Below are 144,179 nucleotides of genomic sequence, written 5' to 3'. Positions count from 1 at the left end.
ATTTCAGTGGCTGCCAGTACTCTTAACTGTGCTCCTGCAGTGACCACTTACCTCCCTTGACTTGTGCAAGGAGATTGTTGGTGAGGTACATAAAGGTTGAATCATCTAGCTGAATTCTTGTAGATTAAGTTTCTACTCAACATAATCACAGTGCCCCAAGAGCCTGGGAAAGAGCAAATAAAGTTCTACAGTCTGGCTCAGGCCGGCACCTTTCCAATAGAAGACAACAGAGTTTTAGCCAAATCACTGCAAGTTACTGCAGAAACCTGCACTCTGAACACATATGACTATATGTTCAGAGATGCAAGCGATACTTAACTCACTCAGTGTCTTGCTCATTACCCAATATCTTTGAAAGAAGGTTATCATTAAATCTGTGTTAGACATGAGAAAAACAAAGTACCAGAGAAGTGAAGTCTCTTGCTCAAGATAGCAAGGCCAATGACAGTCAGGATTGATGCACCCAGAGTGCTCACACATGCCATCTTCTGAACTATCCATTATGCTATGTTGCTTCTCAGTTTACAGTCCTAACTGGTCTATTCTTGCTCAGTCCTTCTAAATACTCTTTAGAGTTTGTTCTTGTTTCCCAAGGAACTGTGTCATTTCACGTCATTTTGCAGCACACAGGTTAGTAGAAGAAATGCTTCTCCCTCTTGTGACTCTCTTTTTTTTCCCAAAAAAATTCAACGCATGGACCTGAAATTATGGGCCATTTCTTGAAATTCACACTCCAGGCACCACATCCCTCCCTCATCTACCTCAAGCATGCACAGCACTGCCCCATGGTGGCCCAACCTGCCGCACACCCAAATGCAACTCCACCAGGAGACTTCTCTCCGGGGGCCACAAGCCAGATGACAAAGAGCCAGCAGGGGAGGTTTGTAGCTGAATATCTTCACCCAGGGGAAAGCAGGCCAAAGAATACAAAATGTCAGCAGAGGGCATGTTGCCCTTGATTGAGTGAAGAAGGGCCCCTGCTGCCTGGAAACCCAGAATTAACAACACCAACAAGAAAATTAGTAAGGCTTGCCAGCTGGGAAGAGACATCTGGCTAGTGATCAGAGGGGCCTGTGAGTCAATTAATCCATCTCAGAGCTGGATTAGCACATTGAAACATGCTTCCCTTCACTGCTGCAGAGGGACCTGTTGAATGAGCTGTAAAGATGAATGAAAGTAAAGAAATTTCATTTAGATGAAGAAAAATGGCTCTGAAGCAGTGGGTGGGTGGTTTTTACGTGCCTTATGTGCTTCAAGAACTAAGCACAACTCAGAGAATTTAGGGCATGGAGCAGCCATTTAGATACAAAAGCACTTGAGTTTAAGATCTGATTGATTTAAAATTAGTATCTAGATATCTGTCTATTTTTTTTTCTCACGTTTACAGCATATCCAGGACCAGAAACACTGCAAACACAAATTAGGATACCTAACTCTTCCCATCCAATGTTCACAACTGTGCTACATTGGGTCACCCTGAGTGTCTCTGCAGGAGCTATTGTTGGGCTCTTTTGCTAATATACGGAATGGCGGAACAGTGCTCAAGGAAATCATCCGCGTTTAGCCCTGAAGAAGCTGAGACCTGGTTTCTACCTCGTCTATCACCGTTGATCAATGGGGCCTGGCCTCCTTAGATGCTTTTCAGATCATCAAAGATAGCGCTTGAAGGGACCTCTTTGGTCACTGAGTTCAGTTCCTGCTATCATGAGCCATAAAGTCATATAATCCCTTCTATGCATTTCTTAAGCTCCCTCTTCAATTTTGATTTTTGGTGATTATTCCTCTGGTCAGAAAACTTCTCCAAAACCTCATTTCTCTGCTGTTTAGAAACTTCTTTATAATTTCCCAAACTCCAGTTATTCATGATCAGGTTATACTCATTTGTTCTTGTGTCAGAAATGTCTTTTAGTATCTTCTCTCTCCTGAGTGTGCAGCCCCCAAGATACCTACAGAGAGCCATCAAAAACCTCAGCTTTCCCTTTACCCACCTAAATAAGTGAAGTTGTTTTACTCTCCTCTCTTAAAATAGGCTCATCAGTCCCCTGATTATTGTACTAGTCCTTCTCTGCACCTATTCCTATTTGAATTCATTTTTCTTGGTTAGAATTATACACAGATTACACACAGGCTTTAAAAGGTATCTTGTGCAATGGCACCAGCACTTCCTTACATCTACAGAAAATACTATCTCTAGAGAAAACTAGTGTTCAGTGTTTTCATGACTATATGCACCCAAACAGTCTCCTCTGCTGATTTCTGCTAAGGAGCTTTCAACTTAGCGAAACTACGAAAAACTTCTGATAGTACCTGGAAGCTTAACACTGGAAACCTCTAAGAAAGAGATGCATGCAAGCTTTCTCATCTGGGAGAGGAAGCCCAGGAACGATCATGATGCAACCTTCAACAAAGCAAATGCAGTGCTAGGATGCATCGGAGGAGATTTCTCCAGCTGAGATAGGCAACATTGACTTTCTGTATACTAATAAGTTAAACAGTGCCAGTGACAATTTCTAGACATTGAAATTTGATTGCCTATGCTGAAAAATTGCTGGAATGGTATCTGCCAAAGTTTTGACCTAAGTCTGTGAATTCTTTTGGGACATGGCACTGTCCTGAATAATTCCTAGATGTTGTTTGGGACTTGGCTCATGATGAGAACCACTCCCCATAAAGATTTTTGATGTGGGCACCCTGTTTTGGGAGCTGAGAGTGATTAGCTGTATCGATGCATTCCACTCTGTGCCTACTGACGTCACTGCCTGAGAATGGTCCCAGGTGCATTCATTTTTATGAGTATAAACATAGCCATTGATGCAAGGGTACAATTCCTCCACTGAGGGACTGTGCACAATGCTGGTCATCCATGTTCATGAGAGAGGAATTCAAAGGTTGTGACAACAGTTTTAAACAAAGAGGGAAAGAGCATCCTGAGTATGATCATCCTTATCACTTAATTGTTAACACGGTCCCTGGCCCTTGAATTTTGGCCAAGCTCTCCCAGATGACTCCTGGGAAGAGGCTGAAGCCTCTGCTCAGCCCAAGCATCATTCACAACAAGCTGTTGGGAGATGACCATCCAGTTCTGCAGTGCCAGAGAGCTTGGCTGTATGGGCATAGCACAGCTGTGCCAAGTGACATCTGGGCCAGAGAATGGTCCCTGACCCATTCTATTTACTAATATAATTGTAGCCAAACTGGATCAGATGCAGAGAAGGTCTATTTGGATGATCAAGAGAATGCAGAATAAATTCTACAAAAGAAGGTAAAAGAGATTTTGAATGCTTTCAAAAATCCCCCTTCATACTCAAAGACAGTTTTATGTGCAGAGATTGTCCATAGCCCCTGGGAATTTGGTCCTGGATTCCTTTAACTGGAACATCCCAGATGATTTCAGCTGTCACATGCCATGTTGTCTGAAAAGCAGTGAGCTTCTTTGACACAATACATACCTTCAAACGAATGCAGCACTTCTCTGTGAGGCAATGACAATTGCTGAGCAAGATTTTTTCCCAATACATATGAAAACTACACAGGCAGCAGTCAAAACAAATTTACTCTTCTTTAAAGAATTTCATATGAATCCCTCTCTTTCCTCTAACCCACTGCTATCCAACATTACACCTGATAGAGAACCAAGAATTCAGCTGAGATTTCCTGATCATCAGCTCCTATTCTAACCATCATGAGAGAAAAGAGTGAATTAGAACTGCTCTAGGAGCACAAAATAGCTCTAAATATCCCTTGACAGCCATTGAATTGTACTCCTGCAATACAACACAGCATTAGGTTCAGGGAAAAGAAGGACCAAAGAAAGACAAGCCTGGTCAAGATGATCCTCACCCATCTAATCCTTGTCAGCTGTAGCCCTGCAGGTGTTCACTGCCAGCAGACATAACCCCCCAGCAATGACCATGTCAGAAACAAGTCGTCCCTCACTCCAGAAGGCAGAAATGTGTTTTAAACACATCTTCCAACTGCCCTGACCTTACACTTGTGTTAACTTCTTTCTGGACCAGCAGGAGACTGCGTATCACAAAATGAACATGTTGTTAAAAGAGAGATCAGTAGCTTGTTTACCAGCACATGCAAAAGAAACTGTGGGAACCATACGGAAGTATTTAAAACAGATTGCCTGCCTCATTCAGATGTATCAAGAAGCTGATCCAAAGCATATTAAAGGCGCCCAGTAACTTTAAAAGGCTCTGGAGCAGGCCCATCATTTTTAGAACTAATAGGAGCTGAGCTGCTAGTGCTTTTGCATGAGTCCCTGTAAGAAAAAGCATTGGCATTTGGCTTACTCAGGAGACATTTCACCATCTGTTGTTGTAGAGACCCACTAACGATACAAAAAACAAGCAGAAACCCCTAACCCTCTGTCACCATTTCAAGTTTAGTGAGGTCTTAAAATATTCCTGCACAGGTAGAGAATTTCGCTGGAGGAGAATCAACACAGCAACGGGCTCAATTACATCCAAGTTTCCCATGTAAGATCTGTCAAGCAACTGCTATCATCATGTCTATAAGTGAGTGTGAGTAATGGGTTTTATTCAAATTCATGTGGTATTTACTACCCACACCCAGACAGATAATGGACAGATAGCAGAACAATGATCAGCAAGTGGCTCTCACTTAATTCTCGTTTTATTCTGCAGCCTGCCTGCCTTCATCTGTCTTCCCTTCTGAAGACATAAGCACGTTCCTTCTGTCTCAGATAGAAATGCAGTGGCCTATTATGGATTCATTGTAAGGTTTTCATTTTCCATCCAAAATCATGACAGTGATAAAAAAAATAAAATCCCACAATATATGTTTCCAAAAGCATTCAGCTCAATGCATATATGTTTAGCTCTTTGCAATTGGATTTCTGATCCCCAGAAAGACGCTGTCAATATCTGAACTTTCTGAGTGGCAAATATAACATTTAAGGAGTCTATTTCCCTTATTGAAAACAATAGGTGCTAAGTATGGCGGTAAGGGCAGAGCATCTTAAGAAATATTGAAATAATCTGTTGACTTGCTGCAGTTCTATTGATTTCAGAAATACAAAGAGAATATGCTGAACAGGGGGAAAAAACATTAAGTAGCATCACGTGAATGCGGTAGTAAAACATCCTACATACTCTCATCACTGTCAGCTTCCTGCAGGAAGAAAATATGTGTTCAGCCCTAAAAACTGCCTCCTTTCAATACAAGTATTGGTACGCATTCATTTGCTGTAGCTATCTGAATTCCTTTGGGTTTAGTGAAGCTGTCAAAACCTTACAAGTGCGCATGCTGTTGTGTAAGTAAAATTAATGACTCCTTTTCTGCTTCCCATATTTTAAAGCTTTAAATGAGCCTTATTGCTTGGGGAAAGGGGAGGAGGAGCGGAGGGGGTTGTCAAAATGTAATTGTAAATCTTTTGGCATTTAAATTCTTAGACCTGATTGACCTCATGACATTGCTTCAGACCGACATTGGTCTTGGCGTTTTAAAGCCAGCAAACTAGCTTTACCCAGGCATGAAACCCACTTTGCAATCTGTTGTTACTAACTAGGGTATGAGGCTCAAGTGGAAAGCTCCAGTCAAGCAAGTAAACATTGAAAAACAAATAAAAGCATTTGCATTTGCAGAGGTATTAAATGGATTTTTAGTCCGCCCTTTGTGCGTGTGTAAGTGTTAGAGTAAGAGGACAGTAAAGTGAACATAGTAGTATGGCAAATACTAAATAAAAGTGAAATACATGAATAATTAATATCATTAATAACTAGTGCCTGCTAGAGTGGTGTGTGCTGAAGTTTTAGTCAGTGCTTTTGCTGATTTGGGGTCACGGACTAGGAGTTCTTTGGGGAGAGGGTTTCCTCAGTGTCTGGATGGCCCCAGCTTGCTGTGGGCTGCATCTCAAGCTGTAGGCAGGATATTTGCAGCGTAGTGAGGAGGACTTCCCAGCAGCACTCTGCCTGTGGCTGCAAGATGAAGTCTGACTTCAGAAAGCGTCAGCCTGCCAAACACCACTGCCTACACGCTGTCTGTCTACGCTAGTGGCTGCATCCCAGGGTAATTTAGGCTCAGCAGAGGTTATTCGCATCACTCATATTTCAGCTAGTCGCCCTGCACTCCTCCACAGTCATTAGAAAGGCTCTCCAGAAGGCACTTCAGAGCAGGAGTCAAACCCAGGTGCTCCAAAAACCGTGTGAAGAAACATGCCTGTGCCCAGAGGGACAAGAGGGAAGATGGCTAGGTTATGGCTTGCCAGCAGCAGAAATGACCCTATGTACTTTATCTAATTACTCTTCCTGTCAATCCTTTCTGGGAGTCCAGGAGCTCTTGCAATGCTCTGAAACGCACCTCCTCCTCTTTTTCCAGGGCCTGCACTCCTAGTTCTTGCTAAACCTACCAACATACCCTCTCACAACGCAGGAAAAAATACTTCCTTGAAAGATATGAGAGGCATGTTGCCAGCTGAATGAAATCTCCTGGCTGAAGGCTAGAGAAATGGGATTAAAGTTGCTATCCAGTGGGGCTAAATTTCTGCCACCACCGGTGGCACGCCTGATTTACCTCCATGCAAAAAAGAACAAAATGTACTCACAGAGGAGGCCACCATCCACTGGAGGAGTGCATAACACAATGCAAACATTAATTCATAGGACACATCTGCAAGGTCAGAAAGTAATATTATCCCTATTTTACATAGGCACAGAGGTGAGCCAAAGACAGAGCTGAGATTGGAACCGGATTTCAGTGCACTGTTCTGCTTGCCTGACTGAAGCCCTTCCAACAGCGGAGGAGGACTCTGTATGTCACATTATAAGCCAAAGCCCAGGCCAATAAAAAGATTCTCATGGGTTTTAATGAGATTTGACTGCAAAAAATATGGTGTGTTTTTCTTGAGTTTTTCTAAGAGATTTGGGAATTCAGTCTTTAAATTAGAGATTTCTATGTCCTACTGAAGGACATAGAAAACATCAGGATTTTCTCCCTGATTCTTCTGATAAAAATAAAACTAATATCCCGAGTATTTTGAGTGGTTCTGATGTGAATACTGCAGAGCTCTTTTCTCTTGGTTCTGCTCCTACATATGCAGTCAATAAGTCTCTGGAATTCAACACCTTTCCGGACAAAACAGTCTTGTAAATGGTTGGTGTTGTGGCCATGGTGGTCTGATTTAAGTGAGGCAACATTTGTAAAGAGAAATGGGAATTAAATCAATTAATGTTTCTGGTAAGAAGCTTTGGATAATGGAGACCTGAAAAAGAATTTGGGTATCCAGAAAGACACCTGCCTTTTCCAGCTATATCACTCTTAGAACAGGCACTACTCCTCCCTACAGACCTGTCGTGCTTGTGAAATTGTCTGTACTGAAGGTAACACCCTATTGCCTCTAGCTTCTTGGTCTCTTCATCGTTCTTAGACACCAGCATTCTCTGAGAGCTAGATCCTGGGACTGGAAACTAAGTGATCTTTGCTGCTTCTCCCATTGACTCACAGCCATACTTTGGAGGAGTCATTTAACCTCACTTGTATCTCAGCTTCTCTTTGGTAAAAGACAAGGGGCAATACTTATCCCCAGTTGTAAAGGGATTTCTCTGTGGTGGAGAAGCAGCACAAAATATTCTTGTTTATTACTGCAGGTAGTGGAGAGGAGAGAACCGAACACAACTCCTTCAAGAATTTATGAATGGAGAGGTTAGATGCTCAAAACAGAGAGGTAGCCAAAGGAAAATGGGATGTGCTGCAAGTTTACTTCCCTGTTGTCTTGCTGAGCCATCCTGCAAACTAACAGTCTCTGGCTGAAGATCATGGCATTATTTTAGACTCACCATATGCACAGTTAATGCTCTACTGTAATTGTTTGCTGAAAGATGAAAGCAGCCAGAAAGCCCACATGCATGCACATATATAGATGCTCGTTGCTGTTCTTAGACTGATGGAAAAATTATAAATTACTTATCCTCTCTGGAATTGCATTGCTTCCAAACAAAGATCAGTACATTGATTTGAGCAGCTGATCTAGGAGTTGAAAATGGGTTCTCTGAAACAGCAGACTTAACAGATGAAAGCATCAATGCTCCAAGCATCCATGCTGGCCAGCTGATGAGTTTTTAATTTCTTCTCTGTGGCTCCTGAGTGAAACAGATAAACAGGAACAAATTCTGAAGTTTTTCCTGTTGACCTTTAAGCATTAATGGAGAAAGTTAGCACCTTCTGTACAAAATGGAAATAATCAATGGGTGTACTTTCATGGAGCTCTAACCCGGTCACTGCATCCATGTACTCATTCTGTAGATCTGTTCCTTTGCTCCCAATACTAACAATAAGGACCTACCCACATTTGCAGCAGTAACTCAGGGGCATCAACATGCATCAGTCAAAAATAGTTAGTTTGCTTGTATGTGTGTCAGGTAAACCGTTATCCCAAGCAGTGAATGCAGTGAATGCATATACCTGAGGACAGGATCCAGCTCTACAACACCAGCATGTGCCTATTCAGCTCTCTACTTTCTCCTCAAGTACTTTAATTCTTGAAGTACAAGTGTACTTTCTTACTATATCTATTCAAATTCAATAAGCCTTGTACTACCTACACCAAATAAAAGAAGGAAGGAGGAATTTAATTTTTCCACTTGATAAATTATGCCTCTTTACTTTACATTTCTACATCTTCTCACATTACACTCTAATTTAAGATCTGAAGTGGTACTAAATAGGAACCTAAGATTCAGTTTAAGTATAAAATATTGTTATTCATTCAAGATGGATCCATGATTCTAAATAGCTGGAACAAGAAAACACGAAGATTTTAATGCTAAAAATGGGCCAGATCCATCAACAAGATAGCTATAATGGCGCAAAAGGAATCTCTTTCACTGGTACTTAATTTGGTCAGTGTGTCGCACCATTTTTTTTAATTTTTATTTTTATAATAATATTTTTAATTTAAAAGAGTGTGTTGCTACAAGAGAACTCAAAGTTCAAGTCTATCATGCTCCTGACTCAATGAACCACTGGAGTCAGTTCAAGGTCTCATTTTGACTCCACTGGATGTAACTGGTGCAAATTCTTGAATTCAGTTTGAAAAACCTAGGAGTTTTCTCCTGAAGTAAGAGAGCCTTTCTGTGGTGCCTGTTGCTAAATTTGTCAAATTTCCCATCATGAGACTATCTCTCAAGCACTAATAATTCTTTCAGACTGTAATTAATTGAATGAAAATACAGGACGTGGTCTGCTTGAGGCTTAGTTTAAGCCGAACTGAAAGTGGGCTGAAGGTAAGAAAGTTTCAACCAGGAATTGTACAACAGATATAAACAGAGATGGAAGGGGTGTTGCTCTACCACATAAAAATTTTCTCGCAACCTTTTCTTTGAAAAGCAATTGCAGTTACTTATGCTTTGAAGCAGTTCACTGAGAGTCAACGCAAGAGTCATTTTGGTCAAGACTTTTACTAAACCCTGAAGTCAGGCTGTTACCAGCCCTTCAAAATAATCACCACTAACTTACACATACTCAGGAACACCTTTTTAACAGTACAGTAGCTAAAGTCTCTGAAGAGGCTATCCTCAGTGAAAACACTTGAGCCTCTCAGCTCCTCTAGTGCCATCCAGAATAATCCCACACAGGAGAGAACGAGGCTGCATTGCTTCACAGCATCTGCTTGGGACCAGCTTATCCGTGCAAAGCATGATAGTAGCAGAGAAGGCAAACCAGAATTTCACTATAATTGCTCTTCTCAGCTGTGCCAGCCGTGGTGGGGCTGATGACCAGAAGAGTCTCTTCTCCATAATCACTATGCTCAGGCAGAGTGAAAGAAAAAGCTATGCCACCAAAATGCTCAGGGCATCCAAAGTCCTTTGCAATGGATAAATAGCTTGTGATAAAAAGCTTGGTAACATGAGGGGTAAGGGAACTTGAGGGGGAAGGCCAGAAATAAGAACACAAGAAAATTAGGACTTGGAACAAGGGGTGGGAAGATGCTGAGAATCGATGAGGAAAACAGGTCAGCAGTGAGCAGTGAAGGACAGAACTCACAGACTAAAGAAATGAAACTTTTAGCATTTGCAATCCTCTGTAAAAAGCAAACATCCTATTTACAAGCATCCTAACTGCAGAGTACCAAGTTAACTCACCAGATTCATACTGGACTAACTGTGGCATGCTGTAAAGATAATAAGAGCATTTATCTGTCATGAATACAAGCTTATAGATTGATAGATCATTTGATCTGTATGACTGTACTATGAATTTACCATTAGCTTTCATCTTTAGCCATGCTGACAGAATCAAAAAACGTATTTATTACAGTTGGCTGGTTTTAATCGACTTTGCATTTTCCTGTGAGGAAACAGAAATAACCTGAGAGACACTGACAGTCTTCCAGTTTATTCCAGTTTATTCATACTCTTCCAGAAATCAACCCCCAAAACATATCACAGATGTATTCTCCTGTAAAATCTTTATATAAGATTTGAAGAAGAATAAGCTAGCATTAGCCACAGAAGAGAGAGAATAAGCTGTGCAAAAGCTTATCCTTTGACGAAGAAAACAACTCAAATCCAGCAAATCAATGATTCTAGAGTGAAACTAAGAAACTACGCTTAGAGAGAATGCATTTTCAATAAGTGAGTTCTTACTATTTGATATGGTATTGCTTCTACTCACAGAGAGGCTGGCTCTTTAGTACCAAGGTAAACAAGAGTCTGGTATCGTATGAATAATGTGACAGAGGGACTGGTCTTTAGCTTTATCAAAATGATAAAAGTCCACAGAGGGGAATCCATCTTATCTAGACATCTTTGTTACAAATGTCTGCATGTGAGCTAGCTGTCTTGACTTTATGTGGATTTTATCAATTTAGTCAAACAAGTGTAAGGTGTGATTCAGCCTAAAATAGACATCTCCATTTGGTCAAACGAATTTCATACTGACCTCTTTCAGCTATGATGACTAGATCTTCAGTCACTGAAAAGGAGATTACAGAGTTTGCTTGATGTAGAAAGCTCCACTGCTCAGCCCCACACGACCCTCTTCGCAGTCAGTGGGGAGAAACAGATATGGTTGGGTGAAATGTATTTCACCTTAATCCAATGTCTAAAATACGTTAGATGAATCACATCATATAGTTGACTAATTTCAGGAGTAAAACTATGCTATTGGCTTACATAACAATAGGCTGGACTTAAACATTAGACATAAGGACATTGCAAGGATAGAATAGCTCTTATAGCATGATCTGGTCTTTTGCAGCCTGATTTCTTAAGGAAATGTGGCTTATGCAATGACACAAACTGTCAGTTCCAATGAGATTTGAATGTTAGCCAGTTTCAAGAAAACTGTAGAAGATGCAGACCTCAAAGGCATTAATTTTTTCAGGTTTCCTTTTCAGGAAAGGAAGGTGGCTTAGCAAAAGAATGAGAACAAGATTAGAACTCCACTGGGAAGAAAAGGCTGAAGAGTGAGCTCATCCACAATAGCAGATACCAGAAAATCCTCCCTGGAGAAAGCCACAGGAAGCTAGACTTTCCATGAGCAGCCTTGTTAGGAGAATCACTCATTTGGTAGGGCATCTCACTGTTGTAACCTGTCTTACATAGCTGGAAACTGCCAGACAACGTACTCATCTTGGGAAAAAAAAAAAAATGCCCTGGCCTTATATAGTGTCAGAAAGAAAACACTCAAGCTGAGACTCAGAGTTATCTGGGAATAGTCTGGGCATGAGCGAAATGAATGAAAGTTTGACTCTGAATTCAGTAAGCCCTGGTTTCACCCCTGAAATGCAGCCTTGTGTTAGAGAGGAAAGCTCACAGGTAGGGAACACTCAAAACATTCAGTTCCCTATCCAAACCAGAGAGAAATCCTTCAGTCAGGATGACTGACCAGCTCCAGACACCTGTTGATTCAGCACAAGATACCTACATATGGCAGATGAAGGTGTCTGTTCTGCAGTCTGCGGGATGCACTGGACAGTGCAGCTGTGAAAAAGCAAAGGCAGGCTGTTGCTCAAGTACTGTGCTCCTTTCATGTCAGAGAGGAGCCAGAGGATTTACCATTTGAATAATGTGGCCTGTTTTCATAGGATTCCTCAGTCTTGCATGTAGTTTCTTCATTCCTTTGCGTAACAGCAAAAGGCAGAGGATTTTGGTCACACTGATTTTGCTTTCCTGAGAGAAAGCAAACAACAGCCAACACCCTTCATGGCTATGCAGCTGGGCCTGAGCCCTGAAGGGAGGGTATTTCCCTGCGTCTTGCAAACTGAGTGGGATAGACTTATCGTTAAAAATGCGTAAGATAATTTAATTTAAGGCTCTATGAACTGCATTTCTTGCTCCCTGCAAAACATCATGTAGCTTAAAGGTCTAGGATTTTGTCAAAGATAATTTTCTGCCCTATGAAATTAAATTTCAAAATTTTCTCTCAGAATTTCTTCATATGCCCTTGCTTATTATCCTTCTACAATTCCCCTCTGCCACTGTCAATGAGACTCTGAGAATTTGTCCTTTGACTCTTCTTTTTTAAAGGCTCAGCAATGGCCTGGCTACAAACCTGTAGCTGTGCTACCACCAGAGCAGAACAGAGGCAAGACTGTAACTCCCAGGGCTGCCACTTGCTTCTTGATTGTCCTCCTTGCTCCACAGAAGAGAGACCTGCCAATTCCACACCTGTAGTTCAGGGCATGTCTCCTCTTATAGCTATGGGGCTGGCATATGGGGTAGCATCACAGCCCAAGCCTCCTTCTGTCCTCTCCTTCCCCACACATCTGTGCAAGAGGAAGAACAGATGATCTGCAGAGGTAGCTCTCCTCTATCATGTTTCTGCCCCACGAAACAAGCTGTGGATTTAGAAGAGTATGCCCTTGAGGGGAATGCAGCCTGGATCACAATCTGGCATGTATGATTCCTAACCTACTTTCTTTGCATGCACCTGGTCTTGTGGTTTTCAGCTCACATTTTTCAATCACTGGTCGACAGAAGAATCGGAGGCAATTTCCAAAGAATAACATTCTTTGCACTTCTGCTGCAGAGTGGACAGTTCTGCTGACGTTTCTGTGGTCAGTAGAAAATCTTGGCAGACACAGAGTTTCTCCCTGATCAAAGCTAGAAAATACAAGCAAAGAAATTAAATCCTCGCTGCTGGTTCAGTTTTGTTAACAAATACAACTGGTAACTCTTGGCCAGTTCCTGAATTCTTTAAGGGAATCATTATCCATTCATGCCTGCTTCAGTGAAATTTAGGATACAAGTATTAACCTTAAATTGCAATGAGAATTGTAATAACAAGAGAACTTGTTATTTCAAAGTACTCAGGCCACACACAGAATATTCAACCCTGGACCTCCCAAAATAAATCAGATCTAACTCCTCCTGGAGTGTGTGAGGAGTAGGTCCCTAATGCGGACTATATGTTCCAAGAAATAAAAAACCTCATACAAAAACTCATACAAAAGAGTTTTAACTCTTCCTTGACCAAACCCATCTACTGGCTTCAGTGATGGATGAGAGGAGCACAGTTAGCAGCTGAAGCTAGATTCACCCTACTTGGCTTTAGGCCTTTGACTGAGGGAATGAAGTTAGGATTGTCCACACTGTAAGCTCCTGCTTTCATCAATGAAGACAGCTCTACAGAGAGTATTTCATCCTACGCAGGACATGAATTGCCATTTGGAGATACCTGTCTCTTTTTATTGATTGTAAAGGAAGACAAACTTATGAACCTCAGTTTAGATGCCTAAAATTATGAAATGTATGAAGTATGAAAACTTCTCTTTAGTGGACGACTTTGGAAGTTGCCTTATCTCTCCTGACATTCATCCAGGCATATTATCTTTCCATATATGAACAAGAGAGCATCAGACAAAGCTGGAATGTGGCAGGACCAAACAAGGAGGTAGTTTTTCCCATGAAAACAAAGAGGCGTTTTCTCTAGCTAAGCTTCAGAACCTCTTTTCAAAGCCGTGAATGTCATTTGGTGGATACTAAAAGTTTCATAGAGTCAAAACAAAAAATACAAGTTTGTGGAAGAGAAATGTATTGATGGTTACTAAATTCAAAGGAATCACATACAGCTTAGGAAGTCCCTGAGCTGTAAATTGCTGTAGAATGGGAGGGTGTTCTTAGGAAGCAGCACAATACGCTCATTCAGTTTTTATTCTCTTTCTAACACTTACCTTTTAATCTCTGCCAGAGGCAGGATATAGGGAAGATGGACTGCTGGCCTGACACAGTGCAGCTGTTCACATTCTTTTTACAAATCAAGATCCATATTCTCTCTGCTAGTGCACTTGTGTCTTCCCACTGAAATCAATAGGAGACCCCAATTTGCACAAACTGTGGAGTTAGTCTTAATTCAGAAAAGTCTCACAGCTCTGTGCTTTACAAGCAATGACTGTGAGGTATAGAGAGCTTAAATGACTGGCCCACATTATGCAGCAGTCCATGAGAGACCTGGGAATAGAGCCAGAAGATCTCCAATCAATATCTATTCCAGCTGCTAGGTCAAAGAAGACCAGAGCATTTTATCTCGGAGGTAACGACATGGTGCTCTGAGGCATGCACCCCCTCTGTTTTATTCAGCACTGGCTGATGGAGGAATGATTTGTAACATAACAACAATCATACAGGGTGTAAAAAAAAAAGGTCCATTCAGCTAAGCATCCTCTGCCCAACAGTGGCTATTAGATGCCTAGGGAAGACCCTATAGGGTTAGAGCAAACCTGCAGTGCAGCCTGTACCTGGAAAAAACTCACAACCCTCCATTTCTGTGCAGGGACTTCCCGAGGAAGATATGTTGTCCTCTTGCTAGCTTACTTACTAGCCTGTAGTGGATTTCCCCCCATTAACTTTTCCAGTGACCCTGAGCCTATGCAAACGTGTAGCATCCACATGAGCCAGTAGCAAACGTTGTGCAGCTCGACTATATCTTGTTTGAAAAACCACCTGCCCTCATCAGTTCTGAACATGCAATCTACCGCCTTCCTGTGGTGCTCTCTCATTCTTGTGGTGGATGTGACAATGAACATTCATCACCTGCACATCCTCGCCATGTCCGTTGTGACATTAGATTTTCAGCAGAACAGCTTTCAGCGCCTCCCAGCCAGCAATGAATGGTTCACATCTGCACATCTGCCTTCTTGTCATTCTAGTTTTTACCCCAGAGTAGCGAGCCACCTCATTCATCTTCTTTTAGAAGTGTGCTTACTCTATTCCTCCCCAGACTGTATCCTCCCGCGCTGTTAGCAGTGCTCAAAATACATGTAATCTCCACTTTCCTGAGAGTACTCCTGGGATGTTCAGCCGCAAACAGAGCCTTTTTCTCTGCCCATAATTGCTCACTATTCCAGGCTATTTCAGTCAGTTTGGTATTCTTGTGCACTAGTTGTTTGGCTGGAGTTTGGGAAAGGATTTCCCAAAAACTCTTTATGAAGAAGGAGCTCAGTGGCCAAAATGTATCTCTCTGAATAGCGTTTACCAAGACTGTTATTAGTGTCCTGCCTCCACAAAGTAAAGAACGAATAGGAATACTTGCATCTGGCCATATGTAAGATTTGGCCGTATGTAAGAAAAGAAGACAAAGTTTACCTAGATTTAGAAAAAAGTACGTAAAGGATAGAATTACCAGCTATCTCCAAAATCTGCTATGAATTCTTCTGATTATTCTTGTTGGATGTTCCTCTGCTCTATCATGAGTACAAATCTAACATGAGAGATTTGTCACCATGGAGCAGCTCCTCGCAAGGAGAAGTGTCACAGACGTGGTCTGCTTTGTCTTACAGCCCTGTCGACCCCTTCATCTGCCTCCAGGCACGGTAATTCAGAACACTAACACTATTCAAGAAATGCAAAATAGGGCCTGTGTCTTTCCTAGCCTTCATTAGCAAGGAACTCTCCGCTCGCACTATCGGACCGGGAAGTATTCTGGCAGAGGTATTGAGGACCAGCCTGTGAAGCCTGTGAATTCAATTCTGTGGCTGATCAGATGGCTGAAATGCCATTTACTGTCAGTACAGAGAAGAATAAAGACAAAGCCAACATTAGAGAAAGCCGTTTCCTGCCCTGCTCTGAGCTGAAGGTGCCAGACCACAGGTGGTAAGGTCCCCTGGGTATCCTGAAGCAATCAGTGACTATTGCCATGGCAGGCCATCAAACGGTGGCTTTAAACAGAACACAGTTGTAGCTCTTCTTTTATAATTTGTGCTAAGTGCCTCTCTAAATTTTGAGTTAAGCAGTTGTTGCCATAGCGATGGCCATTTACAGGGAGAGAAGGCAGCGAGCGTGTTGGGGATGTGAGGTTCTGGCTCCTCACATAAAAACATGTATTCATACATACAGTGCTGTGGGGCCACATGAAAGGAGCCAAGGAAACAGCTTAAATCAGATCTGAGGGGTGGACAGGGAATATGAAAAAGGAGCAGCCCACTGCAGTCCTGAGGTGTTTGCTCCAGGATACACCTTTACCTACAAAGAGGTCAGAAAAAGAAATGAGACTGAGTAATGTCTGACTTGAATTTGGTTTCATACCAGTAGAATTCACTTTCTCAGTCAGTGTGAGACATGTTTGTTATTCTCTGTGTGGGATATATCTTTGCAGAAACAGGAAAAATAGGTTTTCACTGGTTTATTTTTTTTAAAAACTTACAGCTAGTTCTTTAGTGGGAAATGGTTTTCAACAGACTATTCCCAGTGTTTATATTATTTGCCACACGTTGCCAAGAAGTCAATAAACTACACAGATAGCACGTTACATCATTTTAACATCTCTTCTAAGATGTTTCTAAACTCTACACTAGTGTTTCTGGTGGTAACAGCAAAACAGAGTCAGAGCTCCTGCGTTTTATTTCTCATTTTATGCCACCTTCCCGTGCAGTGAGAAAATTGTTTGAAAACTCACTGAGCTTAAATACCTAAAGAGAAACACTTAGGGCAAGATGCAACCCACATACTTGAGCATGTTCCTCTGGGACCTTTGGCAGAGTTCAGTCTCCCTCTGACTAAATCTGGCTAATAAATGGAGTTAGGTATCACTATCCCTTTACCAGCAATAGGCCGTATCTAAAGCTGGACACCTTGGGAATTCCTAGCTTGAGAGCGAGTCTGAGGTCCCAAAGCATTAAGTGATTTAGGAGAGCAGACAGTTTGCATCACCAGCTGGGACATGCAGGCTGTCAAAGTCCCAAATTAGGGTGATTGTAAATGGCCAGTTTTATGTCCATAAATTCATACCAGGGCATCCAAGTTCAAAAAATGTAGCCATAAACCTACTGTGGCATAAGCTGTCCATCCACTAGATGAACCAGGGTCATGCATCAGAATGAAGCATTACTGGGTTCCTGTAAGGGTACATGATTTAAGATTTGAAAATAATTTGGGCACAAAAGAGATAAATAAGAGTGTGCAGTATTTTCTAAGTATAGCACTGTACTGTTGCTCGTTTCTCAGTAAATAAAAACTGCCAGCTCCTATTCCCTAGCAGTGACATTACCTGTTTCTAAGGGCAAGTCAAGTGAACGGCAGGTCTAAAAGATTGAGGATATTGTTTTCATCAAGCTCCCAGTGGTACTTTCTGGCAGAGGCAAGACAGTCTCACACCTTTCTCAGCTGGCTGGGAAAGAAAAAGACAAAGAGGAACTCTAAGTCAGCAAACCCCATAGTTTTCAATAGTGTATTGTGATTTACAACAGCTATGAATAAAGCTCCCTAAAATTTTTTAAACATTGCAGTTCTACTAGATAGCTGAGGGCAGCTTTTGTTTCCAGTAAACTTCTGTGACATTAGTGATTAAAACTATGAAGGCAGTAAGCACAATTCACAATCAATTCTGTTTTATTAATGGTTTTTTAACACACGCCACAGCCCAGTAATCATGAAGCTGTTCAACAGCGTTGTTCTAAAATCAGCTAATAGCAGGATGTAATTTGCAGCAGTCTCTGCTCACTTACAAAACACTTGCTCCGTTAATTGTGATTTCACACTCCACTGAATGCTATAGCCTGGAGGTAGCATTCATGTGAAGAAACAGTTACCAGTCTGCGCACTGGTGTCTCCATGTGTGGAGGGGGAGTGATTATTCTGAGAGAGGCTACTGTTGTTAAATTTATATCCTTTCATGTTGAAAAAAAAAACAAATCAGAAGGAAAATGTCAAAATTCACTGCTAAACACTCGAAGTCTTTCCTTTCTTCACGAACCTGAGCAGAGTCTTTCTGTGTTTTGATCCATTTCAATTTAAGTTATTATCAAGAACATGGCAAGACATATTACCAGTAGGTGAGACCCTCTCATGTATTTGGCACCTACCTTGTTCTTATGTTGCAGATGCTAGGTGAACTGGTCTGCCTAAAGCAAGTGCCTAAGTATTTTGTAGAAAGACTTTAGAGGCCCTTGAAGGTCTTCAGAGGCACCTTCTGTCTTTCTTGTTAAGGTGCCTAAATCAGGATAGGCAGGAGACTCTCCTGGAGGAGGTCAAAGGTACTGAAACGTTGCCATATACTAAGTATGCAGGTTAGGCAGACTGAATCTCATCAGTAGATGGCTGGTAGTGATGAGGGACAGCACAACGTTCATCCACAGACAAGGCAACGGCTCCTGCTCTGAAGAGCTTCTAGTGAGTATGCCTGAGGGAGAAACATTGCCCCATTTGACAAATGAGGGAAACCAGGAGCAAGTGTTCATCTTAACTTGGAAAATTCCCATCTGAGTGTTTTGTACTGGTGTGGCAAGCTGGGAAATACAGCTCAGATCTTCTGTCACTCAGACCAGACAGGGATGGGAACACCAATGTGGTAAGGCTTTTATTTGACTTGTGACTATGTCACGTTGGGGTGAGAAGGAGCTGTGCAGCGAGTTTTGTCCACAGCTGGCTGCTCATCTTTGCTGTTCCAGGAAAACAGCTATAGTTTCTCCTAACCTGACTTGTATGTGTGGAGGGTACTTGGAAAGGTTTATATGCATCTACTCGGGGCTCCAGGCCAAGGTTAGGACCCATTAGAACAAATTAGGTGGCAGCAAAAGTCATCCCATGTGGAGATGGACAAGGGAAATGGCTCACACTTAGCTTCTTTCCATGGCCTCTATGACTGTAGCACTGGCTTTGCTAGCAGCCAGACTGAATCTCAGCAGAAGCCATAGTGGGATAGGACTCTGCCCTCCACATATGCAGAGGCTTGGCCATATTTTGGGCCTACTGCTGCAATGCGAGGGAAATGTCTTGGCAGAGCAGCGGTGAGAGTGAAATCTGGCAGTTCACGCTGAGGCCATCCAGATGGAGCCAAGAATGCACACACAGATCATCTTGGCTGGAGCATGGACAGAAGCTCTCGGAGAGAACCGGGCTTAAGAAAAGCCCTGCAGATGTTCCAGAGAGCTGCAAAGTGATTATGAGCAGAAGACAGAAATGAGCTCTATGAGAGAGGAAAAAATAAATGCTTAAGAATCAAGTAAAAGGGAAAGGCTAAACACTTCTCCAAGGATAAAATTCATGTTTCCTTGAGGACTATACTTAAGAAGATGTTAACTTCACTGCATAAAGCTTCACCCACATTAAGCACAGGTGTTAAAGCCCTAGACACTCTCCTCTTTGCTAAAAGTTGCATCACAGGACATGGTGCTGAAAATATCACGTTTCAGTTCATGCAAGACAACTCTACCTTTATGCCATTAACTCTCTCACCCAGCTTTTGACATTGTTGACCTTAGCATGGCAATGACGTTCTGGCACCAGCTAGCAGTAATAATTGCTGTGACCTCCACAGGTCGCAGAAGACAGCTGCTCCTTTGTCCCCAAAGTCTTTATACTCCCACCTTGCCTATTTTGTGTCTTTCTGGGACCACACAAGGAGACTGAGAATAAAGTCAACTAACATGCAATCAATAAGCAGACAGCACTTGTCCGTTCATTGCTGTCTCTGCTGGTGTGCTTTCAGCTGTCGTCAATGCCTGGAAGAAACGAGCAGATGGATAAAAAGCAGTAGGATTCAGCTCAATCCAAAAAAGACAGACGGGAAGATGGTGGGACTTGCAAAGGTCTAACCCTGCATTACATCAAGATCATTACACCACAAATTGCCCAGATGGTGCAAAGCCTCAGGCTCATGGCTGGACTTCTCAATACACTTGAATATACTTATTGTCAAAGTACTGAAGAATCTCTGATGAGCCAGGAGACCACATAGCTGCCTGACCCAGAGCTCTGGCTCTGGAGGTCTGCTCATTGCAGCTACCTCTGCTGAGACTAAATTCGCTATAGAAGGACTCAGCCAGGGCCAAATGCATTGGTGTGATTTAACAAGCAGCAAAGACCAGTACTTCCACATCACATTAATGTCCTGTAATCTCCAGTGGCTCCTTGTTCCTCTTTGGGCTAAATTAATAGATCTCATTCTAATCTATAGAGCCCTTTAATATCTAGAAACTTCAAGAGTATCACATCAGAAACTCTTGTTTTCCTATGTGCTGAATATTTTAAATTCTATTTTTGAAACAGGATGAATATATCATAGATCTTTGAGGCAAGAGCATCTGTTGTATATTGACATTGTAGAAAACATAAAGCTTATCACTTGTTGATGTTAACACAGTACAAACAGTAATATGGTGTTCTGATTTTTTTTTCTCACTCTAAAACAACAGAATGTAAGTTTGTATTTCAAGAAGTACGGTCTCCTACTTTGACATCTTATCTCTTTCTTTGTGTGTTATTTCTTGTCTTGAGATTCTTTTTACATTTTTAGGGCTTTTCAAACAGATCTGCGACTCTTCTGCAACATGCTAGTCATGGGATGAACCTGTGTCACTTGAACTGAGGTTTCCAACTTCCAAATTTGAGGAAAAAACACTAATAATTAGATCTTAGGAGAGGAATTATGTTGCAAGGGGGCAGCTGTGGCTTCTGATCAACCTTGAAGGTTATTTCCATCTCTCTGGCAGGTTACCAATTTGCACAGAACTTTGCAGTTTGAGATAAAAAAAGCAAGTAATAAGAATCTGACATCCTTATTTGAAATAAATCAGCTATCAGACAAGTCTAATAAGGAAAATATCCAATATAGCTTTTCAACTGGTCTTTCTTCCATTTATTAGATGATAAGAACAAAAACAGCAAAATATGAGAATTGCTACTCTTCTGCTACTGCCAGTGAAAATTGTATTAATTAATGTTTTTCATATATAGGTCTCCAAGGTGAAATGAAAGGCATGAAGTCATCTATCTATAAAGTCATTTTTCTCATTTTTCCCAAGAGAAAAAAAAAAATTAAGGTAACAGCCAGCAAATTTTCAGCAAATTTATGTGTCAGCACTTGGTTAACATTTCATGATAGAAATGTCTCCATTTTCATGGAAGAAATTTGCTGGTTTTCTGTACCTCACCATATTTTCTGCAACTTTTTTTCTTCTCTTTACTTCCCGATTTAAGCTATCAAATTTCAGCTAGCCAGAATCAGTATGTGATCAATTTGGGTATGTGGCACATATCTGTCACTCTAAGGCCTGGGTTTCTGTAAAAATGATTTCTCTTTCAGAGGTGACTACTTCCCTAATTATAATTGGTAAGGAGACTCAAGCTTGTCCATCACTCTCTTCCAACGAAGTGAGACATCTAGTCCTTCAGTACAGTTCTCATCAGGCATTAAGGTCAAGTTCTGGCAGAGCATATATAAATGTGCAGATGTGTTGGATGAGCAATGTTGCTGTGCAAGTTATCCATGGTCTCTGATAGAAAGACAACATGGCACTTAACTGCCTCAGTTCTTGTTGTGTCAGGTGCACCAAATAGGAATTATTTTAGAAATGTGCTTACATAGCATAAGACTTATAGGGCCCAACAAGAGCTCAATGAAAGATATATCTCTGATGAGGTGTCCATGTAGGCAATATATTGATGGAACTATTAACTTCAATGTCATAACATGCCACAAGAGCAAAGGCATGGGCAACCTCCTCTGTGCCCTTCTGTTGAGCACAGTCCTCCTCCAAAGAAAGTTTATTAAGGGTGGTAGGAGATACCAAGTTGACATATGGCTTCAGGCACCACAATATCACATTGTAGTCCTGAATAATGCAGTAAAAAGCTATGATTGCCAAGAGGGAGCCACCCACAACAAAGCTAAACATAATCTTCTCCAGCACCCACGCCAGCTCTCGTATCCTTTTGCAAGAAGCTGGGTAAACAGATGAGCCCTGCGAAATACTGCAAAGGGGAACAAATCTGGGGGAATTTAGGACTGCACAGTGTAGGAATGAGGGAGAAAACTTCCAGAGTTTTAGCCCAGTCATGGAGATTGTCCTATTTGCTAATTAATCTCCAGCTAGGAGATCCAAGTTGCCTCAGCTCTCCGTAAGGTTTCGTGTTCTAATTTTAGCCTTATAAGTGGAAAATCAGAAGGCCTGCAATTGTTGGATAGGCTGCCAATGCCAAGCATTAGTGCTGTTATGGTGAAAGGTGTCAGCAAATTTGTCATTGACCTGTGAACAATCATACTCTGCCTTAAAGCCGTCAGGCTAAATGAAAGATGCAATTGCACTCCGTTTTGGAGAAAAATAGCAAAATACCTAGAAAAATAGACAGCAGTGCCCAAGATACAAGAATTTATTCCTGAACTGATAGGACAGGTGGAGCTACCAGTATCTGTGTGAGCTGAAAGCAGAAAGCCTCAGAAGACCAGAGAGAGCAGTCATGTGAGTACAGTCCTGGAAGAAAGCCACAAAAAAAGAGATTCAGTTTTGAGACAGTATCAGCAGGATACTGAACATGGAAAATCCAGAAATCTACATCTTCTTGTTCATTCTTGTCACGTTCATGGAAGCAAGACTTTGTGCATACCATTAGTACATAAGCAAACTCGCACCAAGAAACACTAGATTAGTGTAAACAACTTCTTACAGGCACAGAAGTAATCTGTCAAAACTCTGAATTTTCAAACCAAGAGGCAAGGGCATTCTGAATAAAAGCCACACAGCTGCCATCTTAACACAAGTAAGTTGCTTTTTCTGAGGGAAGTGCTGGCAGTGTTTCCCAACAGTAAATATAATCTGCCCTTGCAGACCTTCACTGGTGGACACTGAAGGAGCTCTAAAGGGCAGAATGTAGAGTTTCAAAAGAGTGTTTCAAAAGCTGGGTGTTGCTGGCTAATGTTCAACATAAGGAAGTGCTAGCAGAAGCCTTCTGATCCAAACATGGAAACTGGTATCTTTTTGTCTGTTTTGGTCTGTTTTGGTCTGTTTTTTCTCATTTCGGTGTTTGGATCGCTGCTATTCCTAGGGTTAAAATCTATTTCCACCAGGGATCCAAAGTCTATAGGACAGGAGTGTATATATTTTTAATATTAGTACAATGCCTAGAACAATTTAACCCTCCATAGCTGGAGCTAAAATATTAAATAATAAAGCTGCAGCAGAAATATTAAAGAAGAACAACAAAAGAATTGCAATTTGATCAACAGGCATTCCTTTTTGAAACATGGACTGGCTAGCCCAGAAATTTGCTTTTAGGAGAGGATATTGCAAAGCCAAATTGACGTGGTCAGTGTGGTGAAATCATTTCCATTAGGAAATGGCAAAGCTCGACTCTGGGGTGCTACCTTCACCACAGTGAAGGATATGGGCTGTATTAGCTTGGAATAGGTACAACATGTTCGTATATATAATACGGAGTTATATAAGCTACACAGAAAGCATGTGGGAGGCGCATACCAGAGAGAACAGGAGAGAAACTGAGATCCTAGCCCATCTTTGCTAACTACTTTTAAATATTCTCCCTTCAGACCTCGAAGCTGTCTGTTCAGGCGTCACCATAGTGACAGCGCTCTCCCGGACACCTGAATCTGCCTCTTACAGCTCCTTTTACAAGTCACACAGCCAGCTGATTGTCAGTTGCTCCTGGAAGGATCATTCCTTAACAGTGCTCGGGAGTGGGGGGCTTTTTCTGATGAACCAGCCTTTGAATAAATGCCTCCACTGACCCACCTGTGCATGACACCCATTTTCATTGGCAGGACACTGCAACACAAGGAGCGCCTGCAAGGGCAGCAGTGCACCATCCTGGGAGCAAAGCTACCAAGCCTGCAGTGAGAAGCACATTTGGTGACTGACACTGCATTCTTGGTAACTCTCTCCCGTTTATAAACAAAGCTGAACAAGACACGATGATTGTGTTTTCCTGGAAACCACAAGCCTACGTGTCTGGTGTCTCTCTACATTTTGAAAACCCAGTATTTTATCTTGATTTTAGAAACTCTTTGAGATTAAAGAAATGAAGATAAAAGTCCCTGGATGACTAGCTGGGCCATCTATCTGACTTACTTCCATCAAGAGCTCAGAGGTTAATAGGCATAGCCAAGCAAGGAGGTTAAGACGGCCACCCCACACCCATGGGTGCCTCTTACCAAGCAGTGTGTCTCCATACAGAGCAAGAGCTGTGGGGCTCGGTGGTTTCTGTTTTCCTGCGTGGACACCACCTCCTCCCTTCACAGAGCTCCTGAACAGCCCCAGACACCCCTAGACCAGTGTTCCTCAATGTGTAGTTGCAAGGAAGAAAAAGAGAGAAATGATGTTGCCTATTGCCAGGTCTCACCTCCTCTGATATCTCCTTGGCATCTGCTGGGACTGATGCTCTACTGTCCTGTGACTGATTCTCTCTGGTTTCCCTTGGCAGAGCCACTGCAACAAGCTTAAGCGATGAAAGGTAGAAATCCTTTGCAGGATCATTCTTTGCAGGGAAAAATCAATTCTCTCTACGGCATTTGCATTCCCTTCACACACACCGTTTTTATGTACAATGTAGAAAGCATTCATAGTTCCTTTCTAGCATTTATTACAAAAATATCACAGACACACAGATCCCTCAGACACAGATGAGATGCAAGGTGGATGGTGACACCATCTGCAGCACCTATGAAGGACGTGGGTGGATGAGCAGAACGTCCTCCTTACCATTCATGGTAAATCCATCATAGCTCTAGGCATTTCTCCTGTACCGTTTGGATACAGTCTTCCTTCTGACCAGCCTTCTCTGAGGCAAAGTCAGTTGCTCTTAGTAGTGTTGAAGTGCTGTTGAAAACAGGTTGTTTTTAATATCATCTTATAAAATAACCCACACAAAAGGCATAAGGAGCAATGGGAAACTAGGCTAGCTTATCTTTAAGGTATTGGAGAAGCCCATGAAAAGATCAAAGTTTGATTCATGCCTGTGCTAATGACCTTAGGTAAATCATTCAGGAACTGACTGTGAAAAGAGATCAGCTTGCTTAATAAGATTTTCAGAATCAGTCCTTCAACAAGAACCAGTGGATGAAGGGCACTGCTGAAAGTGTGGTCTTCAATGCCTAAGGGGAAGCTGAGCGCTTCTCAAAGTCTGGTGTTGATTGTGAGTGCTGAGCAAATGGAATCTGGACCTAAACTCTTTGAAGAACCTCATTTCATCTTTCTGTGCCTCTTTTTCCCCAAGTGTAAAACAGGGAAAATAAACACTACACCAATGTTGTAATGATAAATATATGAATATTTGTGAAGATACAGTGGTGGCAGAAGCTACAGAAGTAAACAGAATGTATACTGCATAAAAAAATCTCAAGACCTGTTTTTATCCAGACAGTGGATTAATGATGAGGGCAATGGAAGTAGGTCTGACTGAATTATTAACTACAAAAAAGTCATAAATGCCACCCTTTTTTCTGATAATTATTTGCAATAGAATATTTTCATTATTTTATCTGCCCATTATATACTTGAATAATATTTGGAAAAATACACAACTAATTTTGACACAGAAATTATTGTTGAATACAGTTATTTCATTAGTCCTCCTAATATTATCCAGAAAAGATCTTTTCTTGAACTAGTTGATAAACTATATGTGATCAACAAACTAGACTGCTTATAGATCACTGAGGTATGATGAAGTTTGTTTTCCATTGACATATCACCTATTTTTGATTGGAAAAGTCTGCCAAGACAGACAGCAGTTCAGACTACACACATGTATCAGTACAATTGCAGAGAAAGACCTTTAGCTTTGCATCTGACACATTACTGATTTATGAGAGAACAATGCTGGAGTAAATACTAATAAAATACTATCCTTCCACACAGTTTAGTATAGCAACATTGAAATTGCACCAGGATAAACAACTGCCTTGGAATAAGCATGTTCATCCATCATTCAGTGTTAAATTTTAATTGTTGTTTATTTCAATATCTTAGTGTTAAGTGTTTCTAAATTATAAATAACCCTGCAGTATAGTCATAATATATGCTGTGTTAAGGAAAAGGTAAGTACAGAAATAAATTATTCAAGTGCTCTATTTAAATATTATCATACTTGATTTATCTGAGGAGCTGGAGGTCAAGGCAGCCACTTTGTCATATTTAAAGAGACATTGACAAGGAGTTTACAGGCAAATCATGCATCTATATTGCATAAGTAGACTTTGTGTGTGTGAATTTAGTCACAAAATTGTTCACAATATGGTCTTAACTCTAAAGTTTGATATTTCTCCTCTTGAAGTCATTACCAAAATGTTTTGATTTTAGTAGGAGTAAAATTGTATCCCAAGTACATACATCACTGTTCTGTTCTCCCCTTGATCCAAGCACTGAACCAGGAGTAACATTAAAATGAGCAAGTCCAACCATAGGCATTTTCATGCCCTAAGCAAGCATCGAGTACAAGATTCCCCCTGGTCATACCTCTTCTTTTTCACTTTCATCTTTTTCTTGACTTAATTTGCTTGCAGGAGAAACTTTTGTGCCTGAAGGAGGGATGGTTTTGATTAAGACATATGATGGAGATCCAGGTTCAATTTCCAGCCTATCACATAATAACCAAACTTGGTTGGGTCACTTAGTAAAGTGTCTTGCACTACTGCAATGCTAGTAACTGAAATGGACCACACACCATTCTCTGCTGCTGCGGCCAACCAGCAAAAAAAATGGACAAAGCACTATGGCCACATCCAAACTGTTTATTGGGAATGGTCTCTGACCCTTGCTTGTCCATGAGCCATGCCTAGGCACTGTCTAGTTGGCCTGGGTCAAAACCATGCCAGGGTTACAATCAGGTTAACAATTAGATGGGATGAACCACAACATGGCCTTGTTTATTTTTCTGATATAGACATAGACTTCTGTTCCCACCTGGCAACACAGGATTTCTCCTTTGTCTCCTGATGTCTGTGATCTTTGAACATGGATGACATCATTGTGGATGTTTAGTTAATAATTGGTTATGGAGCATATAAAACAAGGAGCTCTATAAGAACGCAAGACAAATGCATTTCTTATGATCTATACTGTTCAACAACCCTTTAGCACTGTGTCGCGTGAAAGGGAGGGACGGAAGGCCCTTCCTTATCTTTATAATTGACGTTTGCCTGCCAGAGCCCCCCTGTTTGAGGACTTTTCCCTGGGTCAGTTTTGCAAAGTAAAAAGAATAAKATTTTATTAAAGCGACAGATACAACAGGCTCGGAATTGCCGTTGATAAATGCRCTTGCTGCTACAAATTTTCTTTCTATGAGCTCAAACTAACAATTAAGCGCTTTCAATAATAATATATTTTCCCGGGTGACGTCCRACGTTTGTCGGAGGCGCGAGTCTTACCAAAGAGGCGTCCCTGTTTGGGGGAGGGAGAAGGAGGCTCGCTCGTCAGCCGTCTCCGGTGAACAGGTCTGCGGTTCAGTTTTCTTCCCTTCCCAAAACTTTAGTGAGCTGTCCTCTGTTTTATAGTTGCTGAAGGCGGGGTGTGGAAGCGCGGCAGACACACTTCATTGGCCAGATTGCCATCTGCGCGGTTGTTGGGGGTAGGCCCCCTTATTTACATATCGTTATGCAGCAAAGGGCATGATTTTTAATATGGTAAGCAGGGATAAGGAGGCCGGGGGCACTATAGGTCAACAGTTAGTCTGTGAGCAGCAACTGTTTTTCGGGATGCAACCCTTTGCGGTCGGGGCGGACCGTGATACCTCCATATCGCTCCCCCCTCCGCCCTGCAGCTGGAACAAACTGTCCGGCCTTCACCAGCTCGTTCCTTACTCACGTTGCAAAAGGGTGGTGTGCTTTGGCTGCCACGTGCTGTTTTTCCCTTGGGCCCCCTTATCTTCCTCCCTGAATTCTCTCTTGATCCCACACACTGTTCTCAAATGTTTTATTGATAAAAATGTTCTAACAATTCACATCTCATTTTGCTTTTTTAATTCTTTTCATTTCTTCTTTAGAGATCCAGTGGAAAGTCTTGTTGGCTTGTTCTTTACTGGCTTGTGGGACAGCACTTTAAATCCAGCAATGTATCAGAAGGACTGAAGAGCACTTTTGCTCCCACCACCAATGTTTCTTAGAGCTGCTGAAACGGGACCAATGAAGATGTTCACCAGGCTCCAAGTTCTTGCCCTGGCTTTGTTTTCCAAAGGGGTCTTCCTTTCCCTAAGTGACCACAGCTTTGTAAGAAAGGAAATTAAGATAGAAGGAGACCTGGTCTTAGGTGGTTTATTCCCAATCAACGAGAAAGGCACCGGAGTAGAAGAATGTGGGAGAATCAATGAAGACCGAGGCATCCAGCGCTTGGAGGCTATGTTGTTTGCCATTGATGAAATTAACAGAGACAACTACCTGCTGCCAGGAATTAAGCTTGGAGTTCACATTTTGGACACGTGTTCCAGGGATACATATGCTTTAGAACAGTCTCTGGAGTTTGTCAGGGCATCTTTGACTAAAGTGGATGAAACAGAGTATATGTGCCCTGATGGCTCATATGCCATTCAAGAGAACTTACCATTACTCATTGCAGGCGTCATAGGTGGTTCCTATAGCAGCGTCTCCATACAGGTAAGTCGTTTCAATAGTTCACTCCATCAGGTGAGAATCATTCATCCGTAATTCCTGTGAGAGAAATACTGGTTATACAGGATGGACAAAAAGCAAGTCTTGATTCAATCAGTTTACCCTAGGGGTTAATCTAGCATATGATTTGTTACTGATTTTATATTATTTTGATTAATTCTTAAAAATACCTGCTGTATTTCAGATCTGTGTCAGCTGGCCAGTTCCTCTAGTCATGGCAGATCCTAGGAGTATTTGAAGTTCCCGAAAATCTTAGCATTTATTCTGAACTTTGGGTTTCATTGGACATTTGCAAATTTCATGAGACTTTTACAAATCTAAATTCAGACCTCTGCTTTTACATGAATCATATAATTATACCATCCACATTTCTGAATAAATGAATGCCTGTCATGCCATGTTTACATGCCCTTTGTCATGTAAACAATAGATTTTTAAAATAAAAGAAGATATCCTGATCCTACTTCCAGACTGAAATAAAGTAAAAACGGCATGCTAACCCAAAACTTATATTACACCTAACCCAAACTCAGTTTGAAGCATTTAGCTGCTACTTAAAGCCCACTGAATCCAGTGAAAATTATTCTGCTGACTTCCGTGAGCAAGATCTCTAATATTACATGCAGGAGGTACAGTTTCTGAATGGATTCTAAATTTGCTATCTTTCCTCGCTCTCGGTATCTCTTGCTCCCTCCCTGTGACACATTCTAGTTGCAGCTTTTGGTTTTACAATATTGGTCTAAAAAAAGGTCTCAGTAAGGTGATGGAGAGTGTTTAATGGCCTGTGATGGTATAAGGTTGCAGATGGGTTAAATGTTCAGTATATCTTTCCAACTATGTTTCCTTTGCATGCTTGTTCTCAGTTTTGTGGGGCTAAACATAACATTGATTCCTTTTAGTCTTAGTTTCCCATGTTCATAAACTCACAATAAAACTTTGATTCCTTGACTTTTTTTTTCCATTACAAGACACAAAGAACATATATGCCCTCTTTTTTCTGCAGAAATTCTGAATTTCTCCTCTTCATTCTAGATATTTCTATACCAGTGCATATTCTAAAGTACCTAGCTGCAGCCCAGTATGGCCAAATGGTTTTGACCTACAATGTTTGACCTGCAGTGGGCCAGCTAGCACATGCAGAGTACTCCAGGACATATTCTTTACTGTTTGTGTGGCTCTGATTACTCAAAGCACAAAGATCAAATAAGTTTCAAGGCTGGAAAAGAGACATCTGAAGCAGAGAAATGATAACTACAAAATCTTGAGTAACATGGAGAGAGCATTAGGGAAATCATTATTCATTGTCTCTTCCAAGCTAACAATGGGCACATCAAATGGAAGCAGCAAATGACAGGCTTAAATCAAAGAAATGAAGGTGGTTATTCACACTGTGCTGTTAAACTGTGGGATCACTTGTGGCAGAACGTTGTGGACGTTAAAAATTTTATGGGTTCAAGAAGAGACTAGAAAAAAACAGAAATTTCGATAGAGAAACCACCTCTGGCTCAGAAATTTCTAGAGCTTTAGATAACTCAAGGCTGGGACATTTTTTTTTTAAGGAAGAAATATTACATGTTTGCACTATCCCACAGGTGGAGAGGTGGCAGTGGCTTTGTTAGATGTTTGGTCCTTTGTGGTCAATCTGTTTCTCAGTCCACCCAAAATGTTAGTGTATGCAAAGGACATAAAGAAGCCTAAAAGGAACATCCGTAAAAGTAATTAGCACTGAAGACCTATCCCTTCCTTCACAGAATCCCTGAGGTAGTCCACACCATGCTCCTAAAATGTCCTGGGGCCTCTTACACAACATCTGTCAATCTACCCCTTTGATCCCAGCCTCTGCTGCTCACTGTGAAAAGATTTAATCCACATTTGAGGTGGGAGATTGGATGCAGTATGATGATAATATATATCAATGTCTCAAATTCCAAAAGCTTGGGTTTGCAGCAGCTATCAGTTGGAAACTGGAAGTCCTGGCTAGAAGGCTTTTGTTCTTATTCAGGAGATATGACAAGTGCCAATATAGCTATATACATATTTGTATATCAGCTGATTTTCACAGTTTATTAGGGATGTTGAAACAGTAGTAATGTCTATTATCACTCTATACCCCATAGTTGACAATAGTTGCTCGAACATCAGGTCTTTCTTATACAGTTCCTCAAAACAATACAAAAATAGGTTCATAAATTACTTCATCAAGTGTATTTCTAGCTAAAAAAGAACTATTCAGCTGATGCTTTTCCCTTGACATAGATTGGGCTAGCCCTTATCCAGTCTCTCTTTTCAACTTTCCTCTATATTTCAAACTATCTAGAAGAGATTTAATAAAGCCATTCATTCTTTCTATTCATCTTGTTATGATAGCCAGACATAATCTATGATTCAAGAAAAAATCCCTATTGAGAATAATAGGAATTGCAGAATCACACATGAAGAGGTAAGGACTTCAAAGACTTCTAAAGCCACAAATTTGGGTGTAGCAGCAAAAAGTAGACAATCAAAATTCAGAGAGAGTCGCCTGTACACAGACACTCCAGTAACAATGGGAATTGCACCACCGCTGGACATCAAAGCACTTTAATAAGTGTGTGTGCGAAGCTGAGCCCTCCGTGTTTTCAAACAGTTCTGGGGGTGCTGGGTACTTTCAGATGTAGCCCTCACAAGTACTTCTCTTCTGCCTGAGAGCTGTAAACATCATAAAGTCCACAGCACAGTTTCTCAGCCTTAAAATAAACCATGCTGAGCTCTTCAGACAATAAATTATTTCTGCCTTTTTTTTTTTTTTCCTCCTGTGAATTTGCTGTTGTATTTCAATATCTCCTCTTCCCCTCCTTTCACCCTCCCTCTCCAGATTTCCGTCTGGACAGCTGTCTGCCAAATCACTTCATGATGCTCCTGCTGTCAGATTTCTGCTTCTTTCATTATCCTTCCACCAAGGAAAAAAGAATTTGCTGGTAAATCAGCAACGAACACCTTCCCCACTGAGTCACTATGCGCAATAGGCAATTTTTGCAGAGAGTGAAAAAAACAAGAGAATGTAGAATGCTTAATTATTTTCTGGTCAGACTAGGCTATTATCGTTAATGAAGATTTGGATAATTAGTTTTTAGATGCTGTGTTTAAATTAGCAGTGGGTCCAATCTGCACAGCACTTGATCCCTCCAAACCTAAGCCAGGTTTCTCAGTCAATGGAAGGGCTCATGTTAAAAAGTGTTTTTCATGGTATAAAAATCTGACCTGAGCTGAATCTGGGATCAGAAGGTGAATTTTTCAAAGTTCAGAGAACTTTATTTCATGATCCTGGTTTTTTTAGTTGAGCCACATTATTCAGCGTCACCTAGTTTGCAACACAAATTTCAAACATATTTTCCTTGGAGACATTCATAGACATTGTAAAAAGGATAAGGAAAAAAAAAAAAGGATTGCTCATTTGCACATAGGAGCACCTGCATAGTTAATCTAAATGCCATGTGTAAAATACTCAGGTCAGGAATATGCATGTGTAAGGAGGGATATGGCTGTTCAAGTGCTGAATTTTTTCACCCATAATCCTGTCCATCTCTGAAAACTAGACCCATTCTTGCAGTCAGTCTCTCTTTCTTAAAAAAAATTTTAGACATTCTCTGAGGTCAACTGGGCTTTGCATTTCCATATCCACTATATTGATGGTGGTGCAGGGTTTGAGCCCTATGTAAAGTTTCCTCTATGCTGCAGATCCACAGATCACAGTCATGAGGGTTATTCCCAATTTAGACTGAGCTTCATCCAGAAAAAAATGTCAGAATAGAAATCACTGCCCATCTCTCTTCCATTGAATTCCTTGCTGGATCTGAAACAAACTGTAGCAACAACCAAAGAACGTTTAAAGGTGTAAAGGGGCATTACTGTTATCAGAACAGCTAAGGTCTCTCTCCTGTGTGAAAGACCATCTGGCATGAAGTTCTGAAAATGTGCTCATTTACTAAAAATCTTCTTCTGGCTGTCAGTTCTCTTCAGACACACAAATATGCCAAAGGTTCATGAAGCCTGAAAGCTAATCACCAACATTTCCTTCCTCCAAAAATAAACCATATTCCAAACAGAGGGCATTAACAGTAGCCTGTGACTTCCAAAACCAATCAAAATAATGCAAAATCCTTCAAAGAACTATATGCAAAAAATCTCCATAGCATGTGGGATTCTCTCCCCCAGTGCACACACCCAGCAGGATGGGCAGGAGACACATACAGGATGATGAGGTACCAAGGGCTGCAGGGTCCCCAAGTGACCACAGAGCACGTATGCCCTTTGTGCTGGGCTTGTAGAGGAGCTTTTGCATTCAACTGTGCAACAACAGCCTCAGGTGATTTCATGCTTGTAAAACTAAACCAGCTCCTTATCAGAAGATCTATTTTGCAAGATGGGCCACCTGCCACTAACATTTAATCTACACATATACATACTGACTTCCCTGGTGTCTCCTTCAAACTCACCTTCTTTCATCTCTGTTCTTTATTTCTTTCCTCTGTCCCTCCAGCCAGGTCCTTGCTGTTTGTTCCTTTCCTTGTTTCTATTCCACTTTTAAAAACTAAACATCCTTTAGGCTGAGATTTTCAAAGTGCCCTAGCAGCACCAGATGTTTGCTTCCTAGAGATTTCAAAGAAATGTGGGTACCTCCTTCTGGTTGGCTTCTCTGAAAATCCCAAGCAGTTTCCTGATTCCTTTGCAGTGGTTTGTTTGTTTGTTTGTTTTTCCCTATGTGAGCATTTGCTCCTATTGCCAAAGGGAAGTGGTATGGTTATAAAGGATTGGGTGAGTAACTCACGAGGTTACAGGCAAGAATGAAGGAGCCCTAATGCATTATAAATGAGAAAGTTGCCCAGCATATGAACTAGTTAGGGACATCTTGGCATAACCCACACTCATTCTGCCCCTTCTGACTAGGACTTAGGCAGCAGCTAATGCATCTTAAATAACCATGTTTAACAATGATGGGTCTTTTAACTCCAGTAGCAGAGTCTTATCCTTTTAGGACCATCAACCTCAGTTTTAGTCCCCTTTCTCAAGGCATATGTCATCATGTGGAAGTGTGACATGAGTCATTTATAATCAGATTTACAGGTTCTCAGAGAAGTGTCACACTCCTGTGTAGATCAAGGTCTTCTGTACAGCTCTCTTATTGGTGTGCTGGTTTAGCTTATTTCCTCTCAACAGTTAATGCTGTATGGATGCAGAGTACATATATGAGAACTCACTGTGCTTTTCCCAGCAGAGAAAAAAAAGTCAGTACTTCTCCTACAGCACAACATTTCTCTGCACATCCTTCTTGGTTTACTTTTGCTTACATGCAACATACATATAAAAAGAAGTTCTTGGGTCCTCCACAGAAATCCCAGATGTTATTCTGACAGTATTCCCAGTTTATGACACTCATTTACCAGATGAAATTATTTCACAGTTCAAACACTGCTTCTCTAGATGTGACAGCTATTGAGTCCACTGTGAATATTTAGCTACATTTTTCCAACTTCATTGCCAAAATTTTCAGCAGAAGGAGAAGGCTGAAAACACTGCTGTATTGCCCCCCCCAACAACAACAAAAAAAACTAGACATTTTTATTTGTTTGTTCATGTATCATTTTTTCCTGAGTTATTTCTCTTGTGGAAGGAATGTTGTTAGAGAACCACTCACAAATACTAATAAATAGCTCTCTCAATCCTAAAGAGAGAAAGCTGGTGACAACCACTGCTTTAGTCCTGCAAAAAGTCAGAACATTAGAGATGACTACAAGCTAGTCTGGAACTGCTAAATAACTTCACATCTTCTGGCTTAGTTCCTTGATACTGACCTTTAATGATTAAAAGACCTGGAATATCACCACTGCTGATGCATTCTTGGGGACAGAACTTGAAGTCCGGTTGGATCCCTGTTGGTGTCCTCTGTCACAGGTGGTAACATAGCCTCTCTCATGTAGGGACTGTCTTCCATAGTGTTTATCCCAGACAATAATAACACCTTCACTTCTAAAGTGGGGAACTGAAACAGGAAGACTGGATTGTTAGAGGTATTTCACGTTCCTAGTTTTCCACTGAAAACAAGTCAGATTTGGAGTGAAGTATTAGATCTGAGTTTAGCACCTGCATGCACCACTGAGACCTCCTTCTCCTCCCAAACACTCCCAAGCCATGTAGGTGCCTAGTGTCAATTAGAATTGGCCAAGCTGAACTACAGGAGTGTGGATTCAAGTCCATGCAGGATGAGTCCCTGGGTTGTTATACCAAAGGCACTCATCACCTTTTCCATTCCCCATCTAGCACTGAAACTCTGAGCATCAAGAGGTAACCCCAATGCTTTTTAGCTGTGGAGATTCCCCACCATGGGTACAGTATACTTCTTGCTACAGCATACTGTGGTGCCGGGCTTGTTTCTATCATGTGCACTCTCCACACCTATCACAAGAAGGAGATAAGATTATGACATATTTTAGCAAGGGCTGCAAAGTTTTGATGGGGGTGGGCCATACCATCCTCAAGTGAGAGCCACCCCTTCTAGCCTACCAAGTCCAAGTGGAGAGAAGAGGTTAAAGTGAAGCCCATCTCTTCAGTATCATTTATATTTAGTGCCAGCAGTGCAATCTGGCAGCAATGAGGGCTCACAGCATGCTGGGTTGTGTCTACAGAAGGATAGCCAGTAGATAGACAGAAGTCATTATTTCCCTTTACCTTACTCTCATTAGACCACTTCTGGAATCCTATGTCCAGTTTTGGTCCCCCCCCAGTAAAAGAAAAGTGTTGATAAATACTGCAATGATCAGTAGGAGAGGGCGCTGAAGCACACACTCTACAAGGGAAGAGTGAGGGAACTGGGTTTGTTTAGACTGGAGAAGAGACGGTTTTGGGGGAATCCTAATAGCAGCTTTTCAGAAGGCTCAAGAAGGTTTAGTCCTCAGTGAGATTAGATAAGCCAATGTTTGAAGGTTTTCCAGTACCCCGCAGAGAATGAATTGAAACTTTCAGCCCAGATCACAAACTGCTGCACACAGCAAAGGCTTGCTCTTCTTCTGACATCCAGGTCAAACCACAAATAATGAGGGCATCTCTTATATGGAATCAATAGTAAAAACTTCAAGAAGAAAAACAGTGTTTGCCTTAGGAACAGCAGCTCCATCACACTATAATCCTGTAAAGGTGCAGTCACATGGAGATCGTTGGGCTGGGAAGGCAAAGGAACATGGGGGTTATAGGCCAATGTAGGCAGCTGACTAGAGAGAGGTACCTGATTTATTCTTTTCATTAGGTTTTTGCCCACCACTAATCACACATCCGCAACCCAGCCCGTTCAGAGCCAATGTTTCTCTCCCACCTTTCTAAAATTGCGCTTTCCACATTCATTTTGGTAAAATGTTTTTGGATTTAAGAAAAAAAAAAAAGAAAAATCAAATTAGCAAAAAATATGTATATATAGTTGCTGCAAATGTTTTTAGCTGGAGTTTGACCTCCACCTGAGCAAAAAAAAGGGGGCAAGGGTAGAGAGCTCAGCTCATGGGTTACAGCAATGATCTAGGCATTAGGAAATCCTTGGCACATGCCTTTGCCGCTGTGTTACTGCAGGAATCTGGACAAGTAACTTATTCTCAGGAAGGCAGCAACTGAACTTCTGCCTTCAGTCCATTAGGACATATTGCAATGCAGTGAGCCAGGGATTCCTCTGATTTCTCAATAGAGGCAAACTACCATTACTTCAATCCCATTCTGCTCAGCAGCCTAATTTACTGTCTGTTCAAAACAGTCATAGCAGTACTTGCCTGTCTCGAAGGAGTTCTGTGAAATTTGATTCATTAAGCTGCATTAAGTGCCATGAGATTCTCCCATGGAAAAAGCTTTAGAAGTGCAGAGTGCTGTGATCTTACATGGGGCCTCCTCTGTCCAAGGAATATGCAATACACACATGCATTGTGTTGCACAGACCTTATCTCTTCTAACACTTCTGAGGTTTTTCTTTTTCCGAAGTGTTTCATGTCCACTCCAACCCTATACGCATTCAAACAAGCATGTAACAGCCTGTCGGCAGTTAAGAAGAAGAGAAAATTTAACCAAAAACATTGGAATAAATCCTATTCCCAGCAAAGAAGTGCTACACAGGATTGTCAAAATACTTGATGGGATTCAACAAATGTCTTTCAACAAATCCAAAGACAGAGCAGAGTTTCTGAGGCAGGTATTATCTACCTGACCCCGTCTGTCATCAGGATTATTGAATAGCCAGCAATACACTGGGAATCCTGATTCGCATGCCTGATATCTGTACCTAATTCACTGCTCCTTGAAGGCACTTATTATTAAGCCATTTCTAATGTTTTAAACTAGATTGGCAATTTCCCACAAGTATGCGTGCTGTCCCTGATGCATATAGAACTAACTGTGACGGAATGGAGTGCCGGAAATGAAGACTTAAAAAAATTACATTACTAGGCTATTACAGGTGTGGCTCAAAAACTGTGACAGGGACAGCATTCTCCCCTGGCACTACTCTGGCTGCTCCGTTTGCACAATTTCCTAGTGCAGTCTCTCCCTGCCAACTTTTTGCTGGGAAGGTTCTTACAAAATCACCCACCATCCTAGGAGTTTAGTGAGGTTTGGTTAGGAAGTGAACACTTTACCACAGGACGATGTCCAGACCAATGAAACCAGCAGTATGAGTATTGGATCTGACTGTATTGGCATGCTTTGTTCACAGCAAGCTGCGTAAAGCCATCGTTGGAGGATTACTGCACCAGAACAGAACATTTGGCCTTATTTTCAAAGGTGCTAAGCATCTGCAAAACCCACTGGATTCAACAGCAAGAAAACCAGGCTACTATTGCTACTTAAGTGCCAACATATGGATTTCGGGCTCTAATTGCATGCACCGTGGTTGGATTAAATTGCTGCCTGGAGCTTTGCCAGAATAGATTATTTCACATAACAAAAGCTAGATCTACACCTAAATTCTGCAGCTGTAGCACACGTCCCAAGGCAGCATGGAGCTACAGTGTAGATATGCCTCATGTGGTTCAAACTCAGTCCAAGTACCTCTAGTCCACATTATACCATCCCATACTACACTGAGATGCTGCAGTATAGACATAGCTTAAATATCTCTCCAAAGTTGTTATCTGTTCCTTTTTCTTGTTGCTGCTTATCAACAGTTTTATCAGGATCAGATTTTCAAAGCAGATGTTCAGATCAGTGTGGAAGTGGCTGCAAAAATGGGATTATTCTGAAACTGGCTGCAACAGTTAAGTGCCTGAACCAGAATTCTTTTGAAGAACTAGTCCCTAAAATCAAGATGCTATAATATTCCAAAAAAATCCTCAGCTTCAGGATTTTGAGAAGAATTTCCTGCACTGAATTAATCACAGGTACAACTTTACTGAGCTCCACCATCAGTCACAGTTCTCAGGGATGATTGGGTCACTATCCTCTATGATTAATCAGCCTTTTTTTTTTTTTGGTCTATGAAAAAACTACCATCTGGACAGCATTGCAGTGAAGAGCATTAAATAAAACAACATTGCAACAGGAAGCCTTTCTTCTCCCCGTAGCACAGGAAGCAGAACTGCACATGTTGTTTGCATTGGCCCCAGAATTATACTGACCTCCAAGGCACAGGGCTAGCTTTACCACTGAGGGAGTAGCTCTCTCTTCCTGCTTAAGGATGCTTTTTCTGCATAGACTAAAAGAAAAAAAAAACAATAGAAAAGATGCTGTATTTCTTAGGACTATCTTTCTGCAAGCTAAAGGCTTGACTACACACTGAATAACACTGCTTTAGCTAGAAAATTGACTTCTTTTTTAGCCAATTTGGGGGTAAAAAAACCTGGAGAATGATATGTGTGTATAGCCTTCTAATGGTTTAGCTCAAATAAAATAATTCCTGTTAGAATAAACTGAGACAAGAATAGCAATTCCAGCCCACACACTTCTGCAAGAAATGTTTCGGAATAGCTACACTGAGGACATTCTTATGACAAAATCAAAGTGCTCTTTTTGAGTGAGGACATGAGACCAAACCATGTGAATATAAGGTCATGTGGACAAAAGTCACAGGGTCACCAAAGGCTTAACAACGCTCAGACCGTTCACTGAACCTTGGTAAGCCACCAGTTACTTTCCACCACTACCCAGTCATGACGCCCAGTCATACTTCCCAGTGAGGTCTCATGTACCTTAGACAAAATCACAGGGCATGATACTCGTTCCAGTCAATATGGACAAGGCTTTATTTGGGGTTGAACTAAAATAAACCACTCCCAGTCTAAGTCAATAGGGCATAACTCTCTTCCTGCATACAGGCATCTAGAGATCTGCAAAGCCAAGGTATCCTTCCGGTCTTTGCTGCTGGCCCAGAAGAGTATCCCATAGGTCCTGTGTCATATCTGCCAGCCCCGTGTTTCAGATGTCCCAGGGTGCTGCAAATGGCGCTGCATACCTGCAGTGAGGAAATGGACCCTGGCACAGATGAGCCATACAAGAGGTTGCTCCAGTTTGATGAAAACATTAACTCAGAGAATTCCTAACATCTGTATGATGTATTGGTGAGGGAAGTGTTGGTGTCTGCAGCTGGTGTCCCCAATTTACGGGTGGGAGACTGAGCCATGAAAGAGACTGACTGGTGCTGTGCCTGCATTAAATAAAAGACAGAACCTAAATCTATAAAATCCGAAGAGATACTGTTGCCAAAAAGCCATAAAATGTTTTTGGCTATTTATACCAGACTGTCTACTTTGCCACTGACGTTTGACCCTTTTTATTTTGCCCTGTTCCAGTATATTTTTCAACAAAAGTCCTTTGCCTTTGAGTTCTCATAGATGTAGTCTATGGTCAGAGAAAAATTTGGAGAAAATGTGAAAAACTAATTGATTATGCGATTTTTAATAAGTTTCTCTTGGGAATCTCAAGTACACTATTGCTTTTGAAATGGTTTTGTCAGGCTACATTCCAAGACTAACTTTAAATTTGATTTACTAGAGACAACTTCCACACACTGAGAGAAGACCTCCAAAGTCTTCCCTTTGTCATTAAAAAAAAAAAAAAAGGAGAAAAAAATCCATAAATTTTCTTCATTTTTTTCTAGATATAATCAAAAGCTACACTGCCTTATAGCCAACAGTATGAGCTTAATAGAGTAAATCTGAGCATATTTAAGCAAGGAACATGGCAACATATGAAAAAAAACAGGACTTTGGACAACATAAATGACACTAGAAAAGCAATTAGAGATTATTAAAATTGTTTATTATTTATGAAAAGTTGTAGGTCAACATGATTCTGCAGTGCTAGAGGTGCACTAACATGCAACACATTTGCCACATCAGGAGGACTGCAGTCAGAACATCTCAGAAAAAAAGAGTTAAAAGAGTAAAAAGTAGGAGAGATGGGGACTCAGCACTTGAATAAGTGGGATCAGAATTTTCTGTGAAAGAGGAAACCTGTACATGTATATCTGGGATATTTGCATAACAGAGATATTTGTGTATGTCTTTTTAGTGAATTTGTTTATCAAATGCATTGAGTCTTGGAGAAGATAAATCTCATCAGGAACAGGAAAGGCATGCAAATCCCCAGACCTTAGTAAGGAACACAGGCTGAGAGTGAAGTATATTTGTCACCTGGGTCAAATTCTCTGTTGGTTTAAACAGACGTAGCTTTATTGAAATAAAAGGTCCATTACGTTTCCAGAAGGGCTTTGAGAATTAACTGGGCAGCAGAACTGCAGTGCTCTCACCAGAGTGCATTATCAATGTCGTCTATCAATACCCTTAATCCATGACTATCAAAACACCTGTATTAAAAAACATTATTTATGCCTTTCCTTAGAGTTTTCTATTCAGTTTTATAAATACCATCCTTTTAAAAGTCTGTGTTGTCCCTCTTGCTTCTAGGTGGCAAATTTACTCAGACTCTTCCAGATCCCCCAGATAAGTTATGCCTCCACCAGTGCCAAGCTGAGTGACAAATCCCGCTATGACTATTTTGCAAGGACGGTACCTCCTGACTTCTACCAAGCAAAAGCTATGGCTGAAATCTTACGGTTCTTCAACTGGACTTATGTGTCAACGGTTGCTTCGGAAGGAGACTACGGGGAGACTGGGATCGAAGCCTTTGAGCAGGAAGCTCGCCTCCGGAACATCTGCATTGCCACCTCTGAGAAAGTGGGGCGATCCAACATCAGAAAGTCCTACGATGGTGTGATCAGAGAGCTGCTCCAGAAACCCAATGCCAGAGTGGTCGTGCTCTTCATGCGAGGTGATGACTCTCGGGAGCTCATTGCAGCTGCCAACCGTTTCAACGTCTCCTTTACCTGGATTGCCAGTGATGGATGGGGAGCTCAAGAGAGTATTGTCAAAGGCAATGAGCATATAGCCTCTGGGGCAATAACCTTGGAACTTGCTTCCCATCCAGTTAAAGAGTTTGACAGGTATTTCCAAAGCCTCAGCCCTTACAATAATAGACGCAACCCCTGGTTCAAGGACTTCTGGGAGCAAAAATTCCAATGTAATCTCCAGAACCGAAAGCCACATAGAAAGACTTGTGACAAGCACTTCACTATCAACAGTTCCAACTATGAGCAAGAATCCAAGATTATGTTTGTTGTGAATGCCGTGTACGCAATGGCCCACGCCTTGCATAAAATGCAGCGGACTCTGTGTCCAAACACCACTAAACTCTGTGATGCCATGAAGCATCTGGATGGCAAGAAGCTGTACAAAGATTATCTTCTGAAAGTAAACTTTACAGGTAATAACTTACATCTCTTTTTTGGTACATTCAGAATGTTGCTGTAATTAATGACATGTTCAGTGCTCACAGTAACAGCCAGCTGAATTCCCAGTAGCCTCTAATATCAGAGTTCAATAATATCAGAGTTCAAGGCAGGACAGGACCTAGGAAAGGCCAGTCCTGCTGCAGGAAAGGAGAAAGAAGAGGATCTAGGACAGGGAGCCTGGGAAGAACCTTAAAAAATCAGGTTATGGTCCTGCTGCTTTCAGTAGAAGGAAGAGGTGGAGGTGGCAGCTACTGGTGTTGGAAGTGTTACCCTCCATTCTCCAAACAGGGACTTCCACACACCAGCCTCCACTTCATTCACAGCCAGTTTGGCTTTCTCTAGGCATGTCCAGAGGCCAATGATCGTCTCACCACCTGCTACACTAGGCAACTGCTTACTGTGCTTATGCCAAGAGTTGGCCTTTTCTTCCTCATTTTGCTATGAGAATTTACATAATAGTTGGATCATGATCAATGGCTAATGTCTCTGCATAGTAAAGCAGCAGTTCCTGCCATAGGACCAAATCAGTATAAAGTATTTGAATACATTTGAATACATAAAGATGTCCATGATCTTTAAGCTTGATGACAAAATATAAAAAGCTAGATCAAACAGGCACAGGTGTGAGGAGAAAGTGGTAAACTGGTAATGATATGAGGAAACCTCATGGTGACTGGCTGTGCAGCAGAGGTCTTCGCTTGTTTTTACCATCATGTACGGCCGAGCTTAGTCTGTTATCAATGTTACAACATAGCAAGGCTAAAGAGGTCTGAAGGCTAAATAGGTCTGAGGGGGAAGCAAGCAAGTTGTAGACAATCATGGTTTCTTGTTACATGCCTAACTTTCTTCTAAAGCAGTTAGATTGAACTCGCAGTTCTCTGAATTATTAAACTAGTATTCTCAGCTGACCAGGTTGTTAGGAAGGGAACAACAATCTGCGCTTCATATGAGAACTGGCTCTGAGAGGAACCAAAGGAAAATATGTCTATGATACAACGTGCTCAGTCCCAAGGGACCCTCAATGACAATACAACATTAATAATGCTGCAAACCATCTGAAAATGTCAGATTAGAGCTTGAACTTCTCCTTGCTTTGGGGGTCTTCTCAGCTTTTGATTCAGACCCATCTCCAGATACTGTGGACCTTTTGCTGCTCTCACTTCCAGTGGGAACAGAATTTCTTGGGTACCCCTAGACAGGCCTCCCACAGCGAGCTGCTGTGCTCCCCAGGACCCCGGTCTCCCAGTATCCCTCTAGCTGACTTGGTTAGAGCACATCAGGGCTTCCTGCTGGCCTGCCCACTAGCCTGAATTTCTTTTCCATGGAAATCAAGGAGGGACATGTGGACATGGTCACTTCCTGCATCTTACCCCATCCCTTGGGTTGTGATTTGGGAGGACCCAGAAGCTTGGACAAGCCCTGGTAAAATAGATGCAGTCGTAAAGAGAAATAATACTCTCAGTGAGAGGTGCTGGAAGTTGAGATCCTTCAAAACCCTTATTTATGTTGCATGCCATGCAGCTGAAGCAAGGTGCCTGGCCCAAGGAACATGATACACTTGTGTTGTTTGGTCTCCTCCTAAATATTGCTGTATCAGTAAGAGTACTCATGTACCATGACATATACAAATGCATTTATAGCATATGACATGGATGATCACATTTTATTTATTTGTTAATTTCACATGTCACAGGCAACAGCACAAGAAAGAATGAGTCAACATTTCAAGCTTTAGATCTAATGGAAAATAAGGAATAATCACCATTTCTCTTCCCCTTCAACAGCATTTAGTACATAGAAAATATTTTCTTGTTTATTTACATTTATCCCTAAAGATACTTGAAAGTCTTGAAATTGTTGAAATCAAGGGGATTTAGGAGCATAGTACTTTACAGGACTGGGATCCTGGCAGATTTATCACAAGCAAATGATGACAGTGCTGTGCAACATCTCTCAGCAATTCTGCCACTTCAGGACAGTAACATCATACCCAAATGAGTAAGCAGTTCAGTAGCTTAATCTTCAATTATTTTGAAACTTTATATGACAGGTATTTTTATAAGTTTAAATGCATACACTATTAATAAAGTACAGTTTCAGTCTATCACTATACAATATTGGTTCCACTACATAATTGCTAAACTTTTTTCCATCATGCAGTTTTTTAAGCTCCCAAGTATTTTTCCCCTGAGCATTTATACATAAAGTCAAAATATCCTCCATTTCCTTTGACTGTAACTCCAGAAAAAAAATCATTTAGATATGATCAGAAAAATTCATTTTAATTTGGACTTAAACATCTTTTATTTTTATGAATGAGAAGTCATTTCAAGAAGAAAACATTTCAAAGACTCTCATTTTACAAGTTTGGAAACAGAAGTTTCTTCTTTGGAATCAAATAGGTTTGTTTTAAAATCAACATGAAAATCTTTGAATCTCAAACTTGAGCTTTATTTTCAGTTAATTGTCATTTCCAGTTTAAAATATTATAAAAACACTGGCTCGTTCTCTTCCATTGATGGCCTTGTTCCACAGGTATTATTACTAGCGGTGAATTATGCTTACAGCATGATTTGCTCATCTCCTGTTTCTTTTATATCAGTTCTCCCATTATAGTGTGTATCCATGTTTTTTATGTCCTTGATTTTCAAAATCAGACAAGTGAGTGTTATGTAGTCAGAGAGTCATCAAATCTCCCAAGACTTCTTCCTTTTAGTAAGGTGTGAAATTTTAAACCACAGACTTGTCACTGGTTTCTATGGGATGAAGAAGCTGTCTTAGCTCTTTTCTGGTTGAAGAAAGTCTCTGGGTGTGTTGTTAACACAATTTCAGGACCCAGCTGCACAGGCTGTTTGATCAATGATACTCTCATATTTCCAGCCCCACATCTGAAAACATATCCCAGCGCAGAGAGGACGACATGGAGGTTACCAGCCCACCAGGCACACTGCAGCCAAGGCAGACTGTGAATCTCTCACTTCTTTAGTATGGTTAAGGCTCCATGCCCACCAAAAGCAATCAGGCAAGAAACAGAACATGGTAACCATGTTTGCACATACATAAATAACTGCTTAAGAAATGCCACCTGTGGTGAAAGCCAGCAGTACAGACAGATGAGTCCTGCATGCATAAACCCGCAGCAGGTATCACTTTGTGACTTGCCATGTAAAAAATCTAACAAATGGCCCTGAATGTATTCTCCCGGCTTCCAGGGCTGTGTGACGGTGCATTGCAAACAAAACAGCTTGTGTAAATGACAGCGTGCAATTATATCACTGGTGTGTGACTGTGCAATTTCAGACATCTACCCTAGGCACTTTAATTACTTTTACTTAGTGTCCAATTATCATTAATGGAGGGGGTCAGTATTTTCAGAGGGTGATTCAGCCCACCTGAGATGCAATTTGCCCCTGCATCTCTTTCCATTGGCTACAGATGGAGCTTAGAGCAACTGCGATTCTCACTTGTCATTCAGCTAAAAGCCTGATGTTAGACTCCCAGGCACTGCAATAAAGCAATCTGCAGGAAATTAGTCAGGGACCAGGTAATAGTATGGATAGAGTAGAGGACTGGCCAGGATTTCTGCTCTCTCATGACATGCTGCTGACATGCTCTGTGGCAGGTATTTCGTGAACATCTCTGGGTTCCCACTTATTTCTCCTTTTTCATTAAATTGAAATAACCACATAGAACTGCAATGTGGCAAGAAGGCAGGGTGGCCATTTGTTCTGTATTCTTTGTGAGATACTTTGAGAACATATTTTTCTTTCAAATCCGTAAGTCCTGTATGAAAAATGTCGTGCTATCCTGAATCTTTCAGTGAGGGAGAGAAGAGTTGTCTTTGCCTGGTTCCCACTTCCAGCAGCGGGATCTGAAAACGCAAAGCCCAGTTTATAGACAAACACACTCGCACCATCTCAGCTCCTATTTGGACTTAGGCAAAGACAGAGGCTGGCTCGTCTTCTTGATCTTCCCACGTGCTGTGCTCCCTCCTGAGAGCACAAGTGCAGAACTTCATGTTCTGACGTGTGAAGCTCTTCTGCTGATGAAGAGCTGCTGATTCAAGAGGCCGTTAGCTTGTATTAACAGCACAACAGAGAAGGTCTGAACAAAAGCAGAGGGCTCCATGGGTGAGAGTCCCGGATAAACCTACTTGTCGCTGGTGCCCAGCCTCTGCTTGGCAGAGGGCGGCAGTGGAAGGGGCTCTCAGGACTGTGAATCCTGGGCTGGCTCCGTCGTGAGGCAGTGCTCCTCATACCCAGGGGCTTCCCTCGCTTGGAGGGGCTGGTGCATGGACCAGCTCTGCTAACTCAAGCCCCCTTCTATCCAAGGAATTTCACTAGGTTTAGCCACATTTTAGCTTTTTTAAGCAGGCAGGATGAAACAGAAGAGCAACGTTACCTTCACTCACAGTTGTTATTGCAAGCCCCACAACATTAGACACATGCCAAGACACTGAGCGCTCGCATGGGCAGAGTGAGGGAGGTGCCAGGCCCTTAGGAAAGGTCCTGTATGGCTCCTGCTACTACCAGTCATCCCCCGGCATAGCTGCTTCGCCAGGGCGTTGGGCTCAAAGCTAGCCAGTGGTGAGGAAGGACAGCAGTGAACCACCATTCAATTTTCATCATCCTTCTAGTGAAAGTAGCAACCCTGGAAAATAAATCATTAACAATTTTAGGCAACACATACATTTATAGCACTCAGTGTCTTGTCCTACCCCTTTCTTCCTCTTTGTACCACAGCTACAAGAGTTACCATCAAGTCCCTCTCTATATTTTATTCAAAAATCCATGTCTTCTACCCCACAGAAAAGCCTGTATCATCAGTCCTTGCTCATGTCGGGCAAAATACTCATTGTCCTACCAGGTTTGCATGGAGCATAGACCTAGAAAGTGATGCAACCTGTATTACAAGGAGAATTACGGATGCAGAAACATGAAAGGCCAGGTGTAAATTTACAGCGAGGAGTACCCATCGGTAGGAGTGCAGGCAAATGCTGGAGCTCATGTCCCAGACTCTGTAGCAGACAGCCCCACAACCCCATCATCTCACCCAATGAACTCCTAAATGCCAAGCTGGACCCCCTTAGCGTCTGGTACTTGAGTACTCAGGGTGTTTCTGGACTTCCTTGTGATTCTTTTTTGTAAAATAAACCCAGACATCACTTTCAGCTGAAGGTAAATTTTTCAAGGGCAGAAGGCAGCCAATACCTTGTTAATCACAAAAGTTTCAAAAGTATAATTCATGATGGATTTGTGACTATTAAAACCAAGGCAAATATAGAGTGAATTGCCCAAGATATTCATTAAAAGTATACATGAAAAAGATGTCTAGGATTTAAAAGAAAAATTATTGCCTTCTTCTTGGGACCACAAATGTGTTTAAACCCCTGAAAGCAGCTAAGGAAAAGTCTCTGAAAGCACAGCTGAGACTTGCTATTTCAGAGCAGAGGAACAGTTAAACATGCAACATATTTTCCCTTATTTCTCTCTATGTTATAGGTATGTCAGTACACACACACAGAGCTGTAGTGAGATTTTGACAGCATGATTTTCCTGATGACCTCCTCTTCTTTCTCTTTCCTCCAACTGCCTCTTTCCACCTGTAGCTGCTGCTGTGGATCTGCAGTCCCTCTTCTTTGGGCAAATATGACCCTCAAAGAGGTACCTGGGCAGACGTCTCTGCTTAGCCCTTGCTGAAGCTTTTAATATGTGTGTGTGTGTGTGTGTGTGTGCGCGTGTGTGTGTTTTATTTGTATTTGTATGATGTATTTATATTTGCGTTTGTTTATATACACATATATTTACACATATATATGTATATATGCATAATATAGCATCACAATATATAGAATCATAAAGTCATGGGATAAATCAGGTTGGAAGGGACCTCAGGAGGTCTCTAGTCCAACCTCCTGGTCAAAGTAGTGTCAGCTATGAGATTGGACCAGGTTGCTCAGGGCTTTATAGATTAATTTTTTTAATAGATAAAATTTAAACATTTTACTATAGAACCTGTTCATCTGATACTTTACATTTGAGGTGTCACTGGCAAATAATCTGATACTAATCAACTGTGTCTGCAGCCACACTATCTGCATTCTGGATGCATTTTGTCTCATGCACTGCGGTGTCCGAGCTGGATAACTAATGGGCAGGAAGCCACAGGCAGACCTCTTCATCTCTAGGCCACAACTTCCCAAAACTCCTTCACTAAAATTTCTCTTGCCATGATAGCAGGTCAGTGACCTACCTGTAAACGGTGTCTGTTATCTAACCTGAGACCATCATAAAAAGCAGCTTTTCATGCTTTCATCTAGTACACTAATTAACATTAATTGGCCTGAGTGAACAGGAGCAGAGGTTTTCTTACCTCCTTAGATAGGCTGGAGTGGTGGAGCCTGCAGTGGTGCGCTGGTTCACTGCTTCCCAGCCAACCCGTGTGCTGCCAGCACTCGCTTGTCTGGCACAGCCGCTGACCTCCCGTATATATGAAGATGGTAAATCCAGCATTAGCAAGTCACAGACCAGCAACAACTTTTCCTCATCGTTCTCAGGAAGTGGGAGCAAGTATGTTGCTTTTGGCCTGCACCCAGCTAGGTGCCGTTCCTGGAAAGTCTGCAGAAACCACGATCCAGCAATGACCCCAACCTCATTATAGCAGCATGTTTAGGTGAATGAGCTTTGAAGTCCCTGAAATAGCAAATAGCACTCAATCTCAGTTTCCTCCACTTGAATATTTATACAACCCACCATTTCAGCTGAGCTAACAAAAAACTGAAACAGAACACAAATTTAGATAGCCCCTGCCTTGTATGTAACTTATAGTTAGTTTGCCTTGGTCATATTAATAAAGTAACCTTTAAGCATAATACAAAGCTCTAGATTACATAGTGCCCATGTGGGTGGGTAAATGAGGATGGGATTAGACCCTCTGTATTTATGGAGCAATACGTGACTGAAAACCTGAGCAATGATTTTCTTTCAGATCACATATTTGAGAGACAGAAGGCTCGGTAACTTAATTCCTCTAAATCACAGACTTTCTGTTTGCCTGCTGGTTGTTTTATAATAGTTATTATTTCGTCTTTTGTTTCCCTGGCAAATGTCTTTGAATTCGAAACACCAAGGCCCTGCACAGGCAAGGTGCTCAGAGGAGTAGGAAAACTCATACAGCCTTTTCACCCTCTGACTGTGCACCCTTGCTTTTCTGATCCCCCTGCCTCCATAGCAAGGTGAGAACTCAGGACATATCATGGGAATAGATTGTTATTCTTCATACAGATTTACATGTGTGTGACATCCACACATAGCTAAAATGATGCCAGGTCTGCTGCTTTTTTCTTGTGACCTGAAAGGACATGATATCAGGCGAGAAAAGAGTTGGGTTCAGGATTCCTATTCCTTGCATTTTAATACCTAATTTGGGTCTGAAAAGACAACAGAAGGACCAGATTCTGCTTGGTTACCTCCTATGGAAAGAGGTAGTACTTTGAGAGGCAGTCTCAGTTAGTTTCATTAGTATGGTGAGGTGCCATTTTAGGGGATGAAAGTGGCAGGGTCTGATCTCAGAGCATGACAGTGACAGTATGAATAAAGATGAGGACAATGACATGAGGAGGAGATCGCGTAGGGACTGGGAAAAGGATACACTAGGAAAAGGAATTTTTCTTTTAAAGTATCATCCATGTGTAAAATACCTGAATTTCAAGGACTTTGAGGGTGTCCCAGAAAAAATGGTCTTTTCAATAGGCGACAGAGGAAGTCACAAATGCAGATGTCTAATTTCAAGGATAACTAAATGCTCCATGAATAATTTAACAAACCATTATTTTTGTTGGCAGTTAATAATTATCCTAGAAAGGCAGAATTATGAGCATGGTTCTGCAGAAAAGTATCTTTACAGTTACATGATAATACATGCAATATCTTAAATTTCACTTCTTTCCTGGAAGACATGTTTGCCTCACACAGTAGAGTACAGTGCAAAGATATTTCCAGGTTAACACTGACTAAACCAGTTCTTGTGCCAAATCAGTATAGCCACATTAGTGTGACACTAATCTTCAGCCACCATGGCCAGCCCGGTGCTACATTAAAATAGCCATGTTGCTTTTGGGACCTGAGCTAGCATCTTCACATGTGCTCCTTCATGTGGTCTACCAGAGTGGTCTCCAGACCTGAAGGTCTGTGCAACCTAGACCTGGTTCTTGGTCTGGATCCCACGTCACTTCCACATAGCACACTTCCATGCAAAGCCACCAGCTGTGCTGTACTTGTTGAACTACAGTTCAGATAACCTATGGGGCGAATGGGGAGCATGTGAGTGGGAAGTACATGATTCTATTTCAGCTTTGCGCAAAGCCCGAATTATTCCCTTCAAGCTTGTCCCCAAGCATTTCTGACTCCCAGTATATGAAGGATCAGTTCAGTGATACAATAGTGTCTCTCTTCTCTATCTAAAGGACTGAATCATTCAAAGTGAGAAAGGAACTTAACCCAATCCCAGAACAGTCCTTGTGTAAATCTCTGCGCTAAACACACATTTGTCATAAACATTCAGTCTTTCCCTTTATGTAAATGGTATCATGAATGAAAAGAAGTCCTCAGGGCAGAAGTTTCTGAGGAGTGACTGAAAGGATTTGCAGATCCAATCAGAAATTTGCCCTTCTTATTCATGCAAATATTTCTGAGTATTTTTATCAAAGAAATCGCTCAGAGATAGCTCATAACAATAGATTACAGTTACCTTTTGAAATCAAATTCGAAAAGCAAACAGCTCTGCACATTTATGGAGCAGAAACTCCATTTATGTGTGAGCACTCTTCACAAACTGACCTTCCACACAATTCCCATCAACTGCAAACTGGATGGACCTGGCAGAGAAATGTGTTGAAGGGTGGCTATCTTTCATTTCCTCCTTTCTTAGATCCGCATTTCTAAACACCTCTAAAAGCATTTCAGAGAATGTCTACTTTGGCATCACTGCAATATTTATGGCTATTTTGTTAGCAGGATACAGAAAATAATGTAAAAAGATATTTCATTGCTGTTATCTGGGTGAGTCATTTCCTTGTGTTTCCTTCTTCCTGCCATGAAATCATATTTTATGTGAGGATATAACCAGCGCATACAAAGAATACTAAAATTCTTCAAGGCAGGGGGGAAAGGCACACACACTGACACACATGGAAATCAGGAACAGAAAATCTTGTACCAAAAATGTTCTCAAAATGCTAGCTGTAGCATGACTCAGGCATAGGAGCAATACTTTGATTTGCTTTCTCACCTCTTGCTCTAGCCATGGAGCAAAGTCAAGAGGAATCTAAACCTTGAAAGCAATAATAACTTAGAGGAAGTCAACAGCAATTCACCTGCTCACTACTGGAATGCAAAAGGATTCAGCGCTAAGCCAGAAGGATATCTGCAAATAAAAATCCTTAAACCTGAGGCACATAAAGCATGCCAAGATCATTAAGTTGGCTTGCAGGGCCTACAGACCAAAACTCACTGACTCCTTAGTGCGTAGGAAGAGCAGCACAGAGCCAAACGCATTGATGTGAACTGTGGTTACAAATACTTGATAAATGTTAAGTGTAGGTTATTGTACCTCACACACTGAAAGCCCCAGCCCCCTCAGTCTTGCATCCACATTCCATTTCCTACAGTTTTGCTTTTCTTGTTACAAGCCCATCTTTCCACCTGCCAATAAATGAATCATCCTCTCATTTCTTCTGGTCTAATGGCACATATGTATCTAGCACTTTTCCTACAGAAGAAATTTAAAAATACTTTAAAAGGCTGAGAGACATTCACTTTCTAAACAAGCACTCACTTACTGTTCTTTAAAGTTCTAATATACTTAATCCAGTTATATAGTAAAAGATATTACTTGACATAAGATTGGTGAATTTGCATTAGCAAAATGTGGTGAACAAAAGATCAAAAAGCAGCTGTCTACCAAAGGGGAGGGAGAACCTCCTGGTGTTTGTACAACAGTACTGATGATTTGCAGCATCCTTAACCAGGGGACAGTCCTTAAGCAACTCCTCTCTGTTCTCCTTTGTTCCTGTTCTTGTAGAAGCTATGACTGGCTTTTATGTCTTCTTGATATCTCCTTTGTCTTTTCTCCATAAATGGGATATTTTGCATGTGCTGTATATATGTTCTTTTTTCTCTCTGTTATGCCCTAAAAACCATCCTGCCCAGCTGCCAAGGCTGAATTCCTTTAGTGATCAGTAACTGACTGTTTATATGTGTTTTCATACCTTTGGGGCCTCAAGCATCTTCCTCTGCTTGTACTTTCCAGACTTCTGCTGCAGAACTCTCCTGCTGTCTTCCTGTGGGAGCATTTTATCTGTGGCTTTGTCTTTTACAGTAGGTCTTAAATTTGTTACAGAACATCAGAAGATGTTTGATCACATGTAGAAATGTACGGGGCAGGTTCGTTGGACTTTCCCAGTCTAAGCAGCAATTGCATAGTTGCCTGTAACAGCAGAAGGTTGCGCTCATGCGGTCCCTTACAAGACAGTGTTGCTAAGTTCCTTTGACACAAATAACTATACATCACACATCCCTCAAGCTCTTAAGAATGAAAGATACAGCACCAAATGAATTTCACCTGTAGTGTCCCTGAAAGCAGAATTTTTCCCATGGCATCCCTCTATGGCCCAGGTGGCTGGAGCAGCTGATCACTGCTCCAAGATCTTGACACCAGCTCAGCAGCCAAGATGGACATGCTGGGCCAGGGCAGGGAGGAGAATTCCTCCTCCATCAGACAGTGCAAAGGAGACATTGCATGAAGCTGCTAGTGGGAAATGTACTGAGAAAGTTTGTTAAACTTCCTTTATTAAATTTGCACTTCAGTTTGAAAAAATAATGTCTAGTTGATGGTCCAGTAGTTGAAGAATAAAAAAATCATCTTAGAGGTTCTTCAGGAAATAACGTATCTGAAGTCAGGTGAGGCTTCGACGCTGTGCTCTTAGTGTCCTTTTTTAGATCTCTAAAACAGTTTATCAGTCTAAGCCTATCAATGTATCTCTGCTTCCACCATTAAACAGGCAAATAAATCAACATTTTCTTTTCACCTTTTCCCTGAGGTCCAGTGATTGCTCTTGCTTTGCTGAACGGATTCAGTGGAGCAAAACATTAGCAAAAACAATTCTGTGCTCTCAGCTTTTATCTTTTTTTCTAGAGAGCAGAATTTGCAAGTATTAATAGGACATGCAATTTGCATGTTGTAGGATAATAGATGCCAGTGAACACTAATGACACTGGGAGAAGTGATGTACCACCTTTGCAGCTGGTGTATGATATGCATGAATAACTTTAAAAGCCAGGTGTCGTTGCCCTTTATCTCACTGTCTTTTTACTGCAATTCACTGGTGCAAATAGCCCACCTTCACTTCCACATTGGTTGACTCAGCATTTCATCATTTATCAGATATATGTCACTGAATACTGGCTTAACCTGTCATTTTTAGATGTACGTTTCTAGCTGTTGTGTATTTACATGGAAATGAGGAAAAAGACAGCACAGACTCAAAGCTTTACCAAGGGAGTTGAGCAGTGGGTTTTACCAAAAGCATTAGTTTGATAGCCAAAATTCAACCCAGCCAACTTTCATCTCCTCTTTGAGATGCTTCACCTCATAGCCTAGTAAGTGCAGAGTTATTGATGGAGGAAGATAGCCACCTTCCTGACGGCAATTCAGCTTAACCAGGGCCTGTCTTTGGAGGTGCCTATTTTTCTCTACTGACTAGAGAAGCTGTGTAAGAAAATGACACTGTGGACACCCTAATTAAGCTTAGGTTAAATTAATCTAGGCCACTTTTTTTCTCACGCATCTTATATTCAGAAAATAAACTGATCCTCTTCAGAATCTTATACTGTGGGATGTGTGATACATTTACATTTCTTTCTCTTCCACCAACATTATGTCAGATGTGCCAAATACTGTCACTGAGCTGCACAACATGTCCATGTCCATGTCTACTCTGTGAGCCTGAAGGTTGCTACATGTATTTCACCACAGCATTGTTTCTTTATTCCAATGCTGAAGCATTCTATAATCCCTTTTTTTTTTTCCCCACAAAAGGTTCAATAAATAAGAGTTTCTAAGGATTCTCTCCTTAGAACTTCAAGCCTCATGATTTTATATTCTTAGTGGAAATACAATTTCATTTTGCAAATTGCATCATTATTAACAATTTTTAGGGTGATTGTTGAGAGTTTTCCATAGCTTCTTACCAAAAATAATAGTATAAAGTCATGAAATTTGTAGGAAGAGGCAATACCTTTCATTAGACTGCCCACATACCTAGAAAACATAGAGAAGGTTTTGGCATAATGTCTCTTTTTCATAGCTTGCCTTGCATCTTCATCAGGCCTTGTGTTTCTAAACTATATTTTTCTAAAGAAACTAACAGAGACGTCTCAAAAATCACTCTGCAAATGGATAGTAATGAGGTTGTTTGCCAAGTGAAATTGTGTTTCCAGCAGGAAATAAAAACACAATATACTGAACTCCAAGCAGAGCAGTTCCTTCAAAATAATTGAAGGTCAAGTTTATTGAGCAGTTTCTCCGATGACCTAATGAAATGACCTTGTGCCTGAAAGCTTTCTCCCTTCTTCCATCTATAGGCTGGTTTAATAAAAAATTACTGCCTTTCTTACAAGCTTGAAATTTTTTGAATCTTAGACTATCACAGCTACAGTATTACTACTACTAAATAATAGTACTGCTTTATAAGGAATTAAATCTATTAAATTATATCAGTCCACCTGATTTGGGAGTGTCTTCATATCAAGTCATGTAGGAAATAAAAAGCCAGTGAGTGTATTTCAAAGTTCATTTGGTTCTGATCTCTAAGGACAAACCATCTAACTAAATTATTCAGAGCGCTCTCTGGAAACAACTCTAAAGTCCCCACAGAGGAGAGAATGTTTTAAGCAACTTCCTTCAAAATCTTAATCTCTTAATCTATTCATATTTCCTTCAGACTGATGAATAGGGACCAAAAATATTGTTGGATATTCAACACTTCCCTAGCAATCAACTACAATATGCAATCTGAGGGGTGGAATTAACACATCGTGGGATGGTGCCTCCGAAATGAGAAAGAATCGTGCCACTGTGATATAACTGATATAACTTACTTAGTCCAAAGACACTGAAATATTCTAGCTGTTTCCCATGCATAACTAATGCAGAATTAAAATGCAGCTTCAAATTCCTTCAGCTGCATCCCTGGATGCCTTGAGAAGAGCGGGATAAGTCAAGGCTTTCCTCCCCATCAGTTCTCAATGCAAAAGTTAAATGAGACTGACCTTCACCCAGAAGTCCAGACCGGCTGCAGAGGAAACTCTTAACCCAGGTACTGGCAGAAAGACCAAGCCAAAATCTAGAGCTCTGAAAGCAGTATTAATCTTCAGCAGCTGACAGATAACATTGCCAGGAAACTCAGTTTTTTCTGACACCAGAGCATTTCATGAGTTGTTAAAGGCCAGCCCAGAACGTATAGTTCCAGCTCTTGAGCTTTTGTGTTGTCACCCTAGCAATGGCCATAATTCTTCATAATGGGATTGGGTTCCCCTTGCTTATGTTTACAAAATAACTAGTTGGCCTGAGGGAGGAGTTAGGCGATTTAAAGTCATGGTTTAATTTCCTTTGTAATTACAAGTTGATTGCGGGTATAAATTACCTTGCATGCATTTTGCCTCTTGTGCCAGTCATTTCCCAAAGTGAATAATCTTAAATTAAAAGACTGATATCAGTCCAAAGGCATTGCTATGTTGGAATCTCACAATTGATTGATATCAATTATCAACCAAGGAGGTTTTTTTTTTAATGGATGTTAGATGCTTTTTCATATGTTTGATTTCTTTTATAGTAGGATTAGTACAACTTTAACCTAAAGACTTCAAGAGATTCTCCTAACTTCAAGGGATATGTTTTGTGTGTTTAAGAAAAAATATAATGATTATAAAACATTTACATGCTTTCTGCCTTCCATATCTTGAAATGCAAACCCTTTAATAAATTGGAAATCCCATTGTTAATTCATTAAATTTCTTAAAATAGGAGCTGAATGGGAAATCTAATATACTTAGACAGGAAAATTACATTTATGTAAGACTAATCAAGGGTAGCGGTATTCAGCTGTGACCCCGCACCTCTCTCGCAAAGTGGTCTTACACTGCTCGTCTTTCTGCACATTTGTATTTGCCAGAAATCTCCATCATACTCTGGCTAAGCTGTTCCCAAGTAAAGCTGTCCCTAGGGATAAGGCATTCACAGGTTTGCACATATTTTTTGAATGAGAAGAAGCAATACTGCCAATAATACAAACACATCCAGAAATGGTGCAGAGGTTGTAAGTGACTATTTGACTCTGTGAAAATTGATATTTTAAGCCCATTCATTATTTATTAATTGTGGAGAGGTACAACCTAATGAAATTCCAGTCTGAGCATTCCTTATTCTAATTTTCAAGTCACCAAACTTCAGTGTCCCTCATGCCAATCAGGTGTGAAACCAGCTGCGTTATGCTGAGATAGAAACAAGGGTGGGTGAATCAGGGCTCCATCATTTAGTCTGAATGTTCAGCTAAGCAGAAATAAGTCACTTTGACCTCAGCAAACAATATCTAGCTAAAAATAAATTAAAATGAAAAGATATATGATTTCCCAGGGTCCTTTATGATACTTTTCAAGATGAGGCATCATGCACACAGATGAGCCCCATGGACAAACACACTGTATCCTGTTGTTATATTATTATCAAGGCTCTGCTTTACACTGCTTTAACAAGGCATTGCCTGGAATATGTAACAGGAAGAAGTAGGGAGCATTAAAAAAAAAAAAACTATATTTTTCCATTGCATAAACAAATGTCTTGTTTTTCATTCCTAAATCAGAAGTTCAGAGTTTTTGCAGCACCATCTAGTGAGACTAAAGAGGTTTTACTCAACTTTTCAGAAACTCCAGTCTGTTGTCTCTTCACCTTGCACTCCTTTTTAGTCCCCATGATCTCCTTATAATCTACTGGCTGAAAGTCTTTGGGACCAACAAGCTGTTGAAGTAGGTGCCCTTGGTGCACAAAATATTCCTTTTTATATTTCTTTCTGAGCCACATGAAATCCTACAGCTTTGGAAACTATAGAGCTGAAAAACTGCAGAGCTTTTGTCAAGCCTTGTTATTAATGAGTTGCCTCCTAGCTAGTGAGCTGTGCCTCTGATCTCCACCTTGTTTTGAAAGGACACATTCTGCAAGCACGGAGCAGATGTGTGCTCTATTTGATATGAAGACTGTTCTCAAATGTAGGCACACCTGTCAGTATTCCTACCAGGAAGCGTTACAGATGTTATTTTCTATAAGACAGCATTTATGTATTCAGTTCTCTGCCAGACATATGTGAGACTCTGTATGCAAAATATCCGTCCTGGCCCAAAGACATTGCTGGCAAACAAAACTATATCTGATTCCAGGCTGGTTAAGATGAGGGTCATCTGCTTTTCCTAGGCTGCCCTGTCTCTTAACAGTTTCCTCAAGCTTAATGAAGGATTAAAACTGCTTTGCTTTCATTGTCTGCTCATCTCTGGTTAAAAGATTCTGAAATATTTTTCATCTAACTGACCCAATGTGTGGAATCTAAAGCATTTCAAAAAGATTTCCCATACCACCTCTTAAAAAAAATACCCTTTTCAGGACTTTCTTTCTGAATTCTTATACACCACCAAGACCTGTACATCACTGACACCAAATATAATAAAGGTTTCTAAATTGCCTTTGCTATAGCCTTGATAACACCTTGAAAGCAACTCACCTGCTTTTAACAGCATATATGCAAAAACATAATAGCTTTATATGAGCAAGTTATTGCTAGTCATTGTTAGATAAGATGATCCCACTGTAGGAAGAGGGAAACAAAATGACATAATTCACTGTACAGAAACTATGAAAAGCCATTTTATGTTCTGATCAATATCTACTACTGAAATAGTCACAAAGCTGTAAACCCTTTCCCCTGCTGCTTGAACCTGAAGGAATTTGTCCTCCACTTCTACAATGGCATCATTTTCCTCTGATAGGATTTCTTCCATTAGGTGATAGAGGTGGGCTGTCTGCATGATGGCTCCATAGGTTTTTGCCTTTTGCATTTTGAGTACCTGAGTGTTTCTTCTATTCTGATAAAAATCACTAGTGTTGTATCTTCATTGCTAAACTGCTGCAAGCTTGAGCACAAAGCCTGTCTGGTTTATCTTTAAATCACTTTTAATTATCCTTTCTTTTCCTAGACAACTTCTTCAACATAATTTCTCCTCGATAGCTGCTTTGCATAAGGATAATCCAATTCATGAAGTGCATGGAGAGGAGGGGATTCAGACACTGCTCAAAGGAGACAAAGTTTGTCTTGTCATTTGGATAGTCTCTTAGCTAACAGCACAGATATACCCAGAGAGCCGTGTTTCTTACCTCCCAAGGAACACATTCAAAACAGCTTAGTGAGAACTCTGAAAAAGATCCACCAGAAGCACCTGTTTTAAAGATTTTAGGTTTACTCACAAAATTAAAGTATGAAAAATTTCTCACTGAGTGATTTGTAACATGGCCTGACATTTCATCTCTGGGAAAATCATCTGCCATTATGCAAAAATTATTCTTTTCACTCTAGAAAATAAAGTCTCATTTTCTTATGCATTATTGCATTATTGCATATTGCATTATTGCCTATAGGTATCTTATTATTAGATCATCCTTTCTGGAAACAGGACTTTCTGGAAGCAGTGCTACATGATATGGAATACATTGATAAATACCAGTTAAAATACCTTAGTGATTTTATATGTAATCAGTAGGTATATCAATTGCTGCCACCCAGCAGGCTCATTTGTATTCTTTGGCTCACCATACTATAGTTTAATACATCACTGTTTGGTTAAATGACTTCATCCTTCCCATCAAAAGGAGTGTGGTTTATTTTCCTCTATCAGTAGCGACTGAAAATGAATGTTTCTAGCTGTCTTACAGTCTATACAAGCTGTGGTTGGCTTAAAACAAGCTGTCCTGCAAAAATCTTTTCTTCACATGTGTAGTGTGGGAACGACCTCCTGGAAGGTAACATACTCATGAGCTTCAAGCTAAATATACGGAATTACCTGCTTTGCCTTCTGGATCTACCTGTGAAGTCCCAGGCAAATACTTTGTCCCGTTTAAATGATAAATATTCTATCAGAACTAAGAAGCTAGTATCCATGTTACACAGGGAATTCAGGCCTGCAAAGTGCTAATATTTCTGCCCCTTACATATCAAGTACATAAACAGGTTTCATCTGCAGTACCCAAGCAGTGCAGGGTAATCATGCACTTGAAGCTACACACATGGCAGACGATTAAGCCATGCAACTAGTTTGCAATTTGTCTTGTGTACCTGTAGCTCCACTGGTCCCAGTAGAAGTCACAGGTTCTCAGCACAGCTCAGGACGTGGCCTGTATAACACTGAAGTGAATAAATTGGCTCTTAAAACAGAGCTGCTGTGTTAACAGCTTCTACAATCTATATAAGTGTTATGAATAATGAAATAAGACAGTGTCAATGACAACACATTATTGAAGAGCTGTTAAGTGCTGCATTATGATTTCATTTTAATGCTGCTTCTGGCTGAGAGAGCTTGCATGTCTGTGTGTTAGAAAGAGGTGGGAGAGAAGGGAAGCTGCTTAATATTCTTTCTTGTTGACCTATATTTTGCATTTATCTACTTGCTTAATTTCAAGTGCGTTATTTCCAAGAGGATTGACCTTTTGGGGGAATATTATGCTGCCTTTAGGTTTTGTTCACTGAAAGGTCTTGTTGGGCTAGACTGTGGCCTAGACTTGCTGGACAAGATGCCAATAGTCAAGAAGAAGAGAGAAAATTAATCCCCTTACGCATTCCTGGATTACCCAGACCTTGTTTGTAATCCCACAAACCAGGGCTGTCTACCACTGTATTGGACACAGGTGAGGGGGGTAAGTGCAGCAAAGGGCAGAGATAAAAACAGGCAGAGTCTTGGCTCAAAACCAGTTGGTAAGCCGAAAATTATCTTCCTACCTTGCCCTAAGGTAAGAAGAAAGCAGAGGAAGAAATGCACCTCCAAGTCCAGCTCCTGAGGAGGTGCAGGTTGTACATCACCCCTTCAATCAGTGTTTCTGTGCCAAAAATCACTGTTCCTTTTACTGACATTAGTGGGAGTACTGCAAAGTAAGGTAACGCTCTGCAGGAATAAAGGTGAGAGAATTTGGCCTCAGTACTTTGTAGATGTTAAATAAATCCACTGCAAGAAATCCAAAGTATCTGGAGGTTGAAGTGGAGGAAGTTATTACATCCTTATAAGGCACTGCCGATGCTAAAGCACAGAATGGGCACAGGTGTGGGGAAAAAGATTTATTCCAGCAACGACAGTGGAATCACTCCTTTAACCAAAGACACAGGGAACGAAATCACCTTTACTGCTCATCAGTGGCAAAAAAAACCAAAACAAACAATAAAAACTTTTGCTTCCTGCCTACAAAGCTGTTCACCTTTGATGCTACAGCAAACAGCCAATAAATCACATGGTAAATGCAATTTCCTCCTACATTTTTAATAATTCTTCACTCCCTGCATGAACTTCAGCTGGGGGAAAAACAAAAACTGTCCAGAGCTTAACAGTTGAAAGTGTTACAATATTGATTTCCCATACAAGGTCACAGATCCAGGCTGTGTTTTTTTCATCTATTCTCCAAATAAGACATAGGACCAAAGCAGCACATGCTGGGAAGCTGAAACAAGACAGGAAATGTCAAAACTGATAAAACTGATAAAAATTGAAGCAAAGTAGAATGTATGCTTAACTTTTTAGAACACAGAAAGAAGTTAAAAAGACATAGTCAGAAATTGTTAAGGACTTCATAGTTACTTCTCCGTCATGCTCTGAATGAATCCTCTTTTCAGCTTCATTCCAGACTGTTAGCCTCATACTCATGTTTATGGATCTGACCATTTAAAATTCCTTATAATATGATAGCTGAATTTCACCGAATAGCACTGAGTCTTATTTGTAACCAGACCTCTTTCTTTCAAGCGAAAATGTGACAGGTTGTGATTGCACATACAGGGGGGAGATAATGGAAGAATTCCTGTGTATGCAGGGTAAAAATAAGGAAGGAGGTACTCTAAGATAACTTTCCACACTTCCAAATGTTTCTCATGAAGTGAAGTGGAGTTCTGCTGTTTAAGTTCTTTTCTTCTTCCAAGTTCAAACAAGACAAAAACATTTCAAAAATTGTTGAGTTAGAACCAGACCTCTCAGCTTACCTCTTGGCCCATGAACTGGATTGTAGAAGCTGTCAAGTGGCTGTGCTTCCTAAAGGGAAGAAAAAAATCATCTGCTGTTTTGATAATAATGTTCTGTTTCTGTTTTTCACAGCTCCATTCAATCCTCCCAATGCTGCAGACAGCATGGTCAAATTTGATGCCTATGGAGACGGGATAGGCCGATACAACGTGTTCAATTTCCAGTACACTGGAGGCAGATACTCCTACGTGAAGGTTGGTCACTGGGCAGAAACCTTGTCACTAGAAGTAGACTCTATCCACTGGTCCAGAAGCTCTGTCCCCGTTTCCCAGTGTAGTGACCCCTGCGCTCCTAACGAGATGAAGAATATGCAACCAGGAGACGTCTGCTGTTGGATCTGTATTCCTTGTGAAACCTATGAGTACCTGGCTGATGAATTTACCTGTGCAGACTGCGGGCCTGGAAAATGGCCCACAGCTGACCTGACTGGCTGTTACGACCTACCAGAAGATTATATCAAGTGGGAAGATGCTTGGGCAATAGGTCCTGTTACCATTGCATGTCTGGGCTTTATTTGTACTTTTATGGTCATTGGAGTGTTTATCAAGCACAACAACACCCCCCTGGTCAAAGCCTCTGGCCGTGAACTGTGCTACATATTGCTCTTCGGGGTCTTCCTGTCTTACAGCATGACCTTCTTCTTCATAGCCAAGCCCTCACCAGCTATCTGCACCCTGCGCCGTCTGGGACTAGGAAGTTCCTTTGCTGTCTGCTACTCTGCCCTCCTGACAAAAACAAACTGCATAGCCAGAATATTTGATGGTGTAAAGAACGGTGCTCAAAGGCCTAAGTTCATCAGCCCCAGCTCTCAGGTCTTCATCTGCCTGAGTCTCATTTTGGTACAGATTGTGGTGGTGTCTGTGTGGCTTATCTTGGAGTCCCCCGGCACCAGGAGGTACACTCTTCCCGAGAAGAGAGAGACTGTCATATTGAAATGCAATGTCAAAGATTCCAGTATGTTAATCTCCTTAACATATGATGTAATCCTCGTAGTCTTATGCACTGTATATGCCTTCAAAACAAGGAAATGCCCAGAGAACTTCAACGAAGCCAAGTTTATCGGTTTCACAATGTACACAACGTGCATCATTTGGCTGGCCTTTCTCCCTATATTTTATGTGACATCCAGTGACTACAGAGTAAGTCTTTGAATATGTGTTTCCATAAACTGTGTGCATCGCTGCAGAGAACCCTGTCATCATTTTCTAAAAGCTTCTTTGGTCCCCTGTATCCTTTGCAAACAAACTATTTCAAAGTTAATGCTCATCTAAGCATATTGCCAAAATTTCACTTTGCTTCTAAAATGGCCTCATTTTGAGCTGTGCATGTATAGTTAGAGGTGGAGGGGATTAGTGCTATATAGTAGGTTTAATTGTGATAGAGGCAGATCACATGGATGAAATATTCATATTGGTACATCAGTATGTGAAGTCCAAATTCTAACAGAAAAAGCTAGTAGATCATGAATTATGAGTCATTATGAGTTATTTGGTGGAGGCAGGCCTTAAATGAAAAACTGAAACAACTAGTCCCCTTCAGCAAAAGAACCTCCCATTCAAACAGTACTTTATTCCAAATAAAAAAAATAATAGGAAAGAATTTCAAAATTTGCTCTAAAACAGTTCTTAAAAAAAGAATTCCCAGCAAATGTTATGCTTTAATATACAACTCTTATTCTTTCTTCACTTTGTATGAGATAAAATACATCTGTAACTGAGCAAAAAAAAAATCAGTCAGCCTTCACCAGCATGCTTCAAACAAAACCAGTTAAATTGTTTAAGTTCTAGCATACTGTTGCAAAGCTTCAGGTTCAATAAAATTGTATTTTGGATGGAAAAGATTGTCTCAGAAAAAAATTATAATCTGCTCCACTGGAAATATCACAATCATTTTGATGTGAGAAGTGACTGTTAACATTGTCCCTTACAGCAGTTTGTACTGAATTGTCACCTCCCTGCCCAGAATAAATGTAGCAGACTAACCTAGGGCCAGTATTATAGTATGTGCATGAAATAGTACGTAAAACTGGGGAGCTGATAATGTCACTTAATGTACTTTTGATGTGACCACCCTGGAATACTATGTTTAGCACTATTTTTCTCAGCCTAGGAAAGGTACTGAGAACCTCAAGAAAGCAGGGATGGATAACAAACGACACAGTAAGACACAGAGAGTGACAGTAAAAGAGCTAAATATATTTAGTCCAGACAAGAGTAAAGCCAGGGAGACGTGGTCACAGACTATAAATAATTTCAAGGCAAGAAAAAAAGAGAGAAAGGAATTACTCAGTCTCAGGAGAAGTTAGGATGGCGAGTAATGGCTTGAAGCTAATGAAGGAAAAGTTTAAGGTAGGCACAGGTGAAAAGTTCCTGGCACTCAAAGTAATCATGAAGATAGACACAGGAGGAGGCCTGCACTGATAACATCAGTGCAGACAGTCACAAGTGGGTTGCACAGCCACTGATGGCCAAGAGGGGTATGACTTGATTGCTCAAGAAGCATTTTTCAGTCTTATCTTCTGTAAGTGGGATTTTCAGAAGTTCCTTTAATTGAATTTAAATGAAAGCTTCTGAAGTGCATAAGGTAGCAACTCGAGTCATTTTGAGTTGACAGAAAATGAGTTTAATCCCTTTTCTGATACTTTCATGACTTGTCCTGTGTTCAGAAGCTTTTCGAAAATCCCATTCTAGATATCCCACTTCCGGGATTCCTTTGAAAAGCACAGATTTAATGGACTTTAATTCAGTGTCACAAGTTGACTATGAACCAATCTGTGCCATCCTAGTGGATACTAATGCTGGTGGCCTCAATAGCAAAAAAACATCTTATTAACATAAGTGTCAGTGAAAAAAAAGTAAATTTGCCTGGCTCGAGATTTTATCATTAAGTACAAAAACAGTTTAGGACTCACCTTTCTGAAAAGACAGTGAGAGCTCTTGGGAAATGCAGTAGTTGGGCAGGGGAGGGGAGGCAGTAAAACATAGCATTCATCCCTACCAATATTGATATGGAAATGTCTTTGTATGGATTCTCTATGAAAGATGCCAAAATGCATGTTAGAAATGTTGAGATGATACATCAGTGTATATCTTACAGGTTCACCCACCAAAAACAAACCTAGTTAATTATAACCTTCTCTACTCTTGGAAGTGTTTATTGTGAGGTTTTGCCTCTAGTACACCCGTACAGTAAAAAAAAAAGTTCTTATTTTTAAATGAAATTTCTTGTATTTTGCCCATTGCCTCTTGTCCTGTCACTGGGCACCATTAAGAAGAGTCTGGCTTCATCTCCATTACCTGCCCAATCATATATTTATAAACATTTTTAAGATCCCCTGAGCCTTCTCTTCTCCAGGCTGAACAGTCCCAGCTCTCTCATCCTCTCCTCATATGAGGGATGCTCCAGTCCCTTAATTGTCTTTATGGCCTTCACTGGACTTGCTCCAGTATGCCCATGTCTCTCTTGTACAGGGGATCCCAGCACTGGACCCCACACTCCAGATATGGCCTCATCAGGGCTGAGTAGAGGGGGAGGATCACCTCCCTCAACCTGCTGGCAACGCTCTGCCTAATGCAGACCCAGATACCATCAGCTTTCTTTGCCACAAGAGCACATTTCTGGTTCATGGTCAACTTGTTGTCCATCAGGACCCCCAGGTCCTTCTCTGCAGAGCTGCTTTCCAGCAGTCTGCCCCAGCCTGTACTGGTGCATGGGGTTATTTCTCCCAAGGTGCAGGACTTGGCATTCCCCTTTGTTTGAACTGTATGAAATTCCCGTTTGCCCTTTTCTCCAGCCTGTCAAGGTCCCTCTGAATGGCAGCACCCTCTGGTGTGTCAGCCACTCCTCCCAGTTTTGTATCACCTGTAAACTTGCCAAGGGTGCGCTCTATCCTATCATCCAGATCATTAACAAACAGTATTGGCCCCAATATCCTCCCCTCTGGGGGGGACACCACTAGGAGCATCTTTCATCCATGTAGGCCTCCTGCCACCTTTGCTTGACTCCTTGGAGGAGGTGATCCTTGAAAATCAACCAGCCTTCCTGTACTTCTCTCCAGATCCATATCCTATGGGATTTTTCCAGATTCCTGAGTAGGCCAAAGTCTGCTCTCCCCAAGTCCAGGGTTGTGATCCTGTTTTTTGCCATGTTCCCTCCTTTCAGTATCCTGAACTCCACCATCTCCTGGTTGCTGCAGTCATGGCCACCCCCAACCTTTCCACCCCCAACCAGTTCTTCCTTATTTGTAAGTATGAGGTCCAGCCAAAGTCCCTCTCCTTTCCATCTCCTTGGTCACCTGTGTCAGGAAGTCATTGTCAATGTTCTCCAGAAACCTCCTGCACTGTTTGTGCCCTGCTCTGTTTTTCCTTCAGCAGAAATCAGGGTAGTTAAAGGTCCCCATGAAGACTAGGGCCTGTGAACATGAGGCTTCTTCCAATTGTTTGAAGAAGGCCCCATCTACTTCTTCTCAGTCAGGTGGTCTGTAGCAAACACCCACCACAAAGTTTGCCCATGCTGGTCTGCCTGCTAATCCTGATCCATGAGTTAGCTGGCTCATCATCCTCCCCAAGGCAGAGCTCCATGCCTTCCTGCTGTTCTCACATAAAGGGTGACTCCCCCTCCTCACCATCCTGACCTGTCCTTCCTAAAGAGCCTGTATCCATCCATGGTAGCACTACAGTCATGTGAGCTATCCCACCACATTTGTGATCCAAATGAGATCATAGCCCTGCAACTGCAAACGAACTTCTAATTCCTCTTGTTTGTTCCCTGTGCTGTGCGCATCAGCAAGGCACACAGTCATACTGATTTCCCAGAAAAGGTACGAAAGCTTCCCCCATAAAGCTGTCCTGTAGTCACTTCCTTATTTGTGTGCATACACAGCCCTGTTTTGTTGATTTAAAGGTCTCTCTTGCCCACATCATGAAGTGCACACTTTGCTTGCCAACCAGTCTACCACTTCCTCACTTGATTGTGGGTCATCATCTCCCTACCCTGTTATTATTAGTTTAAAGGTCTCCTCACCAGTCTGTTGTCAAGGATGCTTCTGCCCCACTTGGTCATGTGAGACCCATCTCTTCCTAGCAGTTCTCATTCCTCAAAAAGGGTCCTATGGTCATAAAAGATAAATCCCTCTTGCCAACACCAGCTGTGCAACCGCTTGTTGACCTGCAGGATACATCCACTCCTCTTCAAGCCCCTCCCTCTCACCAGGGGTTTCAAGGAGAAAACCTCCTTGACCCCCAGGCCCTTGACAATCACCCCCAGAGCTATGTAGTCACACTTGGTACACTCTAGGTCTCCCCTGGCTGTATCACTGATGTCCACATGGAAGATCAGCAGGGAGTGCTAGTCCAAGGCTGGACAAGCCCTGGCAGTCTCTCCAGACCATCCCGGATACAAGCCCCTGGATAGCAGCAGACCTCTCTAGACAGCAGGTCAGGATGGAAAATGGGGCAACTACCTCCCCTTGCCCCCGTAAGAGGCCCCTGCAGCCCCAAAGCTGCATCCTATTTCAGGACCTCAGCCTGTGTCAAGTCCTCCACCATGCCGGGGCTAGCTGCTCCAGTGGATGCTGGGGACCCTGTGGCGGCGGCGGCGGCAGCAGCGGCACCACCACTAAACACACAAACACTTCTCCTCAGCAGAGCTTCTCATGCCCTTCTGCACAAACTGCTGTGCAAGCTGACAAATCTCTTAGCTCCTGCGCTTATATAGGCCTCTCCCTGGCACCTGCTGCAAAAGTGCCTCACCTTCCCTGATCAGGGAACAGTCAGCTGGAACAGAAGCTCGAAGCACCCTTTGATGACAAACAGCTGATAGAGCTTGTTAGAAGCTGCTAGAAGTTGCTAGAAGTCACAGCCTCTGGTAGCTATCCTTTCCTGGCAGCAGCAGGCACCCTGATGTTCCTAAATGAGCTTCCAGGAGTCCTCCAACAATCCCAGAAGAAGTTCCTAGAAAATCTAGATCTAGAAGCAGAGCCCAGAGCCTGCTGTGCAAATTGCTGTGTTTGTCAGCTGCCTCAGTTAGCTGCACTGTCAAAAATTTTAAGGAGAGCTGTTGGATAGGACAGACTTCTCTGATGCCATTGACTTTCATGCAGAGTTCCCCGCTGATTTCATTGAGGAGTTCTCCTTCAGAATCAAAGGTACAGTGAAGCCTGGTATGATTAAAAAAAAACACACACAAATTCACACCAACTCCAACACCTAGCACATTTAAGGGATTTTTCTCACCTGCACACCTAGACAAAAGGTCTTAAGCTTTAGACAAAAACGTAAGAAATACAGCGGTAACACAGGAAGGGAAATACCTGGTTAGACTGGTTCTAATAAAATCAGATGTCAAAAGTTCCTACTGTTTAGCCAGTTTCTCTCTACATTTTCTTCAAATGTAGTTCTGACTTAAGGAGTTCACTCTCCTGCCTGTCAGTTCTGCCCTGCCAAGAAGAGCTGCCCCTCAGCTCTGCTGAAACTGGTGTCTATGAGGCCAGGTAACACACCAAACCACTGAACTGGTCCAAGTAACTCGGTGGGGTGGGACTATTTTTAACCCAAATGATTTCATTGATCGAGCACATAATTGTGTCAGCACAGCTGAGCTGCTTCTGGAGGCACAAACCATAGCAGAGCAGGCTGGGGAGGATGGCACTGTAAGTGAAAAAAGCTTAAATTGAAACTACTCCCTTGAACTACTCTGGTTTTATGGGAATACTCCTGGTTCTATTTTACCTGTGTACGGCCTAGTTTGAGACCCGTGCAAAACTGACTGCAGAAGCTTTTGGACCAAATGCAGACATGTGAAGGAGAAAGTGCAATTGGAAACATAGAAAGTGTCCCTTTCTCACACTGCCTTTGTAGGGTCTTCCGTGATCCCTCACCCTATGAGAGCAAAGCACCTTTTCATGGAGCTTGCCACATGCTCCTTTGGTAAAGAGTGATTATTAATTATATGAACACGTTAATTATACTCACTGCTGACAAAGCACTTGGTGCTCTGTGTATATATAAAGCAACAAAATCCATTCCCTACTCTAATTTTCATTTTGCAATGATTATTTCTGACAAGGAGATGCGAGAAGCATTCCTGTGGAAGAAGGCTAATCTCCAAGGACTGCAAGAGTGTAACTAAGGCAAAATGAGCCATGGATGTATAATCATTCAGATTAAGCAGTAGAGTTTAAGGCAGTTTAATTCAACATCTTAATTAAGGAATCGGCTAGGAAGAAAAGAAGAACTGAAAATGAGGTAGTAAACTGGCACCTAGTTATATGAGTGAAAAAACAGGAAGAAAGGAAGGTTGTGGTTCCTGCTGTTGTATGATGACGCTACTAACATTCTGTATTTTAGAGCTTTTCATACTGAAATACAGCACTTTGTGCCCACTCTCTCCTAGGTGCAGACCACCACCATGTGCATCTCCGTGAGTCTGAGCGGCTTCGTTGTGCTGGGCTGCTTGTTCGCACCCAAGGTGCACATCATCCTCTTCCAGCCCCAGAAGAATGTGGTCACTCACAGACTCCATCTCAACAGGTTCAGCGTCAGTGGGACCGGGACCACTTACTCCCAGTGTAAGTAACAAAACTGCCACCTTTCTATAAGGACATGGGGTTGCAGTGAGTTTGGGTAAAGTCAGAAGAGGGTTTTTCGCCAGCAACAAAAAGCCTTTTATAAGCTGGGTTATGTACCCCATGGAAGCATCACTTCGTTCGTGTCTGGAGAGAAAAGCTTGTTCCCCTCACGTGGGATTCAGCTCAGAGTCCAATCTGAAGCTCATTGAATTCAGCAGAAAGCTTTCAGCAGGCTCTGACTCAAACCAATACTGCACAAAACCCTGTCTCCCACTGTCACCCTCATAGCAGCGAAAGGAGCAGATTGCCCTGGAGTATTCCTCTCAAAATGACACGCTGTCAGGACCTGCGCCACCACACGGCACATTCTCAACGGGTGTTATTGCCTGGGTTGTAAGCAAAGGCTCTAAGTCTGCAGCAAATGCATACAAGAGATGCCATAAACTGTTTCTATATGCTGAGCATGAGCAGGGCCCTTTGTAAGTGCCACAGCCTGGAGAAGCAATCAGCACACTACTGCAAGGACAGCTCATCTGCTCTGCCCCTCTCCTTTCCCTCATCTTCCGTTTCTCCATCCCAGGCAGATTCACATCTGTGATTTTGTTTTGGGACTGTCACTCTTTTTTTTATGTAAGTTGTTCAGAGATTTTGGGGGATAAAAAAAAATAGGTCACATATATATTTTTTTTCCTTGTCAAGATTAACTTGTCAAGGATAGGAGCACACAGCACCTAGTTCACTGAGCTCTGCAGACAGCATGTCTAACCTGGAAGGCTAATTGAAAAAGCACATTACAACTAGAGAGAGGCAAAGAAGAAGAAACAGAGGAAAGTGGGGAGGCAGAGAAAGATTTGCTAGGAAGATCACACTAACCTAGCCTCAGGCATTAAAATATGACCTAAATTTCACAATTGAGTAGAAATGTTTGGCACCTCAGGTTTCAGAGGGAACTGTGGGAAGGAACTGGGGACCCTGCCATGCCCTAAAACTGGCAGGAATTAGGAAGAGGGGGCCTAGCCTTTTTTGCTTCTCCCACCTCAAAAGCCAAACTGTGCCGTGAATGCTCAGGGTCCCTTAAGAAGGGATCAACTGTATGGCTCTACACATCCCCCATCTCATCAGAGTGAGGACTGCATCCAGCCCTGTTGCCAGAAATCAAAATCACATTGCCCTTTTGGAGAACTCAAATCAAGACAGGTGAGACAGTCCAAAGTGTCAGAAGTGCACAGCACTCCCAAAAGGGCTGGATTTGCAAGAACCATGGGTTCCCAGTAATCCTTTAGACAAAATGGTAAGTCTCATGTAATTATTTTCATCCTCTATGAACACTGCATGAAGTGGTCTTTCCAATTTTTATCCCTCATACTATGTAAGAAGCTAAATCAGAAACCATTCTGATTCATGGATACTTTTGTATAAGATTGCATTTTGGAATTAGATTTTTTGTATTATTATTACAATTGCTGGATAATATGTATGTGAGTGTGTGTGTGTGTGTATGCATGCGTTCAACTGAAAGACAATCTCAGTACATAGCTTTAAATTGAAAGCCTACTTTTAAGGTTTGTAAAAAGCTTTAAGACATTAAGGAAAGCCTAAAAATCCAGCCTTATAACATCTTGCTAATTCATTGTTTAGATCTGTCATTTACTTCCCCTGCTTACAACTAACTGAAACTGAGATGCTCATCTTTGCTGGTCTTTTCAGACCTTGGAAAGAGACTAGAAAGACCTGAAAGAGAGACTAAAAGGTCCATTGCATACAATGGAAGAAGCCCAACTTCTCCCTTCTAGGAAGATTATTTTAGCAAAATAACACTGACAATCGACTATCATAGCACCATATTTTTAAGAAGGCAAACTTTCCCTCATTCCTTCCATTTATTTGTAAACAATTTTGAATACATTTTCTTTTAATGTTATTTCAACTTTTCAATCACTCATAAACCTCCAAAAGGGTTGTCATCCAAATTGGTTCTAATCCATATCATGGCCTTTTCCATGCCTGCTATAATCCTCTTTCAATGTGCACCCCATTCATCACAGGGAATATTCCCTCACTGGCAGCAAAAGGACAGTGAGAGAACATCAATCACTGCATAGCACATTTAAAAAAAAAAAAATCTAAAATATTCCTTTTATCAGTCCTGGGACTGATGGCTCGTTTTTCTTTTGGCCTTGGTGGTGTTTTCATCAGTAACAAGATGCTTAATGGAAACTGATCAAAATTAGCTGCAGATTATTCTAGTAACAGAGACACCTGAAAAGCCAGTTCTTGTTCATTATCATAAGGGCAGGAGTTTACCTTTAGAAGCTCAGTTACTCGAACGGGCAGTGTGTTTCCTGCCTCGATGGATTCCCACATCTGTGGCATTTCAGGGCTGCCACCACCTCCTTGCTCTCTCATTTGTTAATGCTTTGAGATACTCTTATGAGCAATGAACAGCAAGTTACCCACAGATGGTTTTACCCGTGTCACCTTGAACCATGGCAACTGGCTGAGCATTGTGAGGAAGGGTCAGAAAATCTCAAGATGCTCGCAGAGAGGACTAAGAGTGTTAGCTCCAGAAATCCATCACGACTACATCTCTACAGTGAATGGTGGAGGAAGGGTCTGAGCCTCTGCTCAGCCTCTTGAGCTGCAGTGTGGTAACTAAACCAAGCACCTGAAGTAGTTCATCTGAACACAGCTCCCCGTCTCTACTACGTGCTCTGCAAAAAGCAAGTAGAGGTGAATAGTCGACTGCTAAGGGAGGAAACCTGCTGTAAAGGCACTGAGCTTTGATCATTCTGACAGCTGAAGTCTGGACTACAACAGAATATAGATCTAAGCTGAAGAGAGAAAGGACGTATATGTACCTAGGTGTATGACAAGTTTTGTAATGGATATGACCATACACATTTACTTGCATCTGAAAATTCACCTTTGGCAGAGCGCTGTATAAATTTTACTTCCATAGCAGTGTGTCTCCTCATCAGAATATTTCCCTGCTTCTCCTGTGGCCTTTTTTGTGGCCTGGCAGAGGTATTCCCAGGAGGTAGGAGCACCACAGTTCCAAAAGAGCTCAGCACTGATTTGAGCAGCTACATGATTCAGGCTGAGCTTTTACACCCAGAAGGTGTCATTCATCCATGTTATATCCACATGGACAGCTGTACACAGATGTGAGCTCCTCCAGAAGTGCTCCATAGGGGTCAGAAAAAGAATTAAAGCTACTATTTTTAGCCAAGCTGGCATATATTCTCTCTCAGTAGCTTATTTACCCAATCTTAGCTCCAAACCAGTGTAGCTATACAGCTTTTATACACAGTTAACTCACAGCTGTCCAGCTGTGAGCATGAGTAAAGGAAGCAGCACACAGTATAGCAAGTTTGAGTCTGCCTGTTCCTGACTGTGCAGATATGCTGCAAGGTGCCCACAGCAGCGCTGAGCTCTTGCATTTAACTCTGGTTCTGTGCCCAGGATTTTCTGAGCAAAATGAGAGGACTGCTGGGGAAGAGGAAAGGAAAGCATGAATTGCAGCCAAATCAAGATTGCTGCTCATGTCACACATTTTTCTTTGGCATAAACACAAGGGCAAAATGGAGGTGAGGTGTCTCTGATAGCACCTGCAATCCTTCACTTGGCTGCTGCTATAAGGTGTGAATGTGAAACTCCGGGCTGGTGTTTAACATTGCCGAGGGGTAAGGAAAAGTAAGATCTTTTGTTCAGCCAACAGATAGAGCTGGATACTTTGTGTGAACATTTTCCTCCACTTAGCAGAGCTAATTTCTACCTCTCAGCATTATAAGAGAGGTATGTGCTGTGAAGGCAAGCCTGGGAACTCAAAAGGCAAGGCTGCTTTTTTCTTGCTTACCACCATATTCTCTATCTAGCTTCAGCATCCTCCTGACCCAGTTACTGTAATATTTGAGCTATTCATAGCCTTCAGTGTGTTGAACTTCATAGAACCCCTGAAGCTAAAAAAGTCCTGGGTGAGTGACTGATGTATGCAGAAACTAAATGCTTTTGCCCCTAGTCACACTGCGGTAGGATAAGGATTTGAATCAGGTCTCCTAAGCAGTACTGATTTTTCAATTTGACAACAAAAAGTACTACTACTACTACTACTACTACTACTACTACTGCTGCTGCTGCTGCTGCTGCTGCTGCTGCTGCTACTACTGCTATGTCGTCATCGTCGTTGTCGTCGTCGTAGTAGTAGTAGTAGTAATGATAAAATTATCAGGTCAATGTGTTGTCAGATTATAGTCAGTTTAAAACTGAATATAAAACCTGATAGTTAATTTTCACAAAATCTTAGATTTGATGCCCTTCTACCTACAAATAACTGATTTCAACATATCCAGGTTGTGCAATATCAAGCCCCCACTACCTAATTCAAAGCAGGGGCTCATTCATAGCTCTCCTGTTTATCAGGAATATTCCCTGCCCTCTGAGTAATAGTTTAGTCTGAGAGTGCCTCTAAATTTCTCTTGCTAAAGCAGTTCTGCTTTCTGTGAAATATTTATTTGCCCAGAGAAAGAATTAGTAGCTGATTTGAAGAAAGAGGGATCTGTCTTGCAAATGATGCTGCGCGCCTTTACAGAACTAGTCTGCAACTGAAAGGGTGGCCAGCACCAGTTTTGGAAGACTGACCATGCCCTTGTCAGCTGCATAAACTACTTTTTACACTCGATAACTGAGTTTACTAAGTCATTGTTTGCTATGTGTTTTCTTTGATGAAGGCATCATATTTCTCTGGGTCACTGTTATCATTAACCTAATATATCTTTCAGAAAACAGCTTTATGGTGCTGTGAACAGAGATGTCACGGAGTATCTGAAAACACATTCCTGTTGCCCAATAGATAATTTTAACAAAGATGGACACACCAGTTTGCTTTTAAATTTAAATCCACAAGACTTCAGCACAAAAATAATATATTCTACAATCAATATACATTTACAAATGCATTTAGAAACAGATTCTCATACTCAATGTCACATTGTCATATCACTGAAGCAATGAAAATACTTGTAAATAAAGTATTAGGCAATGTAGATAAGGGTATCAGAATCTGACGTTCACCTCTGGAGTCATATTTAATCCTGATCCAGAGATCCTAGAGGTCAAGGGAATTACTGGCCAGAAAATATTCCGGCATTAGGTGAGAAATAATGTTGTTTGCAAATTCGCAGTTATTCAAAAATTTCTTCACTCACATGCACTTGTTTTTTTTAATTAAAAAGTAGGTCAACACAGAGTCCTAATGTGCAGAAGTGAATTCTCTTCTGGATTAAAAAATGCATGTGTTTTATTTCAGGAATGTCTATTCCAATTAAGGAAAGTTTGCGGAATCTGACCTTAGAATTTTGTGCCATTTCATGAAAAATCCAAAGATTCAATTTTTATTCTACTAAAGCATCTTAACACCACTGTAGCTAAATTATCTCACACTACCACACAAAATCCAATAAAGTGAGACCCTTTGGCCCAGAATTATCTAAAAAAAAGTATGCATTTTATTTGGATACACTTGGAGAAGCTTCATCACCCTACCTAGCCTCTCTCAATAGTCAGCAAAGAGAAATCAGGTTCCTCCAAGGGGATGTTTCAGCCTAGCTAAGATCTGATTTGCCTTGCAGAGGTGCAAGCAGTACCTCTATCAATCAGTTCCACTGCTGACACAGTCACCTGCAATGATTCTTCATTAGACATCTCAGTTAGGCTAGGTGAGATGATCCAGATAATATAAGTTATATAATATAAGAAGTTATATAAGTATATAAGTATATAAGTAAGTAATATAAGTATATAATAAGTTTGCTGACGATACAAAACTGGGAGGAGTGGCTGATACCCCAGAGGGCTGTGCTGCCATTCAGAGAGACCTGGACAGGCTGGAGAGGTGGGCAGAGAGGAACCTCATGAAGTTCAACAAAGGCAAGTGCAGGGTCCTGCACCTGGGGAGGAATAACGCCATGCACCAGTACAGGTTGGGGGTTGACCTGCTGGAAAGCAGCTCCGCGGAGAAGGACCTGGGAGTGCTGGTGGACACCAAGTTAAGCATGAGGCAGCAATGTGCCCTTGTGGCCAAGAAGGCCAATGGTATCCTGGGGTGCATCAGGAAGAGTGTTGCCAGCAGGTCGAGGGAGGTGATCCTGCCCCTCTACTCAGCCCTGGTGAGGCCACATCTGGAGTACTGCGTCCAGTTCTGGGCTCCCCAGTACAAGAGGGATGTGGCACTACTGGAGCAAGTCCAGCGAAGGGCCACAAAGATGATTAGGGGACTGGAGCATCTCTCCTATGAGGAAAGACTGAGAGAGCTGGGCCTGTTTAGCCTGGAGAAGAGAAGGCTGAGAGGAGATCTTATCAACGTGTACAAGTATCTGAAGGGAGGGTGTCGAGAGGATGGGACCAGACTCTTTTCAGTGGAGCGACAGGACACGAGGCAACGGGCACAAACTGAAACACAGACACTTCCATCTGAACATGAGGAAATACTTCTTCCCTGTGAGGGTGACAGAGCACCGGCACAGGTTGCCCCGAGAGGTTGTGGAGTCTCCTTCTCTGGAGATATTCAAAACGCGCCTAGATGCAATCCTGTGCAATGTGCTCTAGGTGACCCTGCTTGAGCAGGGGGGGTTGGACTAGATGATCTCCAGAGGTCCCTTCCAACCTCAGCGATTCTGTGATTCTGTGATATGAATTAGAATCCACCCTTTGTTAGGTTTTTTTTGCCCATCCCTAAAGTTGGCTGATTTTCCCCTCTCTTTCTCTTTCAGCATCAGCTAGTATGTATGTTCCCACCGTCTGCAATGGAAGGGAAGTTCTGGACTCCACCACCTCATCCCTGTGATTGTGACTTGCGGTTCAGTTCTTGAGTTTTTAGACTGTTAGGCAAAATTTTGCACACGTTGTGCACTCTGAAAAACACAAGAAAAACACAAGAAAACAAAACAAAATAGTACCTTTTTTTAGAAACAGTGTAATAAATTATTTTTGAGGATTGTACAGTATATAGTGATGTTCTGGAACTTTTTAGACTGATTTTAGCCCTTCTGTTGTTAACAGTTGTAAGGGACATGTAAATAACCATGGTTCACAATGTGCATAGTCCTGCAGTAAGGGAGTGATTTGTTGCAAGCACAGTTGCAATGTTAGGTGACTTCTTTCCTACGAAATTTTTTTGTAGCTCCTTGTTGTAATTAACTTAGACTGCATTTCTATGTTGTATATTACAGTTACCTTACGTGTAACAGGTTGGTTTTCTCAGCACAAAACAGCAGTATTAATGTAAAGGCACCAATAATAAAAAGGTAAAAGTTTTTCAGCATGGTTTTATTTTTGTTTCTTCTTCCCTCAAGGTCATTATATTTATGAGAGGATTTCCCTAGGGTAGGTAAAAAGGATAAAAAGGCTGCAGTATTTGTGTGTATGTATGTATGTATGTATGTACAGGTGTGAGCCTGTGCTACAAAATCTGCATCATATAATATGCACAGCCCCGCTTTGCTGCTTATGATGAATGATTCATCAGGGCTAAGTATAAATTCCCTCTCCTTTAGCAAAAAAATGCACATTACTAAAGCATCTCAAGTGATCTTTTTATTATTAAGAAATAGGGTTATTTCCAAAAATGAAAATGTTTTTTGAAAGCATCTTTATATTTCTGTTTTTATGACCTGTCTAATTGCATCTCAATGAGATATTACCAAAAACTGACAATTTTTGATCGTTGCTTCATTCCTTTGCCATGATTTAATGCTGTCGTGCACACCAATAGACTGCTAGAGTATAAAAATAAGGAGATTTTAGATTAGGCTGGCAAAGAGATAGAAGCAAATCTGTCAGAAAATTAGCTAAGACTGTTTATACCTCCAGCAACGACACAGCCGGTTCAGTTTGTCTGCATCACCAGTGCAGTGAAAGGTAATTGGAGCTCCACAGAGACACAGGGACCAAAAAAAGTCACAAAAGAGAAATCCAGTAGAAATTTACACATCTCTGAGGTGACCTTTGCATTCAAACCAAACAATTCAAGACACACACAGGCCACTTAGACAATTGCAAATTAACTTTGAAGTCTGACTTTAAAACTGCATACTGAAGGCCTCCCTCATTCTACTGAAACAATCTGAAATCCTCTTGTTCTGCTGGGTCCAATAAGTCATTAAGGAAACAAACACACCTTTGATTAATGTGCCTGGGCATATTTACCTAAAGGCTCGTTCCCATTGATCTCAATCCAACTAAGCGATAGCAAAATTCTCGTTGACTTCAAAGATGGCATCACTGATGCTTGAAAGGCAGAGACTGATGGTACAAACTGCTGGAAGTACAGGTTTGCTGGAGCCAGCTCTACATGCAGACTTCATTACACATTTCTGGAAAGGTACAAGTCCTTCAGGCTGAACTGGCAAAGGAAGTAGCTGTTATTTTGAATGTCAAAATTAAAGATGTGCATTCTTAAAACTGCTACTCACAGCTAGTTGTCTAATTTTTCTGGACACCCATGTGTCCTCCAGGGAAGATCTCTCTATGTTTACACCTCTGCTACCATCTACACATGTACCCATTTAACCCTCTGTAACATGGAGCTGTCTAGTACTGAAACTTGTGTGCCATTACCCAAAATCGGCATTCCTCAGCCCGCATCATGTGCAGAGCCCATCATTCAGCTTCTTTCTCGCTACAAGCCCTACAGTGCCCAGTGCTATTGGTTTGGTCCTTACCTTGAAACACAGCATGAGGGTCAGGTTTTGGCAGGCTGGGGATCTTGTTTTCTAAATCAAGACCCTTTAAAGCACCTCAGGTTTTGCAGCTACATTAGTCCAATGATCTTTTGTGGATTGAGACACTATTCACAGTACGGCAAAGGGTCAAACTATCTGACCAGAATGCTGATGTCCCTGCATCTTCAGTGTGTTTATGGAGCTCTTAAAAATACCCAAGGCAAGAAGAATTTCTTCTCAATTTTTATGGAAAATGACAGTCAGGGTTGAATGCATCTCACGTAACATTTACTGTCCACAATATAGATATCTATACTATACGAGTAGTATAGTACTCGTATGAATAGTACTCATATGAGACAGCCAAATTCTTCTCCCTTTATACTCAATGGCGAGGAATAGCTGGTGGGATGCACAATTCTCCTGACTTATTTCAGACTGTTACATTATGGTGAGACAAATCATTCCAAACACAGCTAGCTCAGATTACAAATTTTACACCAAAAAAAAAATAAAGGCATTGTGTCAGATAAATTCCACTCCTAGAATCTAAATTGGCTTCATTGAAGCTAATTTGCAGCAGGTGAGGATCTTACTGTCCCACAGTTATCATTCATTGCAATAGCACTATTGAGTAAATAACCCAATGTCTGTGTCTGAACACCGGTTCTGAATGTTTAGATGGTTTGAAAGCCACTGGCATGTGTGTTTGCACACGTGCACAAAAACACACTTAGTTCTGGAGTTCCAGCCCTCTGGAACTCACATATTATTCCCGGCATTCTTGTGTCTTGAAAGTTTTTCACTGCTTTCCTTTGGATTTCCAGGGATGCAGATTATCTGATACTGCCTGATGCTTGAAGTAATCCAGCACCAAAATGCAGCAAAATGAAACAGAAAATGTCAAAGTCTAGCAGTAGCTTTGCCCACATCGCAGTAGCATGAAAATCTCTCGAGCAGGACTCACACTTTGAAAGGGGCTCTGAACATGAGCATGATGCTCGAGTGCTATTGGAAAAAAACTGTAGCTGGCTTTTAGTATTAGGAAAATCTTCTTTCTGTCTTGGGAAAATTGCTTTCCCTTTATGTGGCATGATGAGGGAGAAAAGCGTACTATTTTGCCTTAGAGCAAATTTTCACACTTCATCAGATCCAGTGCTAGAGTGGTAAACAGAAAACTAGGTAAACCCTTTAGTTTGGTGGATATGAGAAGGCAGATGCCTAAACCTTGTTTTTCTTCATCATCCTCACTTCTCTAATGGGCAGGTTACTAAATCTGAACAACCACTCATGGAGCACTACTAGAGCACTTCCGGGGAGAGGAGCCTCACACCCTGTTTTGGCAGGTACTGCTGATTCCCTTACTATATGCAATCATCCTGGTTAAACTTGATCTGCCCAACTTCACTGTGCAGAAAGAAGAAATATTTACTAACATGAAGAAATACTTACTAAGAACTCATACAAAAGGTTTTCCAAAATTTTGTATAACCTATGTTACAGTGACACCAGGGGCAAAGGGCAAATATGTGTGGGTTTGGGTTTTTTGTTGTTTTTGTTTTTTTACTGTTGTTTCATGTCATCATTTGAGCTTCTCTGTTTTAAATAGTTTATTGTTTTAGTTCCACTGGTATAAAACCTGTTCTTGGAGTATAAAACCTTTCTGGTCTCTTTAGGGCTTCCATCATAAGTAAAAATTTGCCTAGAAGAATTCACCAGGGTGTATGGGAGCCCCTAGCACATCCATCCTAAAAGCTCAGAGCACACTCTGAACACTACATGCACCAGTTCGGCAGAAACACCGAGGCCAAGACCAAGTCCTACTCCAGCTTCGACAATGCCTCACTGCAGGCTGCAGAAAAGTTTGCTTGTTCATTCAGGAGCCGTAATCCTGGAGCACTTTAATTCTCTAGTACAAACCAAGAGCACAGAAAGATTTGTGAATAACTGATGGTTTTGTATGTATTGGCTGAACAGTCAATCTGAAATAAGCAAGTTTTTGTTGTTTTTGTAGGGGAGGTGTCTGTTTTTAAAGTCTTGACTGAATTTTGAAGGCAAAAAGATCCACTGTGCTAAAACAAAACATTTTTTTTTGTCTTCAAGTGATTGTTTTCCCAAATCAAATGAACACAAATGTTTTTAATCAAAGCCAAAGAAATTTCAAAAGGAGTTATCTTTTCAAATTGAAAAACTCTAGCACCTGTTTCAAAACTGTCAAAACCAAAACATTCTTGTCTCCTATTTACAAAAGATCATGTTCTCCCTGAACAAAACAATTCCAAAAAAAATCAATGTAATGTCTAAAATACCCTGGCTCCACCCCAAAGCCTGGGCTTTGGTTAGAAAGGTTCCTGCTGAGATCCTTCACCCAATTAGTGCACTTAGTACAAGGAAGACTGGAATGAACTCTTAGCTCATCACTGAACACAGTCTGATTTTCATTGTGTCATTGCCTACTCACTAATGTTTGCAGCCTGCAAGATGAAAGACAAAAGTTGTTTATCCAGAACCTCCCCAAGGCTTCTCAGCAACATAGGAGAAACTGAGTTTTGTCACTGCAAGGAGAAAAGAGGCTAAGGCCAGGCTGGGCTGTTCTTGCAATAGGAGGAGGATGGGTAGAAAGTGAAGGCATGGAGGAGGCATGGAGGGTTAATCTTGCACCTAAGGAAATAGCAGAGTCAAGAAGGGTCTCTTCTCTCCCCAAAAGTGTCGTTTCCCTACTAATTAAACCAACCCCTCCATTGGCAGCAACAATAAGAAGACAGATGATGACATCAGCACTGTCTAGAACCAGCTGAAAACTCATTACCCCGAAAACACATTACCCCTAATGTGACTTTCTGGTACATTGCCATTTTAAGTCTGTTCTCTGCAAAGCCCATTGCCTCCCCCCCCAAACACAGTCCTCAAAGCCTAGCGAAGCTTTTGGAAACTATTATTATTAAACTGTCATCAATGCCTCTAGATCTATGGCAGTCCTTGAGGAGCAATAGAAATGGAAGCACAGCACAGATTTCACCTGTGGTGGAAAAAGTAGCCAGCTCCCAAAGATTGCTTCCGTGTGTCCAACAAACTTATGTCAGACAAACTAAAGGGCAGGGGGCTTAACTGCAACTGTTAAACCAACAGAAACTGTTAAAGGTCAACAGAAACAGCAGCAACATAATTAACATCAGTAACATGAGTACAAGAACATAACAGTGCCTCAAGGTTCAACATTCGGACAAAGTCTGAGAGTGTTTTGGGCTGAGCTCTCTTGGGACACTCTAGCATGGTGAAGTGTGTGAGGAGGGAGGCAAGGAAAGAAATGGGCTGTACATAAAACCAAAGCTCTCAGAAATCGGTCTTGCAGGTCTTTTATTCAAACACACAGGGAAAACACACATCCACACAACCTCACTATGGCTTGTAGGTGCTGTTAGAGCACCAGCCTCATAGCACGTGGGGCTTTTTACACAACCAGAATAATAACCAAAACACGGTGGTAGCTTATGATCATCTCACTTCTCATGTCTCCCTCTTCCCTGCCACACTTATTCAGTGTGAAGTACCCCCAACCAGGAGGCTGGGGGTGTCACCATTCGCTGTGACACCCCTGACATATTTCAAAATGAACCTGAACTGCCGTACCTTTCCTCTGCTCCTATCTCCATATTGCTTGCCAAAGAAGCTTGATTCCGATGCACTCAAACAAAGAAATAAATAGAAACTAGGGGATTCCGTGATTCTTTGAAAGAAGCATATGAGGGGAAAGAACTAAGAGAGAAGAACGCCAAAGATAGCAGAACTTCCCAGGATTTCTTTGAGGTTATCATCCACTGTTACATTAACTAGAAGAGCAACAGCAGCATTCTTAGCTTAAGAAGAAATTTCATCTTCATTGGCATGTTGGTGTCTATTGTGGCTGCTTTTACTTCTATGTTGAAGCATACGTGTTGGCCACTGCTGGAGATGAGTCAACCACTGGCTTCTAGATGACAACATCTGCTGCTATCTTTCCTGATTATAGTTAAGTGTCTCTATTTTATGGGTACTACTGACTCTGACAACTCAGGCAAACCAAATACTGCAAAATTTCCCCTTTACAAATGGAGAGTCCCAGAATGTCTTTTCTTAAAGAGCAAACAGTAAAATCCTCTCTTTGAACATAGGTGATAACTACTTGAAACTACCCAATAACTTTTCATTGTAGCTCTAAGAGACTTAATTTTCCCCAAAAAACAAACTCCAGATCAATCGTATTATATACTACAAACACCAACCAGCATAATCAGAACCAAGATAGAATACATTCTTTGCACAGTTCCCCCCTAGCAAGCACTGTCAAAGCTGAGACAATAACATTCTGCTTAATTTGTCAATAATTTATACAGAGATACCACTAAAATGTGCTTAATCTTCAAAGAGATTCAATTGCTTGACTCCAGATTTCAAAGAAAAGCATGCAAATGTAGCAATAAAATGCATTCCGTTTAATCAACTGAACACATAACAGACTGATTCACATTGTTTTATGGCATCAAATAACAGTTTCTGGTGTGACTCCATGAGGGAGAAAAGGGGAAGGCTGCTGTAAGCATAGTTTGGCAGAGTACTAGAAGAGGTCACAGACAGCAGATTTCTTAATGAAGTGTTTAAGGCTTCCAAAATGTGCCTCTTATGGGAAAATGGAAATAACCTCCCCTTCCTACTGTGTCTTTAACAGAAAGAAAAGAATAGCAAAAGTCAGCTAAAATATGGCAGTTTTAACTTTCTTAATTGCTGGAAAATGCCATTTTCTTACTTTAAGGTAAATAAAGTCTACAGTATTGGTTGGTATCCTACTATGTTAGTACTGCACCAAATACACTATCAGATTGCCTGGAAGAATTTTGAAGAACATTATAACAAAACATTTGGAACCAGATCTGAGAAGGTTCATACAATAAAGTCTATGAGAGCTGACAAAAAATTGCCACTTTCCACCTGACTGGGAAAATTAAGGGGAAGGTAAAAACCAAACAGACCCTTTGTGTTACTAACTAAAGTGAAATATAGTTCATAAAAATTAAGGCATTTTTGACACTGCGGAAACATGGGTCCAAAGATGAAAGGAGAAAAGATGTTCTGGAGAATGAATTGCAATTATGGCTTGGAAAAACGTATGAAGAAAGAAGGAAAACAAATAAAAACAGATGTACACAGATGCAATTTGACGGCAGTGAAAAGTTCTACAATCCTGGCCACCAAAGTTGCAATGCAATTGCAAAGTTGCAATGTTCAGAAAAGGCTGTAGTCCTACCCAAATATCTCAAGTCCAAAATTTCAAATATATTTTCACTTTATTTTATGAATGCCCATCCGATATATATCTTTGATGCTACAGCACATTAGTTGAATAAAAATCAACAACATAAAACCCCTCTTCATAAAAGATCCAAGAAGTGAAATCCCAAAGCCATTACCATTTACTCCGTGAGCATATCATCTTTGACAACCATATATAAATGACATCATGATGACAAATACAATGTACAGTAATAAGTGTGCAATGGTACAAAATATACAAAAAGGAATGTGTATTTAATATACATTCAACAATACCCCATAAAAATCTTCGCTGGGAAAGTGAAGTGCCTTTTCAAGAGCAACAGAAAAAATGTACACCACTTCTATTAAGATGCCTGAAGTATTTCCCATCAAAAGAGCAAAGCCTGTGTTCTGTGACTGGAGATATAAAGCAACTGAGCTGAATTTTCCCTTACGAAAAAAAAAATCTAAATTTCATAAAATTTTTGTCCACATCTATAGTATAATAAAATATTTAGAATGCAGAAAATTTTCAATTTAAATTTTACTTAAAAGTGGGCCCTGTTTTATTAATAGATGTAGCTCAGTCATATAAAATCAAAAATCTATATTCTTTATAGTAAAAACACAATCTTTGCCCATGCGTCTTTTCTGAAGTTTTTGATGCATTCCACAATTCACATAATTTTACTACTATGGAAATATGAGTCTGACTAGAGGTCAAGACAAGATTGGTTCCTTATTTTCTCCTAGGTCTATAGAATTCCTGCACAATCTTATTCAAATATTTTTTGCCTAAGTTTTAGATTCCTTTGAGTTCGACCTCAATGGGAATTTCAGGAAATAATTATGGAGGATATTATCAAGATCACATGCTTATAATGTGGCTGATTTTATGAACAATTCCACTAAGCCTCCAATTTTCAAGGCACCAATTTGTGCCCTCATTTAAATGCAGTTACATGCACTGGCAGCAGAAAGCATTTAGATGCTAAGCTGCACAACTGTGTAACCTACATTCAGCTCTGCTGGGCATCTGTCCTCATTCCTCACCTTGGCCCAGCAATAGAGATGTTTGAGTATTTCTAATAAGCCTCCCAGCTGATGAAGCTGATTCTGCAGCCCTGGAAGCAGAGATCTGTGCTTTACCTCCAGAGGTTAGTCTCTGTGGGCTTGCACTCCAGGAAAAGGTAATGTAGCGGTAGCCCAAGGGAGGGTATCGAAACTGCCACCAACCTCTCTTCAAAGGACAAGCTTCCACAGAGAAGCAGAGGTGTAGCTTGCACTGTAGGTATCACTTCCCCTACTCTTTATAGAATTTGAGCCTGCCACTACCTATAAACTCATGAGCCCAGTCCTACAACTCATACAGCTGCAGTAAATTCAACAGCAGCAGCTTGTACCTCAACCCTGATGGTCATGACTTAGGCATCAGAACGGGTTCAACTTGCAGATTCAAAACCATGCCTCTTGCATTAAAGGCCAACACAGATCATCCAGTCCTTCAGAGCATAAGCATTCTCCAAAGCTCAAAACTCACTTGAGGCTCATCTAAGTACCATTCACCATTTCGATTTTGAGAGAGACTCACAGTTATGCTACTAAAGGACAATGCACAACCTTTGCAAGAGGTTTCAGGCCTCTCTGAAACTCATTTCTTATGAATATGTGTAGAAGGGGTGACAGGAAATGAAAGGTACCTATAAATCACATGGCATGCCTGAGCAATGCCTAGGTGAATGCAAAAATTCATGTTATTTGCAGTATGTATATCTCTTCCTGAGTTGAATTTCATTCCCAGTATGGAATCCAAGCATCTGCTTTCTTTTTTGGCAAGGTACTCAATCACATGATAAGGCAATCCAAAGTCTGGTTTGCTTCGGGTCTTCTTTCCTCCCAAATGGCTGAGCATTTCTCACTGAGACCACCATTACAATGTGTGCCAGAATATGTTTAAAATATGGTCCTGTAAAAATAGAAATCAGGTTTGTTTCTTTGAAGGCAGCATTAATTCTTCATATATTCTGGGATCTTGAAGATTTCAGCTGAACAGATTCAAAGTGATCTTCTTTTTCCTGCAATGGAAAAGACAGGTTCCCATCAACCAGGATTCCTCAAATTCACTCCAACGGTTGTTAGAAACCCTTCTTCTCCTAAAAGCTCCAGTGCAGCCCTTGCCAAAGACTTCACTTTGATTCCACCACAGTAACTAAAAGCAGATTTTGACCCTTTATTGTGTAATAATACTAGTCATCCTATTAAAATTTGCAGAAACGTCAAAATTCCATCAAGAGGCAAAAAGTATACAAATTTTTCATGGTACATTAGAGGGTATACAAAAGATTTCGATTCCATATTCATGGCACAGGACAGATAGCCAGAGCAGGGGAGTTGCAAGATAATTTTATGTATGATTATTATTAATTACCAATTTGCTTGTTACATTAAAGAAGTGTGTGGAGCAAAACCTGTGAATGTGAACACCACTGCCTTGATTCCCATTCCAGCTCCTCTTCTGGGAGACCCACAGGACAAAAAGAGTATAAGAGACAACAGAGCCTCTGCTATCTTAAATATCAGGGCTAGAGAGTTGATTTTTCTTTCTGATTTTGCTTGCTTTGGCCAGAAGGTATTACAGCGTGAAGTGTGGACAGACACATTGTGGTGTGTATGGACAACCCAACAGCCCGCGCAGGAGAAGTGAATGAAAGAGCCCTAGTAAAACTACTCATTAGACTGTGCCAGTTCTTGTTTCACGTGCCTACCTTTTATACTTGTTGATGTTGACAAACATTTTGGAAACAATATTAAACTAAACTCACAGTCTGGTCTTTGAAGCAATCTCTTTTGGAAATGAGGACAGAGCCTGGTACAGAGGTGAGAAAGAGCAGGGGAGAAATTTGTCCTACATACGCCTACTGCAGAGTATATACTTCTTCCTCTGAAGGGTCTGGTACTGTTATGCTGGAGAGAAAAGACTGAACTAGAACACCCTCACATCTGAAGCAGTGTGATAATTCTTTAACTTCTATATTCCCAGTAAAAATAACAATCTTTATATATATATATATATATATATATATATATTACAGCTCTGCCCCTAAATTCCTTGGGTACTCAAAGCTGCTAAAAGCTTCATGAGATGTTTTGCCTCCTAGAAATGTCATTGCCCGAAGCTTGAACATATAGTTAAGATATTTCAGATTTTTCTTTATCTCTCAGTTTACATTTCTTCTCTTTTTCTTCCCCATTTCCCCCATTTTCCTCTATATACTTTTTCTGTATTTTATAGGCAAATGCAGCAGGAGATGAATTTCCTCATCTTTTGCATTAATGAAAAATGATGCCTATAACATTTGTTTTGGAGAAATAAATACTAAATTCCAGTTATCTACAGGGATACAGGACACAGATTTCAGCAAGCTAATGAGGTAGTGGAAGTGGAGTTTGCCAGCTATGATCATTTAGTAGAAAAAAAGGAACTAGCTTAGAAATATCTGACAGGCTTGTTTAAAAAGGAAAGAATACTCAGGAAGCCTGCTAAAATGGATATAGGAACTTAAAGAAACTCTCTTTGAGTCCAAATAGGCATTCAATGGGCTGAAGCTGGAGTACTAAAGCTTACTTTAAAGAAAAAAAAAAAAAAAAAAACACTTCTCCCACACCTTCATCTCTATTCTTCTAATCAGGAAGGAGCCAGTGGTTGGTGCTGCAAATGGAGTCCGCAAAGCTGTTACAGGTATCAGACAGAGAGCAAAACATCACCCTCACCAGCAGCACCGGTCATTACGCTCAGTCACAGCCAGCCAAGCCATTGCACACACAGAAAAATCATCCGTATTTCAAAGTCACTCCCTTCTAAGAGGATATAAAATGGAGTTAACTTTCTTTTTGGAAAACTGCCACAAAATTTGACGTGATTTGACTTTATATATTCAATATATATATATTCAATATTCAATATTCTTAACATCGCATTTCTGCCCCTTTTTGCAAGAAATAATATCGATTTCACAGGACAAATATTCAGGCTGTGGACAGGGTGAAGTTCTGCATATTAGTTGTGTAACTAGCATTATCTAGGAGGGAGATTTGGGGAACAGGCAGTGTGGATAAAGGAAAATAGTCTAATAAACAAGTAAAAGAACTAAGAGAGGAGAAAAGGGAAAAGAAAGGAAGCACACATTATATTCATTAATTCATTATATTGCACTCAATTGCAGAAAGAAAAATATGGAACACAAGGAAAGATTTTAAAATTGAAAATTCTGAAATATTTTTTGGACAAGAAACAGGAAAGTGATTTTTTTAAGTTTTTTATTATTTTTCTAAGAAACCTTCCTTCCTATTTTGAAACAATCCTCTTCAGCAAAACTGGAAAGGAACATGTCATCCAGCTTTAACCTGGATCAGAATAGATACCCCAAGTAGACTCCCTTAGAGACAGCACTACTCTCCCATTGACTTCAAGACATTCAGAATAAAGACTAAAGCACTTCCAGGACCTATCATGATGGTCCTCTGCTCCTCCTCTCAGAAACACTGAAGGGATGACAAAAACCTTTTTGCTATGAGTTCAAACGCACAACAACTCTGCATTACATATGCTATGAGAAGGGGACACTCAACAGTGCAAAGTCACACAGTGCATGGGCGACATGGGACATCCTCGTATCACATCTGCTTCACACTGCCTGGACCCCCTAAGCCCACACCTTTAGGCAGCACTATTCCTTCCTCATTATAACGAGGCTTGGACTAATTTAGCACCCATTTCTGTGAAAACCACTGGAAAAATGCTTAGTGGAGTTGCTGTCCACGGAAACAGAGGAGGTTGCTTAAGGACTCCACTGAGTAACAGGCTCTGGCAGATGTCTCCTTTAAGTGAAGCCCACAGTACTCAAAATTTTGGTTCTCAAGACAGCCACAAAGCTCTGCCAGGTGGGCTGCAACCTATATTCCTGATGTCAATTTTCCATATCTGCAATAGCAGTGTTTTTCTTGGTGTTTGGAGATACCTGGTAGGAATACGGGGAGAGAGGTCCCTTCCTACTAACTGCTCCTTTTGGATATCATCCATATAATAAAGAACACTACTGAAAGCTCTCTGTGGAAGAGGGAGCATTTCCTCAACACCTACACTGTTTCTTTCCATTAGCCATACTGTGGATTTCAGCAGAATGACTATGGACTGGCTGATGTGTGCGTGGGAGGGTGCACAAAGCACTGTGCAAATTAGTGCCGCAGCCTCATCATGTCCACTAATAAATAAATAATGTAATAATCACTTTTTAGAATTAATAGTAATAATTGCTACTCACTTTTGTTGCCAAGGACTTGAGCTTCCCCAGCAGTGACTGCTTATTTGAGTATACTATTTCTTCTTCATTATCTTCTCCTTCCATTATAGCACAGCTGTCAGCAGCTGGCAGCTCGCACTCTTTTGAGTTCGCTGTCATCACTAATTTGGAATATTTATACTCCAGCCTGAAGATACAAAGCCAGACAGGTATGGTTTTTTTTTTACAAATGTCCCATATTCAAGGTTTTCATAATTTAGATTATCTGCAGTCCTTTCATATAGTTATTGATAAGGTATTTATTGGAAATTAGATCATGAGAAAAGTGCAACCAGAATAGTATTAGTAATACATCCAATTCTTGCTCTCCAGATTAGTGGGTGATCCTTAGAAGTCTTAATAAAAGATCCACATCTTTCCAAAAAGCCACAGGTAAGTACTTCAAAGTTCCCAAACTGTCGAACATGTGTGAGGATTTCCTGAATGAGGAAGAGCTACCTGTGTGCTAGCTAGGGGCAACAGATCTGACTTCAGGCCGTACTGGGATCTGCGTCACACCCCTGTTCAAAGTGGCTACAGGGGAGAGGAGAGATGGGCAACAGCATGATGTAGGAGGGGGCCATGAGGCTGGAGTCTGGGTTTGGGTAAGCTGGATGTGCCATGGGGGAATGAAATCCCATTGGGATGGAATAATGGTTCAAAGGTTTATGGCAGGAGGTTTGAGAGGCAGAGGACAACAGGGATGGAAAACGGTCAGTACGTTCAGCCTGAGAAGCATGGATCTTTTTGGTATGTACCAGACATACCCTGTCAAAATAAACCTAAGCGCAATACAGTCAGGAACCCTTTTTTAAACACAAACAAAAAGTATGACTTAGATTTAGGAGACTTTCTTTTGCTCTTCAGACCTTGAGGAAGCCATGTTGCTTTCGGACTTAAGGTCAACCTCAAACTCTCAGGGGTTAAAAAGACAATTCCTATTGGGAGGTTATCTGATAACAAATTACCATAGACTTTCTATACTCTTCTTGCTAGCATTTTTGATAGCCATTGTTGGTAGAAGAAACCTCTGCTAGGTGGATTAATGGACTGATCCAACACGGTATTTCTCATCTACTCTGTCATAAGGCCTCATCCATGAAATGTCATTCTGCTGACAGATGTTGACTACACTGAGCTTTTAGCTTACTTTTACATGGAACACAGTTCACAGTACTTACTTCTGGTTCTTCTTCCAAAAATAGCAGGTCAAGGCTATGAGCAGAACTGCTGTGAAAGCACCAACACCAGCTCCAACTTTTAGCCAGAAATCTACTGTTTCACAAGTGCTTGTCCTTTTCTCTGGCAAAGGAACCCCTTTAATGCACTGCTTTGGCTCATTCCACACATACAAGGTTTCCTTTCAAATGGAAAATAGAGAACACTGAAAAGTGAGATAGTTGGTAGGAAAACGGGGAACTATTCTGATGTAAAGACAACAAGGTGTTTTGAGGTAGACAGGTTAAACATCTTTTCAGTAAGAAGCAAATCAAAATACATTTTTCAGGTTTTCAGACTCCAGCTGGGGTCCCCTGGATTCTGGCTACAGGTTCAGACAAGCCAGGAAGGGTTTCCTATTCTGTACCTGCTCTTCACCTTTCTGACAGAGTTTGGGTTGGACAAGATTATGAATAGGTTGTGAATAGGTCTCCTGCCTACATAGGAGATGCTGATCAACAGAATGGTTCTGAACCAGTGAAAGGACATCATAATATTTCTCTAGAGAAGGCAGTAGCAAAAAAATTCCTTGCAAGCAAGGACAGATGAATTTCTGAACTGAAATCTTGAATCCTTCCCTAGTGCACTGCTGATGCATATGGCCGTTTAAGGATGGAAGTCCTTTGGACACTTCATCCTATACAAAGCTTTCCTGCATGTACGAATGCAGAGAGTTCAGGCCCCTGTCCAGACAGCTGCTAAGGCACAAGACAGCTCTTCCTCAGGAACTGTACTGCCATGGAAACAAAAATCCTGAGTCTCAACACAGCACCTCACCAATAGGGGGCTCATCCAGCCAGCTCAGACTGTGGACCGAGATTCCTTAGCTCTACCTGCACTTACGTGTCAGCTTGTACGCAGAATTTCAACAGCATCCAAGTGATACCCAAATGAACTCATCCGACTTAGAGCTGCCGGTCCCGTACCTGAAATCCTTTCTTGCAGGCTCCCTCAATTTCATGGTAGTCTTGCTCCGTGCAGAGAGGGCAAGCTTCTGCACTTTCCCACATGAAGTAGAAAGTGCATCCATCACAGGTGCCAGCGGGGCATGAGCTAGGAGAAGAGCAAACCTGAGTTATCTATCGCTTACAAAATGCTCTGGAGTTCGCATACTCACTTCACATGCTGCTGCTGAAGATTGGTTATGATAATTACAACGAATGGATAAATATCCATCGAGTCAGCAGATGGAAAAATCTGGGGGAAGAATTTTCCCAGGTTGTAAAATGCTTTCTCAAGTAAAAACAGATGTTGGGTGTCAAAGGACTAAAATAACCATTCAGTTCCTGGTGGTGAGCGCTACCTACGCACCTACAATGAAGAGAACAGAAAGAACCAAGCCTTGGAGACCAGCAGAACTCCAGTGTTTCACCAGCAGGAGTGAGCCCAGTGTATGCCTCTATTGCTCTTCCCTGCACCGGGTGACTGTGAATGCTACAATCTGATTCTTGCTGTTGTTATAACGACGTCTGGGTGATTTCGTCCATATGGAGTGGACTTGTCCTGCCATGGCTAATTACTAGAAGGATGTTCGACAGTTAATGAATAGATAACAGCTTCTCTCAGTCCAAGAAAGACTAATGGCCCTATTTTGTATTCAGTGGGCAGAACAAAATTCTTCTTTCAATGCCAGGACATTTACTCAGTTTTTGTTACTGACAGCCAGATCAGTTCTAATAGCAACAGTGACCAAAAGTCCACAGAACCGCTGATAAAAAGTTGGGCCATGTAAATGGGAAAAAATCCATACAGAAAAACTAATTTAAAGGATATTTCAACATCATCTGGAAATCTGTTATCCTGATTTGAAGGGTCAAAAAGTCCACAGAGCTATAAAAATGATTCTGGCTTACCTTGATTTGAAAAACTGGGAACTCTCCTCTCTGCATTATGGAATATTTTTTCTCTGTATATGACAGGGGCACTGACAGACCTTTCTCTGCCTCTTTCATCTTATACTGCAGTTTCACATGGTACTAAACACCATGTCTGGAGGATCAAGGAGTTGTGTGTACTATTATTTGACAGGTATCAGATATCTCACTGTTTGAAAATAGCTATCTGACTGCTGAGCTAATCAAAGGGGGCTAGTAAGGGAGAAATCAACAGGAGATGAGGTAAGGCACATCATGTCAGCAGTGTGCAGTTTCTGTCCACACTCATGATTTTGAAAAGAAGGGATGTTATGCCTCTCTTACTAAAGGTGAGTTATCCACAACTCACCTTGAATTTAGTGTACAGAAGGCAAGAACTCACACCCAAGGGATTACATGGTGGCTTGCTGCTCAGTATAACTTGTTAGTGCATCAGATCCCTAAGAAACGGGGGTAAACATCCTCAAAGGCATTCAAATAGCAACTACTTGGCCATCAGCTTTGAAGCAGCTGCCTCTGGCTTCAGTCAGGCGTTCATGGTTCACTTCTCCTGAGACCGACCAAAGGGGATCCCAAACTTTTCACACTGTTACCTTCTGGGAAGGGCTTAACTTTGGGGAAGGAGGATGAGTGGGAGGGTGATTAACAGATTTACACTAACATCCAGATGTCCTCAACAGCCAAAGATGAGGGTTAGCAGGGCTGAGAGGAACTTCTGAAAGATTGCAGGGTGTTGCTAAAGGGTAAACAGGCTAATTCTTTTACTGTTTTTCCTCTGCAAGTTTTTAGGGGTAGGAATAAACAGGGCTTTGGAAGGAAGAAGCTTTTTGGAGTCACGTGAATCAGAGTAAAGGGAAAAATCAGGTCAGGCAAATGAAACACAGCTGGTAAAAGGGGCCAAGGATCCAAATTCCAGTGACCAGACGTGGTTCAGTTCAAGGATGGGGAGGAGAAGAAGGCCCTCCTTGGCGCTGCATGTTCAAGGGGGTTACGAGGACTGAAAGCACAGCTCAGCCTGGAGTCATAGCACTGCCCTCAGACTGTTACCGGAGCATGGGGCTCCTCTGTCAACACACGATGCTTGAACACAGCATGTGAGCACATCTCTAACCAACTGATTTTTAGAAAGATCATACCTGGGAGGAAGATATACTCTTCTCCTCATTTCACAGGTATAAACCTGAGGCACACAAGGACTAAGTGACAGGCTTAGAATCACACAGGTTGCTCCTGGCACTGAATTGAAACAAAATCTCTCAAATCCCAGACAGCTGAACTCCTGCAATGCATCTCCATCCTATCAGCATTGCTATTTTCTTTATTTCTAAATCACTGAAGATATATGGATCCAAAATACATATCGAACTTGAACTGGACAGAGGCAGGGCTCAAATAAGCATTGCAATAAGCAGATTTCATAGGTCCTGGAACAGCTTGTTCTTTTCCTAAAAATCATTTCGTGCACAGGCACTGCTGTAGCTCAAGGAAGGAAAACTGCCTCTCAAAGCACAGACTAGGCAGCTTTAATCATGAAGCCAAAGATCTAGATGAGGATCTGAAATGAATAAGTAGTGCAGAAAACGAAACATTGGCATCATGCACTTTTGAATTAAAGCTTGGAACAGCCTGCCCAAGCTCTGACCCCTCTCACTGCATAGGTTAAATACAGACCAGTTGGTCTGCTGGAAGGTGATGGGCACACAGGACTTGCAGCAAGGCCTTCATCTAAGAGAAATGAGTGAGATCTCTGGGGTGCTGAGGAGGGAGAGAGCACTTCTCATTGCATTTAAGTATAAAGTTACTACTGAGTTTTGCAAAGGAAACCTGAGAGAAAAAGGCTTTTAGGCACTATTGAGATAAAAATAATTAGATACCTGGGCACAGAAAGCTCTCCTTGATCTGGTTTGTTGGGGTTGCATCGCATTGTCACAACAGTTGCACGGCCATTTTCGCAGGAGGTTGTCACTGTTGAAGACCTAATGTGAAACAAGAGGGAAAATGTGTGGTCAGTAAAACATTACCACTGCAGTAGATATATGTTGCTGCTTCATAGGTCTCTGACCATTTATTTATGCTTCTGTAATACTAAAGAAATAACCTATACCAGAGTGCTTTTGCCATTGATAGCTGGAAAGAAAAAAAAAGGAGCAATGGAAGCAAGGTAGGATTCATCACATCATTTAAATCTCCAGATGCCCTAAGATGCCACCTGGGGAACTGTTCTGTTTTCTGGCAACTTTGAATTCTGCTGAGCCAAGGAATAAACCTGCCCACAGAACAGAACAGAATGATTAAAAAACAGAATTGCAGACATTAGGATTGGTGTGTTGCTCTGCTGGAGAGTTTGATGGCTCTCTCCTCACCCAGGAATCTGAGTGCCACATTTTTCTAAAATAGAAGAAGGCAAGAAGGATTCAAAAGAATGGACCTTATTCCAGCATAATAAGGTTTATAAGCCACATCCATAATATACTCAAAGTATATATGGTGTGGGATTCAGTCTGCAGATTCAGACACTCAAATTTAGGTGTCCACACATGCATAAAGTGTTGATTTCCAAAATGTTATAGCCAATTAATATCTATCAATAAAGTCAACACAGCCTAGAGAGCAAATCAGTAAATGAATGTAGGTATGTGCCTTAGGATGAGCTGAATATCTCTGTAGGCTCCAGAGCCCGAGCTTAGAAACTGAGTTCACGTGTAGACACCTACGTGAGGACATCTTAATTGAGGTGATATGTGAGCTGATTCATACCCAATCTGAGATATTCTCTTTATGGAGGAAAGTGAAGAATAGGAAAAGCATACTAGTAACTGTGCAGGTTGGAACATTTTTTTTTTTAACCTTGGTCAATTCATTTTTGTAATGTCAAAGTAAATACAAATGAATGTGAAAGAAAATATACAATGTGAGGTGGACATTGTGGAAAGGAACGTGACATTGGAAATGACACCTGGATGAATAGAAGCTCTGTATCATTCTCTACAAATCAAGTATAATTTAGACTTGAGTGAACAACAGCGTCTGCTGATTATATAGCATAGTCTTCAACATGCCAATCAGAATCAGCCAGATACTGATTAAAGTGATAAAGATTAAAGGTGGCTTAAAGATCTTCCCTCACAGTTTTAGTTTCCTTTAGACAAATGAAGAGAGTTGATATACCAACAAAATAGTATGTTTTACCTACTTGTAAAAGAAATGCACATCAGGTATTTTGCTTGGAGAGGGAGGAAATATATCTGTCTTGATGCTGATATTTTCCAGCATCATTTCAACAGTAGCTCCTAGAATGTGAGGGGGGAAAAAAAAAAAAAAAAGGAACAAGCTAAGAATTTCTGGATTTCTGAGGGATTCACATCTAATATTTTTTCAGTCAACAATGAATGACTTTCAGTTTCTAGCATTTAATATGCTAACCATTAACTAGACAACATCCTTTAACCTAAGTGAACTTCGCAGATTCATGTTTCTCGTACAGTCCAATTTCATCACACACACAACAAAATAAAAAGGTAACAAAAATAACAACACTGTAAATAAGTTTTACTCTTTTATATGAATTCAGAGCAATCAGGGGATATCATAGAATCATAGAATAATTAGATTGGGAAGGTCTGGAGATCCAATCTGCTGCTCAAAGTATATACCTTGCATATGATGCTCATATGCATAACTCCAAGTTATCATAACCCTAACACCCTAAGCAATCTATAAACTGAAAGATGCAATGGCAAGATTCAGAAGAACTATGGAGTCATAGGCAAGCCTTGATTATGCATTTTGAAACAAATGGCAGACTCATGGAAAAACACAGGCTACACTGGTCTGCATGGATTTTGAGGAGAGCTGAAAAAGAGGAAAATTCAAGCAACTGAATTTCTTAGAGCTCCTTCCCATCCCATAAACAAGAGAAGACAGAAAATATTGGTGCTGCACTGCAACAGTTCAGAAGAAGAGGGAGCTGTACAAATGGGATAAGCTGCATCCTTCAAGTGAGGTGAAAAATAGCCAGAGCAATAAGAAAAGCAGTGTGGTAGCAGCCAGCAACAGGTGGGAAGATGGGAAAGACTGTGAAGAAAAGACATTTTCCACTTGTTCTTGCAACAGTTTGGAGAGTCTAACTACATTCTCAGGAGTTTGATATAACTGGCATTACATCTGGGAGGATGATTCACATGGCTGGAAAATTCAAGTCTGGTTATAACTCTTTTAGGGAAGATAGAGTAGATAGCAAAGGTGATGGCATGACAGTTTGCACTAGACACAATTACCTAGTTTAGGACTATTGACAACTGAGATCACAGGATCTTGAAAGGACATGGATCGATGTGCTAACAGTGCCCAGGAGGATATATGGATGAGGGACTGTTACAGAGCATTAAATCAACACAGAGAACAAAACAAGCTGTGCCACAAGCAGCTGTCAAGAATATGTGCAGAAAGATGTTACATCAACCTGGAGGGGGCCTCCGTTCTGAAAACATGTACCAGAGTCCTTAGTTCATAACAATGATCATCATCTCTCATCAAAGACACTGCATCTAACACAAGGTAGCTTTACATTGGATCCCACCATGATGGACAGAGATTAATTAATCACTGGGCTGGACACTCATAGCTCCTAGGGACCTTAACATCTTCAATAGAGGCAAAAAGAGAATATTCCCATCCAATATGCAATACTGTATAGTTGGCATCTTAAAGTGCAGTTTCTCAAAAATAAGAACATTAGAAGCAGAATCAAATGTGGAAAAAAAATTGTCATTCTTTAAAAGAAAGATATTAATTAGATGACTAAAAAGCCACAATGACTCTCTCTGAACGACAACAGCTTTGACTAAAATTCCACCTTGGGTCAGGGCAATGGTAAAGGGACAATTCAAATAAAAACAGTGGCACATGTTCCATGGAGGGGGAATAAAGAATCAAGTGTCAAACAATTTAAATCGAAAGGAATGAGTTAAAGAAAAATGGTAATGGATGCTAAAGACTTCAGGAACAAGTCTCTATTTGGCAGCACTAGAAAATTTATAAATATGGGGGCTTTTTTAGGAATACTAGAAATGACAGGTCATCTTACAGGCCTGCTGATGGGTGGGAAAGACAAACCTTAACTATTTTGGAATGTAACAATTGTGATGAAGAAAAAACAGCAGAAGATCTTAATATTTTCTCTGTATCAGAAAAGAATCAGGACTCTCAGCTTGCTTTCCAAGAGAAAAACTGAACACCTTTCACTCCTTTAGTGGCAAGAGAGGATGTTAGCCTCTGCTTGGGATGCACACTTAGAGACTAGCAAGACCAGGTGACCTGGACCTAAGAGTGAGCTGGCCACAGAGGTCTCTTGCCTACAGGTGTTTCTCTTTATTAGAGCTTGTAATGATAAGGAAATGTCAGAAGACTGATGGAGAGAAAAAGGATGGTGCAGAAATTCAAAAAGGACAAGACTAAAACAGATTATACTGTGGTTAACCTGATGAGGCAAAATAAGAAAAAATGGGAGATGGGTTTCAGTTAATGGATAGATACATAATGAGTGCCAGTCGAGATGAATTTATGGAAAACACTCCTGCTGAACGAATTTAATTTCACTCTTTGAGTGCTGATGAATTTGGTTGCTAAAGTAAATTATGTAAATTTATCAAGTATTTCACTAATTACTACATGAGATTCTAATTAAAAAGTTAGCAGTGTTATTTCAATAAAGTGCACACTCTGGATTAAAAAATATTTAACTAACCAATTATAAAAAGTAGCTGGCTATGGAAAATTGTCATCAAATGAAGTATGTCTCCGGGCTTTTCTAGGCATTGATAATGGAGGCCGCAAAAGGTAAAATTTTCATCAGTGATCTGCAAGTACACAAGCACTGTTGGTAAAGCTTGTTGGTAAAGATGAGACAAAGATTAAGAGGAGGACCAGGAATATAATACAGCAAAACTTGGTTCACTCAGTAAGCTGGTCCCATACAAACTAAACACTCTGAGGGATGAAGGCCCTTCCTAAAGGGGAGAGATTGACCCTTGGAAAATGCAACTCTGGAAAAGAGCTAGGGTGGACATCGTGATCCAAGAGGACACCATGAAATCCCATGAGTTTGGAACAAGAAGGGCTTGGGGACTGAAACAGCAAGGTGTTTTTTATTGCCATTATTTGTGACCGAAACCAAATACTGGAATAGTATTCCAGTTTTGTGTCAACTGTTTAAGAAAAGATATTGACAAGTTACAGAGGCTGCAGAAAAGGCCTCAAAAATATTCAGGAGCTTGAGAAAAATTCTTGACAGCAAGAGACTTAAAAGAACTTTGTCTGTTTAGTTTGTCAGAAGGGCAGACTGGGCAGGGTGTGATGAGGAGGTGCAATGATCACAGTATACAAAATATTTCTCCAGGGAGGAAAAAGTGAGTGTGAAATGGAGAAAGAATAACAAGAAGCAAGAGCTGAAAACTGAAGCCAGGCAAATTCAAATGGGAGATAAGGTTGCTTTAAAACAAAATATAGAGGTGGTGATTGACCAGTGGAAAAAATACCAATGGCTATGGCAGAGTTTTCACTTCTGGCAGTCTTAAAAGTCCAGGTTGAATGCTTTTCCAAAGATGCAATTTTGTCGAACGCAAATTTCTAGGTTTAATGCCAGGGAAAAAGTACAAACACTCAGTGTCTGTAACAGATAGGTGAACAGCTTAAATGACTTCATTCTCTACTCTGGCCTTAAATTCTGGGAACCTGTAATCAGGGGCAATACAAGACTTAATGGCGTGCATGGCCCCACACCATCCTGATCCACCTCCTTCCTCACCTAATTATGTGCCAGCACCAGGTTCCTCTTCTGACTTTGCCAGAGTGGAGACTCTGGGTAGAAACACTTGGATTAACATGACTATTACAGTCTTGCCCTACATGAGGCAGGCAGGAAACATGAAAGAAAAACAGTTCTTTTTAATCACATTCCCCAGATTTCTGTGCTGAAATTCTCTGTGCCATGAGACCCACAAGAACAAACACAGGGAAGTGCAAGTATTACAGGCATGGAAGATAAAGCATAGGAGGTGTCCTTACTCTTCTCCTCCTGCCATCAGAGGTACTGAAACAACGACAAAAGCAAAAGTCAAGATCTGCTCAGCAGTTCAAGAACAAAGTGGGACCCTGGGCCTGAAACCAGGGCTGCCTCTCTGCTCTACTGCCAGGGTAATGCAGCACTACTGAGCTGAGATGGAGCTACGGTGCAGCCCTAAGTACCTCATCGAGTACATCCATGATAGCAAGCATCTTCTCTAAAATAGTTCCATCACATCCTTGGCCTGGTATCTTCAAGCATTAGTGCATAACTTGAATAGCCTTGCTCTGTATTGCCACATCATTGTCTTCTACAGGCCTTAAATGCAGGCATCTATTCCATGTTGGGTACATTTCAAACTCCAAAGGATGGAGGGAATATATACAATATTTTTCTTATGCAGTCTGAGAAAGCCAAGATACCATAACAAGCAGCAGGCTTCCCACAGAAAGACACTGAGCAGGTGTTCCTGGTGTGCATTAAATTTGCAGGGATTAGAAAAACCTCTAGGTTTTTATTATTATTATTATTATTATTATTATTATTATTACTAGGAGCTCATCAGCCTTCACTCTCAGCAACCCATAAAAGACAAAGCCACATACCTAAGAACCTGTCGGCAAGACTGTTGGACTGCAGAGCCAGGGCTGTTCGGAAACCCTTGCTGTCTGATGGGATGATGGTGGACTGACAGACAAAAGCTCCCACAAAGTTGGAAAAATCTTCTGATTCCGCAACCATGTCCTTCACAGTAACATCTGTGATATTGTCAGTGCAAATAGCCATCTTTTTCCCCTGTGGATAATCAGGAAAAATGGGGAAGCTATTGGTTTATTGGTGAGATGTGAAAAGGTTTGGGAACGGAGAGATTGCAAACTTAGTGTATCTAAGTGCATCTTAAAAACAACTTGGTGTTTTTCATCATAAGAGAGACAAATTGCAACATTAAACTGTGCCACTGTGAAGGATCCGATTAAAGCCAAGTACAGATTCAGAAACAAGAGGTCACCTCCTGCATATGTCTTACCAGAAACCTGTGCTACGAAGCACTTTTCTTTGTTTATCTTGACTGCACAGTGTTTACATGCAGAGCATAATAAAATGGCTTGCAAAGGAAAATTGTATTTTCCTTGCCTGTAAATTATATACTGTAGAACACCTCTTTATTTGGGATTTAATCCAGATAAAATGTTCTCAAAGCACAAATACATGAAATCCATAAACAGATATATATTAGGTTATAGCCTTCAAGGCTGCATTAATGTCACATTTCAAGACCTATGCTAGAATCTCAGAGCAACAACAATGAAAGAAAAATCAACAAACTCAGTGTAGGCCTGATCCTAAAAATGCCAAGCACTCAAGACGTGGTTATATGGTTGGCAGCATCTTGGAAAATGGAGACCAGATCCACAGAGGACTGTAGATACCTGACCTTTGCGGAGCTACCTGTTGGCAGCTCTAATCTAGGTAGGTACTTAAACAAACGTTTAAGTCTGAAAGTAAATCACTGTAAAGAAATGTGACTGCTCATCTGCCTCAACTCTTGGAGGTGTTTGAGCCCTTTGGTAAATGAGAAAGAAACTTCAGAACTTTATAGGACTCAGCATCATGTAATCTACATGCAATGGCTTTCCTGGGACAATTCACATCATTGGCACTGCTCCAAAATTGCAAATTACACACGTGACAGTGTAACCTGGGAGATCCATTTCTGCCCGGGCAGTGCCCTGGTACACTGCAAACCCCAGCCTGGGAAACCCTGGCTCTGGGAAACATGCATTAACTTGCAACAGCAGAAGCAGAGCCTGTTTGCATTCACAGGTTAAATGTGTTTTTCTAATGCTTCAAAACACTGCAAACAAAGTCACTAACAGGCACTAATTGGTAAGTGCACACAGGCAGCAAGAAGGGTAGGCAAGGGCTCTGTGGACTGCGACACTGCTGGTCAAGTCAGAAGAGCAACAGGGACCATATGGAAAGAAGCCGGTGTATGAAAGACTCAGGCTCTTGGCTTGGTGGGAGCACAAAACGGTCAGGATTGTGATCCAAGGGACTTGGAGGCATGAGAACAAAGAAAGGGCAGGGATGTGACAGGGCTTTGTTTTCTGGGGGTTACTTCTGCCTAAAGCACTGTCACACCAGATCTGGAAAATCACTTGGCTGCTTAAAATCGGAGATCCAGAGGAAAGTGCTGTGTGATGGTGAGACCTCAGCTGCAGGGGAGACCCCAGTCTGTCTCATTAGTATGACACCACAGAGCATAAACAAGGGCAACACTTTGGTTAATCCCCCCGATGCTCAAAACCCACCGAGCTCACCTCATTCCCACACAGGCTGATGTTAAAAAAGTGGAAGAACTTGGTCCCTCGGGAAGTGAAGCTGGGCCCACTCATTAATGAGCCCACCTGGCTGAGGTTGCTAAAATCGTAATTCAGGCTCTGGTTATCCTTGACGTACGACACCAAGCAGTCACTGAAGCAGGCAGAGTGATCCTTCAGATAAGGAGAGGCATATATTAAAGAACAGTTATGGGCCAGCAGCAAACCATGCAGCCACCACCTAAGAGTTAAAGCAAGGAGGTGCAGACAGGACTGTTTTCTCTGTTAGGATGGAAGAGGTCTTGGTCCTCTGCTCATGATTTGTCTTTCCCCTGCCTCAGCTGGCTGGGGAGAACTCTTGTTTCTGTTTCAGTCCCTTGCAAGCGTGTATCAGATGCATTTTAACGTTCCCCAAGCCTGCCCTGTCTCCTGTCCCCTGCACTAGCCAAGAGAATGCACAGTTTCTTTCTCCGTTTTGTTGTGCATGTTTTTAGGATCCCAAAGTCCCAGGTTCAGTCCCTGTAGGCAGACGAGAACAAGGGCTCAGTTACATTTGTATCTTGCCAAGGAAACACAAGAAACAGAGCTCAAGAAATAGGAATATGAAACGAACCCAATCAGAGACAGGTAGAACATGAACAAAACAGACTGGTTCTTCATGACCCTGTGCAACTCCTTGCCAAGGATGATGCACATGCTAAAACTTTACTTGAGCTTAAGGGCGAGTTCATACATAAGAACTTTGCTACAGGTTACTAAAAACACGGAAACATCATCCAGCTCAGAAAGTCTCTGAGCTTAAAATGGCAGGAGGCCAGGAGAGTTTTAGGTGGAAGAAATGCATATCCTTGCCCTGTTCGTATACTGTTCCCCATGCAGCCTCTTGAAACATGGTTAAATGGACCTTTTGTTTGAGCCAGTGTGGTCATCTTTGTGTTTTTATCACACATCTACAAAACGAAATCAGACTAGGGACATATTTGGAAGAATGGGATGGTTGGTTATAGTTATACTCCAATGTTAACAAGCCACATACCTGCAGGAAAGAAGTAAAACTGGCGTTTGGGGGGTTATATTCCAACCTACCCTGCCTGCCCATAGCTCAGAGCCTCTCTTAGCTCTGGTACCTTGGTGCTCTTACTGCCGGGCCCACAGGGGACACAGGCCTCTCTGCCGTAGACCTGGTGGATGGACAGGAAGGTGTTGGCTGGACACTCCTTGCATTGGCTGGTCTCCTTCTCAATGTAGTGTCCCGCTGGGCAGGGCACACAGGATGAGCCGGACTGCTCGGAGCCCAGTGCACAGGCCCGGCAAGAGGAGGCAACTCCATCCACCGCATTGGTCACTGTTATGGAATAGATCTTGGCCACGTCATTGATGAACTGCCTGCTCTGGAACGAGAGTGGAAGAAACAACCCGGGTGCCGCTTGCACCACGGCATGCAGACCCGAACAACAGCGCTGTGCATCAGGGCACTGATTTGTGGATGGGCTTGTGCACACGCCTAGCTTTCAGCATGTGTAGCAGGGCAGGGGTGGTTTATCCACAGCTGCCTCCATAGTGGTGCTACACAGTGAAGCCACTTGGCCCTTTTACAAGAAGCCTGTGAGCTTCACCGGAGGCTGAGACCTCTAGTGGTGAGTGTCCAAGGCAAGCTGTGCTGTAAAACCCTGCACGTAAAGAAATACTTACGTCTTGGCCCTCATTTATTCTCTGGAAGGCCCAGGTGAATGTGAAGGAGGCATTTTTGGAGATGATGTGAGTGTAGGATTGCTTCTCTTTACTCCTCTCCCATGATTCCACCACATTGGTATTTTTTCGATTAACATCCTGTAAAATGTGCATAATAAAAAAATGTGAAAAGTAGAGTCATGCTATCCTGAATGACAGTGTATTATAATAATAGCGATTAATATACATAAAGGACTTCAAAATTGCATTTAACTTTTAATAAAGAAGAGAAAATATGTTTATCCCCAATTCTCCATCACTGGCAATTTTTCAGTTGAGAATGGGCATCTATTCTAAAGATGCTCTTTTTCATACAACAGTAAAATTCAAAGTCCTATGGTAGGTTATAAATGTTTTCCGGACAGTTCATCACACTGGTTCTTTCAGATTTCAAATTCTAGAAAACATGTGGGTGCCATGGCACAGAGAGGGGAAGGCCAAAATTAAAATTGTAGGTTCCACCATCTTTGGATACCCAGTTTGTTGGTGTCTCAAGTGAAATAGAACTGAAGCAAATAAAGCACTGCCAAAGTTTCCATGAGAAAAAAACGTTGTGGTCTATGGCTGTGTTTCTTATTCTCCATCGGCTTTAAATGACCGTGTAAGCACTCCAGCTCTGCTCCAGTGCAAGATGCAGCAGATTCCTTCAAATTATCACTGAACATGGAAAAGCATCTGCTCACCAGTCTGAAGGAGGTTTCAAGGGAAGAAAAAAAAAGCTTCACTTTGCAATGGAAGGGATGAGGGAACAGTCGCAGGCTCAATTACCTTACCTCAGCTGATGGCCTGACATAAGCAGGATGAGGAAAGTAAAAACCACAGCACTTATCTAAGACATTGTTTCACAAACAAATGCCTGTCTACAGCCCTAGTGATTCCCCAGGTCACTGACAGAAACAGGACTAAATTCCCAAGTTTGCTGCTTCCCATTCCCCTGTCCCACATCTTGACTTGTGATGCTGTTAAACTTATGGAGGCAAACTTGACTGCACAAAAGACAGTGAGAATTTAATCAATGGGCTTAACAAGAGAAAATTTGGCTCTTCGGTGTCAAATGCTTTCTTTTAAAATAAACAGATAACCAAGAACAGGTTCACAATTCGAGTGATGAAGAAACTTTGCTAGGTCATTAATTAAATCCTTCCTGCAAGGGCACCACAGACATTAAACTAATGTCATGCTTAATCTTAGTCATAATAAGCCAAGTGCAACTAATCACGCCTATGTAGAGATATTAAAGTGACATGTGGAATACCAGGCTGAGTCGTCAGTCATGGAGAGAGAGGTCTCACTTACCGCCATAAAGTACAGCACACAATCTGCTGAGCAGATGGTCTCAAAAATAAAAGTAATCCGTCCTAGTTCTGACCCAGTTGCTCCTGTCATTGATGTCAGAGGTCTATTTAACAGAGAAGGAATGAAACATTTGCAAGGTGCTCTCCAGACACACAGCAGTCAATCCCTCCAATTGCTTTTGGTACAGCAGGAAAACTATAGAAATTCTGTCACATAAAACCTGTCCTTGCAGAACTACGGAGACCAGGTAACACAACATACTGGGTAGCAGAATGATTATTTTCTGAGTGCATGACTTCTTTACAGTATAGTTCTCTCCCTACAATCATCACCCAAATACAATTGTGTTGGTAGGAAACCTTAATGTTTAACTCTGTTTCATGGGAATAGCTCTAAGTGTAAAGCAATTTACACTGGTTGCATTGCATCTACCCTCCAGTTGTGGGAGCTACAAACCATAAAAATTCAGGGTGCTCCCCTGCAAATACTTAAAAGTACATTCACCCCCTATTAGCAACTGCTTTACTGAATCCCCAATGACTATCACAGTGACACACAGAGACATGCCAAGCTTTTCCATGCATGTTTCTTGCTTATCTTTGATTTTCATTGTTTTCCCATAATTTAAAAAAAAAAAAATCACAGTTTGCTAATACAGTATAAGAAGTTACAATCCCTCTCAGCTGAGATACAGCAAAGAGGAGACACAAGCACCGCCAGCAGCTGCTTCAGGGTGCAGAAGAGGTGGGATGTACTGTTCTCTTGAACACCTCTCCACCAACTCTAGGGCAAGCACAGACCGTGCAGGCTGACTGGAGTCAGCTGCAATGCAAAGTAAAATGGGTTTGGGTAAATTCCCTTCATCAAGTGTAGTTTAGCTGGTTACGTTAGCATGATTTAGAATCAGAGGAGCAGGAACATCTTTACTCCGTTCCTAGAGTGTCAACCAGCTGGTACCTCAAACTCAAGCAAATGCTGCTGAAAACCAAGGTCTTACAGAACTCAGTTTGCTGCAGTGCGCCTACTGGGGACACGGCAATAAAATCCAAGTTTCCTCTTGTTTCTCATTCATGAACCATGACATTATTACACTTCAAAAAGGAAAACCCTTTTCATGCCAGGGGTGATGGCAGAGATAAATGAGAAATTTATGAAAAAAATTCTGTTCCTTACTTAAATCCCGGGATGTGCAGGTTCAAGATGAGATAGTCATTGTCAGAGCCTCCTGTCCCACTCTGGATATGGTCACCAGCCACCTCCCAACCTTCACAAGACAAAATACACAGGTTTTTCAAGAAATGACTGGTTTCCAGGTCACATTACAAAAAAATTGTTATGTTACTATACTTTTTTTTAACAATTCAGTGCATTAGTACATTTTGAAGACGCCTAGCATAAATTGTAGAGCACTATAATAATGCTTTTAAAAGGAAAAATTCAGTAATTGAATTAACTGCTGATTTTACAGGCAAATGTCACCTTGAAATCAGCAAAGCAATTGAAATTCCCAGACCTGTGCTGTGCAGCTCAAACAGGATGATCCACCTGATCTCCTCCAGCCTTAAAACTGATGAATCAATGAATCTATGTGTTAAACTTTAAGCACAGGCTTAAGTGCATCTCTGTTCAACACAGTTCAAAGCTTGAGTTACATCAATCTAACAAGACAGATTAGCCTGAGGAAAATCTCTCATAGAAGACTGGAGATAGGAGAAGTCCTGAACAGGACCATTTTCACAGATGAGCTGTGACTGCTCTCTGCTGCAACCTTAGTACATGTGCAGAAAGAAAGCTCTGAACGCTAAATGAACAAAGATCACAAATTAAAGTCAGTTTTCTGAAAGAACTAAGTGTGTCCTTGAAAGACATAGCTATCACAAAACATGAAAGGAGATAAATTAGAGATAAGTCAAGCATTTTTTTAAACAGACATATTCAGATGCATAAAAACGTATTACAGGACAGATCCTCAGCTGACGGGAACTGGTGTAAACTGCAGCTCCTGCCCTCTTCTGGTATAGAAGAGATGCTTTATTTCCTCTTTGTGATATTCAGTGACGCTACTTCCTACAAGAATTATCAAGCCTGGTGCAATTAAAGAAAAGGAAGGAACTCTGCATTATGACTCACTCAGAAAACAGCATATTCATTTTGACGGGCACTCCATTTCAATGGTGATCAGCACAGAAGAAAGACAGGCACGTAACAATACAAGGAGTTTGGCTCACCATTCATCCCATCACACTTTGAATTGCCAACATTAAAACAAGAGGTCTTCATGTTGCCTGGCAGGATGTTCCACCACTTATACTCAAACCCAAGAGCTGGCTCAGTCCCAGCAGGACACGCTTTGCACTCTACAGGGAGAGAGGGCAGGAGAAGGAAATCACACGGCCAAAGTGCATCTCAAACACAGTGCTTCAAAGAACACAGACATTAGCGTTTTACTCTTTGGGAGAAATATTGAGCTAAGAAAATAATTCATTTCTTTATAATTAAACAGCCAATGACTTATCAGGACCAGAACATTAAAAAATCAGGCTAGTGTTTTACAAATTGAAGACCATAAGCACGCTAACTGATCTGCAACTGATCCCCCAAACCACATTCCTTTTAGTGGCTTCAACTAAAAGTTTGATGATATTGGTAAACAACAGTTCCCACAAACTTCTGTAGGTGTCTGCTGGGTCAGTACATTTCAGAACCAACGAGCCAGAGTTTAGGCTAGACAAAGTTGGCAGAGTTTTCAACTGATAGTACTTAAAATGAGATTTGCACAGGGAAGAACTTGGCATGGATGGAAGAAAGGACAGAAAGGAATTACTGACTGAAAATTCTGATTCACTTCTCAGAAACCCTTAAAATAACCCTTAGGATGTTTACAACAGCCAAGGAACACATCCAGAATGCAGCAGGTCAAATTAGAGCAGCAATCCGTGATAAGAAAGGACTTTTGAGGAAAACCAGACATCCTACTCCCTCTCCTCAATGCCATTTAATAAGTATTTTATGGAAAATGAACTCTGGTTTATGGGGATGTATCTTTAAAGTAAGCAACATACAAATGGACGACTATCTTTAGGGATACAAGCGATGTCTGTAGGTGACTGACTGCAGTCAAATATTGAAAGGATGCCCTCAAGGGAACAGGCCTCCTACCCTGTGTCCCATCTGAAAACATGCCCTGTGGACAAGGAGTGCAGGAAGATGAGGCATTGTTGTAAAAGCCAGGATTGCATGGTGGACAATCCTTTCTCTCTCCAGAAGGTGGCAGGGTCAACCCATCAGGAAGATCCTCTCTGCAGATCTTGGGCTCTATCCATTTGTACATGATTTGAGTCTGAAACGAGAAAACACTAGGCTCACGTGGTGTATTAGGCAGCTGTAGGACTCAATGCCCCAGTCAAGGTCCTCCCTATAAATGAAACCAGGACATTCCCAATGTTTTAGGTCAAATACAGCCCTCACACATCTGGGATAATAAAGGGAAGGACAGAGAAGGGAAAAAGAAGAGACTGGGTTCCCAAGTTTGGGTACAGAGTGTGGCAGGGGAGATTCCATCTTATGGCATTCGATCCTTGGTGTCAGGGCACTGAGTACATCCCCCTGCCATCCTGGTGTTCAGCCACCTGTGCTCAAAGCTCATCCTCTGATAAGAGAAAACTGTTCAAGAAGCATTGGCCACCTTTGAAGCTGTTTGAAAAACAGTTGGAAGAAGCCCCAGTGCAGGCTCAACCGCCAGCTCCTGGGCGCTGCATGGAAGCTGAGGTTCTCACCCCTGGTCCCTGCTTAATTTGTGTTGCAGCCATGCCTGTGCCAGATCACATACCCCTCCGATCCAGATCCTGACTGTGACCTATGGACTTGACTTCCCAGGTTGACCTCAGACCTGCCTCACCACTATGGACTTGTCTGGCGATCATCAGGCTGTTGCTGACCCTGGTTTATGTCTCTGGACCTGGCGCTTGCAGACATGCTGACTTAACATTGATCCTGCTACGGACATGTCCAGCAATCTGGACTCTTGGCTGAATATGATTGCTGACACTGGATCCCCTTTGTTCACTTTGCTCAAGTACTATGGGACTGTCCCCAGTGTCAGAGGGGCCACTACCTCTGCTTGCCTTGCTGTCATGCTTGGCTCACAGTTCCCCTTCCCATATGGATCAGCCTGCCCTTGCTGCTCTCTACCAGTTAACGGATTTTCTGGATTATTGCTGTCTACTTCAGCAGCAACAGGGATGTATGATATTTAAAATAAAAAGGATCAGGAGTAGGCAAGGTACCCATGTGATTGCACAGAGCCCAGACATTTTGTACACACTGAACTACTTCCATGGAGGCTGAGCTAGGGAAGAAAGGGTCAGAGAGTGCCCACAACCACTCAGGTGAGGGTTGATAAGTCCAGGCTGAATGAATCAGCCTCGGATTTTTAACGCAGTAGATGAATGAAAATCAGTGGGAGTCAAGTGTCTAAATCTCACAGGGCCCCTTGAGGATCAGTCTAGTGTCATAATCATCCTTCTACACATGCAGTGGGGACAGCAGAAGGGAGAAGACAATCTAACATCCCGTGAAAAATTGGTCTGTAAGACAAGAGGCCTGCAGGCTGGTGCTTTACAGCCATTGCTCATCTGAAGATGGTTTGCAGAACCAAGCTTTCAGTGGGCTATAGCACATGTAGAGATGGCTGGGGAGTACTACATACCCTGACTGATTTCTAGAGATGCAGAGCACTGAGTGGCGAAAGCAGTTCTGAAAACCCAGCCAACATTTGTGCGTTTATGACACACATTCTCATTGCAATGGGAAGCGGAAGGGTGTCTGCAGAAAGACTCGCTTTATGTTCTGATGATGTCCATCATGAAGGGGAAGGCCACTGAGACGGCAGGAAGAGGAAGTTGAGTGTCACCAGTGGGAACCTATTCAAAGCCAGTGAGCCTTGAATTGCACGGATCAGTTACAGAGTAATCTGCAGGAGGCCACAATTAAAGCAGTACCTGGAGGTGTAGGAGTAAACGTTGCTGCTAATTCCTTGAATCATTAAAAGAAGTTAACAGAGCAATAATCAGTGAGTCAAGAGTGGGTTGTGCTGAATGCTGTGGTTATAGAGCCTGCCAGTTCTGGAAGTAGAGTGTTTGAAGCTTTCTTTAATAAAGCACATGAACGTTGAGTTGTATTTTGGAACTGATTGACCAGGAGACTCCAAAATACTCCATCCTGCGAGCACATATTAGGCAAGCAACCACGGGTTCTATGGATTTTGACTAATTGTCTGGGTCTAAGACCCCACCTGGGTTTAAGAGAGATAGGAAAGGTGAGGGAATAGACAAAACAGGCCTGGCCACATGCCCACTGTGGGCTTCATTCCCCAGTAAATGGGAGTTCCTTCTCCAAAACTCAAAGAAGTTCCCATGTGACTGTGGTAACCTCCTGGTAGTCCAGAACCTCTCCAGGCATTCCCACAAGGCAAGCACGTTATCTGCAGTCAGGGTCTGATGTTGCACATGGGCACTCCCAGGCTACACCTATACTATTAATCAAACAGATCATGGACCGTTCTTTGATGCTAAAACCGTAGAGCATGACACAGTTCACATCCATGTAGGCAAACTCTCTTCCACCCAAAATAGGTGTGGTCACGTCCCATGCTCCCTGTCCTGTGCTAGCACCTGAGTCACGCATGGGCATTGCCTGGGATGGGGCAAGCTGGCACAAGTTGGCACAAGCTAAAAGTATTCCAGGAAAAGTGCTAACAACTAGACAGTAGGGTCTACTCTGGGCCAGTGCTTCAGCCTGTGCCCCAACCTTGCTTTTTAAGGGGAACAGAGGTAACTCCCAGTGACCCAGTCAGACTGATCACAAGCACAAGAAGCTTAACGTTTCACCATGACATATCCCTTAAGTAGGCCCAGGGTGGCAAAAATCTTACAGATGGATAAAAGCTGGAGAGAAAGCAGCTGAAGGACATTCCCGCAGTCTCAGAGAGATTCAATCCTGGAAGCAAAATTACAACACAAAGTACTGACCCCCTGCCTTGTTTTCAGATCAAGAGATCACAGCACGCGCAAAAATAATATCGTGCCTTCCACTTACTTTTCCTTCCTTATCACATGGAGTATGGATCTGGAAAAAGTCTTTGTTTGTGCATGGAGGACGCTCTGTACATTCACTGGATCCCTCATCTAAAACAAAAAGGGTAAGAAACAGGATGTTAAACTGTCAAATGATCCCTGCAAGCAACTGTAATGAGCTTGATATCTGGAGAGCAAAGTGAGCCAGCAGAAAAATACAAAACCGGAATGAAAAATTAAGCTCTTAAATAGAGTCTACATTAACTTTTCCGTGAACTGCGGAGAACTGGGAAAATATCAGCTATGCTTCTACTGTCAATCTGAAATTCACTGACTCAGTATAGCAAGGAGTCACCCAAATTCTCACCCCAATCCTTCATCTTTAGGCAGTAAATTGTGTTTGTCCAAGTATGGAAATAAATTCTCACTTGAAAAAGAACGAAAACACTCTAATCCATTAGAAAGTTTTTACAACACTGGCCCAGCTTTTCTTCTCACCAGGTATCTTTACAAATCTCCCATTCATATCATGACCACAGGCACAAGCCCCCAGCATTTGCTGTAAGCTGTGATAGTAGGTGTTATGGTCAATAACTTATTCTTTAAAAACTTTCTTTTAAAACAATTTACAAGCAAGAGAATTGAAGACAGTCTGATCAACACATAAAGCATGGATTTTGCCCATGTTATTTCATGACTGCTAGCTACATGGGATGCAGAAGAGTTTTGGGACTCGGTTTTGCACTAGATCACCACATCTTCCAACCAAAGGAGAGGCAGGGATGGGCCAGGGGAGCGTTTGGAAAAGAGACTCCTAGAAACACCACAATCTGAAGGCAGCGATGAAGCCAATTCAGGAACCACCAACCAATAACAATAATTACCACAAGAGGGCACAGAAGACTGCTATTATCACTTAGACGAAATGTACACTTTGAAGTCACAAAAGATCTGGAGATCCTTTTACGTAAGTGTAGGTGGCCTTGGCCAAGATCCAGTGCCCTCCACAGCTTTTGGGAAGCACCTCTTCATTTCCACATTCCATCTTCATTTCCATTTCACTTTGCTTATCAACTGGAGACCAAACTTCATTGTTGGATCAAGCAGCTCTTGCATTTGCCCACAGAAACGGGGTGAGCTCATGACCCGACTCTCCTGGTTTTGTTTATCTTATAAGATTTATGTACCTGCATAATATGTTTCTTCTTTACACTTGGTGCACTCTTTAGCTCCTTTCTCAGAATAAGTATTTCTTGGACACACTTGGCAGCTGGATGAACCTGGTTTGTCACTGAAGGTACCAGGTTTGCATGGGAAGCATTCAGACGTATATGCAACTCCTGTAAGGTAAATACAGGTAAACACACTGAAAAGCAGAGAGATATGCTCCATAACTACTGCCTGCCTCCTTATCTGGAAAAGCAGACAAGCTGGATAACACACTGGATTAAAGATCACATACTTTCACTGCTCACTTTAGACCCTTTGGTCTTGCTGACTTAAGATTTAGGTCTTCAATCCTTGCTCCTCAGTGCAAGGCTGCGTGTAAGAACATCATACGGCACTCCAGGCTTGATTACACTTAGAAATGGACTAAAATAACTATCCCAGACTAATTAAATAATTTAAATGGTGATTTAACTGTCATTGGTCCAGAACAGTTATGTTGTTCAATTTCTTACCGACAGGCTCACCAGTAAGCCTGGTCTTTCTACACTACACTGAACTAAACAAGTTGGGTTTTTTTTCCCTCTCCTTTTTCTCTCTATTTGCTAAACCAGCCTTCTCCAGGAGATGGCATCATTTACCAGCTAAATTAATTTATCAGCCCTTGCCTGACAGCGTGAAGTTTTGCTGTTCTGTTTCTACACCTTAGAGGAGAAAACGGGGGATGAGGGGACCCAAAAATCACTTTACTGCAGAAGACACAAGAGTAGCAATGGCACATGCCAAATGTGATGACAAAAGAGTGAGCTCAAGAGCTAATAGGTTAACTATCACTTACCTTCAATTGTGATGTTTTTCACCAGAACTGGTTTTACCACTTTAGACCCCATGAGAATCCCTGTTGTTCTCCAATATAATATATTACTACCTGATTTCAAAGTCACCTGCAAGGATACATATGACAGTTAGCAGGCATCCCTGCGCAGAGAAACTCTAGCTGCATATTCAGATATAGTCAGATGGCTTGTTTTTAAAGCCCTGAGATTCACTTTTATTAAGAAGAAAAAAGAAAAAAGAAAAAAAAAAAGAGGATCCAGGATTCGAAAAAACAGGCTTTGAAGTGAGTTCCATTTAGAGGCCAGGCTTTAAATCAGGATTTTCCTGCATCTAACCCTGTAACTTCATGATCGGTAAACTAGCACAAACCAGGAACGTTCCCAGCGGTGGTCCCACCCCTCCTGCTCATTCCTGACCCAGAACAGTGAAAGAGACGGGGAAAAACGACCCAGGCCCAAAATGCTTTGACCTACATGTCTTCACAGTGCGTTCAGCAAGGGGCTGTGCAAAACCCTGTGCTAGTGGTACCGAGGCCAGGATAAGGAGGAGGAGCAAGGCAGGACCACTTCTTTCAGCAGTCAGTGCCTGCTAACTTAAACCCACCTGTGTAACTGCAGTCCCACTAGCAGCAGCCGGTCTAACAAGACCTTGCCTGGTCTGCAAATTTGTAAAATATCTGCAAATCTACCAGTCCAGCACAAAACTCTTGCTGCTGCCACAGTGATACTGGCCCAAAGGTGCTTTATCCTAGTTTAGCTATCCCACACAAGAAGAGGAATAACTCTACCCATGTAAGGCGGTCCTGCCAGGACCATGGGGTTGACCCAGGAGAAAGAGTCCTAACGGAGCGATCGAGCAAACAGGCCAGGCAGGTTTGCCCCAGGTGAACGCCAAACTGCATCCTTGGTGCAAGCCTGAGGAGGAATCCGTTCCACCAAAAGCCCAAGCTGCTGCACATTTCAGCCAGGCCATCACACCAGAAAGAGGAAAGCATGAGTGCTCTACCTGGAGAGCTTAACAGCATACTGAAGGAAGCAGAGACACAGTGCAGCAAACCAACCAAACACCTACTGTCCGTGGGACTGGGGGCAAAGGAGAGCTGCAATACCCCAGGTGACGGCAGAACTGGGACCATACTGCATGGAGCATCATGTTGTGTGGTGCAGGGCTACCCAACTTTAGCCCCGATGCAGCAGCACTCGAGCATGGTGTGCTGAAAGCAGAGGCTGAAGCTGCTGGAAAACTGGGATCGGCAGAGCCAGTGTGGTGGGGTTTGCAGTGCAGACAAAGGCCTAGCAGACAGACAGCCACAGCATGTGAGCCATCCTAGCTCACACATCTACCCTTCAGCCAAGCATCCAAACACCCTTCATAGTTACTGGGGACATTTGCATCCCTCCTGCTTCTCTCCACTGGCAGTACCAGTCCTGGACAAGGAGCTCAGATGCCACCATCTCCAGTGCGCAAACTGTTTACATCATCCTGCTCACCCAGGTTGGTGGCTTGGCCTTGGATCCACTTCTCAGCCCATACCCCTCATCCTCCTGACCCAGCCTCCTGATCCAACTTGCTTGCACCTGAGCTAACAATCATTGCCAACCAGAGCTGGCTCGGGAATACATGTTATCCTCCAAGAGGCCTTGGAAAGTAGAGAGCAGGCTGCTGTCCATGCCAATGAAAAGTCTTTTCTTTCTGGCATCATGTCACCTACACTGGGCCTTTGCTGGCACAACTCTGTGAATTAGGATATGCTGATATAGTGGAAACCCAGCCTCAGAGGGAGCTAGTGAGGAAGACCTAGTCTACGCGCCGTTGGTGCAGTGACCGAATCCATTGGCTGGGCCGCAGGGCAGTGAAAGGCTGCTGTTTCCAATGTGGACACACTTGTACCAGCACCACAGGAGCCACCCCAGTACTGCCAGCTCTCTTTTTAACCGGGAAAGGTACAACGGAGCACAGGCTGGGTGCAGTCCAGCTCTGAGACATGCACTTGAAAATAAAAAGCCAGTCCTGTCTGCTTGCACACATAGACACCATTCCCACCGACCACAGTGTCTTCTGAGCACCCGGGAATAATCTCTTGCTCTCACAAGCAAACAACTGTATTAGAAGATTTCAATTACAATCATGTGGAGGGACTGCGGTGTGCAGATTTGCATAAAGCTGTTTAGCCTCATAAAGCACTTGATTCAAAGCCCAGGGAAATCAAGAGAAAGACTTGCATCTGTATCATTTGCTTTGGGATCAGACCCTTAGAGATCTCGGCGGCTTGGCTTGCCGTAGCAGACAAGTTGTGATTCTTCAAGCAAATTCACAGGATCTGGCCCTTATTTGATCTCTAGTCAGAGGAAATCACAGACATTTACAAAAATAGGAAAAAGAGTATCATGATGGATTCTTTTACACTTACGGAATGAGAGCCCCATTCCCCATTGTCCGTTAGCTTCACCCACTTGTCTGCTGTGGACTCCATCTCTTTGCACTGGTCATTCTGTATCTGTTAATCAAAAACATGAGAACAGTGTCTGTCAGTATAGCGACTATAGGTGGGGAATGATAAGATTCAGCTTTGTTCCTATTGTCTATGTATTTAGGACAGCAGCTGCTTTATTTGTGGCAAAAAAAAAACTTTCAAAAGCTGCTTGCAGCTTAGCAGTGCATGAGATGACAGCACCTCTGCTGTAGCTGAAAAAAAAGGACAGGAAGAGCACACCCTGGCCTTCTCCTCTCATTATCTGGCCATATTTTGGTGACGAGCTCCTTGTCTTGGAGGCCTCCTCCTTCTCCTGAGCCCACCAGGACCCAATTCTCTCAAACCTGGGATGTGACCATGGGCCTCTAAATCGAGGAGGAGTTAGGAGTGGACAGGCCAAAGCTAGAAAACAAACTGCTTTCTCTGACAAACTCAGAGTCAATATATATTAACTTGTTGGCTCCCTGTCACCCAACCTCACAAGAGATGAGAGTGATATTATTAAGGGAGAAGGAAAGTGCCACTGAGAATCTCCGCTGGGAAAGCTGCAGGATTTACTTCCCCTTGCCCAGCCCAGCACAGCCTTGCAGCCCTCTCCTTATGGAAGCGTTTGCCGCATGGACTCAGAGCTTCCCACTCTATTCTTCTCAGAGATGTCTTTTCTAAAGAAAAAGCATTAACTCCCTTTGAGGTACCAGTCCAATTACTCAGCCTGTACACCAACAGGGAGAAAGGATAGTTCAATGCTTTAGGCTGAAATTCATAAGACCTGGGGTCAAGTCTCCTCGGAGTTATTCCACATTGTTCCTGAAGTAAGTCATATAACCCCACATCCTCCAAAGCATCTATGTACTTAATTCCCACCTAGATCTATAGTTAAGGAAAAGAGGGGAGAAGCAGCACCTAAATAGCAGGTAGACCCCTAATTATCTTGAGCAATCTGAGCTTCAGCATCTCTGTGCCTCAGTTCCCACCTGCAAATGGAGACAATCTCCACTGGAAAATGGAGAACAGGGAAATGGATATAGTCTCTTCTCACAAGGTGCAAATGGCTTAAATATGTAAGGGAGTCTGGGAAGGGTAGGCAGAAGCAGTGGCAGGTATCTAACATGAAGCATCCCCACTTGGTTCCCACATTTGAGGACCACATCTCATTGCTAACCCTCAGATTTGCCCACAGACCAGTAGTGCAGCCACCTGTATCTGGTGAGTCCATAAAGTTTACCATTCTCTGGCAAACTGCAAGCCACTGCCAGTGAAATACCATCATTCAGAGCTAAAGGGTCATCATTAAATATATTTAACCACAAAGACAAGCTGGAGAAAGAAAAGAACTTTTAGAAGAGTATTAAGTATAGTTTCTATGAAATACTGAGGACCACTAAGAACTATTTGCATGGTGATTTCTACAAAGGACTGCACCAGTCACTGGTCTGTGAAATGGGAATGACAAATTTAAGGAGGTGAATCAGTGGGATGTAGATAAAAGTAATAATCAAAAAGCCATTTTCAGAGCTAGCACTCGAAGAAACAGTATATTTGCTCCTTTGCAGGAGCAGATCAGTCAGTCAAGCAACTAGAGCTAGGATTCATAATCCTGTTACATTCATCTGACAGTAAAAAGAGTATTTGCTGCTTTCTCCTGATGAAAAGGGAAGGATAGTCTAATATAAATCTGAAATGGCTGAATAATATAGTCTGCACTGTCTACTACCCAAGTGCAATAGATTGCACTGATGTAGCAGCAAGAGGGTGCCTCCAGCAGGTTATTTTTGTCTTCCTTTCTCGTCTCTACTAAGAATAAGGACACTTTGCACTTTTGTCTCAGCTTCATGAAACACTCTCCAAACACCAATTAAGGCCCTGCACTCCTCTGAGCCAGCACAAATAGCGCTTTGCAGATGACCACCGTAGCTCAGCAGACAGGGAGAGAGGCGGTAACAGAGGGGATGGAAAATTCCCGGTCCTCTCCTGCTCCCAGCTGCCTCTCATTACGTCTTTCCCTACCGTCAGCAGCAGATACAACACTAGCAGGGAAAGCAATGCAGCTCTGCGAGGGCTGGCGCTGGGACCCCCGGCCCCAGGTGACCCATCCCCCCGGCAGCGCAAGGCTGCCTTTCCCACTCGGGTCTGGCAGGCTGATCAGCAGGGATCGTTTTAGCACTGTGGGTGCCGCGTGGCGCAAGCCCAGCCAGGCTGCTCCCATTTCAGAGCTAACTGCCCACAGCCCTGCCATTTCACAGCGCAGACTTGCCCTCCAAGCCTAATTCTCACTGAACGTCAGCTGAATTTTGACTCCTAAATCTCTTTGGCTCCTTTAAAAGAAGTCAATCATAAAGCAGTAAAAAAAACAATTCTCCAGCCTTTTGTCTCTTTTGCTTTTCCATTTATCTTAAAGGCTATGATCCAAATTGACCAAAATCTAAAGTTTCCATATATTGCTAATGCCTTGGAGTATCTCAGGTTCTGGATGCCTAACTTGGAAGAAGTCTCTTTAAACTTGAAGCCACTTCAAAACCATCTCAAGTCAAACACTCCCAAACTGAAGTATCTACCATCAACAGCTGTCTTTGAAAAGGCTGGACAGCCACAACCCCAATGTGAAAATCCCAGCACGTGGTAAAATGGATCGGCTTAGCCTGAGTTTTGAAGCTCAAATACATGCCAAAATGCAAGATAAGTGGCAGAAAGAAAAGATTTTTTTTAAACTTGTTCAGCAACAACAAGCTGCGGACAAATGAGTAACACAAAGGGAGGGAAAAGTTGTTTCTGAGGGTCTTTAACTGGATTGAATTCTTTTAATATAGGTTTGGATTCATGATAGAAAAGGCCTTACGAAAAACTCAAAGAAGATGTTGTTGTCGATATACTGGTATTCAAAGAAGACAGAACCGGATTTCTTCAGGTGCACCGCGTAGATGAGAGAAACTGTACAATCGTCTCTGTTCGACTCTATGTAATTCCCTCGAGGAGTCCACGAAGAGCTGAGGAACATAAACAAAACAAGCCTCATTTGAGATCACAGACACTGTGGAGACTTTTCTTAAATTACTACAGAAAAATTACCTATAAAAGGATGCAGAGTGCCACAATAGATAAATTCACTGCCTAATCTTTTATTACTGGATCCACATTTGTTTTTCACATAAAAATATTGCCCATCATTAAAACTGTGCACTGGGAAAGATCATGGTACATGCTAGAAACTTAAGACCTAGCCTGCCTAGGAAAGGTTTATTATCCATATGTCCAACATGCTTTGAGTCAGACTCAGGAACAGCCTTCTGCAACCTCCACAGCTCTCTTCACAGGCTGTGAAAGTACCTTTTAGCCACATTTACTATACCACAATCCTGGAGCTTTTCAGCTACAAATAAGAGCAGCTCCAGGCTGTTCTTAAACTTGGTAGCTGCTGATGAGCCCTAGGAGGTCACGATGACAGCAAAAAAATGGCTAAAAATTTTGCTTCCCAGACGCTCCTGTTTGCCATTACCCTCTGGAGAGCTAAGATACTTAGTTAAGCTGGCTCTGCGCTGGTGAGACAGTACAAAGCAACCACGGCGGGGCTGCGCCACGTCTGCAGCACTCCCTCTTCTTATCCTCCCTGCTCAGGATCTCTGCACTGTGTGCTTTTATATGGATTTTTACCTCTGATAGTATAACGCTTTCCTCTGTCTTTACAGAGCTGCGCTTTGGCTAATGGCCTCGCTTTCATCGAACCCCAGACTCGAGGGACACCGAAGGCTGTTCCCAGGAAGGCACCTTTGAAAGGCCACATCACAGCACTGGTGGATCAACTGTTTCTTATAACATAAATGACAATTAAAGCTGAGCAAAATCAGTGATCTCAAAGCTGAACTCCAAACACACACTTAACGCACAGGCCTGTACTAAGGGATGTGAGCTGTTGCCATCCAGAAATCAGGACAGCCCTCAACCTACCAGCCAAGGTGGTACAGACATCATCTCGAGAAGGACTGAAGCCTCCATGTTGGGGGTATGGCCCCTTGCCCATGTTCCTTAGCATAAAGTGGATAATCTGGGCATAAGCAACAGAAGGCTTTTACTGAGCAAAACCCAGCAGCATGTGGGTCCTGGAGCTCCGTACTTCTAAGCTGCTTCAAGCTCACCCTTTGCCGCATAACATGGATGAGAACAGACTTTCTTACTTGTTGCAGCTATCTGCTTTATTCTCAGAAGAGCCAACAGCTGTGTCCATGAACGTCGCCACATTGGAGAATCCTGCCGGCAGCTCATCCCACTCATCAAACTTGATCCCGCTGCCCAGGGAATAGGTCCCCTCTGCGCATTTGCTGCACACCTGGTTCTTCATCTCCAGGTACTCGCCAGAGGCACAGGAGAACGCTGAGGAGACAAATCATTTTCAACACATTAATTGGGAAACTAATCCCGATTAATTCCCATTAATTTTCTGCTACTTAATTAACAGTGAACTGTCATATAAGGGAACCAAATGGGAATGCTTCAGCCACAGGAACACAACAGCTGATCTCCCAAAACTGACTGCAAAATTGAGATGTTCACCAATGTCCACTTTTTCACTGACATGGCAGCGCTGAAATCAAATCTCAGATAACGGCTCCTGAGTTGCAACTTGTCTCCACTGGCACAACAAGATCTCTACCCACAACACAGTTGTGCAAATGAGGGCTTGTGATACAGTTCTCCTCTTCTCACTCTCGCTCACCTACCTGTTACATCTTGTACAGAGTCAATTGTAACACAACACTACAAACCTTGGGTGAGAGCTGCAGATCTCCGCCAAGGTGTTCTCCCCATTTCTCCTCGCATGGGCTGCCTACAAACCCTTGAACATCTTGTCTGATAAACCAGGTGGTCTAGGGAAAGATCACCAACAAGATGGTGTCTAGCAAATGAGGCCCTGACCTTTGATTGGGATGCTATCAAAATGTCACCAGTAAAACAAAGACAGTATTTAACATGTGTAACTAGGGGAAGTATATTTTAGAAAGTATGGTCACAAATTGCTTTTTCTGCTAATGGCTCTGAAATGACTTACTCCAAGTAACCATATGTCCCTTGTCAGTGTGATGACATCTCTACCCACTAAGGAAAGATTATTGCCATTATGTAGAGGAAACCTAGAGAGGAGAATGCCTGCACGCCCCAAGGAGCCCCGTGTCTGTGCTGGGAACTGTAACTCACATCCAGAAGCTCATTTTGGCACAGACAATCCCACTTTCCCCCAGTCCAGCAACCACGCCACGTCTCTTCTCAGACTGAACATCCTGGGTGGTGCTTCGGTCAACACACATGAACACTTGCTGCAGCACACAGGATCTCCTATGTTGCTTGATGGTTTATAAACTTAATGGAGCTAGTCTAGCCAAAGCAGGATTTAGAGCAAAGCACACAACTCACATCTCAAGAAACAGCAGGAATTTTTACTGAATGATTTATGCATGCTACATTGTGCAGTGACGGTTATTTCATAAACTCACTTTGAGAGATACGTCATAAGCTCACAGTCCAAAAACCTGACTGCTAGCCGAAGAGGTGAAACTGGCCCAAAACAACTGACTCCAACTGAAGTCCCAGCATGTAAGATTTTATAGATGTACTGATGTTTATCTAACTGCAGAAAAACTTGTTTGACTGTAGATACTTTGATAAAGAGGTGCCTGCGTAACAACAAATTGCATCTGAATCCAACTGGCAGTTCAGGCTCTCACTTCTGTGCTGGCTCCCACCGCATTTCTTTGTGTAATTGTCCTTGACAGGCAGCACTGGAATGTAGATAAAAGGTCCATTTTGATGGAAAGATCTGCCAAAGGGTCATTTTCTCCTCTTGATTATATCGTATTCTGAATGTGTTCCCGTGCTTCTGAAGCCAAAAAATCTGTTGTTCTAACCCCATTGCTCGCCGGTGACACACCAAGAAGGAAAGTGGGCAGGAGGCTATTTAGCCCCGACTGCTCATCTGGCAGGGACAGGTGCTATGGGGACATACGCATGGGAATCCTGCTGCACTGGATTTCAGTGAAAGACTAACAGACATGTCAAAAATCCACCCTAAGTGGCTAGCAAATGACCTTCTGTAGTCACTGATACATGAGAGCGGTATGGCTAAATCCCACCTGGCTCCCTTTGAAACCTTAGCCCAAACCATAAGATCTACCAGAACCAAAGTAGGAAGCATCGCTTTCTTCAGACACACAGAGTTTAGTATCGAGCACTTCCCTAAATGTCTGTCTGAACTGAGACCACATATTATATAGCCCTTCACCTTAAATGTGTAAAAGTGTCCTGATCTACTGGTTAGGAAATGCTTTAGCATCATTAATAAATCCTGCTCTATTTTTTCTTGAACTCTATCACGACATATTCAAACCCTTTATCAGTTCCAACATTTTTTTAAGGAAATTAAATAGCAAGAAATTGAGAGCTCTGCTCAATCACACATTCCAAATTTGTAGCTTTCAGATAAGGAACCAGTATCGGAGAGAATTTCACTGCCATAATGAAGACAGCAGGCAGCAGAAGCCCCTCTTCAGCTGGGACTGAGATTGAGCAGAGATTATTTCTGTAACTGAGCTAATATCTTTTAACTCTTTGTGGTCTGATCATTTCAGATAGAGACAGGAAAAAGAGTATAAGGGATCAGAAGGCTGCAACGCAGAACACAAACACCCATTGCTCACCTTCCATGGCAGAGATGAGCCTTGCTCTTATTTAGGTGTGAAATTACCTTCTTTCTCTTTTCTAGGAATTTCGTATTTCAAAGGCAGCAGCGCTTCCCGTCAAAACACATACGTCTGCAAGCAAACTAGCTCTGAGCATGCCAGCTGCTTGCCAGGTTCAATTTGGGGCCGAACGTGGCTAATGGCAACACGAACCACTTTCGACATGGGAACAGATGCATCATTTGATTTCGTTCCAGGCAGCCGGGAGCGGCCGGAGGGGGATGGGGAGGAAACGTGGCACATGAGGAGCACAGAAACAGTCTCCTCTCCTTGTGCCGCACAGCTTTCTCTTTTAGCCAGGAGGGAGCCCAAAAGCCAGGCCAATCCCTCTTAAATCCAAGCAACGTCAGTGCCAAATTCAGGCATCTTTCCCAGGGCTCTGGCAGAGCAGGGCGCGCTGGGGACGGGCAGGATGTTGCAGCTCCTGGGGGACCCTGCAGAGCAGATGTTCCCCGCGATGGTCCAGGAGGCACCAGCCGACGACCAAGTGCTGGCTCCTCACCTTGCTCCTTGCTGCTAAATGTCCTTAGCACGTAGCTAAGCAGGGATTCAGGGCTTACTCGTGACTGCTTGCCCATGGAAAGGATTGCTGTTACCACAGCCGCGTTGCGTTGGAGGGGATGGCAAGCCACTGGGAACAGGAAAGACAGCGTCACCAAATGGAAGGTTACAGAGAGATGTAAAGATTCCTGAGTCTAAATCATATATTTTAGGCATCTGCTCTGATTTGTCCTCTACTAAAGCCTCCTTCTTGCTTCAAACTCCAGAGGGAAAATTAGTCTCCCTGCTTAAAGGTAGCCTTTGCAAACACCACCTGCCTCCTACCTCCTGAGCCCATCTGTTTAAGCATTTGATACTTAATTTTCAGAGAAAACGTGTTTAAACAATAGCTCCCTAGTTATCCATGCTGTTTCGGAAAACAGAGCTAAGGCTGCTGAATCACTTAGGCTCTTCCGAAAATCTTTCTCAGAGTTGACACTATTGAGCTTGTTTGGACATCACAGCACTGAAACGTTCAAGGATAAATTTCTAGCACAATCTCCATCGACTGCAAACTTTCACATTGTATCCTTCAAATATGTTTGGGTTGCTACACATCAGCTTGCACAGGGTAACGCACACTGAAGAGACCAAATTTGATCTTTTGTCTGTGAAAAAATTGCAGGACACCCCACAAGGATTTGGTGGCTTGCCCCATCGTGGGCCTTTTTAAAACTGAGAGAGCATTTTCAGAGGCAGTTAGGAACACCACAGCATCCTGTGGTGTCGGTTATACTGGAGCATCTTCAGGAGCTCCAGCGAAGCCAATGGAATTGCCGGTAATTTGCAGCTGTGGCTTTCTTAAAATCTATAGAGAAAACACACATGTTGTTGCGGTTTGTTCAGGCCATCAGTCTTGGCCACATAAGATGATGTTAAGTACTGTTAGATGTACACTGCCACATGCAGCCACACACATTCATACTTACATACAAGAAAACCGACACAGGATTCACTCCATACAAAAATTAGAGAGAGCTAACGCCCACTATTACAATTGTATAAGTCCTGTCAAATAGATCTCATTTCATTCTTTAAAAGGATTACAAGTTCATATTCTAAAGGTGACTGAGTGGATGTAAGAGACTTATGCTTTCTAAGACAGTTAACTTAGTTTGGCATGCCATTCTGCCTAAAAAAGTAGTACCACACAATACCAGCAAAACACACATTAAATGGATTAAGAACTGCCTGAGCAACAGAGCACAAAACAGCGCTGTCAGTGGGAAATCATCACTGAACCAGGTGTCAGGGGGCAGTTCTGACTGGTGTGACATTAGGTCTGGTGACCTGCCCCATTTTTATCAGATGCATAGGATGAAACGTGCGTATTACAGGTGAGATGATCTAATACTGAATATAGTTCTGATTCTATATTTTTAAGAGGTCAGCACAAAAAGAAAAGACTGTACATGCTTTTAGAGTTAAGGATAATGTATTGCAGTGAGAGATTTAAAGGGCTTAGTCTATTTAGTTTATCAGAAGAAGACTGAGAGGCAACTTGATTAATGTATAAGTATCTCCAGGAGGAGAAAACACTTGGTCCTCCTGGACTTTTTAATCAAGCAGAGAACAGCATAAGAATTAGTTTCTGAAAGCTGAAGCCAGACAAATTCAAATTGGAAGTAATGCACACATTTTTAAAAGGAAGGATGACTGATCACTGAAACAATGTCACGGGATGGGATTGATCCTCTGTCTTTTAAATGCTTCATACCATAACTGGACACCATCTCAGAAAAAAGCTCATATCAGATACAAATCATCAGCCTCAGCATAGGCCTAACTTGATGCATGTTAAGGGATTACAAGGTCAAACTAGCAAATCTAATTAAATCCCTTTTAAACTCTGTGAATCGCCAGCGATTTGCCATCCTGGGCCATGCCATTAACATGGGGCACCTTCACTGGGGGCCCTGCCTGTTGTGTGACCGCCTCCAAGGAGCGGATGCAATACACTACTTTCCAGATCTGACAGCACTTTACAATCACTTTGTGCACATGGAAACGGCTCCCAAAAGGGAAAACAGACCACAAGCAAGCTTGCCTCGTTTAATTTTTCACTGCAAGGCTCCAGGGTCAAGTTCTGCCTTTTCAGCTGTGGCTTACCTAAAGATTTCTGTGGACTAGGATCAAAGTTACTTGGCACATTTCTCTTCTAGTAACTGATTCTTACAACCTGATGTTGCTTAGTTTTCTGATGCTGAGGGCTAGGACAGTCTCACTGCTTGAGCACGCTTGGAACGACAGAGTATAAATGCTCACATAAATATTACTACTGTTCTGCTTCTGAGGTCTGAAATGTGCCTTTAGATGTTTTCATATGTAGAGGATCTCCCAGTTATTGCCATCCTGTGAGAGGAATCACAATATCTGTGATTTCCCCAGAAAACAAATCAAAGCTGCCTCAATATCCTGCATCCTCCAACATCAAACTCAGCCACATAATATCCATTGCTTTTCTCCCTTACGCAGCCCTGGCCAGTCAGTCTTACACCTTCCCGTCTCTTCTGCCCTCAGCTCGTTTCACATTTCATACCACTTGGACCCGCTAATTCTACCTCTTTTGGTCTTCTCAGTAGACATTTTTCTCCAGACACTTCTCAGTTTTGTGATACCTAAAACTGTTCCAGCTCTTCTGTCCATTCTGTTCCCATGGAGAGTGTGTGTGTCTTTTCATGGCCCCCTGGCTCCCACAACATTACATTTTCAGAGAAGATGCAGGACTGTATTTTGCCAGATTATAACAACATGAGAAGGGGTAACATGGAACAATTCTACCTAAATATGTGAAAATGTACTGGAAGGGTAATCTCACACACCAGCTTTGCAACTCTGTCCCTTCAATCCTATGTCATTCGTTCAGAGCCCCACTGTCTAGGCTTCAGGTAAGATGCTGCCATCTCCTGCAGGCAATGTCTGGGCTGAGCTATCTCAGCCTCATGTGGGCAGATGCAAAAATTATAGCTCAGAAAGGAAATATGAGGTTGGCAGCATCATGCAGTTGTCACTCACCTTTGAACAGCTGCTGGGTTCAGCAGACATGCCGCAAACCAGGAGGGGAAGACGTGACCAAGGACAGAGGCTCATACTGAGCCATCTGTTCAGAGACACTCTGGGAAGCCAGGGTCCACACAAGAGATGCAAGATGGGACGAAGAACCAACAAAAATAAGGGATGAGGAGAAAAGAAACAAAGTCCAAAGAAGAGAAAAACTCACTGCTTTATTATTAATGTTTCCTATAATCTCAGCCTGCTTCAGAATGTCTTACGTGAATAATTAATGCAAGGCTTCTCCAATAGACTGTGAATAATTAATGTTTGTTTTCTTCAGTCATTATATCTCAATGTGTTATCAGGAACCAGATTGAATCTTAATTAAAAAAAAAAAAGTCTGTCGAGGCTGTTTAGGTTTGAAATGTGTTCACACTGAGAGCTGATGTAACCTGGGGAAGAGTAAGTTCTGTAGTAGGCACTCCTTCTTTTCTTAAGAGTATATAGTCTTTCTTTTTTACCCGAGAAATGACAACATAGACCAATATTCCTTCCAATTCACCTCTTTGACAGGAACAGTGCCATTTTCCCTATCTGGCCTGGTACATGGGACAGTTTCATTATGCCTTTTATTTCACCCCTTGGGCACTTAGAGCTGTGATTTTGGCATGGGAATATTCAGTAAACTCATGAGAGAAGGTGGACATGGAGTGGAGGAAGGGAAAATAGTTATCGCCAAGAGATTCCCAAGCAAGTTTGCTGCCCAGATTACAACAGCTATCCCAATGGCTGAGTGCTGGAAATGCCAGGGAACAGTTCAGCTGCCCAGTCACTAGTACCTTGAGGTGTGTGAATAGCTCTCTGGGCTCCAACAACTTCACTGGGCTACAATTTTTGAAGAGTTGTTCAATTGGAAAATGGTACTTTCTTACAGCAACCATTTTGGTTGCTCATTTGTGAGCTTCTAATGTCATTTGAGATGTCCTCTGCCCTGGTCTGGAAAAACACGACTCAGGTTTTACAGGAGACTTGTATCCTTCTGGTGCAGCAATTGGAAGCCAGACAGGAAACCCTAAGAAAACCCAGATGAATCTAAAAAACTATGCCTAAGCAATTGCATCAAATTTTAGGCGTACACTGGATTGCAACCGGAGCTCAAACATCAGCTCACATGGAAATATCTACATTCAGCACCTAGGTGTTGTAGTCTCACACCTTGCTTCTTCACATCCCCTGCAACTGATGTGAAAAAAATCTTCACTGCCATTATACCTTCTCTCACATGCACACACACACACACACACACACACACAATGCATCCCTCTCATACCTCTACCAAGCCACAGCAAATCCAAGGTCTTGCCAGCTGCTTTCCTGTTGAAGAGAAAGCAGTGACTCAGAGGAAGCTGTGTTTAACTTATTTAATTACAGTGCATACACAAATAGGGCAAAGAAGTCATCAGAAGGCACAAAGGCCAATCTTTCTCTTGGAAATCTCAATACACACACCAACACACAATTCCCAGGAAGTCTTCCCTGGGATCTCAATTCTGTGGATTCACTGCAAACTCTTCTGCTTTTTTTACTGTTTACCTAAAGAAATCTATACTTAAAAAAGCCAACAGTATGATTTTTTCTTCATAGAAAGTGTATTGCTCATACACAGAGGAAAAAAAAACATGAAAGATTACTTGTAACATCAAGTCATCTCCAGGGTAACAATATGCATTAGGAAAACACTGAGGTGGAAATGCCACGGTAAAATGTACCTTGAGCCTCAGTCCAGGTGAGAACCGTAATGCATGAAATCAATAGGACTTAGCTACCTGATTTGAGTTAGGACCATGCATTAGTAATGCTCTAACAGAAATGGAAGTAAACATCTGCTTAAGTGCTTTCAGCTCAAATCACAGCCTGTTAGCCGTGGTTCGCAAACCACGCCATGCAGATCACTGCGGGCGCAGACGGGTCCTCACTTTTGTTAAGGCACACACTCGCCCAGCTCAGCTTCACAGTAGTTCTCAGAGCAAGAGCCACTGCTGCATGCTTGTCATCCCCCCACACCAATGCTCTCCTGTGAAAGCCTTTCCTTTTCCTTAGGAAAACAGATAAAAAATCTCCCAGGGACACAAGAGAGAATCAGATAAAACTCAGCTGCCCAGTCCTGCCAGCCGTACGCACAAAAGTAGCCCTGTACAGGTCACGACTTTGAAATCTCTTTCTCGTGCTTCTATTCACCTCATGTCAGAGGTGTCTGCAGAGACAGAATTATATACTATTTTTCTCTCTCAGTCATCAATAATTGAAAGGTAAAACATAGCAAGTCAGGGGCCAAACCTACAGCATGTCGAGCAATGCTCAGGTTCCCTGGATTTCATGCCCGCTAAGAATCTGTTCATTCAGTACCAAGGTTTGAGAGCAACCTTCCATATAAAAGGACATATTTTTATATGTTGACAGGCAGCTATCTTCTTTGGAGCCGTAGAACAGTTCAACAGAAAGCAGAGCAGAGGAAGGTGCTAGTCAAAGTGAGGGAGGAGATCAGAATTTACCACTGGAGAGAGCAATCTCAGGGATGGAGGGATGAAAGGGTAGATCTTTTGAATACAATTTTTGAAGAGTTGTTCAATTAGAAAATGGTACTTTCCTACAGCTCAGGTTACCCAAAAGCATCTGTCACTGTACGAAAGTATATCTATGTGCATATGTCAGATCTAGATGGCATGGTTAGACACCAGCCACCATTAATAGCTTGACCTTGTTGCTGTACCCAATGTGAATACCCAAAGAAACACTGTCTTAATGACATTTAAAATGAAAAATATTAGTACATCAAGGCTGATGAAGATAAGATCTAATACTTTCAAGCCATGAGACAAATGCAAGTGGATAGGTGCCTAGTCCTCAGAGCTATGCTGATGTCACCATATTTGCTCTTTTCAGAGTGAAACAAAGAAATCCCAATTATTTGAATGCCCATTAATGAGAACAGAAAATAATCCTCAACCAAAGTCAAATAAAAAAGGCAAAAGAAATCTATGATGATTTGTCATGATTCACATTTGCTTCAAGAAGTCACAACTCTGGACTTCTGTATGCCTTATGAAAAGCAGCTCTTATATGTGTATTTTTAGAAGAACAGTGACTCTATGGTGATAATTAATTTTTTGATTACATAAAAAAATGTTAAGATAACAAATAAATTCTACTGTTTAATAAACTGCTTTTCTCATGGGAGTATGCATATGTACATTCATATCCATATGTGCAAGAATGTAAATATTTAAGAAACTACTAAAGCTTCTAGTTGCCATTTTCAAGGTTTCTTCAGCCAAATTTCAAAATTCTAACTAAAATGTTGGAAGAACAAGTTCTTTAGCACAAGGACTACAAAGAACTTGCCCGAATACAAAAAATTATCGACAATGGAACTGATGCAAAATGACACTGTATGTCAGCAGGCTACAACACAAGCATACAGGTACTACCGCATGCTTAACTTTTATGTCATATTGTCTATCTAAACAAACATGTATGTGGACACACATTAATTCATAAAATTTGCAGATGCCTGCTGACCTCATGGGTATTAGGATCAGACACACTTCTCACCTGCTCAGGACACCAAATCTTACCAGTGATTACAAGAATATCAAACTCAAAACCTTCTATTTACGTTTCACTTGCAAAAGCAGAAAGTTAAAAATCAAAACTCCTTCAGATACTTTAATTGCCTTCAAGCATTATAAAACCTACAAGCCTTAAAAAGGTCATTTGACCTAATTGTGTTTAAAGTGCATTGTAATTAAGACGATCCATATTTCCTCCTGTGTTTTTCTAGGAGCAGATTGCACAAGTTAGAATAAACTCTACAAATACAGCTCAGTAGCAATAAATCAGGCTCTCAAGACCTCAAGCCCAAGTAAAGTCCATTGTAATTAAGGATAGTCTATTTTCTGAAGTCAGTGGAGCTTTACACATTTACCATTTCGCACACACTCACACATCTTTCCTCAAAACTTAAGCACATTTCAGTGAAGTTACTCCAGCCTCATTTGTGCTAGGTAAAGGTGGAATTTGCTAAGCAGAACCATTAATAATTCCAAGCCATTGTACTTGATCAAATTCTTCCATAACATCAATTGCCTCACCTAAGAATATCAATTAAATAAATTACATTTTTGTGCCTCTTAAGAAATCTTGCTAATTATAAATGGCATTTGGATGCTGACTATATAGTAACTCTACCAGCATTTTTTCCCCTTGAACACAGAGAATTCTACTGCTTTTCACATTGTTCTATTTATTATTCTTACTACAGTTCTTTATTATGCATATAGTGCGACTAAAATTAACAGATATTTATGAGATAAGTGCAACCTACTCCCATTTAGGCTGGCAGAAAATAGCTCATATCATTCTGTGAAATAAGAGAGTTAATATTAATGGAATTTCAGGTCAAAATGTGAAGCCTCTATTCTCTCTTCGTTCACAGACACTGTTCATGGGAGTGTATCAGTTCACCCGTGGATAGTAAGAGCCTGCTCTCTACACCAGACATTTGGGTTATACTGCAGTGGAGGGAGACAGAGGAGAAAGGAAGAAAAGGAGACAAGGAGGAAAGGATAGCTCTGAATTCAGACATTTTAGTTTGAGTATAAAATATACAGCATATGATCAGTCTGGCAAGAAAAGCCCGACTGTGTGGCCACTGAAATATAATGCAGCTTAGCATCAGTGGGAGCACAATGCTAAATCCTGCGCCTACCGCCAGGTCCCAAAAGGTCCCCATTAGAGACGGCATATGGCCCACAGACCAAAACACAGAATTTTCAGGAGATGCCACACATATGGGCATTCAGGCAAGGGCTAGTTCCAAATGCAAATGCCATAAATATTTTCCATTTTAAAAGCCAAGTATATTGCCCTAATTGTGGTGAGCCTTCTCAGTTAAATTCCTTTCCTACTACCAGATTCATGAGAAGATCTGAGTGAGATCTGTGGTAATCAAAAATGAAGGAGACAAAATTGGTTAAGCACATTCCTTACTATTAAGAAGTAATGGAGTGATTCAGCCAGTTTGGATTCTATCAAAGAAGGCTCTTTGCCCATGGCCTCCCCACCGCACCCTCCCTTTCTCAGTGTATGTGCTGTAACTTCAAAACAGCACTGGGAGGCTGCACAGTTAGGTGCCTGGAGAGGACATCTTAGCTGTGAAGCAGAGGAGAGCTACAATGTACTCTTTAGTAATCTTCAGTACTTTAGCTTTAGAAATAATAAACATTTCCTTTTGCCTAACCAAGATCCTTGCTGCACATTTGATGTTCGTCTTACTAGCAGTCCTTGCTACTGTGATGTGCCAGTGTCAAAAATATGACTCATCTCTGAACAAATACAAGGATGAAGAAAAGAAATGGGCAAACCAGCACTTTCTGCATGAGGCAGATGGAGTCTGACACAGCCGTGCAGTGGTCCATAGGGAGGGAGCCCTTCTCCGCGGGGTGAGCCTTGAGCCTTGCTGTCTACACACACACAAAACGGCAAAACACAGGCTTTCCCACCGGGCAAGGAGATAAAAAAAGAGGGGAGGATTTCCTTCTGGACAGGGATGAAATATATAAATAAAAGGGCACGTTTTCCCAGGGTATTGCAAGCAAACTACCATCCTCTAGAGCTTCTTCTGCCACCTTCCTGCCCACATCGAGGATTGCTTCCTAGTGGGACATCACACAACACCACAGCGGTGCAGTACAATATGCAGCACATCATACAACATCACAAGTATCTGCCATGTGAGGTTCCTTCTTTCTCTCTACCTCCCATCTGCATGGGAAAGACTTGGAGGGGAAGGTAGCAGGAGAGGAAGACAGGACATTGGTTAATATCTATGCTGCTCTCTGCTCATGGCAAGAAAAAGAAAAAAAAAGCCATCTGATACCCAGATCACAAAACAGTCAAAATATGATAGTCCTTTCTCTGCTGAACCACATGAATAGTCCTCAGAGGGGCCTGTCTTCTCTGCAGGTAAGTCTTGCCCGATACATTTTTGAAGACCCAAAAGAGATCTGAATCCTGACATACATTTCCGAGCCTACAGTCATTTCAGGAAGTGCCAGCAGTCACTCTCAGCGGGTATGTCAGCTGGGCTCTGCAGGGAGGCACACACTTCAATCTGCAGCACAGCACAGAGATACCCAACCTGATTTTAAATGGGTTCTTTTGAAAAAAAAGCAGTAAAACACAACATCCTGAAAATCAGCACATCTCAAGACACCAACTGAGCTCTGGTGCCACAATTAGATTGCTCTAGATACGTGAAGCTCCTGAGCTAATATATTTTTAGCAATCTCAAGTGTCTCTGCGCTCACTGGAGACCACAGTCTAGACATATTTACAGAGATGATTTGAGACATTTAACATATTGTTATATCATGTTTTGAATTCCTAGCTCAGGCACAATTTAAAGGGAATGACTGCTGAGTATTTGGAAGTGTGAGAGGTTCACACGGTACACTCAGGATCCAAAATTAATGACAGCCTGCAAGTCACTTCTATTTTCAAGAGCGGTAAAGACCAATATCAGATATTCTCAAGTGGCAGGAACTTCTGAACAGATGAAAACAACTGCAAACACTACATCATGAAGTCAGCTGTGGTGGCAAATGTGTTCCAAAACAAAACACATTGTCACCCAGATTCCCCTATATCCACTGTGTCCTAACTGCCACTGAGGACCACTGAGGGCTGTACCAAGCTTAGGGACAGAAAAAAGGAAAAAAAAAAAAAAAACCTAGATGCTAATGCTGCTTTGCAACTGCAGCCCTTTTTTAAGGGTAGAGACATAGCTGGCTATCTCTCAGGATTACTAGATCTCATCCATAACTTCTAAAGACAACAGATCTCTGAAGCTGGACATCGTGCTACCTGTGGTGACTGTCCTGTGGTCCCCCAGCTCTGCAGGCTGAAGTACTGGAAGAGACACCTAAGAGGTCCAAGGATCCACCAAATACCAGGAGTGAGCCCAAATGCCAGGATGCTCTGGCCACAGGGCAGGACCTACAAGATGTAGCACAATCTGAATAAGTTCGTAGAATGACCAGAAAGACACATCTTAAAGGATATTCCATACTTGCAGTACTTCTTGACAGGCCTTGGGATGAAAAAATGCTAGGCCTATGAGAAAAGAAAAGGGATACATCTCTAGCAGCCATTAATTACTTTGTAAGATGTGCACACAACCCCTGGCAAAGTCTGTACTATAAATCTCGCTCTGCACACAATCCACTGAGAACACGCATTGTAACAGCCCCAAATACAGAACCCTTCACTTCCCTCAGGTTATAGTAATTTTTACTTTTAGCTGAGGATGTCCTTGGTCCAGTTTTGCTCTGGTGTCAGATGAGACAAAAGCCACCCCTCAGGGAACATGAGAAGTCAGGAAAGAGCTGTCTGTTCTCCGCATGATTCCTTGCCGACAGCAGACCCCCAGGGGCAAAGTCTAAAGAGATGGAGTGCAATCGTGTTCAAAAGCTGCCTCTCCCAGTATATCCCACCCACCGACGAATGGGCTGTCAGGAGAACTGTACTCTCGTTCAGATATTTTGCAGTAAAAAACAGCATGTTAACTCGGTCGAATGGAGGGATGTTCCCTACACATTCCTAGAGCGATTGACTGCTGTTGATGGAATCGTGTTTTCAGCCTGAAAGAAAGGACCGGTTCCTCTTAAAACAAAAATCAAAAAGATGCTAAAACTAAAGACTTTTGCCATCAGAATATAGCCAGACATCTTCTGAAGCCAGACTATCTACTACAGGGAAAAAAAAAAAGGATAAAACTACATTAACTCTTTGCTGCACTCCCAAAAGCCTAGACAGTTGACATCTGAAGGGCTCAGTAGAAAGAGCTGACCATCCAATTGCTCTTGAGCCAGTTGAGTTGCCATGGGACTTGCAGAAATACTACATGAAGGAGAGGCATCTACTGAGATGAGTTTTCCAGCGTTTTTAGCAGAAGCCTATAGTTTGGTATATAATATTACAGCTAATCTTCTGGGCAAAGTTTCCCCCTTGTCTAACAGGTGGCCAAATGTGAAGAAGCCAGAGACCCATCTTTTGTTATTAAACAGTTGAATTTTCATTGGAATTGATTTAAGACCAGAGAAAGACACACAAATGAGTAGTGATGAAAAGGTAATTACACCACTTCTTGAAATGTGCAGCAGAAAGGACAGATGAAATGCTGCTAGACCCTAACCATCATAAGGTTAAAGAAGAAATAGTCTATATTAGAAAAAAATAATTTTGGCCATATACCTTGGGGTACATGAAAAGTGGTTGTGCAGCAGAAGGGTGTAACACTATCTGCTCCTTTACAGTGAAGACAGCAAAACGTATCAGGCTTAAAGCACAGCAAGGGAAATTCACAAGCAGAAAGAAAAGAACTTGTAATAGGAGGGATAATGAATAGAACTGAACAGATGAGCAAATATCTGGAGCAGCTGTGGACTTTCATCACTGGATGTGATAAAAGTGATGAAGAAATGAACCCAGCCAAGGGTCAGCCAGGAATGACAAAGTTATATCTATTATAGCTATTTTGATGGAGGATGAACTAGGGGATCACTTGAGGTGATTCCCAGCTGTCTAGTTCTGTGATTGAATAATGAATCCTAAGGGTAAACAGAGATCCCACATGTAAAACCTCAGCAGCTAAACACAAGTACCAGCAATGACAGAGGTAGCGTCTTAGATAATGCTTGCAAGCAGTCAGAAATCTTCCGGTGGTCATCAGTGTTACGGAAAACATTTATGGGCACCAGGCTGGAACACATGCAGTAATTAAATGAACAATAAACCTTTACAGGAGGAGAGTCAGAAGTGAATAAAAACTCACCTCTCCTACAGTAGAAATGAAAGGACGTTGCCATCATTTATCCAGCTTTGCAGACACAACAATTTATAGCTCATGGTACAAACTGCTGACAAAGTAAAGCACTGCTAGGATCTGTCTTGAAGAAAATTGCTAGAGCAAGGAAGTGTGATAGGAAACAGCATTCAGCTTGGGAAGCTACAAAACAGCGAGGGAACAGTTCAAATGTGTTTGCAGAGCAGCTGTTTATTTATGTCCCAGATGCAAAAAAAAAATGTTTCAGCATTCAAAAACACAGGACCAAGTGACATGAGAACATTCCAAGTTGTTAAAAAAATAACCCTCTAAAAGACTAAAATGACAAAAGCTTCATCATGGAAATAACTCAGGCAAATAAGGCATTTATCATTACTTATGCATTCAGCTGATCATTAGCTAAATAATGCTGACATCCTCAGGTACCAAGCATGTGGACACTATGCCAATGTGATGGTAGTTATTTTGGCCAACACAGAATTAAACTTACAGTATGGCAGCTCAAGACAAGCAACCACAGCTCTTCCAGGGGACGTTGTAGTGGATGTGGCTTGTCTATGAGTTAGCATAGAAGACTCCCTATAGTAGATATTAGTGAGTTATACAACAACCCTGCACAGACAGTCCCTGCTCCACAGTTCCGAAACAAGGAGAAGGGCTGGAGGGGGGAAAAAAGACCCAGAAGCGAAGGACTAATTCAGGGACATTCAGGATATCACTGACAGAGCGAGGAAGATCCGTATCACCTGAGTCACAACCCACAACCCTCCAAGGGGCTTTGTTGGTGTCAGTGCCGTAAGGATAAATAACACAAACAGCTAGTAACGGTCTGTAAAATGAAAAGTGCCAACATACTGCATTCCTTCCCTTTCACGGGGTCGGGTAATCCAGAGCATTCCACTGACGGATTCGGGACAGCCACCCTCCATCTGGAGCCACTGCTGTCGCACTCTGTGTACTCGAAGTGGTAATCTGTCTGCAAACAATCACAAAGAGTTTCAGTTTCATCATAGCATTTGCATATTAAGCTCATTAATCAAGACTGGGATTAGCAAGCTCAGTTATAATTAAACCAAAAAGGAAGTATTTGGCATGGAACATACTGCGCAGCACTCTCACTGCTTTGATGATCATCCTGTAGCGTCGCAGAGCAAGCACAAAGCATGTTGGGTGCTGTGCAGCACAAATGCTAAGGCGGAGGGTGGGATTTGCAAAAGCTCCTGAGAGAGAGGCACAAATTCCAATAGAATTTTTCTCCCTAGTCTTTTCAGGCAGGATTGATCCCAAACTGCAAGCCACTGAGGTGTCTGGCTGCCATATGGCCTACACTAGCCACCCAGGTTTTCCATGGTCGGTGGAGCAAGCTATCTTCAGGCCACAAGGTATCTCATGCTGGGTTGGAGACCTAAGATAGATGGGACGAATCATCTTCCATGGATGCCTTCCTCTCTTCACTAATTTCAGAGGAAGTCCGCACAAATTAGGTGAGATGAACTCAGTACTAGGATACTGCTGAAAATACCATGCAGGGTCAGGTCGGAGGAGTACCCCAAGGCAGATTAACGGAGACCATTCCCATAGTCTTTGTGACTGAGATAATGCCTTGAGTGGTCTGAGTAAGAAGCATCAAGAAATTTCCTAGCATTAGCTAGGAAAGAATCTTAGCTATTGACTTTACTAATAACATTGATTCAGATCCTAGATACAGTCTAGACTTGCACCTAGTTACTTTTTTAGTTTTGGCTTTGTAGCTTTGTTTCCACATTCATAACTCCTCAGATTCATTTAACCTCTGATTTGTCAGAATAAACCTGAGGAACTTCTCATTCTTGAACTGGTCAGGTATCAAGAGAGACTTAGGGTGAAGCTGGCAGAATTGGTGTATACCTTTCTTCAGAGGAAACAGACCTACATTAAAATGATATAAACTGGCAGGCTCCACGAGGTGTCTCCACACGGGCTAGGCCACCTTCAACTGCCTTCACAGTCAATAGAGAGACAAGCGTGGCCATAGGACTATTTTAGACACCTGCTGCAGCATGGATGAGGAGATAACACACGTCCTTGAAACGCTTCTTTCTCTCCACTAGCTACAATGGGAGATGAGCCACTTAGTTCAGGTGGAGACTTCTCCATTTCCTCAGGCAAACACCACCACTGGAGTAACGGCTCCCCACGCTCACCCCTGATGACACTGTATGGCCCTGCCTGACCCATAAAAGTAACACAGAAAATTGTGAGTATGAGGAAAAATGGGATCAGAGCTTCAGCCAGAGGCTCAGAGGGTTGCTTGGCTTTAGGGCAGACCTGGTGGACCCATGAGGTTTGGTTTGGCGTTCCTTCCATTTTACCTGGCTTCTCCGGGCAGCAAGCCACAGTGGGAAAAGGCAGTGCTGGTGACAGCAGCAGGAAGCAGCCCAGGGCGCAAGCAGGGCCACATTTTGCAGCAGAGGAGCTCCTCAGCTAAGGTAGCACACTCTCACGGGGCCAAAACTCACCCAAGAGACAGCACAAATCAGCTTTCCTTAAAGGTCTGTGCCGCCATGACTGCAGGCATCAATCCCTAAACTATGCTACCCTAGAAGCAGGTCCTCCGTGCACATGAGGATTATTTTGTGGGTAATCTTTTCCTGCTCTTTCTATGACCCCTTGCTGTGCTGACATCCCACACGGTAGAGCAGAAGAAGGGGGAATCAAGTGGATGGGACAGATTCATGCTGGCTTTTATACAGATTAGTTCAGCCCGCAAATATTCAGCTGACTCACAAGAAGAAGACTTGCAATTCTCCTCTTGTTTACTTACAGAAAAACAAATGATATGGAAATTAATATTTCTTCTACTGTTAAAAGAGCTTTCCAGAGGTCTCTGGCTGTTAATAAAGTTTCTACCTGAACAACACTAAAGCCTTTGGTATTTTACATCAAACTGCAAATAATATTCTGATTGCTCTGGAGTTAATACCTTTATGGTTCAATAAATATTTTTGTGGCTTAACTGAAAGTTTAAAAACACAACTAACAGAACATTGGAAAGGAAAAATATTTGTCTCAAAAATAAAGCAAAGCATAAGAAGATAATACCAAATCCAGAGCTACAAGTGAAATACGCTATAGCATACTTTCAAGACTATGAGTTTACTCAATTAAAATTTGCATTTTCCCCTTTTCATCTTTTATGTAATCCTCAAGGAACAGCAAAAACAGTCCTTAATCATCTGCTTATTGAAATCTGCCTATAAGGCAACCAGAATACAGAAATAACACATCTGTAATAGATCCATCTCATAGTTCATATCACATGAGAAAAAATGATCTATTAAATTAAATATCCAAGACCAGAGTAAAGCAAAGAAAAGGATATTGAAAACCTCTGAATCTGACTCATGTTCAGACATCCTCTTTTTTTGATTTCATATCAGGTCAACAAAACTATAGACAGCTGTTTGGTGTCAACCATCCAGGTCACTCTCATGGCAACCCTCTCCAAACACACCTCCAGGATGTTTACCCAGCATGCAACCCCTTTGCAGCAAAGCCAGGGCTGGGGGGGCGAGTCTCAGAAGTGGTACAGATGGGAGGGGAGCTGTACCATAGACCACTGTACAATGAAGAAACACCCTGAGTAATGTTATCTGAATGTCATTTTACCACAGGAGATTCAAAACTCAGGCAAGCTGATTAAGAAAAATGTTTTTCTGCTCTCCTTCCAAATTCAGGTGGAAAAGTTAGGTCTATATCTCTCCTCTTCCCTCCCTCCATGGAAACCTTTAGCTGGCCAGATGAGGTTTCCAGGAGGGATGTAGCCAACAGATGTCCTTCCCTCTGGCCACCGCACCCCTGTCTGTGGCTAGCCATGTCCATGGAGGAGTCTCAAGAGTCACAAGCGAGGTTACGCAGCATAACTAAGTTCTTAAATGGGCTCTTTTCCTGAGTTTTGCCATGACTGTGCTCGGTTCCCTCCTGGAAGAAATGATTTTTTTTTTTTGGGGGGGGGGGGGGTTATCTATCAGGCTTTCAATCCAACCGTACATCCAAAAAATCACTCGAAGGACATTCTTCCTCTGGTAATTAACTAATCAACACTGCAAATGAAATTCTGCACTTGGTCACACACGCGTAGCTCAAAACTCTGCCAGCCACCATCATCACCAGCTTCTATCCTGTGCTATAGCTTTACCAACAAACAACCATTAAGGGCAGAGTTGTATCTCTATTTTAAAATCAGGATATATCTCTACTGCATTTAAAGGCATGACAGAAGCTCACAACGTCAGCTGCACCATTGGCCGGCTTTAAACTAGCCAGCTTGGCTACTTATAGCAGGTCAGCCATAACCACATGGAGCTCAGGCTCACCTAAATGATCCAGCGTCCTGAGCGGGTTTTGCAGCCATGGTGACGCTGTCCTCAGGACCCAGAGGTCCTGCAATATATCCGCAGAAGCTGGATGCACGCCTTGATTGCAGCACACGCACACCCACAAAGCCAACGTGATGTATGCGAGTGCTGGAAATCGCCCATTAACCCTGGCTTACCAGGCTGAGTCTCTAATCTGCCTCAGTAATTTGAACTTCCAAATATAGCAGGTTGATAGAGGAGCCTTCTCTGTCTCATGGGATTCCTACAACTCTTCTGCATCTCACTGAAAAATGCAATTCCATTATTCTGTGATTTTGTCTTCTCCCTGATTGATCTGCCTAAGAAATTTCTTCATCCAACAGTTTTCTGAAATGAATTTTATGGCAAATCCATTACCACATGTCACTTGTTGCCAGCTCTTACATAATTTTTTTTCTTAATGTTTTTCCCTGCTATCATCCAGGCATATAGTATCTTTAAATTTGGCCATGGACCTGTTTTTATTTTAGCTATAAGTCTGACTCTGTTTTACTTTTCTGGGATTTGCCTTAGCATTCTAAAATGTCCCTTCCTCAGTTCACCTGTCATTTCCTATAGTATTTTTTTATTGCTCAAAATTCCTAGACTTTGGCAAGATTGGTTTGAATTTCAGGCCCAAAGAGTAAGTTTCCACAGGAAAGTGTCTCTCAGAACCAACCAACAACACCCCACATAGGGTTCAGCCAAAAAAAAAAAAAGCAATTTTCTAAGTGGAAAATTGATGCCATTCCAAGAAGCTGATCAGAATCAATGTATAGACTTCAGCGTTAAATTTAAAATGAACGGTTAATAGTAATCTGGAAAATGCCACCAAGAACAGGCAAGCGTGTTTGTTTTACTTATGCTGAATTTTGCCTTATTCTTCTAGGAGAATTACTTAAATCACAGCTGTGCTGCTACATAAAGCTGCTATAAGAAACTCTCTGATGTTGACACGTTCTCTTCGAAGGACACCGCGCACCAGCAAAAAAAGCAGCCCTCATGCATTCACACGACGTCAGCACTGCCTGCTCATCCTTGAGAGAGCAAAGGCACAGTGTGCTGGTCACAGGGAAGGGGGAGGAGAAAACAGCAGGATTTGTGCAGCGTGCTGGGTTTGGAAAGCACAGATATTGTCTGGGAGAGGCAGGCTGTCCCCTGGCCGCGCTCTCCATACAGATCTCTTCCCATTCCCACCCTTTACCCGGACGGGAGCTGCCTCTGCCCCTTCCCACTTCATCAGAATTGACGAGAAAGAGGGCACAAGCTCTTACAGCCAGTTGCTGGTGCACCGAAAACCTGATCCTGGAAGAGACCGGGAGTGATAAACATTTCCCAGATTTGTTAGGAGAGATAATATAATATAATATAACATAATATAATGTAATATAATATAATGTAATATAATAGCAAGAGTCTCTTGCAATTTAACAGCTTGCTCTGCTCATGTTGCCTTCCAACCACAGATATTGTAGAGCCAAAAAAAGAAGAAAAAAAAAAAAGCTTCCACTTCCACCCTACCTGCCACAATGTTACCAAACAACAATTCCCGGGAGGATTTTCATTTATTTCTTCCCTGAATTTGCACTGCTTGTTCCAGCGATACTTCTGCTTAGCTTAACCGGATTAACTGCACACAATGCTATTAAAAGATATTGTTTGCCAAAAGGGGCATCCATAATCTTTAGAGACCTGAGTGCTATCTATATTTGTATGTGCAATAGGGATTAGCTGTGCATCAAAAAAAGAAAAAAAGGCACAAAGAAAGAGCCTCTTTAAGGAAAGAATGGAGTCAGGAGGAGATAAGAAAGGAGTCCGACCCCACTGAGCACTCTTGTGACCCCCTGACTAATCACACTGAAAGGGAGAAAACACTTTCCCTTCCCTGATATACCAAGGTGTGATATCCCGAAAGACTGGACATCAAACATGAAAGTCTCTCTGCGTGCTGGGTCCGAGCGGCTCCTGCAGCTGTATTTCCTGTGTCTGGCCTCCTTAGCACTGCCGCAGTGAGGGACAGAGCTTTCAACACACTGGGACTATCCCCGTGCTTTCGAGAGCTGCTCGTCACTCACTTCTCCTAATTCCTGGGCTTTGAAAGAGGAGATGCGAGTTCCCATTTCTCATTAGTTTCAGGCTTCTAGCCCATCCTCTTCCTTTATTGCACTCATTATTTCTAATTATATCCTCTGGCATCAATAAATATTCCTGCTTCCTCCCCTGCTCCTATCATCCAGAGCCCAGGAGTGAGCAGCACACCAAACTGTCAACGGTGCTCTGCCACACCATTCATTCAGGCTTAATGCCCAGTTGTAAGCATTCCCTGAACATGAACACATTGCTCTTTAATCTCCTTTGAAATTACTTGTATTAGTGCTTTTCAGCTGAAAACTTGAGCTGAGCTTTTCATTATTTCCACCTTTATTCCTAAATCCAAAAATTGTTAAAGTCATTTTTGCATATTCTTTCACATTTCTCTTTCCTGACTCCTAATTTCTTTATGCCTTTTTGGCAGTGAGAAACCCAGACCTAATTGCATTACTTAGAACCCTACAAGGCAGCTGCAGATATCCAGACTTTCTGAAAATCAGGCTATTTGTATCTTGGGCCTAATTCAAGCACCAGGTTTCAACCACCAGAAGCTTAGGATAAAATGCTGCCAGAGCCATCTGTAAATTAAAGATGAACCAAAGAGATTTACTGAATAAAAGCCAAAATTCAGCAAAAATATATCATCAATATTTGAGGAATTAAAATAAATGACTTTTCAGGTAAGTTTTTTTTATATAACCTTTTCAAGTATAATTTCCAGGATTCCAACCCAAATGTGTTAAAATGAATGGCTAGTCCTAGGCCAGTGAGCAGTGTGATCTGCAGGGGGCAGATCTCTGCAGAGTGATAGGGTAAGTTGAGAAAGCCATAAACAGCTCTGGCAGCAGGAGGACAGAGACAATCCTTATCAATGTTTAGAAACAAAGAGCTGATAGAAAAGCATCTGGGTGAATACTGTGTCCTTGCTGAAATGAGAAAACTGCTGAGTTCTCACACCAACCAGGCCAAAGGGCTTCCCTCACCCATGGTCGACATGTTGCAACATACACATCTGCAGAGGCACTGAATTTCACCCGATTTGCCTCTTTCACAGCACTCACAGATCACAGCCATCTGGCCCCCAGGAGGAAAATGATACAGTCCGCCTTCACCTGACCACAGGCGGACTTCATATTGCTAAGTGCACAGCAAAGTTCAACTGCTAGGACAATGGTTGGCAGAGAGAGATAGAGTGCTTCCCGTTCATCTCAAACATCTAGAACATCTCTCCAGTGCTGGAGGAGCTAGGGGTGGGCTGGCTTTGATCTGTATATGTCCATGTAAACATCTCCAGTTAGGTGGGACAGCCCCTCCCAGGGTATCTCTTCACCTACCCATGACATGCTCGGCTGCCACTTCAATTCTGAGTGCGTTGGTGCAGCCTCTAAACAACTCCTGGTCCAACAGGCACCCACATCTTAACTGAGCCTCCTGGAAATGCTTGTCATAGAAATAATGTGTTACTACTCTCACAGAGTTTTAAAGCAAGAGATGACAGGGCTGGAAGGTTACGTAAGGAGCCGTCTAGTCCATCTTCTTGTCCCCTCTACCTAAACCATTCCTGGCAGAAGTTTGCCAAACCCCTTACGAAACCTCCTGTGATGGATGTTACACAGCTTCCCAGGGTAACGCTCACAGTTACTGGCTAGATAAAATGATGCTAATGTGCATGGACAACTCATCAGGCAGTTAATGAAGCAGTAATCATCATCAAGGAAGCTGAGCATAAGAGCTAGGAGCAAAACGTGTGGGTGAGGGCTTTATTTGTTGAGAAATGCAGCCTGAAAGGAAGGCATTACCACTTAAACACCCAAACAGATCCTGCGAGCATGGCTGGCACTGGATGCTGGCCACATCCCTCCAAGAAGCTGCATTTACTATGCTCTGGACATGGTTTGCTAAGGATAATTCTTTCCCATATAACACACCATCACAAGCACGAACCTTCAGGGTTGTACTCTGAGCAGGGTCTTCTTTTGGCCTTCAGCCACCCTATCTCTTGCTGAAACAAGTGAAGTGAGTTTTCATTGGCCTCAGTGGGCACCAGATGGTGTCAGACACAATAATCTTTCAGTGGAGACGGTGCTCTTTTTAACTGTGACATTTCTCCAGCCTTTGCCAAATCCCTTTCAGCAGCAGTCGAGTAATGACTAGGAGAGTTTTTATTATCGTTATCTTATTTTTCCTCTCAGTGACCATTTTCAGCCTGAAAAGGTCAGGTCAGCCTGCAACTCTTTCACTGTGAGAAATTTATTTTCCTTTTAAATAAAACTTCACAAACAAGCTATGTGCAGCACTAGCCCAGCCACCTTTGAAAGTGTCTGGAATTATTTATTTTCGCAACCTAGAGAAACAAGTAGTGTTTAGTAAAGCAGTGGCTCTTTCATCTGGACTCATCTGTTGCCCAGTTAAGTCAACAAAAGACATCCGTTGACTCCAAAGGACCACAGGGTGAACCACAGTCAATCCATTCATGTTCTCATCCCCCTAAGTATTAGATAACAGAAGACAGCATTGCCATCCTTGCAAGTAAACCCCTGGAGAAAGTGAAACACTTTCAACATTTTAAGATCATCCCATTAAATTTAATGGGTGGTGATACCCACCATACAGAATTCCACAGGTTGGTGCAAAATGTTGTAGAAAACATTATTTTCAGACAGAAAAACTGTAAGTGTGTAAGTTTCTTCAATAATAGCTTAATAAATTAATAAGATGTAGGGGGCAGTTTGCCTCCCCCAACCCACATGTTTCTCCTCCACTCTTGTGCCTGCACTAAAACTTGTGTTTTGAAGAACCGGATCCATCAGAGAGGCAATTTTTTACTAGTTTTCAGCCAGAACAGCTCCCTGATCTAATTCAGCACACAGCTGTGCAAGTGCTAGCTCAGGCATAAAGGAGAAAGTGGCAATGGGTGGCTAAGGTGGAAAGATGGAGAGGGAAAGAAGACCAGAGAACAGCACTGACTTAGCGGCTGCACAGAGTTAGACTGGCTTAAATCGAAGGTGACAGTGCACTTTGATCCTGATCTCACCACCACCAGCTTTCACAGCTGCATCACTCAAGAGACTTTACTGGATTTACTTTCAATTTACACTTCTTTGGTTAAACAGAGATCCTATTTGCTTATATTTGGGGAAAATGTAATTTTTTGTAAAAAAAAAAAATTTAATTGTAAAAAAAGTAACAGGGAGACAGAAACTTGATGAACAACCCATAAGCGTTATTTCAGACCTTGGCAGCAGGCTGGGGAATTGCAACTACTTTCTGAAAGGTTCATGAATTGCTACTGCAGGGCCAAATACTCATCTAGAGGCTGATCCTGCATAGTGTGAAGCACTAGAGCAGGTGAGTGGAGAATTTCTTTGTTGAAAAATCACAGCTTGAGTGGAAGGAGTTACAGCTTAGGCACAAAGGGTAGAAAACCAGGATGTGGGGGTTAAGGAAAGATTCACCCTTTTTCATACAGGAAGCAAAGGCAAAAATGGGATTAGCAGTTTTTGATTGTGAGTAGTGTAAGAATATGCAAGAGAGAAGAGAAAAAGCCGAAGAAGAAATATGTCACACATACAAGGGAGCATCAGCTGTGACTCCTTTATTCTTCCTAACATAAAACCTAGTTTTCTCACCCCTCTTCTGCAACACGTGGCTGCCTCCTGTTCCTAAACATGCCTGAGGATCATATCCCTCAAGCAGCAAAATACCAGAAAACAGCAGCAAAATGCCTGGTCTGGGAACAGGGAAATTGCTCAAGCTTCAGGACTTACAGGGTTCCTGGTTTGGTCTCCCTCAGGCACTCCAGAACAACCTAATGAATATGGAAATTAAGACGGTCTCTAGGGATACATATCTCCAGAGGCAGTCAACAGAATTTCCAAATGCATATTCTGGTTCATAGCAACAAAACCTTACAAATCTTCATCAAAGAGAGATTTTTTAATGCCAATCAGACCATAAAAATAGAGATTTAAATAATGAACTTGTATTTTGACTGCATCTTTGATAAAACACTGAATCCTAGCTTATTATTTTCCTTCCTGCTTCACACAAAGCAACTCCCAGAAAACCCATCAGCAAGAAATTCATAGATCACTATATATGCTTTTTGATACTCTAAGCCCCCAAATACTTTTTTCCTAAGGAAGAAAGTAGGAGTTAAACCCTCCCACCCTGCTCCATTGCCTACTCATAGCTTGACTTGGATAGATTTGGAGCTGCGAGAATGAGGCCTGCAGACACATCTCCAGTTAAAGCATGTGAGATGGAGTTAGTAAACGACACCTTGTAAGAATGGTAGATCTCAAATCCCTTTGCAAACAGGAGGAGTTGGCCTCTTTTATAATCCATAGGCAGGTTAATTTTGACCAGCGGCATGAGTCGTTCTACTTGCTCTACTGCTGGCTTGCTGTGGAGTCCCAAGGAAGGTCCTTTCCCCATCTACCCCAAAAGAGTATCCTCATTTTACACACTGGAGATAATACGCTTCTCTGCAATTTATTTAGAGAGACAGACCATATTTTTGAGTGCCTTAGCTAAAGTCAAATTTTGAAAAAAGTTAGGAATGGAATCCAGGAGCTGAGTTCTGGCTCCTAGTACTGCATCTTAAACAGATAATACTT

At 42.0% G+C, this 144,179-nt stretch overlaps 2 protein-coding genes across 3 annotated transcripts; one reads left to right on the top strand and one right to left on the bottom strand.

The window, feature by feature from the left end:
- Nucleotides 1–28,180: 28,180 nt before the first annotated feature.
- On the top strand, nucleotides 28,181–75,848 carry GRM3 (glutamate metabotropic receptor 3). Of its 2 annotated transcripts, XM_026091213.1 has the most exons (5): nucleotides 28,181–28,782; nucleotides 40,704–41,559; nucleotides 61,036–62,102; nucleotides 68,356–68,530; nucleotides 75,298–75,848. In XM_026091213.1, the coding sequence occupies exons 1-5, from the start codon at nucleotides 28,285–28,287 to the stop codon at nucleotides 75,369–75,371; spliced, it is 2,670 nt and encodes an 889-aa protein (XP_025946998.1). In that variant the 5' UTR covers nucleotides 28,181–28,284; the 3' UTR covers nucleotides 75,372–75,848. The 2 variants fall into 2 exon arrangements, with proteins under 2 accessions (XP_025946998.1, XP_025946999.1); XM_026091214.1 differs by lacking the exon at nucleotides 61,036–62,102 and having other exon boundaries at nucleotides 75,298–75,844.
- Nucleotides 75,849–84,551: 8,703 nt separating this feature from the next.
- KIAA1324L (KIAA1324 like) lies at nucleotides 84,552–118,277 on the bottom strand. The gene is made up of 20 exons (XM_026091266.1): nucleotides 118,099–118,277; nucleotides 116,766–116,913; nucleotides 113,867–113,953; nucleotides 111,458–111,563; nucleotides 110,640–110,792; nucleotides 109,475–109,563; nucleotides 106,538–106,718; nucleotides 105,607–105,735; nucleotides 104,552–104,642; nucleotides 103,379–103,481; nucleotides 102,044–102,181; nucleotides 101,479–101,742; nucleotides 100,352–100,525; nucleotides 98,636–98,825; nucleotides 94,161–94,257; nucleotides 92,842–92,943; nucleotides 90,020–90,146; nucleotides 89,057–89,235; nucleotides 87,858–88,023; nucleotides 84,552–84,611 (listed from the first exon to the last, which is right to left on the bottom strand). The coding sequence occupies exons 1-20, from the start codon at nucleotides 118,260–118,262 to the stop codon at nucleotides 84,552–84,554; spliced, it is 2,748 nt and encodes a 915-aa protein (XP_025947051.1). The 5' UTR covers nucleotides 118,263–118,277.
- Between the last annotated feature and the right edge of the window lie 25,902 nt (nucleotides 118,278–144,179).

Source organism: Apteryx rowi, unplaced genomic scaffold (assembly GCF_003343035.1).
Source record: "Apteryx rowi isolate R43461 unplaced genomic scaffold, aptRow1 scaffold_9, whole genome shotgun sequence".
Taxonomy (NCBI): Eukaryota; Metazoa; Chordata; class Aves; order Apterygiformes; family Apterygidae; genus Apteryx; species Apteryx rowi.
The sequence above is the reverse complement of the archived record's forward strand: the minus strand, read 5'-3'. Positions and strand labels throughout refer to the sequence as shown.

Excerpts from the sequence above, each read along its gene's own strand:
- GRM3 (XM_026091213.1), top strand. The coding sequence starts at position 28,285 with ATGTTTCTTAGAGCTGCTGAAACGGGACCAATGAAGATGTTCACCAGG. Across the intron at positions 41,560-61,035 it reads TCTGAAAGTAAACTTTACAG|CTCCATTCAATCCTCCCAAT; the intron begins GTAATAACTTAC and ends TGTTTTTCACAG. Across the intron at positions 68,531-75,297 it reads CGGGACCACTTACTCCCAGT|CATCAGCTAGTATGTATGTT; the intron begins GTAAGTAACAAA and ends TTTCTCTTTCAG.
- KIAA1324L (XM_026091266.1), bottom strand. The coding sequence starts at position 118,262 with ATGAAGAACCAGGTGTGCAGCAAATGCGCAGAGGGGACCTATTCCCTG. Across the intron at positions 104,643-105,606 it reads AAAGTGTGATGGGATGAATG|GTTGGGAGGTGGCTGGTGAC; the intron begins GTGAGCCAAACT and ends TGTCTTGTGAAG. Across the intron at positions 90,147-92,841 it reads GGAGAGCTTTCTGTGCCCAG|CTCATGCCCCGCTGGCACCT; the intron begins GTATCTAATTAT and ends CTCTTCTCCTAG.